This window comes from Bidens hawaiensis, unplaced genomic scaffold, assembly GCF_021521415.1.
Source record: "Bidens hawaiensis isolate Kalapana, Puna unplaced genomic scaffold, B.hawaiensis_p1.1 tig00011311_1, whole genome shotgun sequence".
NCBI lineage: Eukaryota > Viridiplantae > Streptophyta > Magnoliopsida > Asterales > Asteraceae > Bidens > Bidens hawaiensis.
Window position 1 is genome coordinate 1 of NW_027491882.1, and position 144,179 is coordinate 144,179.

A 144,179-nucleotide genomic window follows, 5' to 3' on the forward strand; every position below is an offset into this window, starting at 1 on the left:
ACTTGTATTTTTATTAATATATATATATATATATAGGGGAGGGATCTTTTGAGAACCATGTTACGTTTTAAGAACTTAAGAACTCCATTCTAGGCCACACATTTAATTAAATGGATTGGAATATGTGGTTGAGATTAAATATGGTAAAAAAGTCAAAGTAGGAGAGAGAATAAAGATGTAAGTGGTTACACTAACTTTTATGTCCGTTACACATATGTAAAAAAGTCGACTCGGTGCGTAAAAAATTCTGTAATATTTTTTACGTGTATGTAACCTACATATATTACGCATGTGTAAAAATAATTCTAAAAAAAAATTGTTACACTGAGTTCTTTCGAGTTCTTAAAACTCAAAGTGGTTCTCATTTGAAATCTCCCCTATATATATATATATATATATATATATAGGCTAAGTATAAAATGAAAACCCACTTGAGTTGTGAAAACTCTAGAAACCCATTCTCAACCATATGTTTTTAATTAATGTTTAAATCTTGTGGTCCACAATTAAAGTGAATAAAAAATGTAAATATAAATATAACTTTTTCTCTCTCCTGAAAACATATATAAAAAATTAGTAAAAAAATGTTAAAAAATAGCAAAACATTTTTTTTTTTGATGTTTCGATGTTTTGTATTAAATGTTACAACATACATTACATGTAACAAAAAAAAAAACGATGTTACATAGGGTTTTCACGGGTTTTCACAACTCAAATGGGTTTTCATTTTATATATATATATATATATATATATATATATATATATATATAAGCAATACTTTTTTATGTAAGTAATAGATATTATTTTGCTACTTTTATCATTGTTTTGTAATTTGTATATTATAATAAATAATATATAAATTATATTAAATACAAAATATATAAATAGTGGGCTCGTTTAGGCTCGCGAGCTACCTCATGTTTGATAAGTGAAGCTTGGGCTGGTTTATTAAACAAGCTTATTTTTAGGTTCGAATCCAACTTTTACCGATTCCCTGTCTTAACCCCTTGAATTTTCCACCGCACTGTACGTGGTTCCGCCGGCTAGCAGGGTATTGGTGGGGGCCTGTGAGTTTTCGCTAACGGGATCTCATGGTCACAAAAGAAAGTTATAATTTGATTTTGAATAGGAAGTTTTCGTGGGATACTCATTTTTATTATTTTTTTCAGATTAAGAGTGCAGTTAGGTGTGAACATGCCAGCTCAGGCAAACCGCAAGGTTTCACAGGATGTTTCAGATTCAGCAGAAGTGGAACTATTTGAAGTATATGATGTTGTTCTATATCTGGGCATAATAGATATACTACAAGACTATAGCATGCGAAAGAAAATAGAGCATGCGTGTAAATCGGTTCGGTATGATCCGATGTCAATATCCGTCGCTGATCCAAAATTCTATTCCAACCGGTTCATCAATTTTCTTGAGAAGGTTTTTCCTGTTGATCCTTGAACTCCTGCTGCAAGTATGATTCTTTGTTTTTTATTATAGTCAGTATATATAATCCTTTTTGCTTGAAGCTGTAGTATATGTATCATATTATAATACTTGGGGTATATATAACATTTATGGGTTTATTATGTTATAAACTAATTATTCAATTTCATCCTAAGTTGGGTCACTGTCTCGTTCATTTTGATATCTGATCTGCATCTGATTCTTATCATTGAAAGTGTAAGCCCATCTCGTTCCAGGATTATCTATTCGGTTTAAGGCCCATTGCATTCTATATTTGAAGCCAGTTAAGCTGTAACTGCACTGGAACTAGTCTGGAACCATACATATTGATTTTCACTTGGAAACTGGTTTGGAACGGGAATTGGTTTAGGAAATCACTGGTTTTGACTTTTGTTGACCCAAACCGGAATAGGTAAAGGAAAATCCAGTTCGTACACCTCTAATGGGTGGTGGAAAATGGTGCTGTTGCGTTGCGGGTGAGGTGAAAAAAAACACTGTTTAGTAACAGAACCGGTTTGTAACCTGAAACCGGTATCAGTTTTGAAACTTGTTTGGAACTGACCCAACCCATACGGTTGAAATCGGGTTGTACATTGAAACCTGTTTGAACCGGTCAAACCTGACTCGAACGAGTTAAAACTTTTCAAACTGTCTGAACCTATCTTGTCTCCCTCAGAACGCGTTTCCACTTTCCAGCCTGACCTGGTTTGGCTAAAACAGTTCCAAGTTTTGTTGACCCCAACCCAAACTGATTTGGCCTAGAACCCGATGGTTTCTCTTCACTATGAACGTTTCTCTAAACAGATAAAGATCACATTTACAACTTTGGGCAACAAGGTAACGGTCACCAATCGTCTCACTAACCTTTGGTAGTGTGATACCACTCAATCTAGGGGTGTTTACCCCTTCGGTTTTATTTTTTGTCAAATCGAAACCAAATCAAACCAGTCAAAAACCGAAAATCCAAAACAAGATTAATCATTTACAATATCACAAACCATTCTCAGTGTCAAAACAGGTACCGGTCAAGATCATTTAGTAATGGACTAAAGTGTCATTAGTATCCCAGGTAAAAGCCTTTTCCGGGTTAGGCAATTCCTTGGATGGAATTGGTACCCCAGGTAAAAGCCTATACTGGGTTAAGCAATTCCTTGTGATCCATCCGTAATCAACAAGGGATTGCTCAAGGATGATTATATTTTACACTTTTCTATGGTACTCGCTGTTGATTCGTTGGAAATATCGACCGACATATGTCCATCAGTGATGTTACTTTGTTAATGCTTGACTTTTATGAATGTATGAAAATGGTCGTAAGTTGAATACCATTTTATACACTTACCCCTTAATTAATATTAAAAAAAAACAATAGAATACAAAACAAACATAAAAGTTTGCATTAGTTAAATTTTGTACTTCCAAAAAGAAAATCAAAAAATTAATTTTAGCCTACTTTCTAAAGGCATTTGTAACTGATATATACCGTAGTTGCATTTATTAATCATCATTATTTTCTTCATGATTCAAATATGATATGTCAAATAAATATTAATAATAGTAAACTAATAATCAATGTGCATAAATATACATTAACTCATTAAGTGCCATAAAACTTGAAACTTGAATAGTTTTCTTCCAGCATTGAATTTTTTAGATGAAATCTTTGACAACTGGTTTTGGCTTTATATTAGTGAAGAAGAAAGATAGAAAAGCATGCAGATGGGTTACAGTCAACATCCGTACACATCACAACTATAATATTTGTAGGAGTACCTAAAACACAAATCTTCACATTTTATTCCAAACTTTTTTTAGAAGTCTTTTTTTTTCACAACATTAACACTTCACGAACCGTTACATCACCACCTAATTATGCAATTAATCTTATTATTTAATCATTAAAAACAGTTTTAATTTATATTTTGTATATATTAAAATATTAGAATGTGTATTTAAAATAAATAGATATCTAAAATTAAAGAAAAAAAAGTACATTAAACATAAAAATAAATCATACATTAACTAATAAAAAATTTAAAATAATGTTACATAAATAAGAAAATAAAATGTTGCATAACTTAGACCCTTGTTATTGCTTCCACAACAAGTACATATTATGGACGTCACCGGAAACCAACTCCTAGTAAAAAGCTCGTGGCGACATTAGTTATATGAGATTCAATCGTAGAAGGAATAACAAGTAGAGACCGAGATTGCGGGTTTTCTTATTGACTAGCTCACTTTTTAAGTTCATAGGGGTGATTTTAGAGAAAAATATTGTGGGTATAAATTTGAAGTAGGTTGGAGTGTGTATTTATGGGGTTTGTAATTTCCCTTAATTTTTTGTTTTATAATAATGAGCTAGCCGTTGGAGACTGGGCCCACCTCAAAGTCCGCTTGCTTGTCAGACTGCACAAACTCAACCAACCGGACTTTGCTCCACATCGGTGGAGTTTGCCTCCTTGCTCATTCGCATGCATCCTTCGGGACCTTGAGGACTGGTGTCCGTTGTGTATGTTCTAATAATATTATATAATAATATTATGTACGTTCTTTTCCTGATTCATGCTGACTTGTTAAAAAAAAAAAGCAAATCGAATTCTATTATCCAAATTGACATTATTACCAAAATTTTATAAGTTTTTTTTACTTAAAAAAAGAAAGGCTCATGCACCTAATTTAAAGTGTGAAAATATGGTTTTGTAAGTTTTGTCATTTCCACACTTTGATTTGTAATTTGTTGTCACTTCGGTAAAAGCACCAACTTATATTTATTTTTTTAACTGTCAACAAACAGAGAATTGTGTAGGTATTTTGTACGGGGTGATCTAATGACAACAGGCCATCGCAAGCTGGCTCAACCTAGCCGTGCGGAGCCCTTAAGTGCCTCCAAGTTATCTCCAGTTCTAAGAAAAACCCAGCTGCTCGGAGGCCTACTGGTGGTAAAATCCGGACGCCATCAGGATCGAACTAAATATCACAAAGATTTCAGTCTTCTTTCATTGAGACACCCATACCCTCTACAAAATGTTGTTTATGATGATTAAACTTGAGTCTCCATTGATTAAATTTTTGTCTCCATTGAGAAACCAATATTTCCTACAACTACATGCACTACGTTAGAAATGATTTTTTTTTTTACATTTTTAAGTTAATTTTCTATTTAAATGACTAAAACTTTCATGCTGATACAAAATAAATTATAAACTATAAAAAAATATAAAAACCCTCTAAATATTTTTTATTTTTTTTCAGTGGTAAAAAAATAAATTGCAAATTCAATCTTTTTAATTTTCATCTCAAACTAGAAAATAATAATTTGTAGCTTTGAAAAAACCGAAAGTGTTGTTTACTTGTTCGCTCTCAGTTGGAAAAATAAACAAACCTACTTTAGTGACCTATTGACCTATTCTGAAGCCATCCAAACTGATCAAGAAGGTGAAGTAATAGGGTCGGTATTCAATATTAATATAGACATAGTCCGAGGAAGAATATTATTCTACATTAATCGAAATGACCCCTTCCTTATTAATTTTAATAACAAAAATGTTGAAATATAAAGCTAACAGTTATTCAAAACAATAACCTTAATTAATTTAAAATATAAACCACATTTTATAAAAATGTGACTAAACTTTATTTAATATGTCTGTCACTACACATGTTACTTTTAGTTTCTTAAGTTAACAAGAATCATCTAGGAAAGGCTGTATGAATTGATATTTAAAGGAAAAAGAGAGAGAGAGAAGAAGAAAGAAATTAAATTTAATGCTTCAATCAATATTAATGACTTTTAGTTACGTGTTATTTATTTGTTTTCAAAATAGAATTGCACGTAAGTACATGCGTGTAGAGTTTTATTCGTATCGGGTTGACAGGTTGAAATATGTAATCTGAACCGACCTGTATTATTATTTGTGTTAAAGATTTCAACCGTAATCCGCACACACACAATTTCGGGTTAACCCGAACATAACCTGTTTAACTCATTTATTAAAAAAACATTAAAAACAAAATTAATATAACTTAGAGTCGGTAGAGTAAATGAGCAATATGAATATTTTTTTATTAAAATGAATTGAAGGTTATAAGTGTAACTTTAGAAAAATGGAAAACAGAAAAATCTATATCTATACTATTTAATAAAAAGTTACAAGTTTTGCCACTTGTCACTCTCACATTAAACATATTTACTAGTTATATCATCTACAATCGCCTGAATCTCGAAACGTTCTTTAAACCAATCATAAACTTTATTGAGATAGGTGTGATCCCCCCCCCCCCCTCGAGAACTGTATATAAGACTTTCATCTCGTACAGCTCAAGCAAAAACACCCAAATACTGGTTGGAAATGATATTTAATAGAAAGTTTGAAACTTCTTACTTTCCGATTAAATCTTCTATGAAGATAAGAATCTCACAATTTTTCGTAAATTTATAATAGTAAAAATAATATTTACCATTCTTAAAATTTACGCTTAAAATTTGTTCATTTAATATTTACTTCCTATTTTTTCAAGTATTTGATATTTATAATAATCTTTTACTAAAGTTGTTTTAAAGACTATTGTACAACGACTGTGTATTAATAGTGTTTAATAGCTTTATTGTTTCTTGTATATCGATTATTTATTAAATATTGTATTTTCAAGAAATACCCGTATAATAGACGAGTCTCAAACTAGTTACAAATAAAATTATAGATATAAAAGATTCTTTTAAATACTTAAATGGGTTAATGGGTCAACCCGTTTTTTATACGGGCTAACGGATCAACAAGAACCCAACCCCTTTTTAAACGACCATGCTAGTCGACCCCAACACGCCCGTTTTTTAGAAACGGGTCATGTTGGTCGATCAAAAACCTGTATTTTTTTAGTGTCAGGTTTGGGTCATGTCAATAATTGCTGCCCCTACTTGCATATATATATATATATAGGGGAGATTTCAATTAAGAACCCCTTTGAGTTTTAAGAACTCGAAAGAACTCAGCGTAACGATTTTTTTTTTTCGAATTTTTTTTTACACATGCGTAATATATGTAAGTTACATACACGTAAAAAAATTACAGAATTTTTTACGCACCGAGTCGACTTTTTACACATGTGTAACGGATGTAAAAGTTAGTGTAACCACTTACATATTTATTCTCTCTCCTACTTTGACTTTTTTGCCAGATTTAATCTCAACCACATATTCTCATTCATTTAATTAAATGTGTGGCATAGAATTGAGTTCTTAAAACTCAACATGGTTCTCAAAATATTCCTCCCCTATATATATATATATATAATATATATACACACAGAAAGACAACCTTTTAGGTTTGCTGGCTGTTATTGTTTTTTGATCGTTTTTTTTTTTTCAGTTTTGGTGTTTGATTTTTTTGTTTGTCCTATTCTATTTTTATAGAGCTGGTTTTTGTTTATCAAGCTGTATTTATTATTATTTACATATGATTAATATATTCCCGTTTTTCATAAAAGTTTCAAACTTTAAGAGAAGAAAAGTCAACAAAAAACTTTAATGCATTTACAAAGTCAAAATTTTTACAAAGTTTTAGACAAGACACCAAAAAGGTGGTTTGACTGAGGGTGATTGTGTCTCCATGTGACAGTTATGAAAGCTGTGTGCATTCTTGTTCAGATTATCCAAATATCATCTTCAAAGCTAATATCTTGATGTTCAAAAAAACTTGAAATCCCTACAATGGAATTAAATTTGATGATTAGAAAATGACCATTTTTGGAACTAAAACCTGTCCAAATCAAGAAATCTTGTATGATTCTTGGATCCGAACTAATCATCAAAAGTCAAAATCATCAAAAGTCTCTCTCTCTCTCTCTCTGTGTGTGTAAAAACCCTAAAAAAACAAAATATACAGAGATTGATGTTATTATCTTATGAAAGATTGATGGATAAAGGACAAAATAAGTATTTTAAAGGTCATATGAAAGGAGAGGTTTGAGAGGAATGAAGCCTGGTCCGATGTTGTTATCTTATGCCATGTACATGTTTGAGAAGATGAATACATCGAGCCAGCCACCATTCTCCACAAACCGCTACCTATCTTCTTCTCATGAACATGATGTGTGTGTATACACATATAGAGAGGATAGAGAGGAGAGAAGAAAGTATATGAAAACCCTAAGGCTTTATATGAGTATATATAGAGGGGTTGGGTTGGGTTGGGGGTGGAGGGTTAGGTGTGGAGATTCTTTGACTTGTAAACCAATTTTTTGAACCTACATCCTCAAGGCTCGTACGAAATACCATCTCCTTTGAACTTTTATTCAACATAGAGAACTTTTTAGTTATTATTGTATATTCACTAATAAAAGAATGATATTTGGTGAAATATGTAAAAGATTATGTGAATGAACGAAAATAACTAACTTATGCATGATGATTAAGCTTTAATTTATTTCATTTTTAACATTAATTATTATTGATTTTAACGACAATAACCATTCAAGAAAAGTTATTTTAGAGGTTACAGTATATGTACCGCATTAATGTGAGTTTATACTCATCGTTAAGATTATAAATGGAGAGAACTGTAGTTTTTGTCCTTGTTGTTGGACTAAATCTGCAGTTTTAGTTTGATAATTTTAAATTTGTAGTTTTCGTCTAATAGCTTTGTTTTCACTTGCAGTAATTAAACCCGACCTAACTAACCATATTAACTTTGTTCGCTAAAGCCATCAACGCGCCTCTCATGTGAGGGGCAAATTTGTTCTTAATTGGTTGTGTACACTACTAGAAAACAGGATAATTTGCGACAAAAATTTTTGTAGCAAACTTGTGGCAAATAGCCCATACCCACAATCTTCTGACAAAGTACGTTTGAGGAAAAAAAAAACCGTGGCAAATCAAGTTTTAGCAAACTTTGAGGAAAAAAAAGCCGTAGCAAATTTGCGACAGTAGTTTTTGTAGCAAAGTGTGGTTTCATTATTATTAGTGTTTTCTTTCAATAATTAATACACAATTGCGAGAAACTTGTAGCAAACTTTGCAAGTAAGATCTATATATTTATAATATATATAAATTAAACCCTTAAAATCCTACGTGTTGCGATTTAGTCGCTCCCACATTTTATGGAAACCACCAGATTGCTTGATTTTTAAATAGAGGCCTCTCATTGATTTAACCCAAATTCATGGATATGGGTCTTAGCAAAATCAGATAGCTCTTAAACGGGTTATAACATCTCAATAAATTAAAAATTAATCTTACCAATTATTTGATATGAAAATCCTATAAAATAGGAATATACTAAAATTTAATATCCAATTTAAAAAGAAAAATATATTATTTATAACTAATAAACAATTTTATAGTAAAAAACATAAACGGGTCATGAGTTACCAAATCCAACTAGCTTTTAAACGGGTTATAAATATCATTTATTTATAAAACCCTTTCATCATCAAACCCTAAGTATATTATTAACTTTCTTACAATAAAGAAAATTAAAATCCAAAAAATAAATATTAAAAAACGAAAAATGTAAAACAACCATTCTCTCAAGCCATCAGATTGTTTTATTTGTAAATGAAGACTTCTCACGCATTTGACCCGAATTCACGGGTAAAGATCTCATCAAACTCAGATAGCTCTTAAACAGGTTATAATATCTCATTATATTAAAAATTAATGTCATCAAATATTTGATATGAAAATCCTATAAAATAGTGATAGACTAAAAATTAATATCCTATTTTAATTAAAAAAATATATTATTTATAATTAATAAACAATTTTATAATAAAGAAAATAAACGGGTAATGAGTATCACCAAACCCAGATTGCTTTTAAACCGGATTATAACATATCATTTATTTGTGAAACTATTTTATCATCAAATCTCAAGTATATTAATTATTAACTTTCTTACAATAAATAAAATTAAAATCCAAATATATATATATTAAAAACAAATAATGTAAAACAACCCCCGTAATACAGGGGATAAAATCTAGTAATATATATAAACGAAACCTATAAAAGCTCTTTGTTTGCTCTCTAAATTCTCTCAAGTTATCAGATTGCTTTATTTGTAAATGAAGGCTTCTCATGCATTTGACCCGAATTTATGGGTATGAGTCTCACCAAACCCAGATAACTCTTAAACAGGTTATAACATCTCATTAAATAAAAAATTAATCTAACTAAATATTTGTTGTGAAAATCCTATAAAATAGGGATATACTAAAAATTAATATTTGATTTTTTTTAAAAAAAAGATATTATTTATAATTAAGAATAATTTTATACTAAAAAATAAGCGGGTCTCGGGTCTCACCAAACCCAGATAACTTTTAAACCGGGTTATAACATCTCATTTATTCGTGAAACTCTTTTATTATCAAACCCTAAATATATTATTAAATTAATTAAAATCCAAAAAATAAATATTAAAAAATGAAAATGAATCGATTCCAAACATGAAAAATTATTGATTATTAAAATTTTTTATGTAACTATTTTCTAATAAATTATTAAATAATCAAATAGATTTCAATGATTAGGTGACAATCTGGATTATTGGAAACTAAATTGTCTCTTTCATTTATTTTTATTTGAGGTGATTGAAGCAACATCTTTGTCTATTTTCTTATTTACAGTTTCTTTTGCTTGTTGTGTGTTCACCTTTCATTCTCAGGGGGTCAGATGTAATTTCAGAAACTCAGCTAATGATGTTTTTAAATTTTCACATGTAATTTAACTATTTATGGAATGTTCAAACTACACCCTTCATTGTGCTTGTCTTCTCATCATAATTCATAAACTCAAACCACCGTTACCTTCTTCAACTCAAACTAATAATTGGGTTTTAACATTAAGAATACATATTTTCTTCAAAATAATATGTGTATATATTAAATAATAATAAAATTTCGGGCCCAGTGGGGTGATTAGACCGGGAGTGGTCGCCCTCCTCACACCTCCTCAAAGCCACTAGTGTATATAATGTTTTTTTCTTTGACTTAAAAGTAGTTATCTCAAAGCGGTTTTCTGGTTCTAAATCGAAATTTTAATCCACTATTTGTTAGTGGCACAACCAATTTATTAGGGCTGAGCACGGTTCGGTTCGGTTATTAGGCGAAACCCAAACCGAAACCAAAGTAATCGGTTATTTGAAAATGCAAACCGTTCGGTTTTCGGTTTTTCGGTTTTCGGTTTTCCGGTTAATTTCGGTTTTGGTTCGGTTAGTTTCGGATTTTTTTTCAATTATGTGTTGACATTGCCGAAAAAAATTAAAAAATGAAAATGCATATTTTAAGCCTGTATAAGAACGTGTTAGAGTACCACAGATCATATATATATTGATTTCAAAAAACAAAAATAAGCACGCGTCAAGTGGAACTATACGAATACAAGTTGCTAAATAGAGTTTAAAAATTAAAAAACATTAAAAATTTAGTCTCGATTTTCATTTATCATCTTATTTATTTATCTTAAAAGTTTAGTTCATTCCTCATCATCTTGATAATTTCTATCATCATCAATCGGTTCGTTTCGGTTTTTTTCGGTTTTCTAAAAATGAATAACCGAATCGAAACCGAAATTTTGGTTTTTCAAACGAACAAAAAATTAACCGTTGGTTAATGTTTCGGTTTGGTTTTTTCGGTTAATTCGGTTTCGATTCGGTTAATTCGATTTTCTGCTCACCCCTACAATTTATGGTCCTAAATCGAAGTCTAACTAGGGGAAGTTTTTCATATTTTCTTTTCATGTAACAATAATTTTATTTGTGTGATTTCCGTCCCTAAGGTTTGACAAGTTACACAATTTTAATACACAAACTTAATTTTTCTTACAGATGGACCCTTAAGATTTCTAAATCTTTCTTATCACATTAATACTTAGCATGGCCTTGTACAAGAATTAGAATATGCGGTGCTTTTTATATAATTAACATATTTAGTTAGTAAGTTTATTTTAAAAGAACAATTTCTATCCCGTTCTTTTTTTATTTTTATTTTTAAACGCCAAATTACGGATGAAATCCGTAAACCATCGTCCTCTGTCGGGTTCGAACTCGGGATTAAAGCCTTGATACGTCCCTTCATCCAGATGTTCTTCGAATTGTCTCAAATAAGAATCGAGCATACGTCTCTACGAAAGAAGAACATACCTCTTACCACTAGGTCAAGCTCTCAAGACATCACAGTCTTTTAATTGACTACCAAACATTTAATTCCTTAGATTTCATATTATAATTCTGACTGATCAAACGAAAAAGAAAGAGCTAACTACAAGAACAGTCTATGTTATTTGTCAAAACTAAAAGTCACTTTGAGAAGTAGCAATATGTGGTTTTATTTAACACCTATGAGTTTTAACATAAAAGTTTGTTTATTTTAATAGTAAAATACTTCACGTGCCTTGCACATAAAAGTATTTTTGTTATTCTTTAATATTATTTTTATTTATATATTTTAATATCCTTTAAAAATTATTACAAGATAAATCATAAGACGCTTTTTATATTATTTATTATTTCAAAGTTTTATCTCAAAACTCTCTTAGAGCCTATTCCCTTTTTATGAGAGAATTTTGTAAATTGTATGGTATAATTATGAGTGGTTGTAAGTAGAGTGAAGACAAAATATTATATGAGAAAGTTAAATTTGGGGTTTTTCTGTTCACATTGTATACTTTTTTTAATATTTTCTGAAAGTGGTTGTGAGTGAATGAGAGAGAAAAGATAATGATAAAGATATAAAAAATATTATTTAATTAAACATGAGAAAGAAATTATACTGATTTTTAGTGTAATTAGTCAATTCATCTCCTATAAAAGTTAAAATAAGCATGATAACTGAAAAGACGTGTGTTATATATACTTGTTATTTCACAAACTAAATAAAAGTTAATAGACAATGCCATTCTTTTTTTTTTTCTTTTAAAAGAGTGTTGGTAAAAAAAAAAATTCATCAAGATAAGTAATTTGAAAAAAATATTTATCAAAATAGTTGTTTTTATTTCTTAGTTTTTATATAAAATATTAATTGTTATCATATGCTATTTTATTAATTTAATTGCACTTACACAAACACCGTATTCATCTTCATCTTTATTAATTATATATTAATTCTCTCCATAATATTTATGCATCCGCTCCTATACAATGCATTAGAGCATTCTCAATCAATCCCCTAAAATTATGTAAGGGGAATTTGCAAATTATAGGATGGGTTATGAGTGTAAATTATAGGGTGGAGAGAAAAATATAATGATTTTTTAAATTTAAGAAAACTTTGTTTGCCTCTATTTATTTTCTATTATTTGTTGAATTAATTGTGAGTAAACGAGAGAGAAAACTGTAATGATACAAATATTAAAAAATATTATTTAATTAAACAGATGAGAGAAATGTAGTGTTTTTTTAGTGTAATTATAGCGATAAAGATGAGGAACGGGTTAGGAATGCTCTTAGTCACGAAAAAGAAATAGGCAACTTTTATTATTTTTAGAGGCCAAATTAACTAAAAGAAAAGGAACACTTGCAAGGTGCAAGAAGATCAAAAGAGTACAAATACAAAGAAACAGTTGTTTGACGGAAATTACAACAAAAGTTATCTTTACGCAACTATATAAAAACTAATTTCAATGTGAAGTGTACTTAAGAAATAAAACAACATAAAAGTTTTTTTCCTAACTCCTTACGAACGAACATAATCTAAAACTGAAATGCATGTTAGAAAGTAAAATGAAAACAAAAAATTTGTATTGGCTAATGGAATCAACAACACATCAATTTACTACCAAGAATTTAATTCCTGAAGAAGATACACACATTGTCGTGCATTCTTTCAAAAGAGTGTTTATTTATATGTTTCATAAAGAGATTGAAACAGTATAATAGTATATAAATGTTTTTTTACATCTTGTGTTTTTTAACATTTTTTGAAGGAGATGATGATTAATTAAAAGAGTTGTGAGATAAAATTTTAAATAAATATAGCATAATAAATGTCTTTTAATTTATTTTGTATTCTTTTTTGAATTACTTTAAAAGAACTAAATAATAGCAATGCTAAGAATACCTAAAATACCCTCTTGTTTCATGTTAAAAATAACATACGTTAGTGTTAGATCTTTTAATTAACTGTTACTAATTAACTGAATGTTATGGATCAACCTTTTACTTTTGACAAATTATAGGATCATTTACATAATTAAAATGTGTTATACATGATAGGGGTGTAAGGCTAAAAGAAAGGACTCATTTGTGAAACATTGACTAGAAATACTGTAAATCATTGGGCATTAGAAGTTGCTTTTTTTAATGTTAAGAGTCATAAATTATTGAGAGCCATTATTATTTGAGTAATTATTGAAATCACAAATATAAATTTATATTTATCAAATTTAATCCCTCCCTCAACCTAAAATCATTGATCCAACATGATTTATACCTAATCACACCAACGCCCAATTTAGGTGCACCTTTACTTTCTTTCTCCTTTTTCAAATGTCGAATATACCAATATTGACATGCTTTTTTATATTTTGTTTTAGAAATTGTTTTTTTGTTTTGTTTTTTTTTTGTGTGTAAGAACATATTTAAAGTGTAGGTGGGAATACATACCAAAGAAGCGACATTCTAGTGGTATCCCGGTGACTTTCTCTAGGGAATGCCGTCGATTCGAGTCTTGTAATGACAATGGCTTGTGTGAGCAAAAGGTTTTATCATAATGGTCCTTCAATCGGTGAGTTTTCCCTAAAATTAATTACGGGCCAGGTGAACAGCGCTTTTAGCAATTACAAACGTGAATAGCCTTTTACTAAGAAATATACCCAGGTAACCGGGCTTTATTAGTTATTAAAAAAAGATGGGAAATCTATATATTTCTTTTGAAAAACATAACCATAACAATAATATTTTTATTCTATTTGAAAGCATCTAATCTAAATATAGTTTAAAGAAGAAAGGAAAAGATGGTGTTGTGTTTGTTATGGTGGGGGCTGGTGAGCACGTGATAGAAGTAAATGCAGGTATAGAAAAGACAATATTCAGCGGCATTTATGATGTCGTGTACGTGTAAAGATGTCAGTGGTTGATATGACAGAGGGCCCCACGATATAGAAAGGGCAATGATGCGTTAATGATAGATATCAGACTAAAGCAATTGTCAGCATACCCATTTAATTCCTTTACCAATCCAACCCAACTCACTACTTTTTAAAAAAAAAATTCTAGAGCAACATTTCAAAACATTATATAACTTTAGTATTAATATTGTCTCATAAATTAAAAAGTCTATGTCTAGTAACAAATTCCTTTTTTCTAGAACCATTTGTGTTAAAAATTTAGCTCTTTGGAAGATGCACATAAAAATTAATGAATGTGAAAATTAAAAAATTTCCGGGCCGTGTAACCTTTACACTCAAAACGTTGGCCTCACTAACCTGTGGTTAGGGCTATCACTTTTACCCGAAACCCAACCCAAGAAAACCTGTAACCGAACCCGAACTAACCCGACCCGAAAAACCCAAACCCAAGAAAAGACTAACCCGAAGCCAAACCATAGTAATTCGGATTGGTTCTCGGGTTTGATTTATAAGTTTCGGGTCAACCCGAAAAACCCGAATAAACTTTTAGTTTTGAAATTTAATATATTTTTAGGTATAATATGCTAAGTTCTAGCCACTAACGTTATCATAATCTGGCCCTAATAGACTGTTGTCATTCCAACTCTTATGGATCAATTGTTTATTGTTAATTATGTTTTCCGTTTACTACTAATAGCAACCATAATCGAATAACCAAATCACGCTTTACTGAAGACGATTATGGTTCGAGTAAGTTTTACTCTTCTTTTAAAGTGTTTTATCAAGTTATTTTAGTTTCTTATTTGATTATTAGCGTTACGAGCAAAGAAGCATATGTTTTACATTTAGCACTGTCGTTTTTAAATTTTTCTTGTTTTGTTTTCGAGAATACTCGAAACCCGAGTAACCCGAAAAAACCCGAACCCGAATTACCTGAAACCGAAAAACCCATGAGAGATTTGGGTTGGGTTTCGGGTCAAGATTTAAAAGTTTGAAACCCGAAGATCCCGACCCAAAAAACGAACCCGAAGAACGCCCCTACTTGTGGCTAATTGTTGTTACTTAATTTATGATTATAAAAGTTGAAGCTAATTTGGATAATCAGACTAAAAATATAGCCTACTATTGTTTTGAATCCAATATAAGAATGTTAAAAGCAATGTACTAGCTAAGGTGTTAACAGTGTGTATATGCATTTTCGATAACATCTTTAATGTTGTAGGGTTACACCTTAATTATTTCTGTGTATCTATTGTGAAAAGAGAAAAAACATACACATTTATGACGTGCTGGCTAGTCAATGTATGTAATACTCATTTAAATAAGTGTGGTGGTGGTTTTTTTCTTTTCTTTGTTTTTTTTTTCTTTTTGGGAGGGGGGGGGGGTTGGTTATTTTTTTTAAGAAGAAATGTGAATAAGAAATTTTTCTTTGCTCATGTGAAGAAATTCGTAGCCAAATTCCTATGTTTTCAATAACTCTAAAGATGTTGGGAATGAACTGGTCATTCTCAACGAGAGATAACTTTGCTATGAGTAAATGCAACTATACAATTGGTAGATCGGTTATCTATTTTTTTCACTAAAGAAACTACATTTTATTAAAGATAGACTTCACTCATGGTGTTGGTTTGTTTGTATGCTAATTGGTTGTGAAACCTTTTCATTGTGCACATTATTTATTGACCTTCAAACTAGAGATGGTCCACCATGACATGTTTGTTGTGTTTGTTACATCATACTATTGTTATAAATTATAATGGTAAATTGAAAGTTATGATAAGTGCATACATTCTTTGAAAGAAATATTTTTTTTTTTTATATATAGAAATGGAACTAGACCGTAATTGGTGTTTATAAGAATATTGGTTTTTGCGTTTTGTTCTCTTGACAAAAATTGTTTACACAGCCGTAAATTATGGATCAATAATCAATTTAAACTATAAAATTACAATTTGAAACTATAAAACGCCATGTTGAAACTATAAAATAACATACCGAAACGTTTTCTGTAATTATTTTTTTATTGTTTCTTACTAGTGTATTTCCTTTTTTGGTTTTTTCGGTTTTGTATATATTTCCTTTTTTAGGGTTTTAATATATGACTATATTTATGCGTTTATATTGATATGCTTTTGTATACGTAAAGAGCATATATTTTGTACTTATTTTATTAGAATTTTATGTATAACTATACTTATTATGTATATAAATATTTGTGATATAAATTAAAATTATTAGGTTCATTTAGACTCGCATCATGCATGATCAATTACTCACTCATTATATGAAACTTGGGCTTGGTCTCATTTATTAAAGGAGCTATAATTTAAGCTAAGGTTCAATCTCATCTAAGCTTGACTCAGCTCAATGTAAGTTTTCAGTAAGTTAACCGCCAATGGTTCGTGAACGATCCGGCTCATTTAAACCCTACGTTTGTTATTTATACTTTTTATGAACTCAAGAATCAATTCTAAGAAGTTATTCATCTTGTCTATGTTGCAAAAATCACGAGCTTCATTTATTTATAGTATGTTTGATGATGACTTGTAGCACACAATCACATCTTTGTAAGTCATTTTTGAGTCAAATTCTCACACGACGTTTTATACGAAGTTATCAGGTCTATTTAATTCTACAGCTACCACAAGGCCGGATAACATTTGGCCTGGTAGTAAGTACTAAGATGTTGGACAACTTTTGTCAATTTGAAAGTGGTAAGGATTTAAGTGTTTTGGTGAAAACTGATATAGATATGAGTGTAGCATTAGAGAGCGTGTGAATTAAAGTTTCTAAAAAATACATAAAATCCCCTTAAATTTTATTCTTTTGTTTAACTAGATTTAATGAATTTAATTTGAAATTACATTACGAAAATCTCAGCAATAAAGAAACAAAAATTGTATGACCTGTAAACCCCAAATCGTAAACTACATATTTTATTATACACGGTTTTCTATTGTAATTAATTCCTCGAAAAAAATTGAGCCCATGGCTGATGGCTCTAGTGGTTTTACAAGTTTATTTAGAAAAATCAGAATATGTATGGCGCACCTATAAAAACAAATTATAAAAATGTTCAAAGATGGCCCATGCAGGTCTCGAACCTGCGACCTTCGCGTTATTAGCACGACGCTCTAACCAACTGAGCTAATAGGCCTTCATGCGTTCTTTGTTTTTTATATCATGTAATCCTATGACTGAAAAAAGGCGCAAAATGTGAATAGGGAGATTTGCCTATATTTAATAAGCACTTTAACATACTCCTTATTAAATTAATAATCTTAATATTTTGAGCATTTAGATAATTTTATACAGCTATGGGGCTTGGGCCTATTTTATGTTTAGATTTGGTCTTTTTGTCCTATTGGGTATATCCAACAATTTTTAAAACTTCATGTTAGCATCATAAAGAAAAAAAAAGCACATTTGCTTTTTAAGTAAATTTTCTTCAGTTCTATAAATTTAGTGCTGATAAAAACTGGTTGGGAAATAACACCTCAACCTCTTAAATCTTAGAGCATCCACATCGGGCTTCTTCGTCCAAGATTTGAAAGTGCGTGGCACTGGGCAGACAAGTTGGAAGCAAACTTCACCGATGAGCCAATTTTTGTGTGATGAGTCCTCTACCTGCAACTTGTAGCAGACAAGAATTATGGACCCAATCTCACATTCATGTCTTTTTTTATAGAGAGTATCCCACCTTTTTCAAACACTTTTATAAAAAAAAAATAATAGTAAATTCTTTTCTGAATTAAAATTACAACAGTTAGGTGCATTTTTTTTTGTTTTAAAAAAATTAAATAATATAATAAGTTCTATAAATCAACACACACACAAGAGTGAGATGCATAGTGTAAAACTAACCGACTGTCGACAATGTCACCGAGCAAATGCAGTAACTTTTTTTATGAAAATGGGCACATCTTTAGATGAATTTCACGAGCAAATAGATGAAACCGTGTTTAATCAAAACAGGAATATTCTAATGATGGACCGATCGTATTCTATCTACTATTTAATTTTAAGTTGATGTATGCTTTATTTCTATGTTTTGTTTTTTTTTCTTAATGCTTATTTATAATTTTCTATTCTATTTATTTTAAATGCATATTCTAATATATAACGAAATATAAAAATTAAATTTGCTATAAATGTTATTTGATTAAATATAAAATTAATTGTAGGAATAGGTGATGATGTGACGGTTTGTAAAGGTTTGTTGTTGTGAAAGAAAGTAGAGGTTTTTGATAAAAGTTTGGAATCTTATGTGCGCTGATGTGACGGTTTGTAGAAGTTTGTTGTTGTGGATGATCTTAGTTATTTAATGGAATAGCCTTCGCATAAATGTTAAATTCATAAATATATAAATCTTAATGAAAAATACAAAATTTCTTTCGCAAAAACAAGATGAAGCTAATTTACTTAAAGATGTTAACTTACCAAATTAACTTAACATCTGGAACAATAACTTCCAAGTACACACGTAGTTGACCAAAAGTCAATTATGTAACTTCACTAAACACATCAAAATGCAGTAAAAAAACCAGCATATCACTCTCACTTCTTTTAACACACAAACACACTAGTCTGCAAGTGTACATTCAACCCGGCTCACAGAATCGCATCCTTCTCGAGCAACTTCAGGACATCACTCTGGTTATTCAGTTTCGCAACATCGACAGGCGTTTTTCCATCCATGTTTTGCAAAGTACTAAACCAATAAAACTTAAATTAAAATCACAAAAGCAAAAATCTAATATAATTTAGTAGCCGATGTATATTTACACGGCTGCACCATTATCGAGCAGGAGTGCAACACATTCTTTTCTTCCATAACCCGCTGCATAATGAAGAGCGGTGTTCTTGTTCTTGTCTAATGCATCCACCTTCGCCCCAGCCTCAAGGAGAACTTGGGCGCATTTCACCGACAATTAATAAAAAAATTGCATTATTGCTAAAATATTAAAATGTAACCAGATGAATAGCGTTAATACCATTCAAATTTTGACCCCTCATGCTTATTTGTTTTAATTTCATTCATCCTTTGAGTTTTTTCTAATAACTTGAGCTCATTAATTTTAAAAACTAAATGTGAAGGTTTTTCTCTAATAACATGAGCAACTTAATTGAAACGAAGTTCTATTCAAAACAAAGTATCTTTTGGTATTGTAAACTATACCGGGTACAATACTTTTTGGTATACTGATACTTGTACGGAACCGATACCAACCGAACAACATCGGTCCCAATATCATTATTCATTTTTATGGTTATCGATCCGTGTAAACTGTAAAACGTGTTTCGGTATCTTATTATTTTCGGTTACATCACTTACATGTGACAAATTTTTTGTAATTTAACCATTGTACATTTGTATGTAACGTTTTTTTTATTTGTAGTTTTAGTTAAAAATAAAATGTATTCAGTGTAATATTTCAATGCATTCAACCTTCTAAGCGGATTTAGCAAATAAATTATATAACTATTGTAATGTAGTTTTTGTAATATACTAATATGACAAGATATTGAGAAAACTTTAATCGCATGATACAATCATATCTTACTTCACCATATCCGCAAGCAAAATGTAATGCGGTCCTTCCTTCTGAATCTTCTTCATCTTTATCAGCACCAGACACTAATGCCTTCTTCAAACCCTAAATATTTATAAATTTTATAAAACCAACACTAAATAATTAGCATGAGCATCATTATTGTAACATAAAGATAACATGTATTCTTAAATGAAATAGATATTAACAAGGACTTTAATGTACCTCTAGGTTACCAACACTAGCAGTCTGATGAACGATAGATTCTTGCTCATTTGCATCTTCTTCAGCTTCATCTGCAACTGGATTCCCAGTGGAAGCAGTAGCATCTTCAGTAGCCGCAAGACCCATGGCTTCACCAAGTTTCTTTAAAACCTCTTGATCATTCCAATACTTCATCATAGCCGTCGGACCACCAGATTCTATCTCTTCTAAAATAGGTTTCAAAGATGGATCTTCTTTGATGCGTGCCATTTGTTCTTCAAGCTGATCCTTTCGAGCAGGATCAGATAAACTCTCAAGCGTCTGAGACATTGATGGATCCTGCACAAAATATAAAATTATGCTAATTTAAGTTTAAAGATGATTTAATAAAACTAAGAGTAAATTACACGAATGGTGCTTGTGGTTTGGCCCAAATTATGGATTTCGTCTCTATGGTACAAAAAGTTACGGATATCGTCCCCAACCACCTACATTACTTTCATAAATGATCCCTGGATCGGGTAAAATTACTATTTTGCGATTTTTTATTAATCACACTTAGGGCTGTAAACGAACCGAACCGAATCAAACGAGACCTTGTTCGTGTTTGTTCATTAAGAATCTACCAGGCACATTACCGAACGTTCACAAACACAATTGAACAAACGGGACTTCTGTTCGTGTTCGTTCATTTAACTAATTGAATGGAATTCTTTCTTCATGTTCATTTATTTATGAAACGAATAACGCAAACAAATTTTCTGCCAAACGATTCGCTAAGCGTTTGGTTCGCTTACAATACGAATTACACTTTTAACCCTTTAGTATAGTAATTAGTCAATTACACTTTAACCCTTTGGTATTTTACTCTTTTAAAAATTACAATTTAACCCCTGTTGTTTATTATTATTATTATTATTATTATTATTGTAGTTTTTAAGAGTAAAAAAGTTTAAGGGGTTAAAGTGTAATTAATAAAAGGTCAAAATAGTAATTTCATCTGACCAAGAAACCATTTTTGAAAGCAAACTAGGTGGTCGGGGACTATATTTGTAACTTTTTGAAGCATAGAAAGAAAAACTAGAATTTGGACCAAACCGCAGGGATCATCCAAGTAAATTACTCTAATCACAACAACAACAACAATAATAATACCTGCATCATGGCATTACCGAGACTCTCGGCCATGGTCATGAATTGAGGGTTTTGCATAACCTGCTGCATGGTGGAAAAATATTGCTGTGTATCAAACTGAGGGGAACCGCCATCACCACCATGAAAAGTCTGTTGGAGTTGCTCTGCCATCTTGTTGAATGACGGATCTTTTGATATTTGCTCTGCTAATTCCTTAATGCTTGGATCCTGTAAATCACCATTGATTTGAAGACTGTACACTAGATTCTTTTAATATGATTACAAGCTAATTTTATGATATAATAATTAATCAAATTAAATTCTTTTAACTCATAGTATACATTGAGTAGACCAGCCATAGATGAGAAGTCAAAAGGATTTCCGGGCATGAAGGGCATAGCGGGTGCAGGTTGTGCATCTGAAGAGCTTGATCCCGGGGAAGTTTTCTTCACGGATGGATTGGTTTTCTCTTCTGCATGGGAAAAAACACATTTAAAACAGACGTTTTTGAGAGCACATATGTGTTGCTGCTTTTCAGTAAGGCAGAAGAAAGCAGATAAAAGAACCCACATAAATAAGCTTACGTCATGATATACAGCTACTTAACAGTGTTAAATGTATTGTAATCAAATTCAAAGCATCCTAACTATGAGATCAGTGAACATTTATACTGATGATTCTTGTTGAACTGGAATAGGCCAGCGATATTTGAAAAACGTTGTTTGGATTTTGATAAATCATTACCACCAAAGCTAATTATAATAAAAAACCTAAAAATTTGAATGATTTACTTTGTTCCAAGTACCTACATAAAGTCATAAACAACAACAGAAACATATGAGCCCGGGGCGTCTTTCTTTAAAAGATATGTGTGAACAGCCACGGGTGAATATAAAAAACCCAAACTATTTGATACAAAAGACTTAAACTAAGATATATGACTATGACTACAGCTTAAAGTTAAGGTATAAACCAGTGAATCTTGACCATAGATTCATTGTACAAAACTCATGATTGATTTAAAGTTTTAAACTTTGGCTCAAATCCATTAGTTAGGGGGAAGTTTTCCGAGTAGTGGTAAACAACATAATATTTTCTTGAGAAGAAAAAGGGTGATCTATACCTATTAGGCTATTACATGCATGCTTAGCATGATTAAGCAGTGCTCTAGCAGTACCCCGGTGACTCTCTATGGGAGGTCACTGGTTCGAGTCTCGTTTGTGATAAATGTTGTGTGCGAGAATTGGTGGCGGGCTGGGAGCGCTTTCTACAAAAATTGCACCTCACTTATGATGGTTGGCATCATGGAGAAAATATTTTCAAGAAAACGTAAGCGTAAGTGATTCATAACTCACTCACAAATGTTTTAGTTAAAGTTGAAATCTTTAGAATGAAGTGAAAGCAACTAAAATTTATACTTGTAGGTTCTCATGTCGGAAGTCAGTAGTACCTCAACAAAACAAACTAGAAGATCATAAAAGCCCTAATTAAACAGAATTTGTGAGGTCAATCTAGTATGTATTAATGATTAAAGAAACAAGCAATTTCATTAGAAGACTAGGCTAATAATTTAATTCAACAAATTAACAATTTTCTTTGTTTGTATAATTAAAAAATATGGACTATCTATCTTCATCACTATGTAACTATTAAACACATGTAATCACATTAACATAATAATTAGCATAATTAAGAAGCAAAGACATACCGGTCTCAGGTTTGGCAGCTGCATCTTTCTCATTCACCTAACAAAAACCCAATAATCCAATATCATCAGTGAGTGAAATTAAACCCAATGGATCAAGATTCAAGAATCAAACAATCAATTTAGCAAATCATTGATAAATAAGATTCCAAAAGCATACGGAGAGGTTATACCTTAGACATGTCGTCGAATGAAGTGAAAGCAAAAGCAGATCGACAAATGTTGAGTTGGTGAAGATGAAAACGTGGGCCACATGTATCCAAGGTTTTTTCTCATGGGCTCAATAGGCCCAATCACAATTTTGTTTCTAGAGTTATTGCCTTGTACGAGATCGATTTTATTTTAGATATATGTTAAGCATTTAATGGCTTAGCATTAGCCCTTTAAGCTATTTAATAATTTTACAAGTAAAATGATTAAAAAAAGTTATTTTTTTAATTAATTAATTATTATTTTTAGGTGAAGATGAATCTTGTGAAACTAAGGTAAAACTCTCACGCTCTCAAATGTTTGTTAACATCAAAGGCCAGGAAGAGAGTGAGAGTAACTGTGGTGGGAACACGTTGGAGGCTTGAGGGACTACTTATTCGGAGGTGGGAAGGAGGCATGTAGTACTGTATAATATATCAAAGAAACAAACTATTACATAGTAGTTATTGTTCATAGTTGTGATTCGTGAACACCCCACCCCACCCACCCCAACAGACCCTCCTTTTTATTTAGTCATCATGTCTACACTTTACACCATCATTAACACCGCACCACCATCCCAACCCACCATTCACCACGTCAACTCAGAACCAAAACTCCATTGTAATCTATAATGCACAACCATGCATACACAAACTGAAAACATACTCAATTCGTTACATTTTTGCCTTTTTTTTTAAAAAATAGTGATTTTTAAAAATCTATCTAATTCATTTTCTTTCACTATTTAGTAAGTGTCATCTAGATCATTTCACGTACCATTCAAGTTTAAAAGGATCATGGTCGGGCAAACAAACATCAATGGTGCATTATGTGACATCCCTTGATTTCGGGTCAAATGGTATTTATTTTGTATTTGTTTTTATGTTGTAAACCGACCCGATTTATATCCCGAACATTTCAAATATATAAAATATTGGATTTTATGTTACTAAAACATTCCCGCTTGTCTAATTTGAAAAACCCCTTTTACGGATTCGAAAACGGACTTAAAACGCTCAAGATACATCAAAAACAAACTTCCGGACGCGAACCGACGTGCTGACCAGCAGCAGTCAGCAGCAGCCCCATTTTTGTTTTTTGTTTTTTGTTTTTTTTGTTGTTTTATGACTTGTCTTGACCCCTCTTGCATGCAAACCTTGATATCACACCCAATGCTTGACTCTTTCAACCCACCCTATATATACACCCCTATCCCTTCATTAATCCTTGCTCATTCATCTCTTTCTCTTCCAATTCTCAAGCATTCAAAGGTGTTCTTCATATTTTTTTGGCAGTTTGACTTTCCAAAGTCAAATTGACCATAGTCTTACATTATAATCAACTTGTTAACACTTATTTATACTTGAAGATTGTTATACAACATATATATAATAGCACCCTTTGTACCTTCTGTGGGCATTTCTCCGGTCTCGGTCGGTTAAGTGTCCGGCCCATAAGACAAAGCTACATGGAGGACTCGTAGTAGTCCTTGATTATATATATTTTCCGCATCTAACTATCAAACTTGTTATACTTGTTTAACTTCTGCTCATCTTAGTTCTATTTTACATTTTGAGTTCCATGGTTATGGGTTTGTAGAGACTAGCCTCGGTTATTCCGTAAATAGCTCCAACCCGGAAGCCGAACTCTTGTTTACTAGTTTGTTTAAATAGTTGTATAAACATGTTTTATGTAAGATTTGAGTTTCTAAAATCATTTTAATTAGTTCCATGGTTATGGGTTTGTAGAATCTAACATCGGTCTTATCCCGAAACAAGATCCGAACCCGAAACCGAACTTTCGTTTAAAGACTTTGTTGTTGACTTTTTGTATGTAAAACTTTGGTATTATTATTTATAAATTATTTTACAAGTTCTATGATGTTTGGACATGTGGTAACCATTCTTGGCCTTATTCCAATATAAAAACCGAACCAAACCGAACTAAACCAAGTTTACTCGCTTAAGACACACAAGTGTGTTTTTAACCATTAAAGTTTATATATTTCTTTAAAAATACTTTATAAACTGATTTTAATTATTTTCACAAAGTACTCGGAATGTTGAATCCAACTTGATCTTATAACAAAGTTTGGACCGATTAAACTGAACACTCGCTTAACAGACGTTGTTAGTTCTAAAACAATAGAACTACATACTTGGTTAAGTCTCTTTAAGATTTATTGAGTTATCTCGTACATTTATTATTTTGGGAAAGTTGACTTTGGGTTTGGTCAAGTCACCAAGACCCGAACCGACCATCCGAACACTCGTTAAAACCCGTTTTGGTATCTATATTATAAAGGGACTTGCTTTCTTGCATTTTTACCCATCTTATTACTTAACATAAGTTGAGTAAAATTAAGGGCTAGATACTTTAACCCGGTTTCGAGCAAACTTACATTTTTAAAGGACTATTATTATAATTTCTTAAATATTTACATTTTAAACCCTAAACTTTAAATTGTTTACATTTCTTATCATTTATTTTCGTTTAAAGACTTCCAAGACAACTTTTCTAATACAAGACTTCTTCTCCTTTAGGCTTCGTTCGTTAAACTCATCGTTCCGGTTAATCTCCAAATCATCAAATCCTTCAAGTTTATTATTTGAATGTGAGTACTTTCATCCTCCGTTTTCACTCTTTTATATTTTGGGGGTGACATTGCAAACTTATTCAAATCCAAATGATTTATACTTGAGTCTTAAACCACAAACTTTATTGTATACTTTACTTAAATAAATGCTCGATTTGGTGATTATATGCTTATATGCTTGAGTGCTAATGTGTTTACCACTTTTGGATGGTTGATTCATAAATCCGAGTATATCTGGCATCCCCTTATAGAAAGGTGTCGTTAATGTATTCTTATTAACGATTTCTTACAAAATCCGAGTATATTTGGCATCCCCTTATAGAAAGGTGTCGTTAATGTATTCTTATTAACGATTTCATTTATCTAAATTGTTGCTATTATTTATTGTTTTGTATACAAGTTGTGGAATTTCATATTATATATCTATTGTTCAAAAACTATGAAATGGCTCACCAACCTTTGTGTTGACAAAATCTATTTATGCAATGTTACAGGTTTGACTTTAGGTTGACTCGAGGACTTGAAGAAAAAACGTTATCGAGGCTATTAGGATATTAGCAAAACGAACATTATATTATTTACTATGATTTGAATTCGGTTATTGTATGAACAAGTTATGTGACTCTTTGTGTTTTTATGAATTTAAATGAGTTGATTAAATATTGTCACTTAATAGTGTCGTGTGCGATGAACAATCGGTTGCGCCCCGACGATTCCGTCATGGTCGGGGTGTGACACATTAACAAAAATTGTTACTCTATTAACCATGTACAATGTTAAAATCTATCAGATTTTCTTCTCTTTGTTATCTTGCAAATGGGCCTTACTTCTTTTGGACTTGCAATGTGTTATCTTTGTTTGAAGTGTCATTCCCCTTGGCATTTTATTCGTTCATTCATCGTGTCTCTGCTAAAGCTCCAAGACGGAAGAAACATCGATCATTTATCAACAATATAGTTTCTAATCTTCTTTGTTGTTTTTGGGTTCATCCCTGAATTTTTTATCTTCTTGTTTCTTAATATTCTTGCACATACCATTCAGTTCTAATTTTACCATTCAACCATGAGCATCATACAACAAGCGTGGCAAGCGTCCAGAAAACAGACATGTGATAAACTTAAAACAATATCTTACCTCAACCCTCCATAAACAATTTTCAATATATATTGGCTTGGATTGTTAAGAACTTGCACATTTGCTAATAAACATACATTGTTAATACAAGCTTCAAGTTTCGACCTAGACTTATCATACATATAACTTTGTGTCCAACAATTTCATAATGTTGTCATAACAAATTCTTATTGCATTGCAATCCACTGATTAATAATTGTTGTTAGTCTAATAATTTGATAACCAATTGTTCTTAACTCATCTATACCAGATAAATAAGTAACAAATCATCGACACGAGTCACAATCTTGTGAGCTCAATACCTTATTGACTCTTCGAACCCTGCCGCCTAGATTTAGCTAATTAGTTAGCATCAAGGACTCATGTAATAAAGTTGTACAATTTGCATTAGCATCATCAACAATTTCTTAAAATAACATACAAACAATTCAACAAGAAGATCACAAACCACAAATACTCGATTCAGTAACTCGCTTACAACGATCATCAGATACATTCAAGAGGGATGAACTTTCTTCCCCTTATTCGACACCTTCTTCATGGCTGATCTCATCGACGCAGTAGCCGAATTCAAAGCCGCTTCAACGTACTTATTCGACGCAATGTTCGCCGCCTTCTCCATGGTCTTCCCTAGCCTCCTCGCGCTTTCGCTTATGGACAACAATCCTTGCAACTCTTTCTCACACTCACGCTCCATCTCCTCCTCAAACCTTCTGAATTCCTCCATGGCTTCTTCCATGGCGGAGTTGAGTTCATCTTCGGCTTCGTTCATCAAATCCTCGGCTTCTTTGACTTGGTTATCGAAGTCTAGCTCCATTGCAGCCCATGCTTTGTATGATTCAAGGTCGAAGAGTCTCATGAGGTCTTGGATGGTTGATGGGTCGAAGTTTTTGTCGTTGAGAGATTGGTCGGAGAGGTAAGTGAACTGGTTGATCAAAGCTTCCATGGTGGATCTGAGGATGATATCGAACAGTGTTTCTTTCAGTTTGGTGAGTGGAGTTAAAAGAAAGAAAATGTGTGGGCTACCTATCTTGAAATGAATTATTGATGTTATGTTTTATATTTCTTTAAAGTAGTGTATAATCAATACTTTCTTTGAAAATAGAAAAGATAAACGTACTTTTAGACTTTATTTTGTTACAACGGTAAAGACTCGCATATTCATAATCATAGTATGAAGCATATTTAATTTAAATAAATAGATGTATATACGATAAAGAGACTATTATTATTATTATTATTATTAATTAGTTAGAGTTTTTTATATTAACGAACCTATTTTATAAATTCTCCGTGTTGTTCATAGTTCTCTATTTAAGATAGAGGCTTTCATTTGCCATCTCCTCTAGATGACATGGACGTCATATGTCATTCACATCTTGGATAATATGGACCGCCACTTGGAAAGATTGTTGAGGTATCATTTTAATTCGCTATCAAAGACAACTTGTCTAAAATCACTTAAAACAAAGTCAACTAGCTAAAACCATTTTTTATTTTGTAACCACGACTATTCCAGAAAAAAAACAGACAAAACCAAAGTACCCTCACATATAAGAACTGAAGTATAGCCGTAATTTATTCTGTATGATGCTTGATAAATAAAGATATATATATATTATGAAAACTATGTTAGAACCCGTGTGATACACGGGATTGGTAAAAATAAATAAATAAAAATAAAACAACTATAATAATTTAAATAATTACATCATTTTTTATTCATGTCATAAAATTACATATCATATGTGGTTAACCAATGATGTTACAAAAATCTTAAATTTTCTATCATTAAGTTTTCATTCATATCAAAATTCATATTCAGTCATAAAGCTTCTACTTGCCTTGATAATACAATTACTCATCAGCAGCTTTTGTTGCAATTACTTCAAATTCTGATGAAGGATAACGATGCAACCCAAAGCAAGAAAATACATGCATCCAAGAGACTAATTTGGCCTTGTACCTACATGAAACCCATTATAAAAAAATGAAAATAATACTATATGATAATCTATCATAAATAACAGGTTAGATATACTGATTTCAGTACAACAAAACCAAACAAACTATAGAAGTACAAATATTATACAAAAATCATGTAACTGTTTAACTACGCTGAACACGGTCCCAAAGTAAGGTAACAGCAACCTTAGCAAAATTTCTATTGCAAATGCAGGTCAAAAGGTAGGCTGATATGAGTATTCCATAAGAACAGAATAATATAATAAACACATTAATACATATTTTCAACACCTTGGCATAGTTGATTACATGGTATATTGGTATATCAAAACATATAAAGTACAATTATTATTATTATTGGAGATCAAAACTTACCTCACATGTTGCAATTTCTGACTAAGTCTTTTAATTTCTTACTCAGTTACTCCGCATAAGAAACTGAAACACAAGATAAACAGATGACATATGCAATAAAAGATATGATGAACGATGATCATTGGCAATTATAAATTACCTACACCAAGAACTGGTCCTATTAACAATCCCATAACTGCTATAAGAGCTAAGAATTGGCAATCTTAAATTACCTGCACCAATTAGTATCATATCTTGAATATAGACGACACCTGTAATAAACCATTAAATTCCAATCGAGTCAGTAAGGAGGTATGCGATGTTGGGAAATCGGGTTGTCACTTTGTGCAGGAAAATACAAGAGGAGAATGGCTAGAAAGCGGACACGCGTTCACAATTATTTTTTGTAAATTATCTTCAGACTACAAAGGATTGTTAAAAAGAATTTTGTAACAAATGAACGAATTAGCGTATATACCATCGTAACTCGTTTCAATTTCCGAAATAGCCCATAACTCAAAACCGTTGACCCGCACAAATTTCAACCCGAATGTGAGCTGGATACAATATGTTACAATTTATTAATGTGCTAAAATTGGTGCAAAATTATCCTTCAGATCAACATCAAATATTCAATCCTCAAAATACCTTTGAACTTAGAAACTTCAATCAGTCCGTACAAAAGTGTTTCGAAACTGACTTTCGTTAACCTGTTGGTTTTCTGTCAATAAAGGCATTAAGTTCTACATTTCTAATTCTCTATCAATGAATAAGAATGAAATATATTAAAATTCAAGTTTTAAATTGCAAACAGCTTAAGTTAACATTCCTAATATATGATCAATTTCATAACCTGGAGATCAATATTTCGCCACCCCTGGTCATACGAAACAGAACCCAAAGGCTGGAAAAATTCCGTTAACACGAACCACATAGTTTCATGTATACTAATAGAGCTTGTTAGAAAGTAAATAATATACAAAAAGCTAAGAATTGAAACAACATAATCATGATTCATAAAGCTAAAAAACTAACCATGACATATGAAGAAAGCCATCACCATAACCATCATAGATTCATCTTCGATTCAATAGTGGAATAGATGAAGATCGATGCTGATGATTGGAACAGCGATGAAGGAAGATAAGGGAATAGGGTTAGCATTATAGTTATAATACCTTAAAACCAGAAAACGATGATCGATATTAAGGATTGTGACCAACGGCACCTGTAAATCAAAATCAGGGTTAGCATTATAGTTATAAAATTAAAGACGGTGATTAACACCTAATTTGTTGATGAAGACTTACAACTTTACAACTGATGATGAATTTGCACCAAATCTAATTGTAGGGAAGGTAATTGAGTTCATTGTTAGGGTTTGTAGAGAGGACTGCGAATTTGATTTTGAATATGAATAAAAATGAAAAAATGAAAAATTTAAAAATGTCAGTTGGACAAATTACTAGCTGAAATGCCATACGTTAATTTAAAGCTTTCTGGTGAAAAACTAAATGGAGGCTTTCACTCTTTTATTAGATAGGAATATCCGTGTCATTTTGATTATACATACAAAACTTGTTTAATTCTTTTGGTTTTTCCCATAAAAAATAACACGTAGTATTTTGATAAGGCAGAAAAGTCGCACCAAAACTTCCGAAAGATCCAAACCTCGGACACTTGTTCGATCTCAGCTTCTGAAACGAATTAACACGTACGTACAATGTCGAAGAAAACTAGGGTGGTGTTGCTGCAGGTGATCCTGTTGTTGATGCTAATAATCTTGGTCCAAAATGGTGATTGCATATGGCTGAATTTACCCAAATCCGGAAGGAAATGCGTCACCGAAGAAATCCATAACAACGTTGTCGTTTTGGCTGATTACGTTGTCATATCCGATGTCCATATTCACCCCACTCCCTCCATCACCACCAAGGTAATTAATTAATTCATTTGTTATATCGATCATGTGTACGTTTCTCGGTGCATGCATATTCATTAAGATTTTATAAATAACAAATTATAAAAATAATTTCCTAATCTGAATTATCCGTCATCATGATTTTGTTGTAGTTTTACATTGACTAAATTGTCGGCTAGGGGCCACCGGTTTTGTCTTGTCACGGACTTAATTGAGAGGAGTGGCCCCAACTCCCAACCAGTGGGATACGTGAAGCGTAAGCACTTATTGTATACACATTTAATTGTTAAAACACTCCAAAAGAATATGCAGGAGTAACCAAAAACACAAACGTTTAAGCATGACTTATGTCAGTATGGTCTTTAGAGATTTGGCCTCTCGCTTATGGATGCTTTTTTTTTCTACAAATCTAGTGTTCAAACTATGGTTTATGCCGCTTCTTTTTGAAAGAGCTAACTCACACGCTCACCAATCGTACTCCCAAATCTACATTTATGTCCACCATGGAACTTGAATTATCAACTACTTGAGAGGAACACTACTCTATACACATCTTGATACCACTAGGCTAAAAATCCTTCGGTTTTCCCTTTAGTTAATCACATTAAATTGTTAAATTACCTATAATTCAAAGCCATTGACAATGTTCAGATTGTGTAATAATTATACATCCAATATTGATGACTTATTAGAAATTTATTAATTAAAAATCGGAACAATTGCATAGTTTCCCAAACTACAAGTTTTTAACACATAATGTGCAATGCTCTCAAGCATGGCATAGGGAAATCTGCAATTGTTTAAAGTTTAGAGGGATGACTTGTCTGACTTTATGATTTTGCACTCCAACTACTCTACCCGGTAAATGTTATACTTTTGCAATAAATAAATGATTAAACTTAATATAGCAACGGACGTGAAACTTTAAATTCAAAGAATACAGTATCAGTCTTATGAATCATGTTAGTATGTCATACAATTTGGTTGGGCTATATGATAATAACCTGATAATACAAGGGTAGTTCAGACAAGACTTGACCTTTGATTTACTTTTGAGCTTTTCCTACATTTTTTTTCAACCAAACAGGCGAAATATGTCTATATTAGATCCATAACAATATTTCAAGTTTGCTTTAGTTGTGTAAATGGTGATTTTTGTTACACTTTTAGGTGACGTCACCTTACGGAAGCATCCTTCACCAAAAGGAAAACGCAACTCACGGTCAATTTGCATTCACTACGAGTGAGGGCGGGCAGTATCTGGTGTGTTTCTGGGCAGATGACCCTAATCAAGGTGGGGCGCTAAGTGTTAACATTGACTGGAGGACTGGAATTGCAGCAAAAGATTGGGAGTCAGTTGCAAGAAAAGAAAAAATTGAGGTCAGAAATATATTAACACATGCATTTGTAGTCTGTGTAAATATTATTTGGCACATTTGTAATTGTATAAGGTTCGAGTTGCTTGATAGGGAGTTGAGCTTGAGTTGAGAAAGCTTGAAGCAGCTGTGGAGGCCATTCATGATAATCTTCTCTACCTCAAGAGCAGGTGCCTTTTTGTGTTTAAATATTTAATTAGTTGTTTTTTTGTAATAATGAACTGTGGTTTGATTATGCAGAGAGGCAGAAATAAGGGAAGTGAGTGACACTACAAATTATAGAGTGGCATTGTACAGTATATTGTCATTAGGCATTTGCATTGCTGCTTCTGTTGCGCAACTTTGGTACTTGACTCGCTTCTTCCAAAAGAAGAAACTAATCTAGAAATCAGGATTAACTTGTTTTTCTTTTGTCGATTATATGATAAATCAAAGATTTCTTATACAATCAGAATCCCTCTTTTACTGCTTTCAAGATATGTAAAATAGTAACAATTCTTGATTTTATCATGTTCTGGTTGTCCGCCTACATAGTAAAACATACATTGTAGATTCATGAGCTTTGTTTCCTCTTAAAATGTATATTGCAGATTCATAATTTTTGTTTGTTAGCCATAGGGTGTTAATAAGCCATTGAAACCACCTAAACCAAAGCAAGTCGGCTATTGTTCACTTCATAATAACTGTTAGCCAGTTTAACGATTCAGACAGTTGGAACTTGAAACTAGTTGTGGAAACCGATTTGAATCTTTATTACTGATTTTTGGAAGATGTAGTTATGTATGTGTATTATACACATCCATGAACCATTTTTATCGTTTTAAAACTTTTAATGCAAACCAATGATGTTGAAAAAAAATACAAAAATCGACTGCACCTAATAAACGAAAGCGTATTGACAGGTTTTTACTTCATTTCTTTATAAACAAAAATAATTAAGCCGCAGGGGAAACACAGGCTGAATCGACATAACAGTTGGATCTTTTGTCTAGTATGAAATGGATCTTTTGTCTAGTATGAATGCAACATCCTTACATTGAACGAACTATACAAAACATCAAGTCACTCCCAACACGATCCGTAAAGATGACTATACCATTGTTCAGGTGGATAAATACATACTTTGTACCTGCAAATTAATGTGGTAAAATGAACGGCCGTGATTAATTACTGAGATGCTCGTTTCATCCCCGGAAGAGAGAATATAGGTGCCTTATCAACAAGTACTTTTCTTCCGAGACGGGTTGTTGACTTCAACTCCCATGCGGGCCCAATAAGCCACGACGTAGCAACCCCGCCTATTAATCCACCAAGCTGTGAATCCAATCAATGATTATATTTGTTAATAAGAGAAAACCAAATAGTTATGTTATTGTGTAATAAAGCGATAAAAGACTCACATGTCCCCAGTTGTCAATACCCTGTGATAGCAGTCCGATAGCCTGCGTGAGGATGAATATAGATTAAGAAATTTAATATATAAGATCACATTATATCAAATAATATAATCTTCAAACACAAAAAGTAAAGATTTGTACCATGTTTAAGGCGATCACACGAGCAACATGATTCAAGTCTCCAACGCCACCTTTAACCATCTTGTTGTGTCTCAACACAAAAATGGCAAAAGATCCAACCTGATACATAAATAATCTTGTAATACAACTAAGAGGGGGAAAAAAGCAAAATAAAGATATCGGCTGCAAATATTTCATGGAAGATAATATAGACATTACAACACATGTTGATTCAACAGTCAAAGCCTTACCAACCCGAAAATGGCCCCAGAAGCGCCAACTGCTGGTGCTTTACTGAACCAATAACTCATCGTAGAACCTACAGTTGTAAAATACCAAATATATACATATAACGTTAAAATATATAATTATATATACATATAATATTAATATATGCATAACAGATTAAGGTTATTACTTGTGACTGCAGAGGACAAATATATCGCAAGGAATCTTCTGGGCCCACTTAAATGCTCCATGGTCGGGCCAATGGAGTTTAAAGAATAACAATTAATCTAAAAAAGGTTAAATTTATTTAGTTTGTTTAAAATTATATATCATTGAAAATAAAATACATGATGCAGAAATACTCAAACCTGACCATAAGGTGTCCAACATTTGCATGTAGAAAGGCAGACGTGACCAGCCTCCACAGCTGCCCTTTGTCAATCAAACTATTAATCTAACAACAAATATTTATCTATAAGTTAAAAAAGTTTCATAACATAGAAGTATATAAACCATCTATAATCAAGAATTATTTGAAAGATCTAACCTTTGCTCCCCACATTAACACCTGCCCTTGTGATGCAATTTGTGCAACATATACCCTGAAAAAAAAAACCTACCAATTTGAATGCTTTTCTACAACATTTCAGATGTAATAAAGGTATGTACTTACAATACATTAATGGCAAGTAACGTATTTGTCAATCTCCTGTTATTAACTGGGCCTCTTGCAGAAGCCTTTAAGTATGCATTTTCTTGGTCTCCAAAGTTGGTTTTGTTTCCTTCTCCGCTAAATAACAATAAGCATCTAGAGAAAGTGGTGGCCCACACATCATGAGGCAGTTGACCAAGATCAAACCATTTAAATTGGTGTGATCCTTCATGTGGCACTCCATTTAAATGAAGAACATGTAGATGAGGAATCTATTTCACAAGAAACATCATATTGGTGTATTTTCTTGAAACTCACAAGGGAACAAATCATGGTGCTAATAATTTTGGGTTTGCTTATTAGCTCAAAATGGGTCCTGGTTAAATCAAGGTGTTATATGTAAATGTAAGAGCAATGATGTTATAATAGCACTCTAAATCTCTGAATAAAACCATTTGGAGGTTGTGTGCTTTAAAAATGAACTTTGGCTTACTTTCAACCCGTTTGACCCGTTCACATTTTGGCTAATTTGTTTTTAATTTGACCTGTTTGGGATAGAATTCAACCCAAATTAGTCCATAGTACTAGAGGTGTAAACAAACCAAGCCCGAGCCCGAGCTCAGCTAAGTTCAACTTGAGAGGGCTTGCGTTTATTAAATGAGCCTTAGTAAAAGCTCGATCTCGGACTCGACCTCATTTAAGCTCAGCTCAATTTGAGTTTCCGTATCGAAATGGAGACCTCTAACTTGAAGTTAATATCGGAAGAAAATCCAAGCTGAGAAATGAGAATAATTCTTATAGTCTTATTAATTCAGACATTCAGTTGAGTATAAAATCCGCAATTCCTCATGAGAATAATCACATTACCAATAAACAAAAACCAGCTACATTATTCAGAATGAATATTCTGCATCACTGCTTAATAACTCAAATTTGTTACAGATTATTCAATTTGCATAACACTGATTTAAATAACTGAAACAATTGCCAGAACATAGTGTCAGGTAAAATTCAGTTTCTATGATTTGGAACCCTAGAAAGCACAAATTCATCTAATATTCACGAAACTAAGTAGATTGATTCTCTAATTAATCATATACGAAGAGAGTAAAAGGTTAATTTGCCTGTAATGGTGAGTGCATAATCGACTGCAATTGGTGTCGATTGGTGACGAAACTGTGGCGGAGGAGATGACCAAGACGGAGGGCGGCGGCGTTGGTGATTAGATGGAAAGGTTTGTGGCCGGAAACCGAGAACTCCGGCGGTTGAGGTGAAAATGATCCGACCATCGCTGTGGAACAGGTTTGGTTGTCTGATTACAGGTTTGAATTTAATACTCCGGTGTAATTCGACTACCGACGACGGTGAAAACTCCGAGAGTGCTTAACCAGTACTCAACCTCATTTTTATGGTTCTAAATTTCTTTTTCCTTTTTCTTTTTTTTTACGGGCATTTTTTATGGTTTAACATTAATTAATTTAAGCGAAAAGAAAAAACAAAAACAAAATTTTTCTCTTTCACACTACCAATAAAATTCCTAAACTAGAAGCTTTTTTTGCTTTTTTTTTATGCAAGTAAACCAAATGTGACTCAAAATTTTTGTAACTTTTATAAAGACCCCGTATAAAACCGTCAGAGCCTGACACATTTTGGTTCTATTGGTTAGCGAAATCCATCTGCATGAACCCAAATGTGTCAGCTTCGACAGTTTTGTATGGGACTTTTATAAAAGTTTCAAAAATTTTGGGTCAAATTTGATCTCTCTCTACAAAATGACTGTTTTAAGAATTTTCTCATATTTTTTTTCCTTTTGAACAAATGTAGGGCATTGACTACATGCTTGTGTGTGATAAAGCGTTGGAGGGAACCCATGATTCGAGTGCCCGACCCCAAAGAGGTTATTAGCACTTTATGTTCAGCTGCCATCCCAGGAGGTAAACTCACCCGAATATCATCACTAACTGTGAATCAAACCTGGAACTAACATCCCCTGGTCTCATAACTAACTCGTTGGAGTCTTACCAATTGAGTTCAAGGAACGTATTTATAAGTTTTAATAATGTATATTATCATGTTTATAATATTATGTTAATACAATGTTGTATAGTCAATATAAAAAACTGTTATAGGTTACAAACTTTCATATGGCTTGCGCATGATATTTTGTTAAGGTCACATTTAATGTGTATTTTTTCCAAACTATTTTACAATAAAATACTGTCATCATTATATAATGTATATTTGTTTTTCCTTAATATATAACCCTCATCAAAATAAAGATGGCGTTTCATTTAAGAATGTTTTTACAATGACTAATATTCAGTTTGAACAATTAACTCCATAACTTTCAGTCATTACAATGTAAAACATACATTTAAAACGTTTAACTCCATATATCAATTTTTCTTTCACCTTAGTTTGACGCATTTCAACTTACAATAAGTTCTCAAAAAGAAGAATACAACCACGTTAAATGGATGCATACTAAGTTGGTAAAGATGTGATTTTTTGGTAATTGATTCGACTGGTTAGTCGTCCTGGCCAATTTTTAAAATACACAAGAAATTTGGTCTATGTAATTCTTAAGATAAACTAATGGATTTTTACAAAAGTAATATGCACTTATTAGAAACGATAATCATCAAATAACCATGATTTGATAGAGGTATATGATACATTAGGAATCAAGTGAACAAGTGTTTCGTCAATAATCTAAATTAGTAATTGAAAGAAAGGATACCCGTGATTATATTAAGAAAATAAAAACAAACTTTTATAATCAAGATAATAATTTATTAGTACGCATGGTGAGTAGGTAGGTATATAACTCGACGCGGACATCACCTTATCTTCTTCCTTTCACTCAACCACCACCGCCCAATCCTTCAGTACCCAGGGCGGCGCGTGATGGACACCTTCCACTCCAAACTCCACTACTACCTAGTCACCCACCCAACAATCACCAACTTCGAGTGGAAGCCCAACCACACATGGGGTGCCTCACCTCTCTTCCTCACCACCACCCTCTCAACCTACCTCCTCCTCACCTTCACCCTCCGCCACGTCACCATCCCCACCATCACTCCCACCGTCCTCCGCCTCATCTCAGCCCTCCACAACCTTATCCTCCTCACCCTCTCTTTAATCATGGCCGTCGGATGCTCCCTTTCCACCATCTCCCAAATGCCCACCCACCGTTGGATCTTCTGCTTCCCTAATCCCACCCCTCCACGTGGCCCTGTCTTCTTCTGGGCCCACATCTTCTACTTCTCAAAACTTGTCGAATTCATTGATACCCTTTTAATCATTCTCAGTGGGAGTAATCGACGGCTGTCGTTCCTCCACGTGTACCATCATTCTGTAGTGGTTGTCATGTGCTATGTCTGGTTGTCTACCTCGCAGTCTTTGTTACCCGTGGCGCTTGTTACCAATGCCTCTGTTCATGTGCTAATGTACGCTTATTATTTGTTGTGTGCGCTTGGGTGGAGGCCCTGGTGGAAGGTGTTGGTGACTAACTGTCAGATTGTTCAGTTTGTGTTTAGCTTCTTGGTGTCGGGTTTGATGTTGTATTACCATCTTACCGGGTCGGGTTGCTCCGGGTTTGAGGGCTGGTGTTTTAATGCGGTTTTTAATGCTTCTCTTTTGGCCCTTTTTGTTAACTTTCATTTTAAGAATTACGCTAAAAAGAATAAGGCAAAAGAATTGTAAAACAATGCACACCTGCTAATGTGGATGACCAATTTATCAATAAACTTACAATTTATGGTTTTGATCGTTTGTTCAAAGTTTTGTTGTGGTTAAGGTTATGTTTGATACTTTGATGGTACCGAAGTCTTTGTGATTTGGTTACTTCACTTTAATCATAGTATAGTTACATTGTGTTCAGTTGTATGTGATGGCTCAAATGAACCAAATGTATGGCCTCCTTGTAACTGATCGGGGCAATCCCTTATGTTTAAAGTCAAAATTAAAACAAATCAAGAAACTTAAAAGGGGTTAGTTGGCCAAAATGGAAAAATGTTACAAGCGTTTGGTGAACTTTGGTTAAGACGAGACATGGTGCTAAAACTTGGGGCACTACTTGTGTCAATTTCCAAACATTGTGTTACCGGCTTGCTAACGGCTAAATTGGGAATTAGGGTTAGATTCAATCGTTTTGGTTACTTGTTCATTCTTATAAACAGTTCCAGTTCGTTGTCGATGATGATAATAATAATAATAATAAATTCGTTTAATGTGTTCAATTGTGTCAATTATTGGTGTTAATTCGTAACATCCCTCCCATCATGGGCCTAACAATAAAACAAGGTGTTTGTCAATGTCATACATTTAAACTTAAAAAATGGAGTTACCTAATACATATCTTATTCCATTGTCATATATATTTTTTTAACAACCAATTTGGATCACCGACGTGCAATTGATCCACCCGATCATTTTCATTCCAACCTCACGAGGAAACTCACTTATATGTGGGAAAACTCCCTAGCCCAACTTGAGCCTCCTATTTATTATTTTATTTTATTTGTCTAAAGTAAGACTTGAACCAAAAACCTCTTATTTTAAATTGAAGTCTTTGGGTGCCTCACTTTAACTAATTGAAGCCTTGGTCCGGGTATGACACTCGTCATCACCAATTATCCTGCTCTTGAATCTAACATCCTGATTTCATCCTCTATGCTTTAATAGACTAATTTCGAACGTTTTGAAAAGAGAAGAGATGACGAACAATATACAGGAGAAAGACAGGATTAACCAAGGTTGTTCGAAGATGGACCTTTTGGTGAAAAGAAGGTATATGAATAAGAGGAAGATATGTTTTTTTTTTAAGTGAGAACCAAGAAGGCAAAGTTAAGAGTCAAGACTACATGGCCACGCTTAATCAAAGCTTTTGGGTATAGCATTACGGGGTCGGGTCAACCCGGTGAAGTGTGGCGCGTGGGAAATGAGACATCCTTCTGAAATCAGTAATCACCGTCGGCTACTACTCAATACTCATTGCTGTTATACCTTCACTTTCACTCCAACACCCACCATACACAAACACAACAACACACGACCAAACCAAATCCCTCGATCCCCTCTTCCTCTCTCCACACCATGAATCCCGCACGCATTTCAAATCTCTGGTTCACACCCTCTCTACTCTCACTATTCCTATTCTTATCCATTCACTCCACCGACGCCTCCATCCACGTGTACGATCGAGATCCGTTCCGAGAAGTCGGAAACGCTTACCTCGTCTCCGGCGGCAGCGAAGGCCTCGCCGCATCTCGCGTCACCACTCCGCTCCCTCACCATTCTCCCTCCGCCACCGCCAATGACGGCCGTTCCTTTATCGGGTGATTATTATCCATCCAGATCTGATGTCGCATTGGCTCAATTTTCATTATAATTTTATTATGTTTTGATTGTTTGATTACATGTAGGTTTGGCATGGTTTTAGTACACATCACACTGACTTTGAATTTGAATTAATTAGCTTAATATTAACTAGGTTTAATACAGAGTTATGTGTTGATAGTGTAGATGGAGAGTGGAATATCATTATATTAATAATAAAATGAGATAATGTATTGGCTTTTGTAGTCTATGGTTGCACCTTTCTTAGATCTCTCAAATACTACTATCTGTTTTATAGATCATATGATCATTGATCTCTTATAATTTGGGATGATTTAATCTTCGTATTCAGAATGATGTGATCGTTTGAGGATGTGAAATCTAAACTTCACAGTTCTCTGAACATTGCTAATACTAACTTATGTGGTGGTACCGGTAGTGTAGATGAAGAGTGTAATAGTATTAAAAGGGAGCTGATATATTGTCTTTTGTAGTCCATAGTTGCAGCTTTCTTGGATCCTTCAAATATTACTATCTGTTTTATAGATCAGTGCAAAGAAAATGGTGTGCTCAGGTTTTGAAAATTAGGCGTTTGAAGTGTGATCATTGATCTCTTATGATTTGGGATTGTTAGTGGATGGTTAGGGTAAGAAGCTTAAACTATCTGAAGAGAGTTTCAACTTTTAAAACATTCATATAGAAAGATATATTGTCTAAAAGACAAAATTAAGTTACTAATAGATTAAATATTAAGCTTGAGTTTAACTTTGTAAAGGCACAATATTTTGCTCACATGACATTTTTATGTGTTGCAACCCTTTAAAAATCTGTTTTTGCGGAAATGCAAACATGTGTAGGTTTCAGAACATCACATTTAGGAGGACTGAAGCAGCTGCATCCAAGTATTCAAAAACAGAGCGCCGCACTGGATTAGTACAAGTTATCATTTTCGAGGCTGCTGACCGTGATAACATTGGTGGGTCCCCTTATGGTGGGCAAAGATCTATTTGTTGCACCCCTGATTTAGCTAAAGTGGAAGGTTGTAAACAAGGTGAAGTTATTAGAATACCTTCTGCAAGGGACCCTAAGCGGCCCACCACAGCTAATGTCTATTTTCGTGGAAAATCTTTAACTGCACAGTTAAAATCCACAGAGGCTTACATCACGAAAACAGGGATGTACAATTTGTTCTTCATATCATGTGATCCAAACCTCAAAGGGATGACTTTAAGTGGTCAAACTGTATGGAAGAACCCTGATGGTTACTTACCTGGAAGAATGGCCCCTTTAAAGAAGTTTTATGTAATCATGTCGATTGCATATGCCCTGCTTTGTATTGCTTGGTTTTCACAATATGTGAAGTTTTGGGATGATGTTTTGCAGCTTCAACATTGCATAAGTTTTGTAGTTGCTATCGGGTTGTTTGAAATGATACTTTGGTATTTTGACTATGCGTATTTTAACAACACGGGAGTAAGGCCCGCTGCAGTTACAACATGGGTTGTGACAGTGGGAGCTATAAGGAGAACTGTTTCACGGTTACTTATATTGTGTGTATCTATGGGTTATGGTGTCGTGCGTCCTACACTTGGTGGACTTACTACAAAAGTTATGCTTATTGGAGTAACTTATTTTTTATCAACCGAGTTGTTGAACATTACTGAAAATGTAGGGACCATAAGTGACATAGCTGGAAGAGCAAGGGTTATTCTTGTACTTCCTAATGCTTTGTTGGATGCGTTTTTGATCATGTGGATTTTCACTTCACTTTCAAAGACACTCACACAGCTGCAGGTTATGCTTTGATGAGTTGATTTATTACATCATTACAAGTGTCTTAATACTACTGTATAAAATATTAGTATTAATATTTGATTTGTGCAGGCAAAAAGGAGTTCTGTTAAGTTGGATACATACAGGAAGTTTTCAAATGCATTATTAATCACAGTTGTTCTTTCGGTTGTTTGGATTGGATATGAGGTATGCATTTCACATATACTTTAATTTATATACATTTAAAATACCCTGATAAGATGAAAACTATTGCATCATGATCTTGATAAGTGATTTGTTCCTGCAGGTGTATTTTAAAGCAACGGATCCTTTCAACGAGAGGTGGCAAAGTGGGTGGATTATCACTTCATTTTGGGACATTCTCGCATTTGCATTGCTTTGTGTCATCTGCTATTTGTGGACCCCATCACAGAGTTCTCAAAGGTAAATCAGAATTATTATTAGTTGGAAAATGATACACATAGCCCTGTTATATGAAACAGGTCAATTCAGGTTGAATTGTCAAACAGTATAAATGAAATTGGTAAAATGAGTTGAATTTGTTGAAGGGTCAAAAGTCATTAACATGTGTAAAAATGCTTTCACTGTCATAAATCTTTTATTTGAAAGAAAATATATGATTACTATAAAAGTACCTACAATAATATTTATTATAATAATTTCTAAAAACTAAAAAAGAAAATAAAAAACGGACAAGCCTGAGTTGACCAATTTTGACTTGCACACTATGTTTTCATATCCGGACCAGTTATCTAACTGTCCTCTTACTGGTTCACAGGTCGGATGATGTCATAAATAATTTAAAAGTTTTAAAATTCATGCATATAATTTAAAAGAAAATATAAAATTGCTTATCTTTTGGATATTAATCACAGTTGTTCTTTCGGTTGTTTGGATTGGATATGAGGTATGCATTTCACATATACTTTAATTTATATACATTTAAAATACCCTGATAAGATGAAAACTATTGCATCATGATCTTGATAAGTGATTTGTTCCTGCAGGTGTATTTTAAAGCAACGGATCCTTTCAACGAGAGGTGGCAAAGTGGGTGGATTATCACTTCATTTTGGGACATTCTCGCATTTGCATTGCTTTGTGTCATCTGCTATTTGTGGACCCCATCACAGAGTTCTCAAAGGTAAATCAGAATTATTATTAGTTGGAAAATGATACACATAGCCCTGTTATATGAAACAGGTCAATTCAGGTTGAATTGTCAAACAGTATAAATGAAATTGGTAAAATGAGTTGAATTTGTTGAAGGGTCAAAAGTCATTAACATGTGTAAAAATGCTTTCACTGTCATAAATCTTTTATTTGAAAGAAAATATATGATTACTATAAAAGTACCTACAATAATATTTATTATAATAATTTCTAAAAACTAAAAAAGAAAATAAAAAACGGACAAGCCTGAGTTGACCAATTTTGACTTGCACACTATGTTTTCATATCCGGACCAGTTATCTAACTGTCCTCTTACTGGTTCACAGGTCGGATGATGTCATAAATAATTTAAAAGTTTTAAAATTCATGCATATAATTTAAAAGAAAATATAAAATTGCTTATCTTTTGGTGTGGATTTGCAAATGTTAATAAAATATAAAGCCTTAAATAAACAAAATACGGAGCTTGAACTAGTAAATCAGTAAATGAGACTTTGTAAGGAAAAAAGTGAAGATATTTGAAATCCAGCCGGTTTATTTAAGGCTCAAATAGGATCAACTGGACCGGTTATATATTCGGTTCGTGGTCCAATCGGTCTGGTCCGGTTCTAAAAATGTTGCTTGCGCATAAAAGTATCCTTCTTTGACCGGGTATGTACTGACACTATGAAACAGATATGCATATTCAGAAGAGAGAGATGAAGATTCTGATGAAGAAACCGAAGCACTTAACAGCGGATCCCCCAAAGGCGACATCAGTTTAGTTAAGCAGGAAAGACGAGAGAAAAACGGTCATAACACGGACGACTTTGACTTAGATGATGATGAAGATGACGCAGAAGGCAAGAGAGAGTAGTCTTCTAAATTGCATTCATTTGTTGTAAACAATAGCAGCCATTGCAAGCTTCTGTACAGATTTTATCTCAAAAACAAGGAAGCATCCTACTTTGGACACAGAGAGAAAAGAATGCAACATAGTTTTGATGTTGAAGTTGAATTTATTGTAACAAAGAGTGACTGTATGTTTTTGAACATTATGTGTTTTGTCAGTTAGTTGTTTGCTAATATGATTTGATTTTCTAGTGAACTATCAACCAATCGTCTTGTCTCATATTCTTTGTGGTCATGATTATAACACGAGTGTCGTTACCGACAAGACATTCACGAGGCATGTAGTAACGGTTTTTAATAGGTTATATAAGCTTAATAAGTTTAAACAAAATCATCTGATTGTGATATGGTCTATTGTGAATAATCTACCCATTTGTAAACTGTGACTCTATCTAGGACTCTATTTAGTCATGTTATGCACACAACTTGTTCCCAGAGGACCCAAACCTAGTAGAAACATAATACTCATCTAATCTTAGTCGCCGCCACAGATGTTTTGCCACATGCCACCTCTCATCTTACTGTACTAGACGTTTGAAACCTTAGCCACCACCGTAGTATGCTTCTAACAAATATATGCCATCCTAGTCGGTCACAACAGTCACTAGAAAGGCTAGCCACCACCATATACCCGCTTCTCGTCATCACTGGTTCACAAACAGCAGACACACAATCGGGTTCATCTTCAACCTGTGAAATTGCGAGAAACTCACACAAAAACCACCGTCCCACTCAACTCGCTGAAAAGTCAACTTGTCATACTTCATTATAAACCGCTAAAAAAACTAGTCAATACTTCACTATAAATCATTAAAAAGATTTATCATACTTCACTATGAATCGTTACAACTTACAATGTTATAGTAAACTTGAATTTCATTGAACAATAAGAATACAATGTATACAAGTACAACATCCAACACACAAACCTAAATCAAATGATAGTCAAAGACACTATATTAGTACTTTCACATTTTCATATGTATATATATATAAATATAAATATAAATATAAATAATACAGGGACTAGTTGTGTAAACCCCCAAATAACTTTCCACTCCGTCGCCGACGAAACACAAACTCAAAACCCCTCTTCATTTCCCGCTCACGTGACACGCAACCACCGTCAATGGCGGATTCCAGCACAGAAACCTCACTCCTCACCAAGCTCGAATCCTCCTCAGATCTATCAAATATCCACCGACTATTCACCTCTTACCTCCACCCATTCTCCCCAATTCTCAAACCACCAAAACCTAACAGTAACAAACCCGACCCCACCACTCTCCGTTCACTCGCCAAAAAGTTCATCTCCTTTATCAACAAATCCCTAACTCTCCTCCCCAGACGCCTCAACCAAACCCTCAAAATCGATGCCCCTTACGCTTCCGAACTCTTCGATACGTACCGCCTTTGCCTTGATTGCTTGGACGCTGTTTCGTCGCAGCTCTCGTGTAAGCCGCATAGTCTGAAGTATCAGCGGGTTAGGTTGATCATTTGTTATGTGAATTGGGGGAGGTATGATGATGCACAACTCGAAGGGGCTTCGGTGTTAGAGTTTATTGCGAGTTTGAGTTCGCCTGGTAAAAGAAGTGGAATTGGAAGTGGAAGGATTGTTCCGGAAGTAAGGCGGGAGATTGAAGATAAGGAGATTGCGTTGGTTGTGTTGGAGGTGGTAGTGTCGCTTGTTAAGTGTGTTGCGAATGTGCAGAGCAAAAAGGAGGATGATTATTATAGAGTTATTTCTATGGTTGATGACATCCAGCCGTGGTTGAGGTATCTTGTTATTAATAACCTGCAGCGTATTTTTGGCCTACTGGGATTATGTCGTAAGTAGTGTAGTAAATGATGCTTTGCTTAGAAGCTATGGTAGGACCGTAGGATCCCTAGGAGATACGGGCAATACTTTTGTATTTTATTAACAGTGCGTTGACATTGGTAATTTTTTTTTATTAAAAGTGGTTTACATGACAGGGTTATTGGTGCGGAAGGATATGATAAGTTGCATAGAATGCTTTTGTCGTATATGAGCAAATGCGCAGTTTTTTTGGTTGGGGAGCTTGCGACTTTCGATGTGAAGTTGATCTGTGAGTTTTGTGTAGAAACATTTACCGAGTATAAAAGATCGTCTCTGAGTGATCAAATAGAAAAGGTGAGTTGTTGAGGAATTCATCTTACGGTTGCTTTAACAAAGTATAATAAGATTGACATGAAGTTTTTTATGCAGGTTGCTCACTGGATATGCAGTTCGGTATTTACACAGCTGGACAATGACATTTTTTGCAGTGAAAAAGTACTAGCTTTGGTGTTAGATATAATGGCTAAGGATTGCGGGGTAATCATCTAAGCTCATTTCTCAATTTTAATGCTTAAGTAAAGCCATGCATTCTTAATTTCTCTCTTGTACTTTAACGTGGAAACAGTATATTCTTAAATAAGATATAATCTAATCTACAAGAGAAACAAAGTATCTACTTGGGTTTTCATTGAAAATTAAGTAACTTTAATACAATGACAAAATATTTCTACTTCACTCTTAATGACCAAAATGTTGCACACAATACATGATGTTTAAGTTGATAGAAAGTCAGGTTGAGTTAATAGATGATTATTGGATGATAAAGACACATCATGTTGATATATAAGAACAGATTAAAGAAGTCAAAACAGGTTGACCTAAACTTTCTGATGAAGTTTGGATAGAAAAATGAAAGTAAGAATAGGATGAATCACATACAAATGAATACTTAACTTATTATGAAACACAAAACTATTTCTTGGCAAACATTCACTCTATGTGTTTGTTCAAATTTATTTGAATAGTAAAGCTACAATTTTAACCAAATACAATATTTTAGCATTGCATAAATTTCTTTTGTCAACTATGATTACAGAAAGTTAATTTTTATATGTTTGTCAGGTTGGCAAGAAAAAGGCTAATGTAGAATTTCTGGAACTTATCGTTTATTTTGCCACAAAATGTCGAAATGCAACCGCAGATTTTTGTGTTGCAATTGCATCTCGCTTTAAGAAACTGGCAAATTACTTTTCTCAGGTATGCATGTTCTCTCCTGAGTGTTTTTCTTTTTTCATTTAATGTATTTCTGGTATTTGTCAAAGAGTCTAGATATAGCAACATGCATTTTGCAGGTCAATTTACCGATGATTGATTTGATCATGAGGCTTTATGCCATCGCATTTTCTACGGGTGATTTGAGTTATTATTCAAGAGGTGGTAACTCTAATATGTTAAAAGCTGAGAATGACATTTCTGTCTCCAAACTTTTGCTGGATGTGGATAAACAACTTCAAAGTTTGAACACCTCTATCACTGCACATACCGGGACTTATATATCCTTTTATTTTAATGCGTTAAAGTATTTGTGTGAGCCTCTCTCTGAGTTGATACAGTCTGAGCGTAAAGGCATACTTTGTGGATTTGATGGCATGTCAGATCCTATCAAGCTATTTAATATTGAAGATGTTTTTCAACGGTTTAGACTTGTTTTTGATGATTATTGGTAAGTCTAGATTTTGTTTCAATATCTTTTAAGTTAAATGTTTTTTTGACATTATCTTTTCTTCGATTTATGGATGCAGTAAATTTGAAAAAGAGAAATATGTTTATGAGGACAATAGCCGAGCTGTACTTGCTGTAGCTACTGCTGCTTTCATACTCTCGTTTAGTACAAATCAAAATTTTAAGGTTTTATGACAAGTTAAATTACATGTTTTGTTGTTAGTGTTTTTGATGATTAAATATCTGCTGTCTAAACTTTTTACCGTGCTTATATTTTTTTCTCTTATTGAAGGAATGTACTAGTTTTCTTAAGGAGTTGGTTTCAGCCAGATGGGTTCAAGCTAACCGGTTGAAATCCCTCTATGCATCTTTGCACAATGTAGGGATAGTTTTGTACAAAGCTAATAGATTGAAAGAGGTAAGTTACATATACCGTTGCATACTTGATACTACAACCTAAATCTTTAACTATATCTATATCTGATCTTTGCCTGCACACTATACTTTATTCTGAGTTATGATGCATTGTGTTTGTAGGCAACAGAATCATTTATCTTGTGTTGCCAAGCAGCATGGAAATGTGTAATACATTTTTGTAAGATGTTTGTTTCAAGTAAAGATGAGTCTTCAAGTGACCTCTCAGAGGACGCCATAACTGCTTTTGTCACAGAAACATGTGCGAAAAGTGCTTTTTTGCTGGGTTTACTTTACCAATGTGGTACCGGTAGTAAGGAGATAAGTATGATTTTAACTGATTATTTTGATAGTTGGTCTACTGCTCAAAACTGGTTTGACAAGATTCCAATTCCAGTTGCTCTGGTTAAACAATGGGTGAAGGTAACAAAACAATGCCTTTATATGATATACACACATACATTAGAGGTGGCAAAATGGGTTTGGTTGAGTCGACTCAAATTACTTGTTTAAAAGTTTTTTTTTCTTCAGATTTTTAGATAATTCGTGTCAGATGTTATTACTAAAATTATTTTTTCAGTGATAATTTAACTTATCTGTATACAAATATTTCAGAGGTTTTACACATTAAATATACACTCTAGGCAAGTTTCAGCTCATTTGACCTGTTTTATTTTAGCTGGTTGACACGTTAGAGTTTGGACATAACACATACATATGTATTGGCCCATCCTTTAGTAAATGGGTTGCAACAACACCTTTGATTTTCAGAAAGAAAGGAAATTAGGTATCACAAATCATTGATCTTGCATTATCTTTGCTATTTGATATTTGATTTTCTTTGCTTGCAGATATTATGTAAAGAAACTAAAGATCCTGAAGATGGGCATAGGGTTCGAACCATATATTCACTGATGCCATTTTCTTTGAAAATGTCAAAGGAAACTCTAGGTTTTCTATTAGAGCAGGTCTCTCCCCCTGTATGTGTATGCACACACACTCACGCTTGCATCTCCTATATAGTATTAATACATTCCCATTATATGTTTCTTTTGTTCAGGAGCTTGAAGCTTATAGGGAAATACAGCCTCTTAATCCAGAATTATCTAAAATAATGCAAAAGACCATCTCCAACATTCTTTTAGAAGATATCTACAGTACAAAGGATAGCTTTTTACATAAATCCAAAATACTCATTGCAAAAGGAAGGGATTCAAGAGCCTGTGGAGTTGAAAGTCTGAAGGAGTGCATTGACTTTTTGTCTGAAGCAATATCTACTATGGTGAGTTATCTTTGTTTTCGATTCCATTTTCTTATCTTTTCACACCACACACACACACACATATATATTTTAGTTTACCAATATGAAACGACTTAGCTATTAATCCAGAGTGACATGTACAATAAAAACAAGGAAGCCTGTGGTCCAGTTTGTAATCTGTTAGCTGAGGCTTATTGCTTACGTGCATTGTGCACCCAAGAGGCAGAACCAAACTCGAAGGTACTAGAGTAAATCTTTATGTTTTGTTGTAGTTCATTCATATACCCATATATTATATTAATGAGGTGGCAGTTTTTTGTGGTGCAAACAGTTTTTTGTTGAAGATATTGGCAAAGCTACAAAGCTATGGTTGAGCCAAGAACATTCCAAATCTGTTGAACAGATTGATACGGTTTGTAATAATACTCTTATCTTGCTGTACCATGTTGGTGATTTGTTATCACTTAAGGTTCGTTTTCTTGCTGTCTTTTTTATTCATTCATATCTTTGTATAATGGGCCTCGCTGTTTATAATGCTTGTTGTTGTAGGGCTACATGGACCTTCATTCTGACTTATACGAGCTGATGATTAGATTTTTTACCCCCAAGAATATTTCTTTAAAGGAGTGTTTGGCCATGCTCTGGCAAACTAAAAGCCTTAGTCATGCCCTTTGCACTTCACATGTGAGTGAAGCATTCATTTCGACATTTTCTAAGCACTGTCAGTTGTCAAAGTCAGTGGACTTTTGGAAAAGTTGTATGGAGAAATCAAAATCGCTAGAAGTTGGTTTCCAACAATGTTTTTCAGTAATCCCTACACTTTCTTCTTCAAGCTCTTATAATCATGATAACGCCTCCGAATATGCTAGCTTAAAAGTTGACGATATCAAGAAGACTGCTTTTGATCTCAGTAACAAGGTATGATTCTCATAATATGGTTTTTATAAACACTTTCTTTTTTACTTTTTTGAATTTTGTAGCTAATTAATCTACTAAATATGATTACGAAAACTATGGTATTATAACAGTAATCTACTTCTTAAATACCAAAATGATTGATGGGGGTTTGTGCATTGATATACACTTTGAACTTTGACCAACTTTTTTTTTGGCTAAATCTTTTGGGCTTACCGCATTTGACTCGTTTGGTTAAAACATAAACCAGAATTGATCTATTTATAAGTAAGTTGGTCAAACTTGTCATCTACAGCTTCTGTGATTACATTTTAGAATTGTTATACTTATGCTGATCTTTTATCCGCATTCACTTGATATTGTAGGTTCCCGTGTCAAGCAAATCATTGTTTCTTGCCTCAACCTTGTATTATGATTTGAGTGAAAGAATGATTTTAAAGGGATTAATGATTGAGGTTCCCAAATTGTTTTGTACTTGAAATCTGTTTCATATTTTAACTTTATAGTCTTAGTCGATGTTTTGTATGCATCTTGTACTTGATATGAATTATCCTGTTTGTAGGCTCTTTTTTGTGCCAAAGAAGCCCATCGACTGCGCACCAAACTTTTTCAAAAGAATTTCATATACACAATTGAGCAACACAATGATATCATTGGTGATAATGGGGAAATAATTCAAAAATGTGGATATGAACTTAAGAGTTTTCACATGCATTCTTCAGTAGCTATAGGAGCTTGGTCAAATGATAAGAGTTCCAGCGACTTTGACTTTATTTTGACCCCATGGAATGTACTTCGTTGTTACCTTGAAAGCATCCTTCAGGTAAAGTTTTCAAATTTAGCTTCAAATGGTTTTTCAATTTTCTTTTACTTTAAATTATCAAACTTTTGTTAATTTTGTATTGTAAATTAGGTAGGAACCATTCAAGAGATCATTGGAAATGGATCTGAGGCTGAAGCTCTGTTTCTGTGGGGAAAGAACATTTCTTTATTTCAAGACTTGCCAATCTTTTTAGTTAATTTTTCTACTGCTCTAGGTACGTAATTTTGTTTTTTTTTTGTTTTAATGTCTGTTTAAGCTGCATATGTTATTTATTCAATGACATCACATGCTCACTTAAGAAGCACAAATATCTTCAAGTGCCTTGTATATATTCTATAAACATGATAATGCTGTTACTTCTCCGACCATAAATAGTAAAGGGGCACAATGGTAATTTTTTGTACGACATAACACAAGTCAGGATTAACTGAATTTTGATTTGTATTGTTCCAGGAAAACTGCACTGTAAACAAAAATGTTGGCATTTAGCTGATAAAGAGCTAGAAAGTGCCAATCATATATTGGTTGATAGCCTTAGTCTTATTTCTTGCATAAACTGCAAGTTAATCATGGAAGTTACAGTCGGCAAACAACAAGGCGATCTATACAGAAGTCGTTTCAGTAGCACAGATGATAATAAACTTGATGGGTTGTCAAAAGCTGAAATCTTTTACAGATCTGCTATGGAAAAGCTCAAGCTTTCACATTGGAAAAACTGTGTTAGTAATCCGAAGGAAACAATTTCAAGCAACACTATGTTTTGTGATAAAGTTTTAATTGGTGGGAATGACGTCAACATTTCATCTGATTGTGGGAATCATGAAGAACAAGAAGTAGTTCAACCCAAAGTAACTAGAAGGGGTAAGAAAACTGCTATAACTATACCACAAGAGCAGAGGTTGACTTCTAGAGTCACTAGATCTTCTAAGAAAAATAGTGAAAATGCTCAAAGAGAGTTGAAGGTGGCACAAAAGTCAAAGGGTTCCCACATTGTTTCTTGTGGATGTGAAGTTACATGTGTTTCTGATGAAGTTTACTGTTGGCATTGTGTTCCTTTTGGAGTTATGAAGTCATCATCATTGACAAGTGTTGCACAAATGAAATGGGAGTGTACACGCAGACGACTCCTGGTCAAACTTCTCATTGGGATAGGTATTGTAAAACTAACTTGAAGTAAGACAATGACTTTTTATGTTTATAATGTTTGATCATTTACATTTACAGGAAAATGTTTTTGGGCCCATGGTGAAACTCAAAGAGCACATGAAGTATTCTTGGAGAGTTTATCTGTGTTGGTCAGCAGAAGATTGTTTCACCAATCAAAGTTCAAGTTTTCATTCATTTTTCTGGGCGAGCTAGTTAAAAGCAATGTAACTGGAGACGTGTTTGCAATTGAGTATGCAACATTATTCTACAACATGTGTTGGTTTTCATTAAGAAGCTCTTATGATGATTGTACAAGGTATTACTAATTTGTTCTCATGCTATTTTGTTTCTTATTCATAGAGGTCTATATATTTGATATTTTGTTGGTGTGTATGCAGTATACCATAAGAGTCTACATGTTTTAAATGTTATTCTGGCTATGTGGCATTGCTTACACACTTAAAAGAAATTGTGATATGCTCATAAGTTGCATCACTCTACAAAACATATTATGTAACTTAAGTTTAGAAGTATGCACCTGTTATAACTCATGATTTTTGAGAAATGCTCTGATATTCTTGGTATTCTACTTTTCTTATTCAACATGTCCTGGAAAATAGTTTCATCACAATTTGACTAGTCAACAGCCTTTTCTAGTTACACCAATCACTTTATTATAACTAAAGAATTGAACCTGTTTTTTTGATATTACTGATGTTCCTTCTTTTTTAATTTGTTTTCTATAGGAACGATTCTTGTGACATGTCGTTCATGCCCATATCGACAATAGTTTCTGGATTAAAGCTATCTTTCATAGCATGTCGTGAGGTTCCTGAACTTTTTCAAAAGGTAATTATAATTATTGTTTCAAAAGGTAATTACAATTATAGTTTCACCCAACCATCAAATTTATCTCTTTGGTATTTTATGCATGAGTTTATAAGAGTTTAATTAGATAATAGACCGTGTTTGTGCTTGACTTTGGTCATTGATGATGATGTCACAGGTTTCACGGTTGCTAGCGGTTTTGTATACGCTCTCTTCTTCAAACAAAACTTTTTCTATGTTGACTTCTAAGAATTCGTTATCCGAGAGTCGATGGGCGGCTTATTTTCATCAAGCGTCACTAGGAACACATGTTAATTATCAGTTGTTTTCTCGTCTCGTGAAGCAAAAAGATCAGAATAGAATGGATGTTGACGTAAGTATTTGGAAAAAAATTGAATAATCTCCTTGTTTTTCTGATAACGTTACATGCTAATGCATTTTTTTGTTTATTTTGTTTTGCCCTTTCCCTAGTAATTCCTTTAGCTTAACTTCAGATGCAACATTAAATGTTTTCATCTTTTATGTATATGTATGCAAATTGTTACAGAAATTTGAAGTGAAATCACAATTTGTGTTTATTCATGTATTTTATTCACAAACTGTTAACCACCTTTAACCTTTTGCTGATTTGTATTTGAACTTTGCATCTAATTGTGTCAATAAAACTTATTTTCAGGGTTCTTTTCTATCGAGTTCAACTTCGCTCAGTTTACATAGGTATGTGCCTCGTCTCTTCACCAAGGATGCCAATGTTAGCGGGTTGGGTAGATTTTTATTTTTGATACCGGTCTGGTTGGCCATTTGACCCAAAACACTTTCTTGCCAGTTCTTTTTAAAAAACGTTAATGCAATATATGATTGCAGATATTAACGATATCGGTATTAATTTATTTTCTAAATAAAATGATTTTTGAGGTTTTATGCTTTACAATATTTTTCAGCCTCTTTGACTCAATTGACTTGTTTTTTTTTTAAATTTTGTTTTACATTTTTGTTATTTGAGTTTATGCATACAAGCAACTTGATTTTTTAACCCGTATTTTTGCAGGCTGGCACCTGAATCTGTTCCGGATCTTGAAGAATTCATATTAAATTTCTTTCAAGGTCTTCCTCAAGCAACCATAATCTGTATCAGCATACTTGGTGATGATTACGCCAGCTGGCTGAGTAATTTATCACCTGATAAACCTACACATTCATGGATAATGTTATCACATCTGAATTCAGATTGTGCACCTATAGCCATTATCCTGCCCATTGTTTCAGTCTTAGCAGGTAACTAACTAAATAGTTGCACATGTTCACATTTGTACATCAATTTACATTCAAACTAATTTGACATCTTAAAACCTTTAGCAATTCCAGATGATGAAGATTCAAGTTCTGATACCTTATTAGAAAAAAAGAGTTCTGATAAACCGTGGCATTGTCCGTGGGGCCACACTGCTGTTGATGAAATTGCACCATTGTTCAGAACAATTTTGGAGGAAAGTCACACATCATCATCTGGATACACCACTTTGGAGGATACCAAACAAAATAGGTTAAAATGGTGGAATCAAAGAAGAAAACTTGATCAATGGCTCAGTGATCTTTTGAGGTGAGGGTCCTGTTATTTTTTGTATAAAAATGTTGATTTGACCCACTTATTATTCATTGTCTAGAATTGGCTTATGGTTTATTCTTGATGGGTTAAATGGATCTAATAAAAAGTTTAGCTTAAAAAGGAAAAAACAGGTTAAGCTAAATACTTTTTGCTCGAATATATAATAATCACTTAGTTGATAATTAACAAAAAGATTTGGACCCAAATTCATTATTTTTGGTCAATTTTTTTTGGCCCAAAATTTCAAGGCCAAATAGCAAAATCGAAATAACCAGACCCAAACAAAAACTGATGGTTTGGTTTAATGTTTTCGTGAAAGCTGAGCTTTTGGTTCGGTTTCATTTTTGCAAGTATTTAAAACTGAACAAAATCGTCTTTATGGATTTTTATTTTGAATTTGAAGAAATTTTTTAAGAATCTAATAAATAGTGTAAGCCAAATATATTTGCTTGAATGTATAATAATCATGTTGTTGATAATTAACAAAAACATTTGGATCCAAATTCATTATTTTGGACCAATGCTTTTTTTCGGCCCAAAAATTTTAAGCCCAAATAGCAAAATTGAAATAACCGTACCCAAATGAAAACTGACAGCTTGGATTTATGTTTTTGTGGAAACTGAACTTTTGGTTCGGTTTTGGTTTTGCACGCATTTATAACTGAACCAAATCAAATTTATGGATTTTTATTTTGAATGGCTAAATTTTTATGAGTTTAATAAATTGTGTAACCCAAATATTTTTGCTTGAATGCATAATAATCAGTTAGTTGATAATTAACAAAAAGATTTGGACCCAAATTTATTATATCGGGCCAATTTTTTTTCAGCTCAAAAAGTCCAAATAACGAAATCGAAAACATCAAAACCTTGCAGTGTGATTTTTTTTTCATGCTAGCAGTTTTATGAGCTGTTTTTGTTCGAAAGAATGGATAAGTATTACAATAACTTAGTTTTTATAGTTTTAGTTCACACATTAATTAGTTATAAAAAATGAACAAATGCTAATCTTAATGTACTATTAAGCTAGCTTTTTATTTGTAACAGATAGTAATGAACATTTTTTTGTGATACTTTTGTCCCAGAGATATAGAAGATTTATGGTTGGGCCCTTGGAAACACTTGCTGTTGGGAGGACTGTCGGACCACAAACACATTGATTTTCTTCAAAAGAAACTAAGGAAAGATCTTAAATCCAAGTGTAAAATTGACGCTGATGAAAACATTATAAAAGCTATAATTAAAGGTGGTTTGCGACAAGAAGAATGTTTATCAGAGTTGATAATGAAAAAAGGATGCTACATCGGTGGAAGCGACCGCATTAATGATGAAAGAATATCTGATTTAGTAATAAACACAATACATGAAATTGGAGAAGATTATGTAGATAGGGAACCTGTCATACTGGTGCCAGACTTTGACATTCAGGTAGGTAATCTTGTTATGTTTCTTGCATTTTATTGTCTTGAATATGATCATGATTTTTGTTGTTTGGCCTGTAGATGTTGCCATGGGAGAGCCTACCCACACTAAGAAGCCAAGAGGTGTATCGGATGCCTTCAGTTGCTAGTATTTTGTGCACTTATAACAGATGCTGTCAATTTGAGGAACAAGTTGGGAAAGATTCTTCACCTTTTCCTATGATCGATCCATTGGACGCATACTATTTATTGAATCCAGGTGGCGATCTTAGCAATACAGAAGCTGAATTTGGTAATTGGTTTAAAGATCAAAATTTGGAGGTACGAGGTTGAATATTATTTTGTCATTAAAGGAAAATATGATGTGTGTTATTCATTTATTAACTTTTATGACAGGGGACAGCTGGGACCTCACCCAGTGTGGATGAGTTGAGTACCGCGTTAAAAAATCACGACCTTTTTATTTATCTTGGACACGGAAGTGGTATGTATGCTTCACATTATTTTCATCCATCTTTATATATTTCTTTGGTTTTAATGTTTTAATTCTTTCTTTTGTTATATAAATGTAATTTTAGGGGTACAATATATACCTGGTGGTGAGATTCAAAAACTAGAGCGGTGTGCAGCGACCCTTCTAATGGGATGCAGTAGCGGCTCTTTATCATTAAACGGGTCCTACACCCCCAAAGGGGCCCCACTGTACTATCTGTTTGCGGGCTCACCTGTAATTATAGCAAATTTATGGGATGTGACGGACAAGGATATTGATCGGTTTTGTAAAGCAGTGTTGGATGGGTGGATGAAAGCAAGGTCAAATACCTCAGTAGATTGTGCACAATGCACTCAGCTTTCAGACAAGTTTAAAGACATGAGTATAACTGATGGGGGAACCAAAAGGGGGAAAAAGAAACCGGCAAGAAGTAAATCTGTAGAAGACTGCAAAGTAACAGTTGGCTGTAAACACCGACCAAAGATTGGTTCGTTTATGGGTCAGGCCCGTGGAGCATGTACACTACCGTATCTAATTGGAGCTGCACCTGTTTGCTATGGTGTGCCAACCGGCATTCGAAAGAAAGATTTGTGATTATTAGTTTGTTTCTATAGGTGTTAAGTTTGAGATGATATTAATTAAATATGTATTATTGAGTCTGCATGAGTAATAGAATGTAGACTGAAATCTGTATGTATACACGGTAATTAAATTGTTTAAAGTATATCAGTCTGCTTGTTTAGTAATTTACTTGTTAAGTTTTTTTATTTTTATTTTGTTTTTTTTGTTAGGTCCATTGTTTGAGCACTCATTACTCATTAGAATTTTTAGAATTGGGCCTACAATACTGAATAAGTAATCGATAATCTGAACAAAATCTGAAACCCGGACTGATTATTCTCAACAACCAGACCGAATTGCATTCCCTAGGTTAGTCTTTGTTTTACCAGAATTCGTTCTCAGTTTCGGGTAAAGACAGAAAATCCGACTTACGATAGCCGCCCGAAATTTTGACCAATTAATATATCAAGAAGTTAACTTACTGGTTGAAAACTGCAGGCTTCAAAAATCAATCGAAAGAAATTAAATAGAAGGTACCGACCGGCGTGACGGCATCAAACAAAATTACAATTATTAATGTTTACAGAAGCAAACTCCGATCATCATTAAATACAGTGGTAGTCTTTTTTGGGATGGAGTGTTATGCTTGTCCATTCAATGTGATAAATACAAAACAAATGAGGATGGGAAAGAGACTATACCGATCCCAAAGCAATATGTTTTCCCAGTATGGACGTAATCTGATACCTCTACCCCCATTTTGTCGGTCCATGAAATGCGATTGAATAAGACATTATCCATCTCTTCTTGGCTATCCTCCTCCTCGTCATCACGTACACTAGGTTTACGCAACACTCTTCTACTACATCATTCGGGAAGAACATACTGACGCTTACAGCAATTTCGTCCCCATCATCTAGTAGATTGCCAGTTCGCCAAAGACTTAACCAAACATAAGTAAATCCACCCCCTTTTTTACATGTTACTCGACAAATCATAGGAGTGTATTTCCATACCAAGACCTTGCTCTTATTATTGATTTCTACATACTTTATAGCTGATCTTCCAGAAGTTGAAGTAGACATGAAACACACATTCAGACCACTTATCATTCTTGAACCGTTAGGATGCGAAGGGACTCTAAATGATATCTATGATCCGGTTCCTTTATACCTAAAACATGGAAGCGTTTTCCCTAAAACGTAGGCACTAAATATACCAAACTCATATAGTATCTGTATGAAGCACACGCCATTTGTTAATTTAGTTTTCATAACATTTGGTAAAAGTAAAACACAGACAATAAAGAGTAAGAGAGTAAGAAAGAGGACCTTGATGGACTCATCTTCTGTATATGCACTGTCTGAAATCGGTTCCAAGCCAAGATATCTTATAACTTTCCTGTCAACCTTTTTTATTGACTCATGCTTAAAACAACCCTCCACCTCAGACAGTTTTTCGCAACCATCAAATAACATGAGGGTTAAGGGATTTGGCGTTGGATGCACTATTTCCAAGGACATATTCCGGTCGACACTTAGGTCTGTTATGGATTTTGGGAGATCTAGAAGTGACTGAAGATGTGAACACCCCCGCGCATTGAGTTTTTCAAGGCTTGGTAGACTTTTGACACAACCTGGTAATGAAGTTATATGATTTCTGCTTATATCTAACTTCTTTAATGAGAAGAGGTTACTCCAATCCTTTGGGAAGGAACTATCAAACAAATTGCATCCTGAGACATTAATATTCACTAAAAGAGAAGGTAGTGAACATGAATCCAAACATTGAACTTGTCTAGGACCTCCAACGAATATCTTTGGGCAATCATTCATTTTAAGTGATTCAAGAGATCCTGGTAAGCATGGAATACCTTTCAAACTTCTGCAACCACTTACATCTAACAACACCAGTCTTTGAAGGTTCCCTATGGATTCACACACCTGAGTCAAACTTAAGCATCCTTCAAGGAGCAGACTCTCCAAGCTAGGAAGCCCACCAAAATCAGGTGTTTTTATAAGCTCCACAGAATAACTTAGATTAAGGATTTTTAGGGTTCTAGCCACCTGTGACATGCCACATGAAAAACAAGATATATAAATAAGAGGCTGTTTGGTAGCCTCTTAATGGCCATTAAAAGGCTACCTCTTAATGGTTCAAGCCTCTTAATAGTTAAGAGGTAGCTTCTTAACCATTCAGACTTAAGGTTACCTATTAACCATTAATATGTTATGAACCATTAAGAGGTAGCCTCTTAATGGCCATATATTAAGAGGCTAACAAAACTTTTATATAGATCCATGTGACAAAATAACATTCATAATTAGTAATCAACCGAGAAATTAGAAGATGAAACTAAAATTTTATACCTTGAACACATCCCAAACTTGTTTTAATTTACTATAACGCAAGTCAAGAACTACCAACTTCTCCAAAGGTACATCACTTGGTATGGATTTTAAAAGAAACCCATGCCAACGGAGCAATCGTAAGTTTTTGGGCAACTTCTTGTAACTTCCAGAAAAAGTTGCATAATCGAGTTGAAGTAGCATTAGGTTCTTCATCTTTTCTATTGCTCCAATCTTGAAGTTTTCTTTGTTTAGACCACTAAAATCTTCATAACTACGTTTTCTTCCACTGTCCATCTTTATTATTGAAGTTGAATTAATTCCGTTGATCGTTTGCATATCAAGAGCAAGTCCCTCTACTTTCTTTGTACCCTAAGTAAGAAATTTAAAAAAAAAGATGAGCATGTACAACAAATTAAATAAATTCTAATATAAGGAATTGGATATTCATTTCTTACTCCATTTTCTTTCAATACGTTAAAGGAATCTTGATAGTGCTACAATCTACTTCGTTTCCCGGGAACCTTTGGTGATTCTTGGCGAACAACTTCTCGACCCATCTCCTTGATTAATTGATGCATCATCACTCTCCCCTTTTCAATGTAGAGTAGACATCTATCCATTAGGATTTGGATCCCAACAATAGGGTACAGATCACATTCGGCTAGCAATTTCACAATGAATTCGATATCCTCACCCACAAAAAAGCAAGCAATATGCAGGAATAAATCTTTATCGTAGGTATCTTCAAGAGTGTCATAGCTTAGTTGTAGAAGTTTTTGGATCTCGGGATTGGGAACCGCTTCTAGTTTGCGTATTGCATCTTTCCACACATCGATGGCCTTTCCATTTAGAGAAGAACCCAATACTTTAAGAGCCAAAGGATGCCCTCTACAACGATCAACTACAAGTTCTGATTGAGCAATGTAGGGTTCAATAGGATGATCTTTATGAAATGCGTGCATACTAAAGAGCTTATTTGAGTCACTGGAACCTAACGCTTTCATAGTATGGACCTTTGGATGCACTTTAAATTCAGTTAGCAACCATTTGTGCCTTGTTGTAATGATCACTTTACTTCCAGGATAAAACTGTTGTGACCCAAGTAGTGCTGCTAATTGTTGCCTTGTTGAGATATCATCTAAGATGAGAAGTACTTTCTTATTGCATAAGGCGTTTGAAACCTTAAAGGTTCCCTCATCAACATTCCATAAAACTTCTTTGTCACTTCCTAATACTTTGGAGAGAAGCTGAATTTGCAAATGCAGCAATCCATTGTGTTGAATGTCTGCGAGAAAGCAACTGGCATCATAGTCATGGTAGTTTGAGTTATAGATGCATTTGGCAATGGTTGTTTTTCCAATGCCTCCCATCCCGTGAATAAAAAGGATAGTTGCATCTAGTGATGGATCTTGTAACCATAATTCGATCCTAGCAATATTGTTCTCGATTCCCACTAGTTTGTTTTCAATGTACAAGAGCTTGTAGTTGAGTTTCTTTCTTATAACACTGACAATATTACCAATAAATTTGGCCTCATATCTGCAACGATAAATAAGTCAATTGGTAGTGACTAATTATTGTTACTCAATCCAAAGAAAGACCACCTTGAAGGTATATGCTTTATGGTAAGTTTAATCTTTTAAATGGATGTATGAAATGAATTAGTAAGTCTAATAATCTAAGAAAGACCATCTAGCAAGCATACCCGTTAGCAGTTAATACCAGTCCTGTCAGGCTTCCAGCTTTTCTAAGGGCATCCCTCCATGCCTTCACCTTTTCCTTCCATTCAATCTTCTTCTGAGGATCTGTTTCTGCATCAATTATCTTATCATACCCTCCAAATGCTTCTTTAAAGCTTCCGGTCTGATTCCGAACATCAGATGGATCAACGTTGTAGAACACAGGAACGACTTCATGTTTAGAGGGCATCCTCTCCTGTTCGTTCTTCTATGATGGTTAATACCTCATCAAGGCACCACCTGGAAGATGCATAGTTTCTTGAGAAGACGATGATCGAAATTGCGGACTCCCGGATAGCCTTTTTGAGCTCTGGCCCAAGCAGTCTTCCTCTGTCCATTGCATCGTCATCCCTGAAACTGCGGACTCCCGCTTGCTTTAGGGCCGTATAGAGGTCATCGGTAAAGGTGGTACGGGTATCTTCACCTCGAAAACTTAAAAATGCATCGTAACTGAATCCACTAGCCGTGGAGGAAGAGGCTACCGTCTCTTGAGATATAAGTGCCATATGCTTTTGAAGCCAAAACGAGAATTAAATGTGGGGGATTTCAATACATCAAAGTGAATTATCGTGTGATAACTTTCAGATTAAAAGTTATTTTAGTGGTTCTTTAAAACACTTTAATCGGATAAAACTCTAAATTGTGACAAGAATTTCGTATGGAATTTTTGTGAGGAAGATGAACCACAGCAATCAATCCAATAACGTATATATCACCAGGCAGTCAAGCAGTTATCTATTCCAAATTTAAAATTTATTAATAAATAACTTCAAATAATACTTATGATTATGAATCATAAAATTCATTTTTCTAATGAATTTTTAATGAAACGTTATTAACGAAAAAAAAAAAATTTTCAAGCTGACCTGACAGCTTAACCCCAGCTAGGGGCGCTGGCCCTTGGACCCTGCTAGGTCCAATTACACTAAAATACTAACATTAAAAGCTGGTCCGGTCCTATAGAAAAACTCTGCTCACATGAATATATATTTTACTTGTTATATATTTAAATTTCCTACCCCTCTCGTTTCAAAGGCTTTTCCTACGACTAGTTCAACAAAAGGTTTTAACATTTTGTACATTTAGATTTTTATGCATTTGGATGTTCTCCAACCCTTATCGTTTCCTACAACTATTTCAACAAAAGTCAGTTTCAATCGGTGCAAGAAGATGAGGCCTCACCATATGAAAGTGTGACCAAGAAAATAAATATCAGGGAATCTTTTTTAATTATTTTTGGAGTTAATTATAAAAATGGTCCATGCGACACCAGCCAGCCCATCACGTGAGAGGTAAATCAGCCTCACTCAGAATCGGTTTAGAACCCACGACCTCTAGGTTATGGTCTAAGTTTCCAAAGTTTTTGAGTTTGGATTAAGTTGTTCTCATTTTGTAACAAGTTTAGGCTGGGCCGAACACAAACTTTCGTCAGGCATTATGTTAAGTTTGTAAAAATGACCAAAATACCTTGTAGTGGAAAAACTATAAAAAGGAATATGATGAGTAACCAAATCCAATTTCGATTTCTATTGGAATGAATCTGTTTGTCTTCACTCAAATTAAGTTTCCACGTGGTTCGCCTTTTGAAATTCATTTGTGGTTCACGGTAAAAAATATACATACTTGATCTTTCTTTCAATTTCATAATCCAAGGTAAATTTAATTATTCTCTTTACATTTAAATTTCTTTTGTCTTTACATATTATAAACTAGGTTATAAACCCGTGTATTACACGGGTTTGAAAAAATAAATCTAATTCATTTATATATGATTTTGGTTCTTCAAGTTGCAATAATCATATACAAAAAAACACATCAAAACTCTTGAAAAATCACAAGAGCTGAAAAATGTAATCAAACTGCTTCTAAATATATTGTTGTGTTAGTTTTAACATATCTTGCTACTCAACTAACAACTGCAAGAGTTTCTATCGGTAAAAAAAATTACCAAAGGATTCAAATTGAGGGTTTAATGATATTAAATTATTAATCATCCATAACCAACATAAAATAAACTTGTGTGGCTTATTTCATGTCTTTTTTTTTCTAATTCATGTCTTAGGTTATAAAATTAGAAGAAAACGCAACTGCATATTTGGTAATATCGGCAAGGAAAGTGTAATACTAATAAAGTTATAGGCATTTTATAACATTTTTTTTGTTTCAAGCATGTCATCTTACTAAACTTTTAATTTTAGATGATGATCTTGACACATTTTGCTCAACTCTAACATATAAGAAAATAAACATTTATATTTGTGTGTAAAAATAAAAACAGAAAAGTGTAAAGAAAACATGTTCCGAACCAAAAGTAATATTTTTCTTAAAATGGCCAGTTTTAACACTAACTTGTACCGACCAAACCGATTCTTATGCGTTGCGCCGATTGACATGACCCGCATATTTTACCAGTTATAAGAGAACATAGGTTGCAAATTTGACCTGTTTAAGGGTCGAATACAAGTTGACCTTGCCCGAAATGTTCCAAGTCATACTAAAGGTGGGCATGTTTCAAGTGAAACTTGCTGTGACGCATTATGTAAATCAGAGTAAAAAAACTGTTGGAAAGATTTTATTTACGGTAAATAAGTATATCAGTAAAAAACAAACCATCATTCCTCCCATATATCAAACAATTTTGAGATTCTCATATAGAAGATAGAACACAAACAAATCTTAATAATAAACAACCAACTTAAAGGAAACAAATTAGTACACCATGCTCATGATCTTACTTCTTACAATAATTTTGTATAAACTCGGTTTGCAACACCCATAGTTACAACCATTTTCCTACCATTTATAATAGTCATGTATACTTTATGGCCTTAATTTGCAATATTTGAAATAAAAAAAGAGTGTTAGCGTATATAAATGACAACACAATGTCTTATGAAAACAAATGGACATAAACATATCATCAAGGAAACAAAACTCACCATGACACCACTCTATTTTAGGGATAAAAAAACTCATTTCATCAGCTTGACCCGAAACTCTAGTTGCTGCAAGTTTGTGACAATGAATAACATAATAAATTTCACTATCAGTTAGCATGTGACAAAAAAATGTACATATTTATTAGATCTGAAAAAAAGAGCACTGATATGCACCATCATCAATCTACTATTATCCGTAAGTGCTAAATTATGTCACTTTAGCAAAAGTTATCAATACATATAAAAAAGTTTATTAGATAGAATTAATAGTAAAAAAATGATCAAATGAGATAAACCAGATTCGTATTGCTCAGAGTAAAGACGAATCTTGGCACTTTCTGAACTGACCACTAATAAACTAAAAACATACAACATAAATTTACACACACTAAAACAACTTTCAAAAGTTCTACATACCTTTTATTTCTATTTTTTTGTTACTTTAGTTACTCCTAAAAAAATCATAGATTTATCATTATTGTGGAATGTTTAAATTATTTATTAATTGTTTTAATTAGATAATTATGGCTTTCAAAATTGAATAATAATGATGCCACTTGGCAAAAAATGAAGCAATTAGATGTCATGTGGCACAACAATAATTTTTGTTTATTATAATAATAGACTTTAAAGGATCTCTTGTGTTTAGGCCTATTGGTCTGAACTCTGAACTTAAGTGTGCGCACGTTTCATTAGTTGAATTAGCTCTCTTACTTGCATTTCACATTTTCTATGTGATTTCTAAAACGTTTTATTTTAATTTGATAAGAACCACATATTATTAAATATTTTACCTAAGATTTATCAAAGAATTTTCATACAATATAGATGATTATATATGAAACTCTATTCCATCTGTTGATGCAAATTTGCAGCATCAATAATGTAGCTTACCCGGGCCGCAACAACTGTTGCACCAGCTTTTTACCGTTTTAATTTCAAACTTGAATTCTTGTCGAATTCTCATGAAAGACGCTTTATTTGTCGAATTCTTATGAAAGATGCTTTATTACTTTATATTTAACACGTCCTTTATTAGTTAAGATCTAGCTGCAAAATGAATGAGGTTAATAGCTCTGAAAATGGTGAGGTTGCATGCCAACAAATGCTCTTTTTTCCATCTTGTTGTGTTGGGAAGTATTTCACGGGGCAGGGTTAAGGTTTTGTATTCGCACCACCATCCCCATACCCTACATGATTCATGAACGGGCCGGTTTGACTTAAATGGGGAACTCTAACTAATGCCAACTCGTGAGCAACTCAAATGCCAAAGTCGAATGGTGAGGGGTGTAAATGAGCCAAACGACATGTAAGCCACTTGAGATCGACTCGCTAAAAGCTCGCATTAAGCCATGCTTAAACGAGTACGAGCATGAGCTCGAGCCTAAAAATAAACTTGTTTAATAGTCAATAGACAAGCACAAGCTTTCATTGAGCTCAGACTGGCTCACAATGCTAAATGAGCCTATTAATAAACGAGCCGACTCAAGCTTGAAAAACTACTCACCCGCTAAGCTCGAGTTTGCTCTGTTTAACTTAAACAAGCACAGCTCGAGCCTAGTCGATCGAGCTTGTGCTCGGCTTTTTTACACAATTAGTGATGATGTATATTAATAACCAGGATCCAATCAATCATTGACTAGACCAGGTTTCAGTACGCAAAACACAAATTGGAAAACTAACAAAAATATGCAGCTTTGTCATATTTCAATATTAATCTTGTTAGGAAACATATATTCTTGAAATACAATAAAAAAGAAAAAAAAAGATTACTAGAACTGAAGACCATGTTCTCGAGCCGAGTCAGCAAGCGCCTGAATCCGCCCATGATAGGGATAACCACCTCGATCAAAGGCCACGGCTGTGATCCCTTTCTCTATGCACGACTTTGCAATCGCTTCCCCAATTTTCTTAGCTACATCCTGGCACCAAAAACTCATTATTATACTTTATGCACACACCTATCACTAATATTGCTACTTTATATTCTCTGCCAACTTATGAAGTATTTAAAAAGCAACTTACAATTGTGGGACCAGAGGTGAAATCAAACTCCTCACAGAGAGGTTTCTGCATTGTTGAAGCTGATGCAAGAGTATGCATTTTAGTATCATCAATCACCTGGACATACAGATGCTTGTTGGACCGAAAGACACACAATCTTGGCCTTTCTGGTGTCCCCTCCACCTAAAATATATGAATCATCAAAACTTTATATACCAGTAATTTACAGAAGCTACTGCAGGATGAGTAATTAGGCTAAGACTTCAAAGTAAATTAGGATTGTTCAAAAAGTTTGCAACTCGCTTGAAAAAAAAAAACTCGAAAAGAGTTCAGCTAGAAAAAAGCTCGTATCTAAACGAGCCTAGCCCGAGCCCAAGCCAGGGTTGGCCCGGCTCAGTGGGACTTAACCCCAATTTTAATAAATATACATATACATCTATAATCTATAATACATATAAACGAAAGCTTTAAAGGCTCTCTGGTTGCTCCCTAAATTCTCTAAAGTCACCATATTGCCATAAATGGAGGCTTCTCATGCATTTGACCCGAATTAACGGGTATGAGTCTCACCAAACCCAGATAGCTCTTAAACGGGTTATAACATCTCATTAAATTAAAAATTAATCTTACCAAATATTTGATATGAAAATCCTATAAAATAGGGATATACTAAAAATTAATATTTGATTAAAAAAAATATATTATTTATAATTAACAAACAATTTTATAGTAAAAAAAAATAAGCGGGTCATGGGTCACCAAATCCAGATATCTTTTAAACGGGTTATAACATATCATTTATTTGTGAAACCTTTGTATCATCAAACCCAACCCAAGTATATTATTAACTTTCTTATAATAAAGAAAATTAAAATCCAAAAAATAAATATTAAAAAACGAAAAATGTAAAACAACCCCCGTAATACGGGGGATAAAACCTAGTATAATTATATTATACACACACGCACACATATCGTAAATTAGTATTTATAAAATAACATATAAAATCATAAACAAAATAACATTAGTTCTTATAAATTATTAAATGTTTAGATTACATCGAAACAGAAGGCAAGCGGGCAATAAGCTGCGCCGCTACCCCTTTTTGAATTGCAAAACAAATAAAATATAAAACATAATATGTCTCTTGATATTTATAAATAATAAATAAAAAAACAAAAATAATACATGCTTTTCTAACGGAGATAATACATATAATGTTATAAGTTCTTTTGTTTATTAATTTTGCATTAGATATATGTTAAAAACTATTATTATTATTATTATTATTATTTTGCCTTTTATATATCAATATTTGTCAAAACAAAAAAAAAATTAAATAACTACAAAAATATAAAGTTAACGAGCTGGCTGGACAAGCCACTAGCTGGAGCTCAATTTTTCAGCTCGAGCCAGTTCAGTAAATTAATGATGTATATATAAACTCCATTAAATTACCCCATCCCATAATTTAGTGCACAAAATTGATAACTGCATTTGAACAATACCAGAAATAGTTCAATTTGGGGAAAATAACTAAAATACTTCAATTGCTAGATACCGGATAATTAGTATAAATTAAACCGCATAAATTTGGGGAAAGTGTAATAAGAATGACCTTCTTACGAATACGAGCGTGGCGAGCTTTCCTGTTATCTTGACGAGTTCTGGCGGACGCTTGTACCACCAGAGAGGTTGTTCTCAACGGCGGTTGAATCAAGAGCTTCTGGTGGTGATGAAGGTTTGAGTACGAGCAAGTGCTCTGTAGAAATGACAGCGAAATTGATGACATTGCTGTGTGTTTTGTTCTTCGTTTGGCTTAATATCTCAAGATAACGTTTTATTGAGCAGATAGAAAGATGAAGTTGTCTTTTTCATTTTTACATAAAAGGTCTCTCTACTTTATTGTTTCGTAATAGATCGGTTAAATGGTTTTTGTATAAACGAATAAGGGGTGCAGACGAGTCTGACTTCGATTAGGCTCGAGCTCAAGCTCGGCTTGTGTCAACCTCTTTTTTTAAAGATCAAGCTTCGCTACGTTTGGCTGGTTTACTATCTATGTATTAATTTATATACGCTTGTAGTTATTTTTTACAATTTCTAATCATAATTTTTATATACAATATAATATATAAATATATAACTATTTTTATGATAAGTTTACATATAATATATATTATTATATAAATATATATATTTGATACAAGGATGAGATCAATACTGTACTCGTACCTATACCCGAAATACCCGTATCGAAAATCAGTAATTTAGGTACCCGTACCGAATTTTATGGTACGGGCATGGTACTCACTTTGGTACCACTTTGTTCTTTTTTTTAAAAAAAATATCCATTAAACATGGTATCGGTATCGGTAACGGTACAGTACCGACAATCAATAATCTATAATACCAAAAATGTAATGCCACAGCTAAAACATAATACCAAAACTAAAAATATGAAACAAATCAACATATTCCACACGAATAGAGTTATGAGTTTTCGAAATCCCAATACAATACATATTCCAAACGCGGACGGAGTACCTAAATACCCGAACCTGTACCCGAAAGTACCCGTACAAAAAATCAGTAAATCTGGGTACCCGTACCGAATAGACGGGTACAGATACAGATACGGTAATAAAAGGGTACGAGTACGGGTATACAAAAAAAAATCTCATCCCTAATTTGATATATTAAATAATAGTATTTGTATAAATAATAGGCTTGTTTATATTCCTGAGCTTAAACAAGCTTATTTTAAGGTTCGAGCCAGGCTCAAGCTCGTTGAAGCTCAGCTCGGTTCAAACTTTTAATGAATCGATCTCGAGTAGCTCAAACCGGCTCGCCCCCTAGGTTGTGTTGAAATTGTATGCTTATTCGTGTCTAATTTTATAAATAATAGGCTTGAATGGTTCGCAAGCCTAAACAAGCTTATTTTAAAGCTTGAGTTCATGCTGAAACTCGTTTAAGCTTGGTTCGACTATAGCTTTTAATGAGCGGATCTCAGATAGCTCATGAATCGGCTCAGCTTGTTTGCAACCCCCCTAGGTTGGAGGGTTGAATTGTATATTTATTCGTGTCTAGGTATCAATTCTAATGCATGCACACTTATAATCGTGTAACCTGAACATACACACAACACATGAAACTTCTTTATTTAAATGAGTGGTTATAAATATTTGAAAAGGTTGAAGTTAAAAATTTCATTGGGTGTGTGAGGTCATGATGAATTCTGTTGTGTAGATTGTGTTTTCTCTTCCCATCCCATGCATTCTCTTGCCATCAAATCTTTATCTGGTTCTGATAAAATTATTATCTCTTTGTCCTAATTGAATTGTGTTGCTAATCTGCTGTTTATCAATCTCTTGACCATTACATTGGTGCTTGCATTGTTCATCCGCTACGATACGATGGCTGATGGAACTCGCTCCAAAATCATTGATGAAAGCCTGAAATCCCTGCATGAGTCTCAACAACAGATGCAGGCTAATCAAGCGAGCCTTCGCTCAGACTTGGATTCTATATCAACTTCCCTGGAAGAACAAAAGAAGATGTTGAATATGTTGTTGGCTAACACGGGTCCTCGCACACCGTCATACAACGCTGAATCTTCTTCTGGTGGTAGCCGCCATAAACCTGCCCCAATTTATCTTGCTCGTTTTGCAGGCGAGCATCCGGAACGTTGGGTTGCACAAGCGAATCGTTACTTTGATTTTTACTCCATTCCTGAATCCGATCGACTCACAATAGCGTCGTTCTATTTTGACGGTGGTGCATGCGATTGGTATGATTGGATGCAGAGGAATTACAAACTTGCAGGGTGGACAAATTTTACGGAATCCCTAATCCAACGATTTATGGCTCGTGAATTGGAAGAACCGGAAGGCATCCTCGCTAAACTCCAACAAACATCGACGGTGGCAGAATACAGAGGTCGGTTCGAACAAGTGTCCAATCGCGCAATGATTTTGCCACCGGCTTTCCTTGTCCGATGCTTCATATCTGGACTTAGGGATGACATAAAGCAATCGGTACTTGTTCATCAGCCGACGGCCTTGGAGGATGCTATGCGATTGGCTCAGCTACATGAAAACAGAATCAACCTGGAAAAAGGCTATTTCATTAAGATCATCAAACAATACATCAGCTGTAAACTCAAATCTTGATATTTGAACAATACACGAATCCTGATATCAACTTTGAATTCAAGTTACACTAGATAGCATGTTTTAGAACTTGTGCTGATGCATGAAACTTCACTCTACAAACACCAATTTCAACACACATTTTCCAGCACCTGCAAACCAGATGCGTGAATGAAAGACACGGCGGTTAACTCTTAACTCAAGTAGCAGTACAAGTCTTCACAATTTTCACACCTGCAAACCAGCAAACCGCTACTGGCGCTACAATTTGAATACAATCAATCTTCAACTCCAGCCCGTTTGTCCATTTGATACAAACAAAATGCTATCAACAATTTGTGCGTTTATCGTTTGATTTATAAACTTTGGTCCTTGACAAACGGGTGCATCAATAGTTGAGCAGCGGTCGGTCTATCGTTTTGGTTAACTTGTAAACACTTGCGAATAAAATCCTGTGCCTCTAACGATAATGCTTCAGGAATAGGCGGGAGTTCACCCCTACCAATTCTGAACAAAGCTTGCATCTGTCAAACCAAAACATCATTCATGTTTTCATTACAACAACAATATGACCTAATGACTTATAAGTTACAGAGTTTTAAATATGAATAAAGAACACACCCCTTCCAAGTGAGAATATGGAATTTTGCTTGTTAACATCTCCAAAACCGTGCATCCGAGGCTCCATATATCAGCTGCAAGTCCATACCCGTTATTCTTTCCATTAACAACCTGACGACCCAATAATAAATTGTCAAGCGATAATGTCATCCAACATAATCCCTTCTGATAAATTATTAAACTGAGACATTAAAGAAACCTCTGGTGCCATCCAATACGGAGTTCCTTTGCAAGATTTAATATCATTCAATTTTGTCGCCTGCGATCATAAACAAAAATAATTAACCAGTTGAACAAATGAGGAAAAAAATGTGCCTCTGTTACCTTTGCCAGCCCAAAATCTGCAAGCTTCACCGATCCGCTTGCATCAACCAATATATTTGCACATTTAATATCTCTAGAGGATGAATATGAAATGCTCAAATGAGAATAAAGATCAAAACTGTAATATAATACATTTATGGTCATGTTTAAAGTACAACTGTTACCTATGAACCACGTTACGCTCATGAAGGTAATTTAAGCCGCCTAGAATCTGCCTAGTGTATGCAGTCACTTGGGAATCTCCAAGGTGATACTTATGATAAAGACTTGCTAGTGAACCTTTAGTTACAAGCTCAAGGAAAATGTATAGTTTGCCATCACCCTAAAACAACATTTCATAAACACGAAAAGTCAACACATATCATAGGTAAAGAAAATAAGCAAGAGGAAACTTGTTTTGCTCAAAAGATAAAGAAAAAGGTTGGACAAAGTCAAAATACATACTGTATCAGTGCCAAGATACCGAACTATGTTCTCGTGTTGGAATTGGCTTAATAAAGAAATCTCCTAAAACAATAAAGAAAAAACAAGAATCCGTTAGTATGCAGCGACAACTCGAACGAGAAAAACAGCCCATAAAACACCTGCTCAAGTTGAACAATGCTCTGCTTTCCTTGGAGTCCTTCCTCGTGCAGAGAAACCTCCTTAACAGCAAAGAACAACCCGTGTCTGTAAACAAACATCTATGTCATATGAAATAAACAATTCTCATATCAACAATTCTTGATCTCCTTGGCATGTTGTAGAACAGTGCAACATGAAAACAGGATTGATTCTTAGTTCACATATAATATAGCACCGCATTCACCTAACTATTTCAAGTTGAATCGAAAGAGATGGTCGACAAGTCACATCCTAAAAACAATCATATTGATATTGCTTCCTTACAATAGTATTAATGTGAATGACTTTCTTTTCTCTCTTAAAGTTAGAAGTTTGCTAGTCAAAAGATTCTTCAGGTAAGACACAAAAGGCCAACACTATAATATTATTTTCTATCTATACACCAAGAACAAATTCATATGCAGCTTCAAGGAAGTTTAATAGCAATTACACAAAACCTACAATCTCAACGAAAATTCAAATAACTTACTCGGTGTAGCCTTCATAAACCGTTCCATACGACCCCCTTCCAAGAAAATCCCCCTTCTGCCAGTTCGTAATACTACACTTCAACGGTCCATTAGGTGAAAGCGAAAAAAATTCAGTTGGCGCGTTTGAGGACAACTCATCCTCATCATCCTCGACATCCTCAACCGCGTCTTCATTTAAAGCCGCATCCGGTCCAGATAAAATCGTAACTTCTTCCACCATACTAGCAAATCCCCAATTCGAACCGATGCTATCATCCGCCACCACGGGTAAGATAACCGGTGGAGTCGCAAGCACCGGAGGCCGAACACCCTTAATCCCACTTTGACATGTCACATAACTCTTCCAACAACCTTCACTAACTCCACATAAGCTAACCTCATCATCAGTTTTCTCAACCTTAACCTCTTCTGATCTGACTGACCTCAAAACATTGTTTTTATTCGTAGGAGAGTAAGTTTTACGAGCTTTCCAATCGGCCGCTGGAATCGAAAAAGCTTCGGGTCCTGAAAGTCCTAAAGACCGGCAAATCAAGTCAAATTCTCCATCAATATTACCTTCAATTCTGAAACTGGTTTGATCAGAGATCAGAGAACTATCAAGTGAACGAGTTCGGTGTGATGATGATATAGAGGCGTCATATTCGATATTCTTGGCTGCGTTTTTCCGGTCAAGCTTCGCCACTGATCGCCTATGCCTGGAACTTGAAGACATGTTATAGTTAGTGTGGTTGCATGTATGTATGAAGATGAAGGTGAAGGTTTATGTGTGCAATGGAGGATGATTGTGTGTGGTCAGAAGAGACTGCTGGAAATGAGATGAGACGTCCATTTTGGGGTTGACTTGCGATGTCGTGTGAAAAATCTAAGTCAAGTTCAAGATTATAAAAGTTACCAAGTGGTGGCTAACTGCTTACCTTAAATATAAATCATCTAGACTAGATATGGTCAAATACGTGGCCACGTCACCATCCCTTCAATCTATATGTTTAAACACGATATCTATATCAATATACTTTATTTATGTTTCTAATAATAATAATAATAAAATTTATAAAACACATCAGTATTCAGTTATATTCTCGTTTGATGTTTAATCTGGACCTCATTTTTGTAAAAGTTTTTGTGGGGTATGTAATTCATGGTTAGCTAATTGCTATGTTCATGATTTGAGAACCGAGATGGATTTCGTGTTTGAATTATCCGAATAAGCTAAAACTTTGGATTTGTTATCCAACCGAGCTATGAACAATATTTTATCATAAGCAAAATAGGTTAGACTATGCTTTACTTGGTTTGACCATTGATTCGGTCCATCATTCACTTTCGGTGGTTCAAGAGTTCAGATGTTGGCTTGACATTTGGAATCGGCCATTTGAATATGGATTTATGCATACGTGTTATATTAATCTTCAATCTGTATTACTTTTGAAAAGTAATACAAACGATTATAAAAAACATAAAGACAATTCAAACGTCAAAACCAAACCATTTGGGCTGGTCTATCTGGCCCAACCAACTCATAAAGTTTGGTTTGTTGTTTTCAAAACCATATTTAATGTTTTATCTTAAAATTTTTATTAAAAAAACACCAAGCAAATCATAAACATTCTTTATTTGAAATCTAAGAAGATGAATTCAAAATCTACTTAAAGGTGATACGGTAATCGGTGGCATGGCAAGTGTTGAGAAGAGTTAATAACTAATGAGACGGGCATTTTGCTTATGTCGAATAAGCTAACGGTTTCCTAACTTTTTATCCATTCATGTGTAAAGTGCATGTTAGCATAGCCAAATCATAATCATCAATTACACGTTACCAAGTTACATGTTACCTACTTTCATTAGAAAAGAATATTAATAAAAGGTTACAAAGCATGTTACTATGCAAACTTGTTTATTTTGTTTTAAACAACTCATATGATAATAACAATTAGGCTTAGAAAAACAACAAAAACACACAAATTTCTGTGAAATTTGACAAAAACAAGCCCTCACGCCAAACACATCAATTACAAAACTAACACCGAACAAGAAAATAACTTCTCCCTCTCTCTCTCTCTCTCTCTCTCTCTCTCTCTCACACACACATACACACACAATACACACAGTAAGATACCACCGGCGGCAATTACAGCGACTTCCCGGTGTTGTTTACACGGCGGCAATCACACAGTGCACTCATACAATCTAATTCACACACTCTTGCCCAATTTCCATCATACAATTCAAACCAAGAAGATAATACAGACGACGAATTAGGGTTTTTTTTCAGGTGTAATTTTGATCCATCGGTTGAGGGTTGGAGTCAATTTTGGATATTTTTCGTAAATTTTACGAATTTACGACACCCTTTTCGTAATTATCCAGGGCCGTGTATCGGACGAACATAATTAGGGTTTCGATTTGTTTTGCCTAATTGGACGGTTTCAAGATTAGGGTTTGATGATTGTATGCAATGGGATATAGACGTTTTTAAGTTTAGGGTTTGATGCTAGTGCTTATTGAACTTATTTATAAGATGAGGTTCTGGTGAGTTTTTTATTGGAATTGAAATTTTGGTGGATATAATGATCTGTTATGGATTGTTTTAGCTGATGGTACTGGTGTTGTTGAAAAAAGTTTGAAACTTGATCGGAAAAAAGGCGCGTTTGTTGTTTGTTAATTTGTTTATATGATGTTCAATATTAGCTATGGAAAGAAGTGAGCCAACGTTTGTACCCGAATGGTTAAAGAGCACTCAATCATCCACATTGCACTCTGGTAATTCTGTTACTTGTATCCTAATTATTAGTATTATCTTAATTATTATTAATTTTGACAATGTTGTTTATGTAGATGAACAAGGTGTGTCAAGGACATCAAGAAATAAGTCGCTTGTTAACATAAGTGATAACGACTTAGGACGCCCCTCGGTTTCGGAAAAGACAACTTCTTCGTATTTTAGGCGAGCATCTAGTAGTAACGGGTCGCCTTACTTGAGGTCTTACGGTAGTTTTGATCGGTATTCGGATAAAGAAAAATCAGAAAGTAGGCATCGTTATTCAGATCCTTTTTTACCAAGTAGGCTTGAGAAAGACGGGTTAAGACGTTCGCACTCAAGCGTTTCCACTAAGCGTGGCGACTCATGGCCCAGAAAATCAGTACCTGAATCGATCACTGGTGGCAGTTTACGATCCGGTGGCGGCATTGGCGGCGTAAAGACCGCGTTCGAGCGGGATTTCCCGTCACTTGGAGCTGAAGAGAAACAAACGGATGGTGAGATAGGTAGAGTCCCGTCTCCTGGTTTGAGTGCTATTCAGAGCTTGCCGATCGGTAACACAGCGGTGATTGGTGGTGATGGGTGGACCTCTGCACTGGCGGAGGTGCCGGTTATAGTTGGGAGTAACGGAAACAATGCATCCGTTGTCCAACCGACAGCTACAAGCATGACAACTGGTAGGAACATGGCTGAAACTTTGGCCCAAGGTCCGCCTAGATCTCAGACTGCTCCTCAGGTAGCTGAAGAATATCTTCCATATGCATCATGTGGTGTTATGTACTGTGTACTTATGTTTATTGATGTTCATGCAGTTGTCTGTTGGAACTCAAAGGCTTGAAGAGCTTGCTGTTAAGCAATCGAGGCAGTTGATTCCCGTGACTCCTTCCATGCCCAAGGCTTTGGTAAGGTTTTTTTCTAAACCTCTTGTTGTTTCTTACTTAAGTCATAACATAGAACTGGTTTATATATCTGGGCTACTAGTAATTTAGCACCTAATTTAGTAATTCAGGTATGGGTGACATAAATTGTTACTCAGATGGTTTTACTTTTGACTTTGAATGTTTCTTTTAGCACAGCCTGTTACATCATTTGAAGTGCTAAACTTAATAATAATTCTTGTTCAGAGGTTGCATTTGAGATGAAAATTTACCGTCTGAATGTCTGATAAATGCATATGCCGGTGAACTGTCTTTTATAAACTTCTCTTTCCATTTTGTAAGCTGCAATATTTTTACTTGAAAGAAATTCTTTTAAGATGAATATATACCTTTTGTAAATTACATACGCTGGTGAACGGGCATTTATAACTTGCAATATTTTTATTTGAATGCTTATATGTGTTTACTTGTTGTGGACTTGTGTTACCTGTGCTTCTACCCATGCAAACATGTATGTATAATGTATCTATTCATTTAAATGTGTAACTAAAAAGTCATATTAATGCCAATTAAAGGAATTCTAGTATTGGTTAAACTAATATTTATAAATATTTACGTTCGTCACCAAATTCATAATCATATTTCTGCAGAACAAATGCTTATTCATATTTTCTCACTTTTTTTTCATATTTTCTCACCTTTTTTAGGCATTAAACTCTTCTGATAAAGCAAAGCCAAAGGTGGCTCAAGTACAGCTGGTCAACTCCCCTCGATCTGTCTCTACTAAGTTTGACTCTCCAAAGACACCTACTGTGGGAAAACTTCACGTGCTTAAACCTTCACGCGAAAGGAATGGCGTCACTCCAGTTGCAAAGGACACCTTGAGCCCCACAGCCGGTGCCAAATTACCAAATAGTCCTCTTGCTGTACCCTCTGCTGTGGGACCAGTTCTGCTAAGAAACAACAATTCACCCATTGAGCGCAAGCCTGGTGCAGTGACACTGGAGAAGAGACCCTCGTCTCATGCTCAAAGCCGAAATGACTTTTTTAACTCTATGAGGAAGAAATCTATGACACCTATTACTACCGCTGATGGTACTGGTTCATCTATTGCTGCTTGTGAAACTGTAACCAAGGGTGGGGTCCAGCAATCTGATAGTGAGAATAAAGATGATATGGTTTGCACCGGTGATGGTGATGTGGCGATTGGGACTTCTAATCATAACGGGAAGAATGATGCGATTGTTTTATCTGAGGAAGAAGAAGCTAGACTTCTGCGGGAAATGGGTTGGGAAGAAACTGCTGAAGAGGAAGAAGGCCTTACAGAAGAGGAGATAAATTCTTTTTACAGAGATGCAAGTAAGGTAAATTAATTATTTTTAAAACTTACTTTTGGAGTAAATTAAGGTTTTCGCTATTTAGTTAGTTATATAACAAGTTTCAAAAGTCGTCCTTAACCTAAGGAAGTTACAGAAATCATTATTTATGTTTACATGTATTAGCTTACGCCGTTTTCTCCAATGGACACTAATTTTGCCTGTTAAGCGCATGGAAAAAAATATTTAAATAGTTAAATATAACTCACTCTCCTTTCCTGGAGTATGTGACTTCCAGGTAAGTCTGGCTGGCAAAACGGGCGACTCGGTTTGGCTAACGCTTTTGGGTCAAAACAAGTAGCTTTAGAAAGCATCAATTAGGTTCAGGTCAAAACGGGCTGTTTTAGGAAAAGAAGAAGTTTTCACCGACTATACTTGATCTTGAATTCTGAAACAGGTTTGTTATTTTTGTGTGTGCAGTATCTAAATTTGCAGGCGGCCTCCAAGATCTTCAAAGGAACACAACCAAAGCTACTGATACCGTCGTCTGACTCTAAGCTGGAATCTTGAATTTGCTGGAAAAAAGGGTGTTTTGGGGTTATCTTTTTTATTGTTTGATCAAATATTATGAGGGTGGAACGTGGAAGTAGTAGTGAGACAGAGGAAGTGATTTGGAAGTTTCGAAATCCTTGCAGTCAGTGAGAGGGGGTTATGATGAGTGAATAGGAATAATAAGTACATATTGGTCTCTAATAGCTTGCTGTAAACCGTGTTTACCGCTCTCACTTGACGTTTTAAGATTTTTCTGACTCTTTAAGGTTGAAGTTTAAGAAAAGAAAAGTGAATGGGAAATTTGCTTTGTCTTTTGTTTTTCTTTAGGTCTCAGTTAAAACAAAATAGTTTATGGTTTTTTATAAAGTTTAAGAAAGGAAAAAAATGAAGTGTACTTTTATTTCAATTCTTATATTTACATTATTGTTCATTTAGCCTACCTTGTGGTCTTTTATCATCTTTTATTGCAATTGATAATGTTCAATTTGGGTTAATGAACATTTCGGGTTGAAACTATTGTTGCGATTTAGAAAACAATAAACCAAACTCGGTCAGGTAGACTTGCAAAAACGAATTGCTTTTTGCGGTTTGAGCTGTTTATTATTTTCTCTAAATGTTATTCAAATACACAATTACAACCTTAAAATATGGAGTATTATATATGTTAAATGGCTCGTTTGGTTTGTAAGGCTAGTTTCAAGTTTCAAACCGTAAATCTAGTAAACCGAACCGTATACTTTGCTTTGGGATGTTTGATCAATTCTAAGAGCTTATTACAAAAAAAATTAATAATAATAATAATAATAATAATAATAATAATAATAATAATAATAATAATAATAATAATAATAATAATAATAAGTCGAAAGGAAGCTATGCCTACAACTGTTTTGACGATTTTTAGGTTCTTTAAAGTGAAAAGTTATTATGGGCCTAAACCATAACGAGATTTACGTTGTTTATAGGTCATAGTTTAGACTTCTAATGATCTAATTTCTCATTCCCTGGAATTGGCCCATTCTTAATTTGTTATGGGCCTATGGCTACTTAAGAGTTAAGAGACTGGTTGGGTTAGCCACTTAGCCCGCCATAATACTTTAGAGCTAAACCTTTTCTCCTCTCTTGTGCATAGTTAGGGTGTTTACGGTTTAACTAAACCGGTTTGATAAAAGTCCTTGCCAAATTGCTAACTACGGTTAGAAAAGGGCAAGCCAAACAGGCCGAGATGGTTAAGCCGCTCAAACAAGAAAATAACATGGATGTTGTGCCAAGGTCGTCTCAATTTTTTTTGTGGCTAAAGCACATAATAAAACGGTGACCCTTTTTATAAGAAAAATTGTTTTGATAATGTGACTCCTACATCAACTATGCATATCTGTAATTATAGATCACAAACCCTATCATCAGACAATCTCAAAATCAAAATTACCTACGTATAATTTGCTACCTTTTAGAATTTTGAGACCCTAAATGATTGGAGCTAAAGCGAATACTTTATTTCATTCACGTTTGGGCCACCCCTGTTGTGCATGGAATTCTCCACAAGGTGGAAGTTCTTAATTGCTTACCATTTTAACTCTATAACTATGAACCTTAATTGTTTTTTCAGTAATAATTTGTACTCAAAAACCTTTTATAAGAATTTAATTATATTGTTTTGTTTATAACATTTGGTATAAACTTTATTGAAAATGAGTTGGTTTCAAAATATGAAATTTTTTTATGTTTTTGTCTTTTAAATATCTTGGATTCGTAGTTTTTTTTTAATTATGTTTTTAGTAGTTATTTAATATGCATGTTTTATTAATCATTATTGAGTAATGTTTTTAATTATTAATGCAAAAAGTAAGAATGACATGGTAGCTTTCATACGGTGTCATTAATGGATCTACACGTCAATCTTAGCGGTAGCATTCAAATTTTCTTTTACTGTATTTCAAACAGTATAAACGGCCAAAAAAAAAATAGAAACACGATAAAAAATAAATTTAAACATATGGGGTAGTGCATATTTTTCCAATTCAGTTTTTGAAAGCTTAAAATCGAGCCGTCACATCCTCTTCTTTTACTTTATCCAACGTTTATCTGTCGACCGCACAAATTAAAGCATTGTTTAAATACACATCACTCATTCGATTGCAAATCCGTCTTGATAAGCTTCATTTTAGAAACAACATATTTCAATGGTTGCGGTTGCAACCGGTATAACCAACGCTAGCTTCTATATTTGATAAATCAAAGAAAAAGTGGTGTGCTTTTTGGTTTTCACATTACACGAGCAAGGTCACACATTCCACCCAATTTTGCAAAGTTATCATCTTCCTTTAAAGAGTGATAAAAGGTCATAAGATCACCTAAAATAGACCCTCTTTTTTCATTACTAAAATCATCCAGGTACCTCTCATAAAATGACACTATTTTAGACATGCCAAACTTAGAAAATGAATCGCAAGGATTTAAACTAGACATATTTTCTAACAAACTTTTGAGATATCACTGAATCTATTTCCAAGTTCTTGAATTTGCATATAGAAAACCATATTAAAAACTTCAACCTCAAAATGATGTCGAGTGGTGGTGTCTAGTGCAACGTTGTTTGATGTCTAGCTGGTTTCCAATTTCCAAACAATGAGTATGACTTTTGAAAAGGGTTAATGGGTTCTAATTGGTTTGGGCTTTAAATTTTGGTTGAGCTTTATTTGGGTTGAGCTTTTTGTCACGAATATAAAAAGAAATCTTCATGATACTCAAATGATTCACAAAATACAATAGGTTTGATTACAATACTAAACCAAACAGAAAACAAATTCCAGAGATGAAAGAACTTGAGAGAAAAATTGGGATTGAAAGATTGACCGTCTCCAGATTCATATATGGATATTATATATGCAATTACAAAATAATGGGCCATATATGGGCCTGCTCCTTATGCACTCTGTTAAGCCCAAAACTCCAGCCTACTACTTCAAGAATGTCCACACGGTGTTTATAAGCAGGTCCAGCACTCACAAAAAATATGCAAATAAACATAAAACCATGGTTATGTTCAAATAAGAAATTTGATTTTCCTAAGAAGGCTAGGAAGGAGAATATTTTAATTTAATACTTTAATATCAAAACCCACTTAAATTAATTTAAAAAACCCACTTACATAAAACCCAATTACATCTTCACTCATCTCTTACAACCACCACCACTCCATCGCCCACCGCCACCACAACCGTCACCCACCGCCACTACCTTGCCGGAAAAGTCCGAAAAAACACAATGATAAAAAACACAATTGTATGACACAATGTAAATAACACAATAGAAAAAACACAATGAAAAATACTATTGTATAACACAATTTTGTAAAACACAATTTGTAAAAAACCCACTAATTTTTTTTATTTTTATATTACAATATGGTACTCATATAAAAGATAAAAAGACACTCATTATTATGGTGAATTTGTTTTTCAATAAAAACTTCGTAAAAAAAGTTATGGACGTTTTAAAATGATGGGAGAATTTGGCATGTACCTTGCATGTGGAGAGAGAAAGTCAACAAATGTGTTATTTTTTTATGCCCTTTATCTTGTGTTCACACTTGATTTCCCCTAAACTAATCTCAACCCTTCATATTTAAAATTAATGGACAAGATTACTTCTTATCATTCCTACAAAAAGTATACTTCCTGTTATAACCTAAACTCATGAAACCATATTAGAAAAAATAACTGAAACTTTAATATCAAAGAGTATGAATTGTATGTTACCTTTTAACACTTTTAAATTGGTATGTCATATTTTTTCAGATGTATGGAAATCGTGGAAATGAGGTTACACGTAACTTGCACAAGCCCCACACTCTTCCAAGATTTATTAAGTGATTCATCATTCATGTCCCCATGTTACTTGTTGGCGACTAAGAATACTTTGCTAGTTGTCTATAAGTTAAGGTTCAAATTCCTAACTGCTGTGTGTAAGGATTTTGATCTCATTGGAGATTTAAATTCGTAATTATGTGGCTCACAACTTGAATGTGATTGTTATTGTTATTGTTATTGTTAAATCTGAAACTAATTTCTAGACTGAACTCTGAATGTAGCCTAGATCATGAAATCTGGTGTGAACTCTGAAGGTATATTCTGAATGTGAACTCTGAATGTGTAACTTTGAAATTTTTATTGTTTAGATATGAATATATTGAATATATTACTGAAATTGTTATATTGAATACAATACTATTTAAATATTGCTAGTTTTGTGTATATATCTGAATTATAGTTGTTGCTGCTCACTGAGCATTAGCTTAGACGTATGCATATTTATGTTTACGTATAATTAGGTTGCACGGCTCTTGGGAAGACAAGGAAGTTGGCATTTAAATGAGCCGAGCGTTCGGTGAACTGTTCGTGAACCGTTCTGCGGGATGTTCGTTTAAATAAGCGATCGTTTAAATGAGCACATGTCTCGTTCGTTCATTTATGTTCATGAACAATCGTTTATGTTCGCTTGTTTATGTCCATTTATGTCCGTTTATTTATGTTCGTTTAAATATTAACAGAAAATAATTAAATATTATCTTAAAGAGTCATCTACTTAACGATTTTATATTTGTTCATTTGTGTTCATTTAAGCACCTTAATTTATATTTGTTTGTGTTCATTTACATTTGTTAATATATGCTCATCTATGCTTGATTAATTTTATTCAGTTATGTTCATTTATGTTCGTGAATTGTTCGTTTAGAATTTAAAAAACAAACACAGACATGTTCATTTTTTTAAATAAACGAACATATACACAAAATATGTGTTCGATTAAGTGTCGTGTTTTTTTAAAGTTAAACGAACGAACACGAAGACCACGAGTTCGTTCGGTTCGTTTACAGGCCTACATGGAAGAGTGTTCAAGAGCTTAAGAAGATATCGTATTTCTAACATTGTAGTTTAATTTCTTCTATATATTGTAATTAATAATAAAGAACTTTGGATTAATTTTTATTTTTGATCTTCGTACAAGTAGTGTAACGCCCGTTAATTTCCGACAAAAGGTTTAATCTTATAGTGTTATGTACACCTTTCGGGCTTGACCCGGCATTCTCCCGGGAGCTCCTTGCAAACCTCGTAAACGTTCTCACTTAACTTTCCACCCAAGTTGCTACATACTTCAATTTGGAGGGACTTGGATGTAACTATTTTATATCATAAAACAAAAGAAAACTCAAACCCTAAACCTATTTGCAGCCGTCGGACCTGGACCCCCCCTGCTCGTTTTTCTTCTGCCCAACCAAGTTTCAGCCGTGGAAACTTCAATTCAAGGTCGGTTTTATGATTCCCCATGTCTTTTACACCTTAATTGATCACATTAACGCGCTTATTGGTCGTTAAGATTGAGTTTTGATGATAACAGCTTGCTGACAGATTCGTATACATTTATTGTCGGGTCTGTAACGCGATGTTAATCCACTGTTTTTGATCGATTCTTGATTCCATGATTTCTACTTTGAGTCTAGTTTCCAGAAAGGTATAATACGTAATTTTTGGACGAGATTTGAATACTTTTTATGATTTTATAAAATCGAGTGTCAAACCTGATGTGGGACGACGGATTCTGGTCCGTCTTCCCGACATCATAACCTTTTTTCGACAAGTCTAAATTGGTTGGTTCCACTTCTGGAAGTTAATATTTTGAGTTAGAAACCAAACCCAATTGGAATCGTTTAATTTAGCTGGGTAATGAATTTTATAAAAATAAAACCATTTTGTTGCGCAGCTGAAATAGCTGCACATACCTTTCTGTGTTAGAAGAATTTTTATGATTTTTGTGTCCACTAGAAAAATATAATAAAAATATTTTTATAAACTTAAGATATTTATGCAACACTGGTAAAAATTTAATAATTTAATTCCATGGTTTTCCTATGTAATAAAATACATCTTTGCATGCTAAAATCTGCATGTTATATTCGTATTGATCGATAAGTTCGTTTTAGGCTTAACCGGTGGCTGCCCTTTCTCGCATCTTTCGGGGCTGTTATAATTGAAGTTCGTACTCCGTCATATTCTTAGGTATGTCACTTACAATATACTAAAATTTCATGGCCAATGGAGGTGTTTAGGTCGGTCAATCGATTTTAGTTCGAAAACTAGGGTTTATCGGGTGTAGGATTGGCAATTGTTGAGTTTGATGCGTTAAACGATCGGATGACCAACCGAATCAGTTTTTACAGCCCTAGGGGGGTTTAAGGGCTGTGGGAAAATTATATTTTTGATGCACGAGGCTGTTGGGGTTAGTGCTTCGTCAATCGAGTCGGCGGTGCGTGAATTTTCGTTTAAACGTTAAAGTAAGAGTTGTAAAAAGGAACCGTCAACCCTATCAACTCGGGTGACATAATCTTGATGAATGAAAAGATTTAAAATGGAATTTGGTCCATTCGGGGCTGATTCGTTTAACAAATGGTTTTAAGGTTTATTTCGCGCGCATTCGACCCGATTTGATTATCGTTGGGCCTTAGGCCAAGTTGTTGGGCCTTGGGCCAAAGTGTTGGGCCTTGGGCCAAGTGGTTGGGCTTTGGGCCAAGTTGTTGGGCCTGAACGGCCCATTAGGCTAGAGTGTTCTTACAGTCTAGTTTAGTAACGCGTTGTGTATAATTTACAGGCCCTTGCCTGTGATTGTGCACTTAGGGATTTCCTAACTCATTGCAGGTGTTCGGTTGATTCAGGTGAGTTCATGATGCCCTTTTTACTCTTTTACGTTTTGGGCTAGCATACACACCGAAATACAATTTTAAACGATTTTACTCGTTACAGTGAATTGAATAGTTTTACATGGTCTTACTCGTGATGGTGCATTTTGAAAGCTATATTTGAATTATTTTATATGCCTTAGGATATTTTAGACTCATTCATGGTCTTGTGTCCTTAAGGTTACATACATTATTGATGGTCTAGACTCGAGGATGTTAGTGGACTTGGCAGTAATTGAATATGAGTAGACCTATTTGTGCTTGCATGCACTGATGTTACGTGTTGGGTTGTACGTGTGCTCGACCTTGATGTTATTACTTGGATGAGATGTTACGTGTTGGGTTGTACGTGTGCTCGACCCTGATGTTATTACTTGGATGAGATGTTACGTGTTGGGTTGTACGTGTGCTCGACCCTGATGTTATTACTTGGATGAGATGTTACGTGTTGGGTTGTACTTGTGCTCGACCCTGATGTTATTACTTGGATGAGATGTCACGTGTTTGGGTTGTACGTGTGCTCGACCCTGATGTTATTATTTGGACGGTATTTATAGGGATATAAATATATGGATGTATATAGATGTCTAAGTACGAATACTTAGTGTTGATGATGGCCTAACTGTTCGTGTCCCGTATTATATTTTAAACTCTTGAAATGTTTTATAATCCAGTTTTTATATTTAAACGCTGAGAATGTTTTATAATCTCGTTTTTATATTTTAAACTCTTGGAATGTTTTATCCAGTTTTTATATTTAAACTCTTGGAATGTTTTATAATCTCGTTTTTATATTTTAAACTCTTGGAATGTTTTATAATCCAGTTTTTATATTTAAACTCTTGGAATGTTTTATAATCTCGTTTTTATATTTAAACTCTTGGAATGTTTTATAATCCCGTTTTTATATTTAAACTCTTTGAATGTTTTTAAACGAATTTATATAGGCTTGCTAGGAATGGTAGGCCTTGGGATGTTAAATATATATATATATATATATATATATGTATGTATATACATTATTGCTTGGCCTATATTTGGCGATGTTGTAGTCGTTTCGACTACTGATGTTGTGTATGCCTACTTTGTGTTTGCATGCACTGATGTTACGTGTTTGGGTTGTACGTTTGCTCGACCCTGATGTTGAGCCGTGATCGGGTCAAATATATTACTTGAGGAAGACCCGGGGTGAGGAGGCCCGTATCACGTGCTTGGATGTATGAGCCAGGATCGGGTCAAATATATTACTTGGGGAAGACCCGGGGTGAGAAGGCCCGTATCTCGTGCTTGGATGTATAAGCTGTGACCGAGTCAAATATATTACTCGGGTTTGACTCGTGGTGGGGAGGCTCGTGTCACATGCTTAGGTCTTACCGCGTCCGGGTCAAATATATTACTCGAGTCTTGACTCGGGGTGGGGAGGCCCGTGTACGTGTGTTCGACGATGATTGTATTACTTGATGAATTATATATAATTTATTTTATTTATACCTTCTCTATTGTGTATAACTATAGCTTTGAAATAAAGTATGAATTATTGTTTATGAAAACTTGAACTCACTCAGCTCAAGCTGACTTTGTGTGTATGTTAGATTGACTTTCAGGTTGAGGATTAGAGATTTCCGCTTGGACATGCTAGAGACTACTCGGACGGTTGAAGACACATCTAGTTGAAGAATTAATAACGCAAACTGTTTCTTTTAAATTATTACCATAAGTATTTAAATTTTGGATTTTGGTCACTTTCCCGGGTTTTGGGAATTTTGATGTTATCTATTCCGCTGTCTACTACTCTGAAACGATTTTAATGAGATGAAGATTTCAAATAAAACGAATATTTTATTTACAATTGATTTTGGACACCTGTACCCGTGTTTTGAGATTTTTAATACTTAAACTTTTCCGCTGTTATTTACTCTGAACTTGTTTTAAATACCAAGAATCGTTTGGTTTTAAATTTTTGTGAATTTGTGGATGTGATTACCAACTATAGGATTCCCGGGATTCGAGGTCTTACAAGTAGCGTGCCAATCCTAGTACTAGCTAGTTGGGTTGTTACATTAAATTTCGAACACGATTTTTATTATTTTTGTTTCAGTTAACATGTTGTCAATATCCATTGAGGGTTGATATTTGCAAAGATAAAACGAAAACGTTGAAAACAATAAAAAATTTGGCATTGACATTCTAACGCAACTCTTACCTAGTCTTTTGTGTGTTCAAATTGAATAGAAGGCTAATATATTTTATTTTAAACCAACTACAATTAAAGTCATGTTACAAGTTAATCGATTCAATCCCGTATTATTTGGTGTGGTGACAAAGGTGGTAAACTTTTAAAATAAAGGTTGGGAGTTAGATCCTCACTTGAGATGGTTTTAAATAATAATAATTTAGTCGTTAAAAAAATAAATTTTAATTGATTTAATTATGTTTAGGTTCATTCATTAGCGGACCCTCTGTAGAGGGGACTACAACCAAAAAAAAAATCAGTGTTGCATTAAAAGATATATGCTATCAACATTTTCGATCCTAACTCGTAAACCTTAAAGATTTAAACCTAACTTAAAATAGGTTAGAAACATTTCCTCAAATATGTGACTTTATTGATGAAAATTTTTAAATGGCGCAATTTTCTAATTAAGGTAAAAAGAAGAGAGTTTTATGATAAGGTAAATATTACGATACAAAAAGAGACAAAAATAAGAAATATGAGAATGATTTATGGTTTAAAAAAACATCAAAAAAATAATAATAAAAAATCATAACTTAAAATATAAACAAAAAATGAAAAAAATAAAAACTAAATAAAAAAAAGGCACAACGCCGAGGAAAAAAAAACACAATGATAAAAATAAATAAAAAAACACAATGATAGCTAAAAAGACACAATATATCACAAAACATAATACAATGTCAAGCAAGATATAACACAATGTTGAGTAATATAACAATATTAAGGAAAAACACAATGTCAAGAAAAAAATGCGTAATGAACGACGAAAATAAACAAAAAACACAATAATAAATAAAAAGACAATGATATTTTCCCTTAACATTATGTCTTTTTTTTTTGAACGAGGACAATGTAAGAAACATTTTAGTTTTTTTTTTTATTTTTTCTGTTTTTGATTTATATTTTGAGTTATGATTATTTTTATTTTTTAAGGGTTTTTTTTAACAAATTATTTTTATCTGTCTCTTTTTTGTTTTTGTTTGTAAAATAACTTGACCTTATGATATATGTGGTAGAAAAACGGTCTAGAAAAACGGTAAATGGTCATTCTCTTTCCGTCAAAATATCTAACTAATTTGTTTCTAAAAAGATTATAGGTATTTCATCACAAATCAAATGAAATAGTGAGGATATATTCTTTCATTGAGTGTTCATGTTGGGTTTGATTTTAATTAAATACCTTTTACAACAACATGCAACTGTATATCTGTGGGTCCCTATATAGGCACTATATACGTATATGTTTTTTTTTCTTTTTCGTTAAGAAATCACTATCGTAAAGATAGAATGAATGATTTTTAGAGTTGACATGCACGTTTTTTACACGACAGAGAGATATTTGGATGATAGTGAGAGATGCGTAGCTAGGTCAAGATAGCATTTTGATAAATATCAACGTTTCAACTCTAAAATAATTTTAATATGGTGGATACTTTTGTCCGCATCTACAAGAGCTCGATTGATTGGACCTCGATGATCACAAATAATATCATGTTATGCGTGTCTACATTAAATATACTAATATCCTAAACTCATAAAATATAAACTTATTGCTAGGTGTAGCCCATAATATGGATGATCTAATGTGTCAACAAATATAGTCATTGCAATATATTATTGAAGAGGTAGGTCCCAGCAAAGCCCAGTTGGACCCGCAAGACTCATCTTGAAGAGAGACGTCTGCGCAAGGACCAACTGGTTCCGCAGGACCCACCATGCTCAGAGATGAAGACCTTACGCGCAGTACGTCAGCTGTTACCGCAGGGAAAGCCTCCCAATGGTGAAGTACCCCGCCTGTCCCCGCAGCTGCGGATACAAGCCATCAGGGAAGGCTACCCGCACTAATAGCAAGGCTACACGCACAAGGCACTAAATAATTCAGTGTCACCTGAAGGAATGAGCAAGGCGGGAATACTCCCGCCCAAATGAGCCAGTCCGTATGCTTCTGGAAGATCTTTTGTACTATACCTGCCAATGTATGGACAAATAGACAAGATTTGACCAAAGCAGCCCATGAACCAATCACAGGGTGACAGCTCACCGACAAACAGTACGAGGAGCATGCTCTAGTACTGTTTGTCACTATTAGCCGCTGCCTACTCACCAACCCTTGTCGTTGCACGCACATAGCCTGCAGTTGGTGGGAAAGGAATAGTACACAGCCGGCCTGGTCACTATCAGCCGCTGCCTACCCACCAACCAGCATGGCACGTGCGTAGCCCGTAGTTGGTAGAACAAGAATATTATACAGCTGGCTGTACCTGCTTGGAAACCTACATTCGGCTATAAATACTCCAACACCTTGGAACGGTAGGATCATCTGGTATTTTACCTTCACTAGCTATTTCTCTCAATATACACTTATATTCAGAGTAATCTGGTCTGATTCTCACGCCGGAGGGTGGTCACAAGGAGGAACCCCCCCTTCTCAGTGACGAGCTCACGGTCTGTTTTGCAGGTCATCTGAAGAACATCCTTCTTTGCCGGACCTAACCCTCGTGGGAAACATTACTTAACCCCCAAATTATCCGTAATCTGCTCGGGGTCGATTAGTGTTTCTTCATTGGCGCCATCCGTGGGACAAGCTAGAACTAATTCTCAGTTTTTTCAAAATTTATGAAGAAATGGTTAACGTTACTCCGGTCCCAAGGCCAGTAAGTGACCAGGAAACCCCGGTAACCACAACCCCAGCTACTGGGGGGAACACCGGCGGTTATACAAATTTTACGAACACTACCCCGGTTACCCAAGCCGGGGCAAGTGCAGTAAACAATATTTCACTGGGGTTCACTGATGCCCAGTTGGAGAAACAGGCGAGGCTCCCTCGCCAAACACTCGATCAAGTTAAGGCGTGGGCCGAAGCACGTCAGAAAGAGTTCCAAGCTGAGTTGGATGAACGCTTGCGTTCACTCCAACAGGCTGACGAATTCGGAGATACTCGACAACAGCTCAACATGAACAGTGAGTGCGAGTACTCGGACGATTATCTGGAGGAATCCGACATCGACGCAAACCCTCGCCACAGGGCGAAAGGGAAGCGTAAGGAAACGGACTTCCAACTAAGAAGGAATTTTGGAGAAACCTTCAAACCAAGGAACGCGGGAGGAAACCCACGTGACTTCTCCAAAACCTTTAGACCAACTGCCGCAAATGCGGGAAAGTCCAAGTTTGCAAGGGACATTGCGGAAGCAATCGCCCCGAGAAGTGCCAAACAGATGTCCAACATCGGCACTTATGATGGTCTATCCGACCCAGACGATCACTTGAACAGATTCATAGCGGGGGCAACCGTCAGTAACTGGACGGAACCCACGTGGTGTTATATGTTCAAAATGACGCTGGTTGGAGCGGCCAGGGCGTGGTTTGATCGTTTACCAGTCCACCACATCTATGATTGGGCGGACTTTCAACAAAAGTTCAGCCAACACTTCAGTCAACAGAGGAAATATACTGAAGAGCAGTGGACGATCCTTAACTGCGTGAGAGAGGAAGATGAATCTTTACTAGACTTCGTCACTCGCTTCAACTCCAAAAAACTGAGTCTGGGCGACATAAGTGAAGATATTGTTCGCGCTGCTTTCATCCAGGGCGCCGAATACCCAGAGCTTATCCGCACGTTGACGGGTAAGGACGGCATGCCATCCACATGGGATGCCATCATGACGGCGGCCAAGCGCTTTGCCGAGACGGAGAAGCAACTGGGTAGGGACCTTCCCCAGAGTACACATCTCTACACGCAGAGGACCAGAGAAAACAATGTTCGGATCGCCCGGCAGAACAAAAAGAGGAAGCTAGGTATTTGGCAGTCAAGGGTAAACTTTGACACCTCATCCAGCTCTCGCCCTCTTGTTGGCGGAAGGGATAACACGCACCCTTCAAACCGAAAACACCGGTGGACGCCACTCACCAAAAGCGTCACGGAGATATTTGCCACCGAAAAACTCCCATGGCCAAAAGCTCCAATGATCCGGCAACGACCTAATGCGGATCAGAGCAAATTCTGTGACTTCCACGGGACAAAGGGTCACAGTACAGAGGAGTGTACATCCTTGAAGGATATTGTTGAAACATTCGTCAAGGATGGAAGACTTGCACACCTTGTGGCATCAATCAAGAATGGAGGAAGGAATGATAACCGGTATAAAGGCAATGGACGAAAGCCCGTTGACATCAGCATCCACATGGTTCATGGCAACATCAGAGGAAGAAAAAGACGAACGACAGAACCATGCGAATGGAAGGAAGCTGAGGTGCGCTTCCCGCGAGTGCCAGGAGGACCCAGCAAGGAAGGCCCTATCGTCATCAAAAGCCAGCTGGGGCATTACATAACTTCCCGCACTCTTGCTGACAACGGCGCCTCGTCAACGGTTATGTACAGGCAGTTCTTCGACAAGCTAGACGACGAAGACAAAGAATGCCTGGAAACGGTTTACGCCTCAATGGAAGGGTTCGACGGCAGCACAAACACCCCCCTGGGTATCCTATTTTTCCCCGTCATTATCACGGACGGGAAATACTCTCGCACAGAAGACGTGGACTTCGTCGTAATGAGGAAGCCACATCACACATACGACATTCTCTTCGGGAGAGACGGGATGGCAAGATTCAACGCCGTGGTATCTTCAGTCCACGGCGTGATGGGATGGCCAACTGCTGAAGGTGTAGCGATGATCACCGGTATCCCCCAGGTATGCATCGCATCCGTCTCATCTAAACCCAAACCAAAGATGGCTAAACCAACCATCACCGAACCAGAAAAATGGGCCCTCAATGGCAAATACCCTGACCAGGCTGTTACAATTGGCCCAACAATCGCTGATCCTACGCGCACTTTACTCAAACGCTTACTACAGAGAAACGCTGACATCTTCGCGTGGACACCAGCTGACATGACTGGTGTACCTCGAAGTAAAGCAGAGCATAAGCTCAAGTGTGACCCGGCTTTTACGCCAGTCATACAAAAGCGCAGAGTAATGGGGGCGGAACAGGCTAACGCGTGTAGAACCCAAGTCAAGGAACTCCTTGACGCGGGCATCGTACGCGTTAGTAGATATCAAACATGGGTTGCAAATCCTGTTATGGTACCGAAGGCTAACAAAAAATGGAGCATGTGTATAGATTTCAAAGATTTAAACAAAGCATGCCCCAAAGATTGTTACCCGTTACCCGAAATTGACCTCAAAGTGGATTCATTAGCACCGTTTCGCCTTAAATGCTTCATTGACGCATATAAGGGGTACCATCAAATCCACATGGCTGTAGATGATCAGGACAAAACCGCATTTCGGACGCCCGAAGGCACATTTTGTTATCAAATGATGCCATTCGGACTTAAGAATGCAGGGTCCACATACTAACGCCTGATGGACAAAGAGTTTCATGCCCAAATTGGGAGAAACTTGGAAGTCTACATGGATGATTTGGTCATCAAAAGCCCTGAGCCAGAAGCGATGTTGAAAGACATCGAAGAAACTTTCAACACGCTCAGAAAGATAAACATGAAGCTCAACCCAAGCAAGTGGGATGGAAGAAGGGAAGTTCTTGGGAGTCATTGTTACTAAAGATGGCTTCAGAGCGAACCCTGAAAAGGTCGAAGCCATTATCAAAATGGAATCACCTACTACCATCAAGCAAGCTCAGACACTGAATGGACGCCTAGTCGCACTTAACCGCTTTTTGTCAAACCATGCGGATAGGTCGTTCCCATTCGTGTCAACATTGAGAAACTGTTTAAAGAAAACGCACTTCCGCTGGACACCAGAAGCGGAAGCAGCTTTTCAGGAAATTCGGTCATGCTTGATCGAACTCCCAACGCTCACAGCACCAGAAGCGGGGGAGGAATTGATCATATACCTTTCTGCCACAGATAGAGCAACCGGGACAGTCCTGCTAGTAGAGCGGAAAGGTATCCAGATGCCTATTTACTATGTTAGCCGTGTCATAACAGACGTAGAAACCCGGTACTCCACCTTGGAAAAATTAGTCTTAGCACTTGTACAAGCTTCACGCAGATTGAGACGATATTTCCAGGGTCACCCAATCACCATTCTCACCAACTTCAAACTCGCAAACGTTCTAGGCAAACCCGAATTATCGGGACGTCTAGCCAAATGGGCAATTGAGTTGGGGGAATATGCGATAAAGTACAAGCCAAGACCAGCTATGAAAGGCCAGGTCCTGGCCGACTTTATTGTAGAAGTCCCCGCTTCGCGGGAGAAAGAGTGCCAGGAGGAGGCTCAACCCTCCCCAGCACAGGACATCAATGATGTCTGGCGACTCTACACTGATGGAGCAGCCAGCAACGAGGGTTCAGGCGCAGGGTTGAAATTAACCAACCCTGCAGGCCAAGAATACACTTACGCTATTCGACTGGACTTTCCAAGTACGAATAACGAAGCCGAGTACGAAGCATTCTTGGCAGGGCTGAGAATTGCGCGTAAAATGGGAGTGAAAAACTTGGAAGCCCATGTAGATTCCATGTTAGTAGCCAATCAGATAAACGGAACGTACACAGCCGTGAACCACACAATGGCCCTGTACCTCGCACAAGCAAAAACCCTTATGCGCGATTTTAATGATTGTAAAGTCATACACGTCAAGCGTAGCGAAAACAAAACTGCGGATGCGTTAAGCAAGCTTGCATCATTAGCCTTCACCCATTTGGGAAAGGACATCCGCATTGAACTCCTTGAAGCACCATCAGTCCCGCACAAGGAAATTTGTGTCATCCAAACCAGTACAGAAACGTGGATGACACCAATAATAAATTACCTTGCAGCGGGTATACTACCAGAGTAAAAAACACAGGCAAGAAAAATACGTTGTAAAGCATTAAACTATCAACTTATTGATGACATCCTTTACAGACGTAACTTTCTTGGCCCACTCTTAAGATGCGTGGACAACCAAGAAGCTGACTACCTCCTAAGGGAAGTACACGAAGGCATCTGTGGAGTACAAGCAGGTCCACGCGCTGTTGTAGCTAAGCTAAACAACGCGGGATACTTTTGGCCAGGGATGCATATGGATGCGCTGGCATACATCAGAAAGTGTAGGTCTTGCCAGCTCTACGCACCCAACACACATCGTCCGAAGAATGAACTTGTTCCAGTCACCTCTTCATGGCCATTTCAGAAGTGGGCCATCGATGTGACAGGCCCATTTCCTACATCAGCAGGAAACGTTCAGTTCCTAGTGGTAGCCATCGACTACTTCACCAAGTGGATAGAAGCAAAACCCTTAGCCCAAACAACCGCAAAACATATTAAAAATTTTATTTGGGAATTTATTATTTGTCGTTTTGGACTTCCACAGATTTTGGTGAGTGATAACGGCACCAACTTTGCTGACAAGAAGCTACAAAAGTGGTTAGAAGAACTTCAAATCACCCACACCTTTACCTCAGTGGCACACCCGCAAGGTAACGGTGAGGTGGAAAGAGCAAATAAAAGCATCGTCGAAGGCATAAAGAAAAGACTCCTAGAACACAGATCCGGCTGGGTAGACGAAGTTCCACAGCAGAGCCCAGTTGGACCCGCAAGACTCACCTTGAAGAGGGACGTCTGCGCAAGGACCAACTGGTTCCGCAGGACCCACCATGCTCAGAGATGAAGACCTTACGCGCAGTACGCCAGCTGTTACCGCAGGGAAAGCCTCCCAATGGTGAAGTACCCCGCCTGTCCCCGCAGCTGCGGATACAAGCCATCAGGGAAGGCTACCCGCACTAATAGCAAGGCTACACGCACAAGGCACTAAATAATTCAGTGTCACCTGAAGGAATGAGCAAGGCGGGAATACTCCGGCCCAAATGAGCCAGTCCGTATGCTTCTGGAAGATCTTTTGTACTATACCTGCCAAGGTATGGACAAAATAGACAAGAACTGACCAAAGCAGCCCATGAACCAATCACAAGGTGACAGCTCACCGAAAAACAGTACGAGGAGCATGCTCTAGTACTGTTTGTCACTATTAGCCGTTGCCTACTCACCAACCCTTGTCGTGGCATGCACATAGCCTGCAGTTGGTGGGAAAGGAATAGTACACAGCCGGCCTGGTCACTATCAGCCGCTGCCTACCCACCAACCAGCATGGCACGTGCGTAGCCCGTAGTTGGTAGAACAAGAATATTATACAGCTGGCTGTACCTGCTTGGAAACCTACCTTCGGCTATAAATACTCCAACACCTTGGAACGGTAGGATCATCTGGTATTTTACCTTCACTAGTTATTTCTCTCAATATACACTTATATTCAGAGTAATCTGGTCTGATTCTCACGCCCGAGGGTGGTCACAAGGAGGAACCCCCCCTTCTCAGTGACGAGCTCACGGTCTGTTTTGCAGGTCATCTGAAGAACATCCTTCTTTGCCGGACCTAACCCTCGTGGGAAACATTACTTAACCCCCAGATTATCCGTAATCTGCTCGGGGTCGATTAGTGTTTCTTCATTGGCGCCATCCGTGCATAAAAGCTAGAACTAATTCTCAGTTTTTTCAAAATTTCTGAAGAAATGGTTAACGTTACTCCGGTCCTAAGGCCAGTAAGTGACCAGGAAACCCCGGTAACCACAACCCCAGCTACTGGGGGGAACACCGGCGGTTATACAAATTTTACGAACACTACCCCGGTTACCCAAGCGAGGGCAAGTGCAGTAAACAATATTTCACTGGGGTTCACTAATGCCCAGTTGGAGAAACAGGCGAGGCTCCCTCGCCAATAAGGCAGTAACCAATAAATAAGCCAATTTAAAATGAAAATCCAACATAAGATATAAATATTACGAATATCATAATTTATTTGTTTCAATGCTTAACATTACTGAACTCTCCATGTAGGAAAATATTTTGGGAAAATTCCATAAATGAACCATTTGAAAAGAGAGAAAATAAAAAATGGTCCACTAATCTTTAATATTTTCAAAATGGAACAAGAAATTTGGACTGTGCTGACGGGATCCAAAAAGATTTGAATCTCGTCTGTTCCGTCCAAATTTAAAGTGAATCCTGTCTTTCCCGTCCAAATTTTAAGTGAATTTCGTCTTTACAGTCTAAATTTTGAGAAGCTTAGCATGGATACACATGCCACGTATACATTGAAACCATTATGCATGTAAGTGGAAAAAGTCGGTAGTGACGTGGGGAAGTTTTTTCCATTTCGTCGTGGCTCCACACCCTTAAAGAAAGCTTTTTAAAAGTACATATATTATGAGATTCAAGAACATTAAATTGGTGTGGTGTGTATTGCAAGGTCAATACCAATGAGAAGATCGACTTTGAAGTACTAGATTTAGGGGGTGTGTGGGTAAATTTTTAAAACTAGCTTATTTGTTTATTTGGGTTTTAAAAAACAAAAGCAATTTTGAAATTTCAAAAGGCAAAGAAAAGCAAATTTTAGAAACTCATTCAAACACTCCCAAAGAAAACGTTAGTTACGTCACCAATTAGGTTATATTTGAAGATATAACCAATTTTACTTTTCTCAAAACTATAGTCGCAATACTTTAATTAATAACGTCGCTCACATGTGGTGCCGAAAATACCAGTCGGAACATTAATAAAGATCATTAGAACCATAACATTTTTTCTAATATTTACACCAGAAGGCAAAATTTTAAAACAATATATATCTTTGAAAGCTTACTTTTTATTATTTATTTCAAGTTTCCTACTACCCAATGTTAATAAGTATCCGGTCAGGAACTGATTGACTACCTGAAACCGAGACCGGCCCAAGGCGAAGGTGTATCAATCTAGCTAAGATGTAATTAACACATATTTTTTTTATTCATTAATAAAGAGAAAAAAAAAATGTTGCATCGGGATCAAACAAACGAAGAAAACAAAGAGTATGAAACCTTGGTCAATGCTGCATCACATAAACATCTACCCAAATCACATCGAACTAATCAAACATATATAATCACACTTTATTTATAATTTACTTGTTTACAGTTAATATATATGGCGTCAGAGCTTGCTGCGGCGACGCTTGCTCAATTCCTGACTCCTTCCACTACCCTTCCCTTGCACACCACACATATTTATATAATGTATGTGAGAATTAATGACATATTTATATAAATACATGTAGGTAAATGTGTGAGAGAGATCATGATGTACAAAAGTCGTTTCCAAATATAAAAATAAATAAAATGGGAAGGTGTCACTCGCACAAAACTTTTTTCCCACTCTTTTGGTCAACGCTTATAACAATGCTTATTTGGAGGGCTGAATTTACTTTCCAGGATTCGAATTAATAACTTTTTAATGTTTAAAAGTATTTGTCTCTGTTATTGAAACACTAAGAACATATCAAACATATGTTATAATTAAGGTACACGTTATAAGATACATATTAACGAACTTTTTATTAAAGAAATTAAATTTTAATATTTCAAACTTGAAGTCACTGGACAATGACAATCTATACCCTTAATATAACCATTAACATTAACAATTTTCATTTGAACTGTCAATGACACCTCTTCAGTTTGTGACTTACATATCATATGACATTTGAACCGTCATAGACCAAAATTTAATTAAAAACGAAAAAGGTAAAAACACAAAAATATTTTTCATCGTCTTCCTCGTTCTCAGAGAAAAGGAAAGAAAAATATATAAATTTGGAGGAAAAAGATCATTGTGTCTTTCGATTTATAATTATGTTTTTTGTTTATTTTCATCACTATACGCAGTGGTGGATCTTGAGCATTTGGTATGGATGGACCGAAAGCCATGACAATCAAATATTTTTTTTCCCTACTTCTAAGTATCAGGTCGGCAATTCGGTACGGGTCGGGTCAAACAATAATTCCAAACCCTAACATACCAAATTGAAAGAAATACAAAATGGTGAAATGCAGATTACCGAACCTGGTCTCTACTTGCTTCTGTTGACTGTTTCGATTAATTGATTTCACCTCCACACAAGTCAGTTATGAACCTCAGGCCTCAACAGACAACAAAAGTACCCAATCAATCAATGGATTTGACATCCAAACGATTTCATCAATTCACTTGCTTGCTTCTCAGCTTCTGTTTTGACTTCCGTGCCTAACCTCATAAGTCAGTAATTCACACAACGACCATCGCACAATGAAACCTCCATTTGTTGTTGTGTTCAAACATCAACCATATGCTAGGGTTGAATTTTGAGCTTAATGTTTATTTTTTTTTAAAGTTTATTTGGGTTTGGGGTTAGTCTTATGGAGTTTTATTTTTTATCCTTCTTTTCTTTATCTTTACGTTTATTTCGTAAACGATTTCTGATCTTCGGCTTTAAACAAACTTTACATTTATAAAAATTCAAGCATGGCCCGGACTCAAATAATATGGATGGGCCGGACTTAAATAACTTGGATGGGCCGGACTCAATACACATATATTTTTTCTTGATTTTTCCCGGAAAAAAGACACTACCGAGCGAAAAACGTAATGGGGCCGCGGCCCAGTTCGGCCTGAATAAAAATCCGCATGTGACTATACGTATCTTTCTTTTTTGTCATTGTGTTTTTTTCCTTAATATTGTGTTATATTGCTCAACGTACATTTTGCTATATTTTGTTTAGCATTATGTTATACTTTACGATATATTGTGTCTTCTTTTAGTTATTATTATGTTTTTTGTTTATTTTCATCACTATACGTATCTTTTTTCTAAGCATTGTGTATTTTCGTCATTTTTTTTTGGAACGAGAATGATGGAGGAAATACTTTAGTTTTTAAAATTTTTTCATTTTTTATTTATATTTTAAGTTATGATTTTTTTAAATTTTTTTAAAAGATTTTTATGTAGTCATAAATTTTTCTCATATTTTTTATTTTTTTCTCTTTTTATATTTTAACTTTCCAATACAAGTATATATGAAACAAAATAAATATCTTATCTTTCTCATACTTAATTTTTTTAATCGGGATAAAAATCGTGGGCAGTATAATTGCACGTGAGAACTTTAAAACGAAGTTGGTGGCCGAGTACTGAGTTATAGGAGTTAAAGTTATTCTATTACAGCTCTTTAATTCTTTTTGGCTTCTCTACAACAAAGTGAGGCCACCGAATTGGAGTTCGTCACACCTTCCCTTTTTTTTCTTTTTTTAAATCTAATATAAATTAATCAAGAAAATGTGAAAATGGCCTTTTCAATCTTGAATTTCTTTGAAAGACATTAGTGACTCATATATATATATAGAAGTTAATTAGATTACTCATAATAAAAGTTTTATAAGAACTCATGTTAAAAAATCTTTATCTATTACAAATTGACTATATATTCCCATTATAGTTGCTAATTGAAAAAAAAAAGAATCTCCTAAAGTTTTTTTTTTGAGAGAGTACAATTTTTTTAGCGTTATAACTTCAAAGATTTAGTATTTAAATTCATATTTTAATCTTATCCAATTCAGTTGTTAGCACATTTTCACATGTCGACATTGTTTAACCTATTTTCTTTACAATGAAGTATTTGGCAAGACTTTTAGTGTCTATCCTTAGCACCAAGATTTGAATTCATGGTGCGTACGTGTATATTATAGTTAAGAGTTTAAATCAAATTCAAACACTACAGAGTTTTATATTTTTCTCCTTTCGAAAACCTTTGTAACAACTTTTATTGTCTATGTAAATTAGTAACAGGAACCAAATATAAGGTAGAAAATATGAAGAGAGGTTTACACGGTAAAATCTAAGATAAAAACTAAACTAGTCACGGAGTCCTCAGTCACCCACACACCTTCTCTTAACTAGTTAAAGTGTATTTAGTTTTGCACAACTGTACATCCGTACAAACTTATTGATGTCACGAAATTATAAAAGAAAAAAGTCAAAAACAAATAAAAAACAACTTTCATCAGAAAATTGTTGCCAAACTATTGAAAAAGAAATAAAAAAATATTTAGTAGGATTAGGTTTGCCATTCAAAATGGGGTGACGGCGCGGCTTGCTGTTCGCTTAGGAACTTACGACAAATAATTTTGTTGCAAATTTGTTATAACACATACGGACAATTAGTTTGTAATAAGTTATTTAACCAAATTGTTAATTAATCTAGACTCCAGAGGACTAAAATTTTCAAATTAGCAAAGTTAAAAGAAGAGGTTGAGAGAGGGGGGGGGGGGGGGGGGGGTTTCATACCAAACCGGGGCGCATTTGACTCAATCGTTAACCACATCACACATAATAATTATCCATATGTGTAAAAACCGATGGTGATAATGACACAAACTCCCATAACCCAAATAGCAATATTAACATGTAATTTTGATATCTTAAAAGCAGACGAGTCAATGCTAAGAGGTACAACCTTGAGTGGGATTTGCATGTACTTATACCCTTTAATCTTTCAATGTAACACGTTGTTTTATATTCTTCAGGCTGACATTCGGCAAATCACAGAAGTGCACGTGTTTCATTAGTCACTGAAAGCCCTCGTTTTGTAGCGTTGCTCTACAAGCAAGGGTGTTGATCGGCGTCATTCATCTTGATCTTTGATTTTGGTTGAGTGCACCGTATGTACGCAAGTAAAACTGTAACTTGGTTAGTAAATTATTCTTGTAATTTAAAAGATTTGCTTGACATTTTAGCTGGTTGGAACGTCTGACATTTTCCCTAGTGAACATACAAACGTACTGCTTGAAATGATATGGGTTCTTTAGATGCTTATAATTTATAATAACTTTAAATAAGAATATCTGACTAGCTATAGGTGAAAATTTTAATTAGCATGAACAACATAAAATCAATCTCTTTAGCATTCATGTTGTTTACTAGTATATTAATGTTACACTAGACACAGAAACGTAACTTTACATAACAATGTTATACGTAAGAAAAGTGAGGGAACGTCTATGATTAAAGACGTGTGAGAGAAACAACAACATCAACAACAACAATAATAATAATATATTAAGCGTGATGTAAAATGGTTATTCCCACTTTGATAGGACGGTAAGGTGGCTAAGGTGTGAAATAGGAAATCAGATATTTAAACCCTATATATACAAGGGTTGGACTTTTGGATATCCGAACTTCAAATATCTGGACCTTTTAAATAGTGGTTTTCACTATTCGAACCCGAATCCGAATCCGAATCCGAAATTTTGGATATCCGAAGTTCATGTATCCAAAATTTCAAATATTCGATTGAATAGTGAACCGGATATCCGAAAATCTGGAAAAAAAATAATTATTATAAAAAATTTAAAGTACTTTTAAAAATATATCGGATATTCGAAACATCCAAAAATATATTCGAAGTATCCGAAAATTATCCGAGATATCCGAAAATTATCTGAAATATCCAAAAGATTATCCGAAATATAAAAAAATTATAAATAACGTTTATTATTTAATAGTTAAAAAAAAAATTCGGATACATATTCGGATTTGAACACCCCTATCTAAAGAGTGCAAAAATTTAGTCGTTAAACAAAAAAATAAACATGATATGTAAAATATAATCCCCTGTTTTTATTTTATTTTATTTTAAGAAGCCGTATGAAAAGAATTGCGTAACTGAGGTCATAGTTGAAATATATGATTACTATCTTTTGAACCCGTGTATTACACGAGATTTATCAAACGATAAAAATAAAAAAGGTCATTTATTTTAATTGTGATTCTCAAAATATTTATGAATTAATTTAATGTAGAATTAAAGAAAAAACAAACTTGTCAACGAAAATTACTAAAATAGCATGGTTTTGGAAATTTCGGATGTGGACTTGCAAGAAATTTAAAAAATGTGCTAAAGTTGCATAGTACATTGGTCAAACTTCATGTATGAAAATGACACTATGTTATAACCTACTTGACAAAATAATTTTGACTCATGACCCATGACCCATGGATAGCTAGAATGAATGAGATGAGAGATTAGAAATTAGGAGAAATATAAACTGGACACTTAAACTTTAACATTTTCTTTTATTAGTATTGTAAGATAAGATAAGATGCAAGATAAAAGAAACTAATAGCTAATTAAATGACGTTCAATTTTAAATGATGAAATTAAAACCAGCTAACCAATATCAAGTGACGCATATCTATATAGGAAAACTATTAATGCTATATATTTATTTGCTTAACATAATTATAGTATATTAAAGTTTACTTAAACAAACGAAGCATAATTAAGAGACGAGTGTATATTTGATTAAGGTGTTTTAAGGCAATTAAGAGCAATGTTTTCAGACCTTGCTTGGACATTGATCCGGACACCTTGCTGGGTCAAAGGTTGGACCGTCCCGGAAAGACGAATTGGTGTTTGACCTAGATGAAGTCATAAATAGTTGAAATATATATTTACATATAGGTATAATTCCTATGCATATAAAAACTAATAATAACCAAAAATAATAATAATAACAAACGTTAATGCTTATTTATTTTTATATATTGCTTTTTAAATATATATGATTTATGTTTGATCAATAAAGACATCAATGAAGCTTGGTTGGTTGGCTCATGAAGTAATTATTAAATCTTCTATTTTGGAAATGACCCAAATTTGAATTCCAGCATGCACATTTTATTTTGTTTTTAATGAAAAATGAGTTTTACCGGTTCACCTGTCGGGTCACCGGGTTCGGGCCAACTACCACCCGCAAAACCCAACCGGATTTTTAAAAAGCAGCCCAAATACCCTGACCTGGGTCGATATAGGAACCGGGCCCCGGTCCGACCGACAGAGCCGGGTTTCAAAACACTGGTTAAGAGTGTAATTGACATAAAAATTAATGCAATATTGGTAGAACTTAGGGTACATGACAGCAACCCTTCTACCTCTCGTAAAAGCTTAATCGAATAATAGGTAAATTTGTAATTAGTAGGAAAAAATAACTTTATTAGAAAATGAGTGAATTAGACGTTTGGTAAAAGTTGTGTAATGTAGTTGAAAGATATAGCTATAAATACATAAAGACGAAGTAAATATATATATTTGCTTATAAAAATTAAACTTATTATCGAGCTTATTTTTGTGGCTTATGTATTAAAAAGTTTTTTCTGAAAATAATCTTAAATGTTTTTATCATAAAAAAGTTTCAAAAATAAATTAAAAGTTTAAACTCACAATTTTTATAACCATTGCGTGCCAAAGTAACCATATAGTATTATTAATTAACTGAACCCACAACTTATAATAAGTTAAATAATATACTAACCTTGAATGTCAATCAAGCTAAGCCTATTTTTCTATGAGGTGTAGGCATTTTAAATATAAAATAATTAGAAGAGAATTAACTAGCAAGTAAAATATAGTTTGGGAAAATATGGACCTAATGAAAGTCGAAACTTAGATGCGTCCTTGTGTGTCTAAGAATACCCTCCCTTTAGACGGGGAATTGACTTTGGTGTCTCAAAGGTAGCAATCTAGAGAGAGAAACATAGTTCCCATTGATGTAATTAAGTATGGCAAGAGAAGAAAGAGAGAATCATAATACAGAAATGGAAATAGATTTGACTTTGAAGCTTGATGCTCAAGATCAAGAGCCTGCTAAAGATTCATCAATATCAGATCATGTTGAAGATGATGATACTCATGATGATGAAGTTGATGATACAAAAGTAAAATCACCTGAACATCAAGTACAAGAGTTATTAGAAGATGATGCACAAACTACCACCAATCCAACTGAAAAACCAGAAAGACAAGATCTTAATCATGATCAACAAGAAAAGGTACAACCTTTCAAACCCTTATTTTTTTCTTTCTCCTATTCTTTATACTTCAATAAAGAAAATTATTAAGAAACTCGGTTAGTAAGAAGCTAGAGAGGACGAGACAAAGATACAAGCCAACCCCAGATGCTAAAAAAACTAATACTTTGTGTATTTTTATGCAAGCTATCGATACTACAGATGGAGATGAATCGGATGAAAGAGGAGAACAAGGTGTTAAGACAAGAAGTAGAGCAAACCATGAAAGATTATTATGATCTACAAATGAAATTTTCGGTTATCCAACAATCTTCAAGCCAAATTAAGGTATGTTAGTATTAATACTCCAAGATAAACACTGCCTAAAACAATGTTCTTATATAGTGTTAAAACCTTATATTCAGGATCCAAAAGTGTTTCTATCTCTTAATGGGCACGATGGAAATCAAGAAAGCAAGAAAAGTAGCCCACGAGCTCCGCCATTACAAGAAAGTGAAAACGAGGATTTAGGTTTATCGTTGAGGATTCAAAGCAATACCACAGCATCCCAGCATGCAAAAGATCATCATGATGGGAATAAAAAGGATTTACTTGAGAGCGCGACAAGGTTTTCCCCGATGCAACAAAGCAATTTGATCAATCCGGGTAATTTTGGTTGTGACAGTATTAAAGCTGCTAATATTGTTAATGACCAGATCGCCTCATTGCCAAACAGAAAGGCAAGGGTTTCAGTGCGTGCAAGATGTGAAGCTGCCACAGTAAGTTTGATTCACTTCTTTAATCTAAATAGGTCTAGTTTTCTTTATTCATTAGAAAGAAACTACTGTTCTTGTTAAAGTACGAAGCAAATAATATATTTTTAAAAGATAGAACGATTATAAGCAACTTTTTTTTTATTATGATGGTAATTTTCTTTTGTATTAACGTATTATAAGTGATTTCTCCAAATTGCTTATTATGGAAACTGTGACAACAATTTATAAGAAACTAGTTAATTTAGTAGTAAAAGTTAAGTATAGTAGTTAATAATAATCAGTTAATAGATTGAGAATTTCACAATCTAAGTGCTATATTTTTTATAGATGAATGATGGATGTCAATGGAGAAAATACGGACAAAAGATCGCTAAGGGAAATCCTTGCCCACGAGCTTACTATCGTTGTACCGTTGCTCCTGGTTGTCCGGTTAGAAAACAGGTTTGTCCCTCCTACCCGTGTGTGTGTTTTTTTATCATTGCACCGTTGTTTTGTTTTCACAACTGAAATTTAAAATGGAAATTTATTTATTTTTTGTTTTGCGATATAAATTAGTTTCATTTGTCACTTGTGAGAAATAATGAACACTTACATGCAATATTTCAAGACTAGCTAGCTAATATCTCATGATTTGCTTGTAGGTGCAAAGATGTTTAGAGGACATGTCGATACTAATCACGACGTATGAGGGGAATCACAACCATCCACTACCCGTAGGAGCCACCGCAATGGCTTCAACTACATCAGCAGCAGCCGGATCTTTCATGTTACTAGATTCAAATAATCCTCTTTCATCCGAACTTGGAGCCATGAACCAGTCACCTTTCATTAATTATTACACGTCTTCCGGCACCATGAACCCTAATTCTTCTCCATATTCATCAACACTTGCTAGAACAATGAATCCTAATGACCCTTCAAAAGGCATTGTCTTTGATCTCACCAACAATATGATAAACCCTCACCGTTTTCAAAATGCAAGCATCTCACCTCAATTAGGATTTCCTTGGATGTCTAGCAAGTTCCCTAATGAAAGCCATCTTTCAAGATCAAATCAGGTAAATGGGATTAATGGGATCCTAGAAGGTGGTGAGGATCACAACAATATTAACAATAACAGTAACAATAAGTCAGTTCTAGCTGAGAATATGAGTGCTATTGCTTCACATCCTACTTTTAGAGTTGCTGTGGCGGCTGCAATCTCTTCCATTATTAATAAAGGGAGTCAAATAACTAATAACATCCATGCCGGTGGTCCAGATGATAGAGAGAGTGGTGGTAGTAGCTCCGGTGGCAAAACATGGGTTCTCGAATCTCTCTCTAGAAGCGGTTAGCATCATTTTGTAATATGATCGATTGCAAGACTGATGCAGCCCGACTAGAGAAATCTTGTCAAGATCCGGATCATCAAAAGTTTTAATTTGTTTAATACTAATTGTTGTATTTGAATTTGTAATTTATATGGGAAAATTAAGGTGATAAATGATAAGTGAATGAATTTCGATAAGAAATATATATTATACTATATACATGTTATTAAACATATTTTCTTATGTTAATATCTTTCTTTTATATGAAATATAAACTACAACTAGAAATTGTTTAGCAAAACTCGCCAGTTCAAGTATCATTCGTGATAAAACGTAGCGCGTGAGTCATGAGTTTAATCACAAGGGACTTCGGGCAGTGGGTTTCTTCTGAAATTGGTGGCAAATGGGTCACCAGCGCTATCTACGATCGGGGTATGAGTGATCCTTTTGCCAAGCGGTATATCCGGGTGGTCGGGATTTGTTAATGGTTAAAAGAAATAACAGGAAAAATTTGTGAAGCTTTATTTATATATTCCTTTAAATAGTGTTTAATTTGTCTTTGTTTATTAAGGTTTGGGTGGTTCCATGCATGTGAGCTCTTCAATGCTAAGCTGATCAAGAACCTAATAATAGATTACTTTAAGTTCACTAGCCATTAATGAAGTACATGTACTGCATTAATATCGTAACCAGTACTGGGCACATACCGAAATTGATTTTTTTTTTGTTAGTAAGCTTATTATATGTTTATATAATCAAACAAGTTAATGCTAATTAATAAAAAAGAAGTTATATATCATGAATCATGAGATCCGAATAAACAATATCTTTTAACAATCCCGTTGTGATTTAACTGAATATTACAAAACAAAGAAAAAATGTGATTAACTGAAATGGAATGGTCCCCACTTATTTTATGTTTAATTCTTGTCAATGTGTCAACTAACAACCCATAGCGTCGGGCCCTTAACATCATGGCACGGTGTAGCTGGCGTTAAGGGCCGACCACCTCATCATAACGCTTTGCATTTGGCATAACAAGGAGCAACTAAGAGATAAAAAGCATGCACCAGCCTAGCTAGCTAGCTAGCTAGCTGCTACTTCTAGTTTACAATTTCATAGTTCTCGTGTAAATAAAGGTTTACTCGATTGATGTAAAGATGATATTAACTAGACTCAGTATAACGTTCACGATTTGTTTTTTTGGAGGGGACCGACCTGTACAATGTTCTAATAACCTAAAAGAAACCTAAGATGAAGAAGTTGTACATTGCATAGGTAACAACGGATCAATGTTATTGGCTCTCAAGAGAAACATATATAGTAGCAAATTCGTTATTTCCTAGGTTTTTATTGAAAGTATAACATTTGATCTTGAATATCTAACTTTCTGTATCATGAATCATTCATAAAACCGATGAATCAAATTTTAAATTTTTTAATCTAGCTTTATGTTTGTGAAAGGGTTAAGACTTTCTTAAAATAATAATATCATATTAATAGGTTAAACTAGAAAACTAAATAAGTGTTAATAAGTTGGTAATTTAATTATGTAAATTGTAGGACTGTCAAAACAAGTCTTATCGTGTTAAACATGTTTGAGACGAAACATTTTTCAAAAATAAATACGACTCGTTTAACTACTTAATTTATATCTCTATAGCTATAACACAATTAGATAGCCCTAGTAAATTGATTCATCCTAGTTAAGGAGTACTACATTCATTTTAGAAAAATCTCAAAAGATCGAGAACTAAAAAAATAGAGAGCATTAATGTTGCATGACAAATATTATTTCGTTACAATATTAAATAATCGATTCTTAAAAATAATTAGAATAAAATGACGTTAAACTTAAATCACAAAATACAGATGATATAATGCAATTGGCCCTTTTTGAAAAACCATGGCTGACTTCTCCATTTCCAAGGAATTCCGAAAGTATATAATTAATAAAAATATTCTTACAATTTTTTTTGAATCTTTAATCATCAAATTGAATTTGTTTTATAAAAAATTCTCAAAATGTCTTATTAATAGAGAGAGTTTTAAATTTGTTTCCTTATAAATTAAAGTTTTCAAAAATGTCTCTTACAAACACGTCTTTGACGACGTGTTAGGCCTCAACATGTCTTTCACGACATGCTTGGCCACCAAATACGTCGTTCATGACCTGTTAGCCTCCAACGGGTGTGTTTCACAATCTGCTAGCCTCTAACGCATCTTTAATGACCTGTTAGCATCTAACGTGTCTTTCACAACATGTCTGGCCTATTAATTGAATTGTTTTTTTTAATATTACATTATTATAATTAATTTTAACCATATTTGTTTTTTTTTATAAGTTGTAATATATAAATTTATATATAATTTCGAATATGTCGCTGAGACGTGTTTATTTTTTTTACATTTTGTCATAAATTTTACTCAAAACCGAGTGTCAAATTGATATCAAAATATTCAATAAATGTTTAATAAAATTTGACCAGACTCATTTTAAGTAAAGTTTATGCCAACACGTACATAAAAATAAGCGCGTCTCAACGGTATATTTGAAACTTTATAAAACTTTATGCATTACAGGTTACCCGCCGAGGTCTAACACATCGTCAAATGCTTGTAGGGAGCATTTCTAGAAACTATTATTTATTGGGGCAAAAATGAAATCTCCCTCCATTAATTGGATATTTTAAGACCTTTTAAAATACTATTAATCTTACGTTTACAAAGATTTAAATCCACCACCTTTATTAATAGTGAAACACAATACTACTAAACCACAATGCCATAAGTATATACATAGAAAAAAAGTATACCAAAAAAATCACAACAATACACCAGACAATAGTGTGGTCAAATTCATTAATGGTCGTTATTGTGAAAAAAAAAAAGATAAATAAAGCACATAAACTATAAAGTAATACTATTATTTTTGTTTTATTGGTTATACAAATAATCCTAAATTATTTTATATTTTAATATATTTTTTACTATAAAAGTATTTTAAAATATAAAAATATTTATACTGGTCGATAATTGTTATTTTTATTTTGTTAGTTATAAAAAATCCTAAATATTTTCATATGTTAAAATATTTTTGTATAAAAGTATTTTAAAATATATAAATATTTATACTGGTCAATATTTGTTACTTTTACTTTATTAGTTATACAAATAATTTAAAATATAAACGTATTTAGGATTTTTTTTGTATAACTAGTAAAATAAAAATAATAATTATCGACCTCTATATTTATATGTTTTGTTTATCTTAACTTTTTATCACCATAACGGCCAATACACATTGTTGTCTAATTTATTCTTGGGATTTTTAAGTTACTTTATTAATGGTCCATTTAAAACAAGTGGTTTTTGAAAGAAAGATGGATTCAAAATATGTACATTTTTGAATCTAACATCGAATATCATGATATCATATCCAGGTCTACTCTGACAAAAGGAGATAGCCTATAAATCATGATAAGATTCTCCGACATAGCACCATAATGGAGACTTTGGATGCCAATTTAAATGGCCATGCTCTTATAGAGCATCTTTACTTTTCCATAACTTTTGTAATTTTAATTTATTTGTTTTGTACTTTTCCCGTGTGTTTTCCCTATAAAAGGGGAGTTAGATTTTAGATAGAGACACGCTAAGTTTTAGCACATCTCTTCTTTCCTTTCAGTACTCTTGTATAATATCCAGCAAATTAATAAAAACTTCAAGCTTTGAAGTCTTACTATTGGAGTGTTACTAGTCTGTCATTCTAATTCAAGTAAGAAGTTCTGATTCTATTATATTTGCATTACAAATTTATAAACTATATGATGGGCTAAGCCCTTAAAGTATTGAATCATGACATAATAACACCCCTTTAAGAAATGGTTCTAAAATCATCTAAGTAATAATTAAGTAAAGTTTAAAGCAATTTACTGGCTAAGTTAAAATTATAGACTGTCAGTTAGTATGTAAGGAAACTTTGTCCGTATGTTTAATTTGTTTTTAGGACGCCTTTTCATTCCTTACAAACTATCTTGACGGTTTATTATTTTGTAAAATAATGGTAAACTTATTGACGGTTTATGGCTTTGTAAAACTTACTTATCCAGGTCTACTCTGTTACTAATGGTATATAAATATTCAATCGATTAATTCTTCATCTAACTCCTTTTTTTTTTTGCTAAAATTAGCGTTCTTGAACTTAAGTCAAACAAAATAGTCTGGTCAGAACGGGGCAACGGAACTCTCCAATTCAAGGAGTGTGATGGCCTGAAATATAAAAAAGCCGTCGTTCTTAAAAAAAAAAGAAAAAAAAGTCTAACTCTACTGCATTGTTTATTGATTAATTGATAAGGTTTGTTGCATTGGATGTTGACATATTCTCGTTGCATACTTGCATACGTTTCATTTTTCTTTCATTCTTTGGGCTTTCTAGCTAGTTGAAGACTTTGAAGTGTTGGGCTTTTATGGGCTTATGTTTATCAATTGATAAGCTTTTTAGCTAGTTGAAGTGTTGGCTTTACCAAATACCATTGGTTGATAGCAGAGGTGTACAAAATCAGTTTTTTTACAAACCGAACCAGTTTTAAAACCGAATTATTTTGGTTTTTACATATTCAAACCAGTTTGGGTCAAACCAGTTCGGTTTAAGCATAGAAGCAGCCAAACTGATCCGGATCGGTTCGGGTCGGTTTTAAACCGGTTTGATTGTAAAATGCCCAAAACGCTATACGAACCGGTGGTTCGGTTCGGTTTGGGGAAAACCGGTTCGGTTTGACTTCCGGTTAACCAGTTCCGAACCGGTTTTTTACACCTCTAGTTGTTAGTCTGTTACTTATCTCGTTTCTGATAACCGCTTTTTCAAGTGAATCGTGATTCATACTTTCCTAGGTATGCAAGTTTCATTCACACGCATTGCTGGTTTATTGTTAGCTTTCTTGGTTTTATGTATCTGATCAGTTTAGCAATATCTAATTACATAAATCGTTGAATACATTAATCGTGGATCTTGATGACACTTTATTAATAGTGAACTGATGTATGAGCCTCGTGCTTTGCGCAGGGTTACTTTGCATAAAGAGAAGCGTATAAAGTTGTGACGACTCCATTTTAAATATCAAAACTTACACGTGTCAACGGTTTTAAAAACTCGAATAACCAAAAGACATAAACCAAATTTAGCTGTTCAAATTATTAATTTTAAATCTACTAAACTCTTTCAGTATTGTTTGAAAGTCTCTTCCTTTTTTTTTCCAGTTGTTCCATGTTTGCTACATCTCATGTTAATGAAAATATTCACTCATAGTTTCCTTTGTGTCTTTACTGCTATTAAACTCTTTTCAAGTTGCATTCCAAATATATTGTCGTATTATCAGTTGATAGTCGTCTTGATGGATTCGAAAGTCTAGTGTCATGATAACCCTTAATTGTGTGGCTAGTTTCGTACATCTAATCTTTAAGAACATCTTATTGAAATTCATTCTGACAAATTTTGGAACAGATGTACGTTACTGCTACTTCTTGTGGTGATTTACATATGCCAAAAGTTCATTCGAACATTTTGATATTGTTCCATGAATCCTTCTTTAAGCACTTGTTCTTAATTACTTATATAGCAGGCTTTACTATGAATTTACTGGTATCTGCTCGTCACACGAAACTTACTGCCTCTGTATATAACCTTTCATATAAAGTTTCAAATTTCTTAGCTGAAGTTAATGAAATCCCTTCCATTTTGCTTCCTTATATCCATTACATATTTTGTATTTAGTTAATACAGTTGGTATATCTTACCTCTCATTTATACCTATATCATCTAGCTTTTTTTTTCTTATATAATCAATCCTATGAATTTGGTCCGGTGGTTAGTTGGCATGCCTTCCTAGTGGAGACACGTGTTCGGTTCCCACTTGGGCCACTTTCATGGACATCTGGGTGAAGAGACGAATCAATATTTTAATCCTGAGTTCGAACCCGACAGGGGGCGAGGTTTACGAATTTAATCCGGTTCCCGCACATTAAGGGGTATGGCCTCACGATGGTTGAGAAGTTGGCGTTGGACATAGCCACGATAAGGTAGGTTTACATGTGAGATCATCAGTCGTTAAAAAAAAAGCTATTTTGTTATCACAATTTATAAATAATAATTCTTAAGCAAGTATATATTTAACATATCACATATAACTTATATACAAGCCGCTCTTGTTTAAGCTCGCGTGTTTACTTAAACTCTGTCTATGAAGTTTATGACTGAACTCGTTTATTTGCAAGCTCGAGTTTGTTTAAACTTGACACAACTAGTGCTTTACCCGTCCGGTGAACGGTAATATCATCGTTGGAATATGACGACTACATTAATTCAGTATAATGAATTAGCGTAAGGCAGGTTTGGATAAGATTTGGATAAGATATTGAGGCCGTAGGGAGAAAAAGTGTATGCATGGTTGCTAGTTTGCTTCATCCTCATAAAACTCGTACAAAATATATATTTATCCATACACGGATAGAAAGATGCAGTTTAATAGAATATATTGTGGTTTATGGTTCGGCTTTGGTTATGGATTTACGGTGTGTGGCTTAACAAAACCAAACTTGGTTATATATAAAATATAAGAAAACCACAATTCTCTATAATCAAGTCTATTTTCAATCCATCAATGCTCATTATCGCACATGACTATGACTAAGAAAATTGTTGCCTGCCATTTAAAACTTGTACCAGCAGTACTAAACTTGTATCAGCCACCAAAAAAATGACAACTCTCCTCTTTTGCTGTATGACGTGGGAGTTTGAATATTATGATTGCGTTCATGAATAATGCAATAGTCATAATTGTTGCTATGAGCATAATGCTTCTCCCAACCCAAAGTCTCTTTTGTTCTCTTGATTCACAATAGCAGCAAGTGAAGTACTTTAGGACCTCTAGCAAAAAACCTGTTGTATTTCCATGCCCGTGGGTTTCGCGTTTGAGTTATTGAAATGAGCTAATTTGCCAAAAAGAAGCAGCTAGTTCGATATGCGTTTCATTGGCGTTAGCCTACCTGCAATTTATTTGGATTTGAGATATAGGTGAGTTGTTATTGTCTATGTAGTAAGAAAATATAAAGTATGGGTATAAATGATAATAGTACATGTATCCACTTAAGAAAATGATATTCCCTTGCGTATTAAACATCAAGCATGCAAAGAAAATTTTAATTTGATAATGTGTAATTACATATAACCATTTCATCATCAAGTATTAGTGATAAAGCACAAGCATCATCAACCATGACGCCCAAGAGAGGAGGAGAAAATTAAATCGCCAAATAATCCACAAAGAAACTGAAAAAAAAAATACAAATAACAGGTTGCAGGCCCAAGCAGGTTCAGGTTGAAACTGGATATGTTCGATCAAAGAAAGTCAAACCCGCTTTTCCCCCAACCGGTTAGGATTGAAACCAGATTTTGAAGGGGTTAAAACATGTTCAGTTCGGGCTTGACCAGGTTAAAACCAGTTCAATTCGGTTTTGACCAAGTTGAAACTGGTTCGGTTCGGGTTTGACCGGTGCTAAAGTATAGAGTTACGAACCGACTAAGTCAATCAAAAACTTCAAATTAGGCTTCCAAAAAAAAAAAAAAAACTAAAAAAAAATATGAACCTGCTGTGTTTCAGTGTTCAGGTTGAAGACCAAGCTAACGAGTCTCCTCAACCTTTATAAAGAAATGTTGCCTAAGTTAGACATATCATGAAACTTTAAAAATAAATTATTCATAGGTATAAAGTATGTTAAATGAAATAATGTTATACAAACAAATGACAAACACACAAACCTGAAGGGTATCACGCTATATTGTAACAGCTTCCCTCTTGCGAAACACTCTAAGCCCTACCCACCTATAAGTTCACACAAAAATGCTTTTAAAACTTTGAATATTGCTTGTTCAAAACATTATGGAAGACAATTTAAATCTGCCGAGCTGAATATATATAAAATATATATATTATGCTTACTCGTTTGAAGGTAGGAAAAATGCTGAAGCACTTGAGGACTTGCTTCCAGCATTCAAAGCAACTGCTCGTCCTTGTCAGTCGATGACTGGAGCTGCCTGTTGTCAAAACACAAAAATAAAAATAAGAAAAGGAACTATACATGAATCACTTATAGAGAAAAATGAAAAAAAGGCAATAACTGTACACAAGTATGAAGAAGCTTGCATGCATGCAAAACGTATTGAAATTGTTGTAGCTATCCCTGCAGCAAAATAAGACTCTTGGTTAATAGTTCATTAAATAATAAAGAAAATTCCATATATGCATAAACACAGTATGAATAAAATTCAGATATTATCAGTTTTCTCTGATCAATAAGCGTGTAGGATAAATAAAAGAAAGATTAAAAAAGAAAATCTAGTCACATAATACTAAACATGTAATCCATACTACAAGAAAATCTAGTCACATACTACTAAACATGTAATCCATACTAACAAAGTAAAATCTGTTTCTTTCTAAACACTAGCTTCCATCTACTCATACTAAGATGTTATCTCTAACAATATGGCCTCTGTAACCACTTTGCACATATATAATACTAAGAACTCACAAACTAATTAAATGAGTGTTTTCAATTTTTAAATGAGTGTTTTCAAGTTGACTTCACATAACCCTTCTTTACCCTTTACCCAGTCCACCCACCCACTTTGCAGCCATTAGATTTGGGAACAAACACTTATTATGATTATTAATAATCTATTGGTGCTCTCTTTATCTTGTGATCGTATCACTACAGTCCGACATCAGAACACAACATTACCTTGGGCAAGAAAATCACTCTGTACATCTCCCCCATCGTCTTGCATGCCCATACATATCCACCATCACTCATTAGTGCATAAGCCACCATGTCATCAGTCAACCGACACTCATACCTTGAATTAAGCAATAGTCACAAATTAATAATACAACTATCATCCAACAATCATCACCGGGGAAAAAAACAAAAAACATAAAACAAAACCAATAAAGAAAATTACCATCTTGAATGTTGTTCATATTTCTCCTTCCAATTCTCCTCATATACCTCCTGAAAGATAGACTTAAACCTAGTGTGATCAGCATTAGGTATAGAGTAATGCCTCAAATAAGGTAAAATATTAAGTGAATTGCTAATCAGAAAGAATGATTTGCTACAGGATTACCTGCCATCATATTTCTGCAGAATAGTATTTTTGGTGCTCAAATATTAAGGTCATTTATTTGAAAGTTCCATTGCCATTGATGATTCAGCAAAGGCACGGATGGACGACCAAAAAGCATAAATTACTCATGGTAAAATTTTACCTAATTATAGAAATATGAGACCAAGCAAACGGAACAAAACCAAAACCTCATCAACGTTATACATTGCAAGTGCAATGCAAGGGCCTTTGAAGTCAAAAACATGAAGCTCCATGAGAGTTTCACTCACCATCCTCAAAAACTGAGCAAATCATTGTATAGAAATCTAGCTTATGTTTTGAAGTATAAATTAATTCAGAATGGGATCATTTCTAAAATACCAAAAAACCATCTTGAGTATTCATGGTCCTTTGATAATTGCATTTGTAGCAAGATACTGGTCACCAAAGGCGTAACATGAATTTGAACAAATCAAGACCAAATTACATTAGATCCAAACATCAAATAATTGGTGGGGATACAGACACAAGAAACCTATAACAATGCAAACAGTTGGCAGAGTAAATTAAATAAAAATACCAGTAAAAAACAAAAGGCACAAAGATTTTATATTAAACCCTAGAAGCAAAAACCCAATTTGACAGTTAAGCCAGAAATTTAGCAAAGCAAACACAGAATTTTCATTAAAACCATAAACAATATTCTAATGTGAAAGGGATTTAAAGTAGACTTTGAAATTGGGGATGTAAACTAACAGAATAGCAATGAATAAATTGAACTCCTTTTGAATCGAATAGTGTCCATTAGTAAACCATGAAATCTCATCCCCTTTTTAACTGTCAACAAATCAAACAGTTTTAAAGTTAGGGAAAACAAACTCATTATCTCAACAACAATGAATTGAACGCACTTGAGAGGACGAACCAGACGCTAACTCGAAATCCAGCAACCAAATCGAAATTGATTTAGATACTTACAACGTTGTACATGGATTGAAAAAATGCCGAGTCGAAACCATTTGAATCTTCGATTTGCTCTGGAATATGATCATGCGTAATTAATATGGATGACGAACCCCTGAAATCAGATCCAACTCATTGAAGATCGGTTATTGAATAGGATGAAAGAGGGCGACGTGGGAGGATGGTAAACTCCCAGACCAACTTCACAAAAGGAAGCAACCGCTTTTTTACGAGGAAGAAGCTAGCACGTGAGAAAAATGTAACTGCTTTAAGCTTATCGCATGGTTGAAATTCAATCATGGATTCTTATCGAACGGTCAATTTTAAATCTCACTCTATGGTAACCTATTAGTATAATCTAAGCTTTTACAAATCAATCTTGAGTAATTCACGATTTCCTGACTATATTAGACATTAATTACGATCGCAAAGTTTCATGCATTGAGTGAATGCACGGCATATTCTCTCTTTGTATAAAATTTCCTTTTCGTTAGAGTTTTTAGCTATTCGAATTCAATGGACTTATGTTCCAGCTGAGTAATTGAGCCTTGTGGGTGGCTTTTACTTTTAAGTCATGTCCTTTTATACAAATGTATGCTTCCCAGTTTTATTGTTCTTCAAAGTTCAAATATAAACATTGTGTTCCGAACCGGACTATATAATAAAACTTTTAACATAGGTTTGAAAAACAAATTTGTTCAAAACTGCGTTCCGAACCGGACTATATAATGAACCGGTTATTTTACTAATCCACTGATTGAATACTTGGATTGATCGGAATTGGATCGGACCAATCTAAAGTCCCATAAATATTAAAAAAAAAAATGCAATTCTATATTACTTCGTCCAAGTTAGCTATTCTTTTATGAGCCCATTAGCTTAGACGTTACATCATTCATGACTCCATTAGTATGGCCCAGCCCACCTTAAAGATTTAACCTAATGTTTTCTAAACCTAGAACACGCTGTACGTGTTTTTCCTCGGATACAACATTACAATTTACAACTCTTATCTCCTACGTTCTGCTTGTGACATAGATGATGTTCTCGATGAGTTGACGACCGAATCGTGAGTTCGGCCACGAGTTTAAACCCACCAACAGCAAGGTAACAAAGTTAATCCCATTTTTTTTTTACCAGGATGCGTTACAAATTTGATAATATTACCTCAAAATAACAAGATCTGGTAGATGAGGAAGCTACCATTGCTTTGGGTATGAAAGGGGAAACCTCTATGGTCCATGTATCCAGTATTGTCGGACGGCAAGTGGAGAAAGAGGCGTTGGTTGACGAGTTATTGGGTTATGAATCGTGTTATAAAAAACTTTAGCATTGTTCATATTGTTGGTATGGATGGGGTACGTAAAAGTGCTCTAGCAGATTTAAATATGCTTCGAGTATCTATTGGAGATCATCCGGGGGTGAAAAATTGTTATCGATAGTATTGGTAGTCAAAGCAGTAAGGATTGGGAAACTCCTAGTTGGGGCTTCTTATGCATGTGCTCCTGGAAGTAAAATCAAGTTGCAAAATGGATTCAGCGTTATCTAACCGTTGATGTCGGAATGGTTTTTGTGCCATTCAGCTTCAAGTCATTCCATATTAGAATGCTTTGGCCGTTAATACTTCACTTTTTCGAGTTGTTATCAAGGTCATTTTTTCAGCATGAACTAAATTGGAAATGATATCTATGTTAGGGCTTAATGATGTGGTGTGGAGAGGTGTTATGGATTATCTTTAAACAGTTGAAGATTTACTTATATGAAGGTTTAATGAAATAAGTTAATTGTAGGAATCAGAAGTGGTTGTAACTTGTAAATTGAAAGTTATATGAAAGGTTATTATGAATGTAGTGAACTTGAAAGTTGAAGGTGGTGGTAATTTGGTGAGTTTAGGAAAGAAATTGTATAAGAGTATGATGTTGTACTTCAATTACAACTTACCGAGACTTCGCATTATTAATTGTGATAAATATCATTTTAGCTTTGGCTGGGTGGTAAAAGCTCTTGTTTTGGGAGTGAATACCAGAGTTCAAAACCTGGCATGTGAGTAGATTTTCTTGAAATAGTTTAGGAATATTGATGTGTAGTCGTTCACAAAAAAAAAAGAAAAAAAGATTTTGATAAACTAATGGAAAAGGAGTTTGGGTGACAAAAGATTAATAACACAAGCAACATGTCGGTTCTTGTATATGTATTTATTAACAACAATGTGAGGTTTCTTTTCGGTATTCTAATTATAATGGTGTGATGATGTTTTGGTGTATTATGTTATGTATAAATCCCCGAGTGATGGAATGAAAACTGATTGATGGTAGGCTGCACGGTTCTCTTGTCTTGGGTCAAAGCATCACAATGTTACTATGTTCTTCAAAAGGATGATTATTAAAGTCTTAGGTTGTCACCAGCCTTAGCATTCTTTGATACACCACTACCCTGTAGATGTAACTCCATTTGTTCTATTAATATTGTATTATATATATCATAATTATTTTCACCTGAATTTGTTTTAGGCATCTCATCAAACAACTTGTTAGCAACTCTAAATCTTTCCATCTTAGGGAAAAATTCAAGTTCTTTGGTTAGGTCCGTTTCAAACATCAGTGTCAAATCGGCAAGCTTGCATAGTGCAATGAACAAATGGACCCACAGCTTGGCAAATATTATGTTGCTGCAGCTAAGTGTCCCTATAAAAAGGGTTATAGTGTGAAAGTATGACTTTGGGGTGTAATGTTATATTCATATGGTACAACGAAATACTCAGTTGACTTTTGGTGTCAAAATGGCAACCTGTAAGACAATTATTAAGAGCACTATTACTTAGGGTCACCTAGTCACCTTTGTGTGGGTTGGAATGTGTTTAAATGCTGTCATTTACTTTAAAAGTTTAGATAAAAACTGGACAGGCTAAGTTGATATATGTTTATATATACGCATCAGGGCCGTCCAAATCGCTCGACGCTCGAACTCGTTCGTCGCCCGCTCTGAATATGCTCGGAAAATGCTCGCTCGTTTTTTCGCTCGATTGTAAACGAGCCGCTCTGCTCTGTTCGGTTTGTAACCGAGCCAAGCAACGAGCAAAGGTCTGCTCGGTTCGGTTCGGTTCGGTTCGGCTCGTATATTTTTAATTTTTTTTATATATAATTATATATAAACAAATATATAAATATATAGTCAACACACATAAAATATAAGTATATAATTTTTTAAATCCTTAAAATTTTTCCTATTCCATCAATTTAATAGTTTTATTAGTTCGAATCAACCTTTGAGAATACTAAAAGTTTATCTACATATTCATTATATTTCACTTCAAACGTCTTTCTCATAAAAATTTACAACATATTATACGTTTGTCTAAAAGCTACTAATTTGTTTACAAAATATATTATTTACAGTTTTCAAACTTGTTTCTTACTAAAATTTATGAAGTGAAAAAAAAATTAAAAAAATGCTCGAAATCGTTCGATGTTCGATCGAAAATGCTCGGTTCGATTTTGGCTCGTTTCGTTTTTCGCTTGGTTCAAATTTCAGCTGTTCGATTCGGTTCAGTTGTAAACGAGCCAAGCAACGAACAAGCCTTCGCTTGGTTCAGCTCGGCTCATGAACAGCCCTAATACACATGGTGTATATAAGTAGACACTCTTCAACCAGCAAAACAACGAGACCTTGGTAATACAAACTACCGATACTCTTGAACTACCAAAACAACAGGATGCAGAAGTACCTTTAACATACGAACAGTAGAACATTGTGAGAGCATCTCCTTGTGCAAAAAGTGAAATACTACCATTTAGAGACGCCAACCCCCAAATAATCGGTAAAACACTAGGGTAACATATACACTCTAAAGCCAAACCAAAATCGATAATCAAAACAGAAGATTCAAAGGCAGTCGAGAAAAAAGACTTAGAGGATCTAACGGCGGAACAAAAAAAAGGTTAAGAAAAATTGCACTTTATAATAACAGAATGTCATTATGTGTCAACAAAGATAGGCTAATATATGTAGTTCAGATATATTAGGGTAATGCCTCGGGTTCACAGGGTAAAATGGGAAAAGTGCCGCAATCAATTCCGCAAACCCATTCGTTTAAGAAAAATGGGTATGCGAACCCGTAATGGAAGCCGAAGAACAATGGCACTCGGCTATGTCTTATAGTTCAGATAACACCCTTGAAACATCGGTTTGGCCAATCGATTTATGAACTTTTGTGAATTCGGTCTGACTCATCTCCAAACGCCATGCTTAACCTAAGTAACTTAGGCATAAAAATTGACAAATTTTCGAAAGTAGCTAGAAATATGTGTTTAACAGCCTTTGCTAAATAATTTAAGAGCATCCACGACAAGGATGCTTCAAAACACTAAAAAACATGATTACTTAGCTGTCACATCATATAAACATCACTCTTTAAAAATACCTAAAACTCACCCAATAAAAAATTTTAAAAAAACACCTAAAAACATTGTCACGTCATCGCCACCTTTTACACCAAAAAAATACCCGTCGGCCCCACCACCTGCAAAAAGGTAATGCTTTTTGTTGTTCTTGTGAAAAAAAACACCTTTGAAAAACACATGCCAAAACTATCCCCATGATAGATAAGAATTGGTGATGTAGACAAATACCCAAAAACACCTCATACAAACCTATTATTGCGGATGGTCTAATTTTATTTGGGCTTAAAAGTAATACTTTTTATAATTGACGGGCCAACCCACCTGATCATCTCTATTATACCCTTTCCTTATATTGAAGTCTTTCGGTATTAACCTAACCACTTGGACTAAAGATTATTGGCCCATTTTATTGTTATTTAATATTTAGAATTATTAAGGTGGAATAATTAATTTAACTTTAAAAAAAAATATTGTAACCACAGTAATTCCGTATTTGGCTACTAACCTCTTTTTTGAAAACTTGAACTCGCACGCTCTCTAACTCTGCTTCTAAATTAAATCCTTTTTTCTTTATAATCAGGAAACTTAAATCCTCACTATTTGAAACGATAAACCTTAATTAACCGTGGAACTTGAACCCTCACTTAGATTTGCATAGTCACACATGGATGGAGGATAAACATTATATAAATTTGGCTGGGATGTCAAGATGATGAGAAAAATGAGATAAAATATGAAAAGTAGGAAGTGCTTTTCGTGTACCTTTTCTTTTTTATTATTCTTGCCTCTTTAGCTCTCAAGATGAGTCTGCTCTAGGTACTCAAAGCTCCCTTAGTCGTTAAGATAACATAAACAAGTTATAAAACTACTTAGTATATTGGCATTTTATCAAATGAACAAAGAAGATGACGAGGTGCTTTGATGTCATGAAACTTTATGATTAAAGAAAGTTTGATTCGTACTTTTCCAAAGAAATGTTGCTCATTTTCCGTTTCAAATGCCCAAAGAGGTGTTGCATGTCAAATCAGTGGTCTTTCGAGGATTTTTTTTATCTGCTTATTAGTTATTATTGGATTTCTTGTATGCTATAAAAAAAGAATTTTAAAAAGAAGATTTAAGTTTACCTAATAGGTGAAGATGTAACTCACGATCTAGTAGACTAGTAATTGTCTAGTGATATGGCCATTATGGTGTTTGTTACAGTAAAATGGTGGTGTGGGTTCATATCCTCACAAGCACAAGTTAAGCGGGTTTTAAGTGTAATAAATGTGTTAAAAACAAGTTGGAGATTATCAGATGACATAAATGGCCATATTATTGTTTAATGTTCTCTTTGGGGAGTTACGAAGCAAAGAACTATGACCTTATAACTGAGCATGTCTAGATCTATACATTAGAGCATTCTCATCCAACCCCTCATTTTATATGAGGGGTGTTTTTATAATTTAGAGAGTGATTTTGGATGTTGTGAGTGAAGAGTTTTTATATTTTAGAAAAACCAGTGATTTTTCGGTATATTTGAAAAGTTACTGTTCACCCCCTATAATTTTTTAATATTTTTAAAAAATGGTTGTGAGTGACAGAAAGAAAAAAGTTAATAATAAAGGTATAAAAAGTATTATTTAATTAAAATGAAGAGAGAAAATATAGTAAGTTTTAGTGTAATTTTTTGTTTAGGGACAGGGGGTTGGATAAGAATGCTCTTAGTCTAAATTCTTGCAATTAAAACTAGTTTACATCAACAACTTGCTCGGTATATGTTATTTGAACCGTATGTTTATTATATACGTGTTGTTCTCTAAGCTATTATTGATTGTGTCCGGAAAATCTAATGTTTGTAGCAATCAATATTGTATGTTTTATCTTACATACCTTTGTGATCAAGATTTCGCTTCTTTGTTTCTACACTTTAACAAATACTTAATGAGAAAACCAAGAACATGTCACCCTTCTAACAATATCTCAACCTTTCATATGACCCCAAATTTTTCATGTAGACTAGATTCTATATATTGTAAATTGAACTAATTAAGCATAATTTGGGTTGAATGTGTAAATTAACAACTTACTTAAACAAATCTCCTATACAATTCAAGAAATTAATAATTGCTCCACTTAATGTTATAGTAACCTCCTTTAGGATCTATCAACCCTATATAAGATATTGAAATAACCTCCTTTTCTTTGAGTTTCTTGAAGACATGTTTGGCCTCAACCGTGAAGATATCACTATGGTAGTTACGTCATACCAAAAATTGCCAAATGACTGTAATTACGAATTGTCATAAACCTTTTGAACTATTGTAACTATGCTAAATATCGCCTGAACGACTATGACTGAGAAATCATAAAAAATTGCTTGAATCGACCAATTTGGTTATGCTAAACTTGATTGATTAGAGAACTAATACTTGTGTCGAGGGTCTGACGATTGTGATTCTAATTATAGTAGATGTAGAATCAGTTGATTCGTCTTACGATGCTTGGCACCACGTCGAGTCAACAATGAACTTCTTTATCTAAGGTGTCATATTTGTTGCTTTAGATGTTTCAATACACTCAAACTCCATAGTGGACTAGACACTCTTCATGTATTGTTGTGTTAGGGAAACCAATCTCAGTGAATCAATTAATAAATCCATATATTAAACTTTTCTCATACGACAATTGTCCCTTAAGTGTCATTCACTTGCGTTTTTGACAAAACCTAAAATTTATAGTTTAACGCTCCTTTAAATATTTGATTCTAATTTTCATATTAAATAAATTTAATTCAACAAAACTTTTCTTTAAAATTATACCATAATCCCTGCTCATAGCTTATGATAGTATATATGAGAAAAGGGAGTAAAAGGCAATTCAATATTATGGAAGAAAAACATAGAAACACAAAAGCTTAAAGAGGTAGGGTCACATTTGATATATGGGGTGAAAAGAGAAATAGAAACACAAAAGCTTAAAAGGGTAGGGTCACTTTTGATATATGGGGTGAAAAGAGTAGAAAAACAAAAGCTTAAACATGTAGGGTCATATTTGATATATATATTTTTTTAACATAGAACCATATTCGAGATTACAAAATTATTTGGTGAAAATGCAATAATCAAGAGTATAATGACAATTTAATTGAGTAAATTTAACTAGCTCACAAAACTCGTCATGTTGCTGTGGTGTAGCAATACGAACTCCATCAATATCGGTTAGGTTCATAATGGTAATGATAATATATCCAAAAAATTAAGCGCGCATAATAGTATTAACACTCTTATATCTTAGACGACAAGACAAATATAAACGTGCACAGTCAATTGGAAAAACATGTGCACTGCAACTGAGAATTGGCGTGAATTCGGTCACTATCTACATCTCATGTTATGGCACCAAAACTTAACTAAAAACTAAATTCTTCAATGTTTGAAAAAATTAACGACGAACCAAAAAAATTGACGGGTCGCACGACGAATCGACACGAATGAAAATATAATGTTTTATAGAACATAAATACTCAAGAGGTATTCAGCAAGGTGGTTCAATTTCCCAATTTCTTTTCACTCAGCCATGGAGGCGTTGTCGGTGATAGTTACGAATACATGTTCCATCGGGCCTTTCAAAGGTTTCAAATCACCCAATTATGGTCCTCTTTTATCTCACTTGTTATTCGCAGATGATGCCCTCATAGTTGGGAGTGGTCGACAGAGAATGTTCGGGTTTTGATTCGTCTGCTGCGAATTTTCAAGTTATTATCAGGCTTAAATATAAATTTGAGCAAATCGATTTTGTTTGGAGTGGAAGTCCCTAATCAGGAGGTTAAACAAACGACGGAGATTTTGCATTGCAATTATGAGGAGATTCCTTTTATGTATCTTGAAATAAAGGTGGGAGCTAATATGAACAAAATAAATAGTTGGCAACCGGTAATTGACATTTTTTATAAAAGGCTAGCGGATTGGAAAGGTCGTGAGCTATCAATGGGAGGGCGTTTAACGTTGCTTAAGTCGGTTCTTGAATGCCTTCCAAGTTATTATTTTTCTCTTTATACAGCTCCGATTAAGATTTTGGAGACTCCGTAGGCGAAAGAAGAACATTTTTATGGGGTGAGAATGAAGATAAAAGAAAGATTTGTTGGGTGGCTTGGAACCACGTGACAACAGCTAAAGAAGATGGGGGTTTGGCTTAGGCTCACTTAAAAACTCTAATTATGCTCTAGTATCTAGGTGGTGGTGGAAGTTTAAAGTGTAAGAAGGAAGTTTATGGCGAAATATTGTGTTAGCAATTCATAATTCACTTAGAAAGTGGCCGGCACTCCCCTTCAATAAAAAACTTAATGGTACGTACTTGGGGAACCATTGCGAAAATTGATAACTTCCTTGCAATTTCTCAGTTTTCTTTATCAAAACTGATTAAAGAAGGGGTGGGGAACTGGTTGAAAAATCGTTTTTGGTTGGATGTGTGGCTAGACGATGGTCCACTAAAAAACACATTTCCTAATCTTTTTTCTTAAGAGAGGGGAAAGGGTTGCTTGGTGGCGAATCGATGTGATGAAAGAGATGGGGTTATAATGCTTAAGTGGAATTGGAGTAGACAGCCGTGGTATGTATCAGAAGTTAATGAGGTTATGGAGTAGTTGGGGAAATTATATAGTTTTAGATTCAAAGGTGGTAGTGACAAATGGGGTTAGGGCGGAGATAGCTCGCTCGGGCTCATTTTTGGCGGCTTCAGTGAAAAAGCTAACGCATCAAGCTGAACCGTTGCATCATAATAATATTTTATAATGGAATTCTTGGGTGCCTTTAAAAGTGAATGTGGTAGCGTGACGAGCCCTCCTCAACCGTCTTCCGACGAATGATAATTTGATAAAAGAAAAGTTATTACGAGGCTGGACAATTGTAGTTGTTGCTTTGCCTCAGGTGAAGCTGTGGACCACGTGTTTACTTCTTGTTATATTGCTTCTACTAGGATAGTGCCCGTGTTACACACGGGTATAACATATTTAAAACGTAATATATATGTGTATATTATAAATCTAGTTAAATTCAAATGTCATATTTAATAAAAAAGGATACCTTTACATAAATTATGAGGCATTAAATTGTTACTTTAATTCCAATACAAAACCATACAAATACTGACAAAGATAAATAAAAAGTTAAAACATCTTCATAACTTATAACATGAGAACAAAAAACATAAATCGATTAATAGGAATAGATTAAATATCAAATCTATTAACCATTAGTATAAAAAAATCATGCAGTTAAACCTTAAATCCAATAACAGTGAATCAATTTGATGTTGTTCTTCACAAAAATCGATTAAATACTAAATATAAATCATACCTGATAATTGCAAACGATGAACATATTTGATGTTGTTTGGATTATGAAACCGACAAATCATGAAGAACCGGTTATAGATGAGGCGAAGAACCTGGTTACAAATGATGGGGAGCGTTATGATTTTTGAACGAAGCATGTGCCTTTTAAAGAAGAAACAAGATGAACAAATTAAACCTAGTAAATTTAATAAGTTTTTTTTAATTCTAGCAATAATTAGAATAATTAATATCATAATTTTATATTAATAAGTTACAAAAATATAAAAGTCAATATCATTGATTAAAATTTTATTGTGAATATGTGGAAATTAGATTTATGGAAGATTGATGACATGGAAGCCTATGTGAACAACCTAGGTGAAAGACATGTGGACAAAATTATGTTGCTTTAATATATTAGTTAGATTAGATGGTTTGACATGACATTAGTTTGTGGTGTGATATACCCCTGATATATGTGTTTTTAATCAAAGATGTGTTTGATCTTCATAATCATATTCCTGACATTGAGCATAAAAAGAAGTTAGTGCAATCAATCGCCATAGTGGCGTGTTGGTGTATATAGAAAGCCATAAACAACTGTAATTTTCTAATATTTCGGTTAGAATTCAGCAGATTTTGGATGAAATTTAGGTGTTAAGCTACTTATGAATTAAAAGTAGTGCTAGAAGGTTGGATTTAGATTGAACTGGATGAAAATTTTTGGCTCTGTAATCGGTTTTGTTATGTTGTAGTTGGCTTATACATGAAGCTTGTTAGTGAGGGCTTTTGTCTTATTGAAATGAAATTTACTGTTAAAAAAACAAAAAAACTATTGGCCTCTAGTTATACAGCCTCTACTCTCTACCCGCCCAAAATAGTACACAATTTTCCCAATTTAATATTAACAAAAAAAAAAAGTGTTTTTTGAGTTCCAAAATTTGATTACTTTCAAATATTCTTTCCACATTTCTCCATCTTATTAATCAACCTTACTTTATACTAATCACTTTCACTCCATTCCACCCCACTCCAGGGAGAGGAGTTTCTCACGGCGGCGAACAATGACCTCCGACCATCACCACCACCGCCAGCACCACCCAATCCGCCCACCACCATCATCAACCTACCACCCCCACAACCACCATTACTACCCTCACTCCTCCTCCTCCTCAGCCTCCATCAAAGGCTGCTGCTGCTGCCTCTTCCTCCTATTCTCCTTCCTCGCCCTCGTCTTCATCGCCGTCATCCTCGTCATCTTATTCGCCGTCAAGCCCAAAAAACCCGAGTTCAACCTCCAACAAGTCGGCGTCCAGTACATCAACCTGGCACCCACAAACCCTCCTTCAGCCGCCTCTTTGTCCTTAGCCATCCGCATGCTCTTCACTGCCAAAAACGACAACAAAGTTGGCATCAAGTACGAAGTTTCCACGTTCCATATCATGTACCGTGGGATACCTTTAGGCCGAGGCACCGTACCCGGGTTTTACCAACCTGCCCATAGTGTGAGACAGGTGCAAACCACGGTGACAGTGGACCGGGTTAATTTGTTACAAGCGGACGCTGCTGATTTGATCAAGGATGTTTCGCTTTATGATCGGGTTGAGCTTCGGATCATGGGTGATGTCCGGGCTAAGATTCGGATTGTTGGGTTAACTTCACCCGCTGTGCAGGTTAGCGTTACGAATACTAACCCTTTTGTTGCTTTGTGGTGAAGTTAATCTAACTTACGCTTTTTGCTAATGTACGGGATGATATTTTGCAATGTTTTCAGACCGGACCCGGACTCCTTACCTGGTCAAAGGTTGGACCGACCCGGGAGGGCGGACCGGCGTTTGACCCGGATGACTTCATAAATATTTTAAATATATATTTACATATATATATAATTCATATACATATAAAAAATAATAATAACCAAAAATAATAATAATAACAAACTTTAATGTTTATTTATGTTTTATACATTGTTTTTTAAATATATGTGATTTATGTTTGATCAATAGAGACATCAATAAAGCTTGGTTGGTTGGCTTATGGGGTAATTATTAAAGCTTCTATCTCTGAAATGACCCAAGTTCGAATCCTGGTATGCACATTTCATTTTGGAGTTTATAAAAAATGGGTTTTACCAGTCTACCCGCCGGGTCAACCGGTCCGACCGCCACCCGTGAAACCTGGCCAGGTTTTTAGAAACGTCCAAAATACGTTGACCCGGCCCGGTATAGAGACCGGGTCCCGGTCCGACCGGCCGGGCCAGGCCGGGTTTCAAAACACTGATATTTTGGTTACATAATTTATAGTTTGACAAATAGCGAATGAACTACAGTGACTTAATAATTTTATTGCACCCCTCAAGCTCATTGTTTTAATGATTAATTCAAAAGAAGTTTAGTAATAATAAGTACTTAATGGATAAGATTAGCATAAGATCCGACAGTTAATTAACTACATATAAATATAATACAATTTGTGTAATTTAGGTATATATTTTCTTTTTTTTCTGGATGAAGGTAAGGTTTAATCCGTTTTACCCTTCTCAGCCTTAGCTATGGTATAGCACATTAATGGTTATGTGTAAATATATATACAATACAATTTGTTGTTTTGTATACCTTAGTGGTATTGTGTTTCGTATATAAATATACCGAAATATGTCTCTTTACAACCTTTTACATGTTAAATTATACCAAAAAGTTATAAAGCTAGATATGTGATATATTGTTTCAAAAGAAAAAAGGAAAGTTCTTAAATGAGTATCTTGAGTTTTTAACTACTTTATTTCTAAATTTGTAAGTTACAAAAAGAAGGATAGTGAATGTAGTTTTTATTTCGCTTAAATAATGACAAGTCTTCTTATAGCATATAACTCTAAAAAATCGGTTGATAAAATATACAAATAATAAAGCCTAACCGGTGTGGTTCAACATTAAAACCGGACAAAGCTGTCAAAAACTGTCATACCTATATGCATCTTTTGGATTTCAATCTGGTTGATTTGTTTCAGTTTAAATGGACTGAGTTTCAATAGATTTTAAACATCTCTACATTTGATGGACTAGATATGTTTTTATCCGTTAAATATAGGAAATCCAGTGTAAACCTATTCTTGAAGATCTACTTGGACAAACACAAATTTTTTTCATTTTAATTTCTAATTTAAAACTGGAATATTTACTTACTTCACGAGGAATGTTTCCTGAAATACGGGTTACTGTGGTGGTAGGGCCACTTTCACATGACGGTAAAATGTCACCGCAATCATTGGGAGTGGGTAGCGCGTATTCTTTGACTTTATTCATGCCATCTTTTACCTTTTTATCTAAATCAAATCCACGCATACATTTTTTTCTCAATAAATTTGAGGTAACTTACTATTATGCATATATTTTTTCCTTCCAGGTAACACATTATTAGTTTGAAGAAGATATTTTTTCGGATTTCTTTTAGTCAACATAAAAATAACCGGATAAGTACTATTACCTCATCTAGAAAAGATAGTCTTCTGATGCTACGGATGTCATTGTTTTAAATTTATATTCAGTGTAAAAGTCGTAAACAAGTTATTTAAAACAACTTTATGCTTTTTATTGAAAAGCAATACTTAAAGGAAAAGGGTGTTTGTGTATGAAGAGAACCGAGTTTGTAAAAAAAGTTATATAGCTCAAAAACTTTAATGTTTACACAAATTTTGAGTGTATTTTAAGCAGAATACAACTTTGTAAATTGTAAGATGTCCCTGAGTTTTCACGTGATTGGTAACCGGCTGATCAAGGTTAATCACTTAATCGGTTACCTATTTATCTTTACCGAAAAATTTGTAGGTTACGTTTGACGGATTTAACAATAATTATTGACATAAAAATATGCATAATGATATGATAATAGCGCTTTTTTTAAGTGAGTTGTTTATTTATTCATGATGATAAATGGTGTATTTTTTTATTGAGTTTGAAATATTGGTTGGTCCTATTAAAGATGGTGACTTCAAGACATGGATTGTTAAAAAGTAGAACATGGCAACATCAGTATATTTCAATTTGTTTGGAAATATACTTTATTTTTCTTTTTTTCAAATTTTAATTTAACACGTAATTCAGGTTTTCTATTGTAGCATGAAATATCTAACATTAAAAAGAAAATTAAGTATACAACTTAAGTGAATGTAACGCATATATATGTGATATTTACAGGTATCGATTGATTGTACGATAGCGATAAGCCCAAGGAAGCAATCCCTCAGTTACAAACAATGTGGATTTGATGGTCTGCAACTTTGACAGTCTCGAATCCAAATGTTTGAAACAAAGTGCAATCGCAAAAGGGATTGGAACACAAATTAGTGTAAGTCATCACCAATTTGAAGAAAAAAGAGGTTTAAATTAATATTCTAATTCTTGATTTATGGAATATATTTCTTTTACATTTTAAAAATTGTATTATGGATCTTCTAATTTAACCCGCTATACTATCGTTATCAATTTTCAAGTTAAAATCAGTTATTCGTTTCTAGCCATAATGTATAAGATTGTATGAATTTTTTTTTCGCAAAGGCCAATATCTAATAAACAAAAAAAAAGTAACTTACAAGAAGTAAGAAGTCCAGATGTACAAATAAACATACAACCAACCGACTAGAAGCACAAGATTGTATGATTACTTAGTAGTTAACTATTTTTATTGATATGAAGCTTAAGCTTTCAAGTACTTTTAAAGTGTAATCAGAGCCCATTTATAATTATTCTTTAGCCCATGAGAAAAATTTAAGCCCACGTAGTCTAGGTTAAACAACTAACTCCTGGCTTATAACTTGATAGTAGTTAGCTTGGTAAAAGTTCATTCATAATTCAGCTTGAGATAGTTTGGCTCAACCTATTGATTTTCCTTCTATATATTGATAGTTTGCTATGTTATTTGGATTCTCTATAGTTTAATATACAGAAAACAAGTAAAATCATCAACATAAGAAAAGAAAAACGAATCAATTTACCGAGCCACGTGTTGGGTTGAAAACGCAAGAGAGAGTTGAGAGAGGGGGGAGATCGAATGATTAAATAAGCCATTAGTTTTGTTTTGTTTTGTTTTAAAGGACAAGCTTATATAAAATAAAAACCACAATAAAAAGAACGTCAAGCAAGTAGCAAGTGGCCCAAAGTACATCAAACCAAACCAAAGAAATCTAGGAAACTAAACAACAAAACACATATAAAGGGAAATTTACAAAACAAAATTTGCACTAGACTCCCAGCCCTTTAATTTTGTATCTGTTTGTGATCGAAAAGAAAGAGTAGGCCACTAGGATTTAACATTTCCACCAACTTGTCTATTGAGCATTCCTTAAGCTTATAGGGATACACGTTTTTTTTTTTTTTTAAATCCTATAGGACATGTATGTCCAAATAAGTTTGTCAATTTAGCTCAGCCAAATTCTAAACTGGTTTGTATTTCACGTTTTATGTGACGGAAATTGGTAAGATTAGAATTGATTTTGGTTTGTTGGGATTAAATTTAAGCTATTTAATGAAGGCAACGATCGGAATTTAGAAATGGAAGAATGTGTTGTTTTGGATTGGCATTTGGCTTGGGGACACTACTTAAGAAGAAAGATTTCTTAGATTGTTTGGTCTTTAAAAGGAAGAACTTTGCTGCGTTGCGGACCATTTAACCATGTACAATTGGGAATTTGTGGCGTATGGGAGTGGACTAGACAACCGAGGGAGATAGATGAGATAAACAGGCTTCGGCAGATCAATAATGTGCTAGACAATGGGGTCGAGGATGGACTGGGTTTTGTGTAAGTTGGATGCTTTACCTTCTCGGATAAAAGTTTGAAAGCAAAGATGAATGAATTATCCTACCCGATCCCGACTTAGTTTGTCTATTGAAATAATTGGGTGCCTAAGAAGGTTGGCATCCTAGCAAGGAGAGCAGAGCTAGAGCGTCTTCCACCTTGGTGCGATTGGCTAGTCAGAATATTAACGCTGCTCGCTAATGTGCCCGGGGTGTGGTGAGAGCAAAGAATTGATTGAACATCCATTTGTTTCGTGTGGGCTTGCCCAAGAGATTTGGCAAGTGATTTCGTTATGGTTTAAGGTGCCATCAATTTATGCATTTAGTGTTCGGTACGTGTTGCAATTTATATAAATTCACTCGATTCACAAAGCAAAAGGCAAAAGCATTCCATGCATTTGCCTCGTCACATTATGGTGTTTATAGAAAGCGAGGAACGATTTTGTGTTTAATAGAAAACCAGTTCATCTTAGAGCTGTGGTGGAAGATATCAAGACTCAGCTTCCTTTGGGTGAAGAGCAAGTCAAAGTTAAGAAATATGGGTTAATTGGGTTTTGTTTGATTTTCAGGACTGTTCAATTAACCGATTCTTTTACCCACCTGTACTTCGTGATGCCCTAATCATCTAAATATATCGATGTCTACATACATAATTTTGGAATATTAAAATGTAATTTTGGAATCCAAAATCTTGACATCATTAGCGGTATTTTATCATATGTATATCTCCAAACTTTCTGGTAAGTTAACTATAAATGGAGCTCATTGCAAAAGAGAAGACTCAAAACACCACATACCATAAACGGAAAGAAAGGATCATAAAGAAAGCAACACGAATTTACCATTCATTGTGGTGTTCATACTGTTATGATCATCTACCCTCCAAATTCAGACGTCCCGGCGATTTGGCCCGGAAACCCTAATAATATCAAGAAAATCATAACCCCCTACAAGACCAAAAAGGATGAAACCAGAAAAAGAACTTATGATAATATTCTTCATGATTTTTATGAAGATAGGAAGAAAAAAATTGAAGACGAGCTAGTGAAGGCCCAGAAAAAGAATTTGGAAGCTAAATACGCAACGTGGTTCGATGATCTTGGTGGGTTAACCGAAGGGCAATTGAGACAGTTTGCTATGCAGTTGGAAAACAAGGAGAATATATTATATAGTGCGGCCGGCTCATCTTGAATTAAAGAAAAGAAGCATGAGCGCTCAACTGTCGTTTATGTTTGATCTTGAAAACAAGAGGGTTCGGTACCCGGGCACTATTGATCGTGGAGTATCCGGTTCGTCCATGCTCCACCTCAGACAAACCGTTGTGGGTGCTCTAACAATTGCTCGATCGAACTGAATATATATAGAGGGGGATCATATCGGAAACCCAATCCAAATTCAAAATTTTTAATGGATCACGTATGGCTTCATAAAAACTTATCAAAAAATTATAATAAAAAAAGAATTTGACGTGGTCCGTTGGTAGATTAAAAAAAGAGTACTACCACTGTATTATTAACCATCTTATTTATCTATGCTTTGATTATTTGTAAATTGATAAAGAATATGGATAGAATATATTGTTTTAATCGTTAATTAATTAATACTTATACTGTATATTTATTTAATGCTTTATAGAATACTTATTGATAAACATGTGTGTATTTATCAAGATATGCACGATAAAATCATTAAAACCTTAAGGTTGAGTCATCTGCATTATACTTTCATAATCAGGTTGATACATACATTTTTCTTAATATTTAATTAAGCAATTACTTTTCAACTTCAAATACCATGTTCTTAACTCTTAAGCAATCTTAGACCAATATCACCTTCTTCCACACGCTATCATATTCAAACACTTCACCCTAAAGCTTACACATATGTATCTCAGTTAAACTTTTGATAATTTACAAAACCTAATATAACTTAAAGTACTTAATGCAACCGCGGACTTATCTCGTAGACTTCGACAATGGATCGAAACTTCTTCCTCCTCTTATGTCTCTTGCTTCCGACCACATCGTTATAAAATCTTGAAACAACAGTTCTCTTTGGGGCTGATGTGATATCAGAGGTACAACTCCCTTGGCAGGATGAGTTACTGGATCTGTCACTGCGAACATAGATGTCGGATTCACCGCTGAGTTGAATAAGCTGCAAGGCCGCCTCCATCTCCGGCTTTGTGAATCTAGATGTTTTTCCCATCAGGAGAGTGTGAGAGTGAAATGATATTTTGTTTTGGTTGGTTGAATAGAATATTGTAGGATGGAATGGTGGAGATTAAAGTATTTAAGTAACGGTATAACCGACCTTAGGTTAATGGCGGTGGGCCCGAGTGGGTTACGTGTTTGGATTTGTATGCGTGCAGCATATATTTAAATCTTAAGAGTTAAGGCGGCTGCTTTAGTTTTTTATATTGGATTTTGCATTAGCCCAATGGGCATCACAATTTATCGCATGTCACGGCCCAATAGACTGGTTGGGTCATTGTGAATTTGTGATTTGTGGGATTGTTATTAAATTCTATCTTTATGGACACTGAAGGTAGTTTTAGACACGTATTGTAAAGAACATTTGGTAATTGGTATGATATTTTATATGTTCTTTGAGCATTTTGACAAATAACTGTTCACTAGCTTATTTGAAAAGTGTCATCTTGTGACGCTAGTACCGGGTTCGAGTCTTTGTGTTCCCATCTTAAGCTTTTTTTGTTTTTTTGGGGCTTGATAATGGCTAGCCCGGCCCTGTGTAGAGGTAAGTTAAGCATATATATTTGTATATGTTGTTTGTAGTTCTCTCCAAACTCTCATGTTAAGATGATCACGGTGCAATTACGTTGTTTGTTGTGGGATAATTAAAAGATTCATAATGCCTGTCACATAGAAAATGAGCTTTAACTAACCAACATTTTAACTATTCCGGTGTGGGCTAGCTAGACTTAAATAAATAAATAAATTAATTAATAAAGAAATTAGTGAAAAAATGAAAGAGAAAAATGATGATTGGTTGAGAAGAAGTTGGGCCCTCAAAGATACCACATTGTAGTGCTCGTTATCACCGGTTTCATAACGCCTCGGTTTTGAACCCCGACGTAGTGTAGCCAGTGTTTTGGAGCCTATACGGCACCTCAAAATGTGTATGGCGTTACACGACCAAGTATAGCCTTAAGAGAAGAATAGAAGATGGTAGCATATGTAAGTAATGACTTCATTGTTAATATTTTAGAAAAAAAAAATTGTTAACAAAACTTAAGTTGTAAAAGTTAACATTAATATAAATATCAAAAACCATGGTTTGCATGAACACCCTTGTAAATGCATTTATTACAAGCACTAACTATAACTTGGGCAAATAGTTATTATTTAAAGAATTGCTAACAACTAAATCTTCATGTTCACATGAATATTATTGCAAGATGATGTAAATTTCCACATTTCTATGCCTTCTTAATTATATACGATGTTACTTATGGTATATCGTGATTAGGTTAATTACAAAGGAAGCTCTATTCAAGTTATATTCCGGGTCACGATTTGGAACATATAGAGAGCAAGAAATGACAATGTTTTCAACAGAGTAAGCACGAATTCAAGCAAACCGGAGGTGATAAAGGTTTTAACTTTTTTGTTTTCGGTTTTGAATCACTCAACTTGAGAAATCGAGTCACTCAACATTTTGCTTCTATTTTCTTTTGTGATTGGTCGGAAATATATGAAAACCACAGCTAGCTGCAATCCGAATAGATCCACTTTGACAAAGTTTTCTCTTTATGCATTACTAATGGCCGTAGGCGCGTACTCGGGTACCCTTCAGTGTAGACTTTGCCGAGCCCCCAGCCCTTGCAGGTAGGCACAAGGGGTACTCCCTTCCTAGTTATAGTTGTTGACAAAAGAAGAGGAGAAAGAGAAAGATGTGTTTGTGTGTGCAAAGAAGAGATCGAGAGGGAGATGGGCTAGGCGAGTTACTTCGGGTACCGGCACCGGAAAAAGGATGCCGGCTGGTTCCTTTGGTTTGCCATGAGTTGTTGACGATTGGTTGGATATTCGCCCAGGTACCGCCGTTGAGCGGCCTTGGTGGCCTATTCATGCATGGGATGTAAACCCTACATTTTGGGAATTAATAATATTAACAACACTTGGGTATAATTGTCTGCATAATATATATATATATATATATATATATATATATATATAAGTTATTTAGAGATCGACTAGAAACAATCACAATCACAAGCGGAAATTCGAACAGAATCGTCCTTATAACAATTTGGATATATATCATATTGATCATAAAAGTAGAAAACACAAAAAGCAGAAAGATGCAATGAAATTAATTATATATCTGCATATATATATTGTTAGATCAAAGTGCCCTCGTTACACTATAAATATCAACAATGGATCTTGTTCTAAACCGCTGACGTCGATGTTGTCTTCTACCCATTAGTTCATCTTCCTCCATTGATATCTCAGATTTTATTGATTCAGAAGATAAAGTCAATGAATTTTATTATTCACAATACCTTGGAGTACTCCATGATCAAGCTTCTTATCCAACCTGAAACCGCCATAATCAGAATCATAATCTTTGATGCAATTATAAGATTGGTGAATAGGGTTGCTGAGTAGAATCAAATGGAAAGCTGCTGCTTCCAGTATCTCTTGTTCTTTTGATGATTCCATAATTACCATTCAGTAAATAATAATAATTCTTGGGCTTCATTTAATCTTCGTCTCAATTATGTAGACAGAAACACAAGAAGAGACAGAGAAGATGATGAATGAATGTTGGTGGTGGGATGTTGAGTGGAAAGTAAGAGGAAGCTGCGTGTACCTGAGAGCGAAAGAAGACAGACAGACTTCCTATCAACTAAACTTGCAAGACGCGGATACTCAATGTCTACGTGCAATATATATTCAACTTTATAAATTCTCATGTTAATTTTATACCAAATACACTATAATATATGAAGAAACACTAACCGGACCCCTGACAGATTACTGGTAACCTGGGGGTTGGATAGCTGTTTCCCACGAGGGGTTAGACCCTTGGAAGATGGTTCTTCTGATAACCTGCAAAACAGACACCGTGAGCTCGTCACTGAGAAGGGGGGGGGGGGTTCCTCCTTGTGACCACCCTCCGGCGTGAGAATCAGACTAGATTGCTCTTTAAATATAAAAATATATTAAGAGATTGCTAGAGCAGATATCAGGTATATTATGATGATAATGTGATAATGTAATGTGTCGAGATGATCATACCATTTGGGGTATTTATAGCCGAAGGTAGGTTTCCAAGGAGGTATGGCCGGCTGCTACAGTGTTCATGTTCATCAACAGTAGCCTACGTACGTGCCCTGCTGGTAGTTGGTGGGTAGGCAGCGGCTGATAGTGACCAGGCCTGCTGTGTACCATTCCCTTTCCACCAACTGCCGGCTACGCACGTGGTATGACAGTAGTTGGTGAGTAGGCAGCGGCTAATAGTGATACAGTACAGGAGCATGCTGCTCGCCATACTGTATCAGTGAGCTGTCGTATCTCTGATCAGATCTTTCGCCCATACCTCGTCAGGTACAGTAAAAGATCCTTCAGTATACGGACTGGCTTGGGCGGGAGTATTCCCCCTCCCGCCTCTGTGCGGGATTGCTCCCGGCTTGGCTCATTCCTTCAGGTGACACTGAATGATCGAGAGCTAAGTGCCTTGTGCGTGTAGCCATGCTGCGCGGGTGGCCTTCCCTAATGGCTTGTATCCGAGGCTGCGGGGACAGGCGGAGTCCTTCACCATTGGGAGGCATTTCCTGCGGGACCAGCTTGCGTACTGCGCGTAAGGACGTCACGTCTCTGAGCATGGTTGGTTCTGCGGATCCAGTTGGTCTCTGCGCAGACTTCCCTGTTTAAGGTGAGTCTTGCGGGTCCAACTGGGCTCTGCTGGGACCTACCTCTTCAAGTCCCCCCAGTCCAATGTTCTTCTCATGAGTGTTTAATAAAGTGAGGTGAACTTTTGGACTTGAGCAAAGGGTTTTGAAAAGGGTTTTGTAAGGTTTTCCATGGGGATTCTTTCCGCGAAAGTCCTTGTCACTTGCAGAAATGCCCGAGTTTCCTGCTTGGTCTTTGGGTATGATGCGGGTAGGTCTGTAACCTCCTCGCAAGTCAGGAGCATTGAGTCCCAGTTGTATGGATTTTCCATGAGGTTTTGGTAGTTTTGAACATAGTGATCAATTATGTTAAGACCACCAATTCCATCCTGGAGCTTCAAACAACGTAGTTCTCGACGTTCCCGCTATGCGGGGATGTTATTTCCGTTTCCGCAAGCATTGCCCAGAAGATCCTTCTTGGTTTCAATTCCCAGCGGAGCGCTAGGTATGTGAAGGGTTTTGCCTTAACACTGTACCTGCGCTCGTCTTACGGTTACTTTACTTCCAAGGTATTCCTGGCGTCAATTCCCTGCGGGTGCTAGGTATGTGAAGGGTTTTGCCTGAACACTGTACCCGCAGCCGTCTTATAGTTACTTGGTTGCCGAGGTACTTGGCTTCAATTCTCTGCGGGTGCTCGGTATGTGAAGGGTTTTGCCTTTACACTGTACCCGCATCCGTCTTACGGTTACTTGTTTGCCAAGGTTTATTTGGCTTCAATTCCCTGCGGGTGCTAAAGTATGTGAAGGGTTTTGCCTTTACACTGTACCCGCATCCGTCTTACGGTTACTTGTTTGCCAAGGTTTATTTGGCTTCAATTCCCTGCGGGTGCTAGGTATGTGAAGGGTTTTGCCTTTACACTGTACCCGCATCCGTCTTACGGTTACTTGTTTGCCAAGGTTTATTTGGCTTCAATTCCCTGCGGGTGCTAGGTATGTGAAAGGTTTTGCCTTTACACTGTACCCGCATCCGTCTTACGGTTACTTGTTTGCCAAGGTTTATTTGGCTTCAATTCCCTGCGGGTGCTAGGTATGTGAAGGGTTTTGCCTTTACACTGTACCCGCATCCGTCTTACGGTTACTTGTTTGCCAAGGTTTATTTGGCTTCAATTCCCTGCGGGTGCTAGGTATGTGAAGGGTTTTGCCTTTACACTGTACCCGCATCCGTCTTACGGTTACTTGTTTGCCAAGGTTTATTTGGCTTTAATTCCCTGCGGGTGCTAGGTATGTGAAGGGTTTTGCCTTTACACTGTACCCGCATCCGTCTTACGGTTACTTGTTTGCCAAGGTTTATTTGGCTTTAATTCCCTGCGGGTGCTAGGTATGTGAAGGGTTTTGCCTTTACACTGTACCCGCATCCGTCTTACGGTTACTTGTTTGCCAAGGGGTAAAGGGGTATTTTCCCGCTTACTTTTTAATATTTTCGAATTTTGAATTTTGAAATTCGAAGAGTTGGTGAAAAGATCAGAACAGTCCAAACCTCTGAAACGTCGTGCGACGGTTTCTTCTGACTGTGTCAGGACGTGCAGGAAGTTATGGTGACGTGACAGAACATGGTCATTCCAGTCGCTTTTTCAGGCGCGTGGGCGCGATTTTTCGGGCGCGTGGCCGCGAAATTACTGGCACACGTTCTTTCAACAGCTGTTGCCAGCTTGCTTTTTGCCACGTGTCATAGTTTCATTGCACATTCGATTTCTCTCTCCTCCGCATTAAATTCACCGCATTAATTGCGATTACTATATAAAGGGGTAGAGGGTTATTTGCAATTCACACTTTTTACTTTTCTCTTCATCTTTAAGGCGATTTCCGGCGAATACTCCTTTATTCAATCGAGCATTCTCTCGAAATCGTTCTCTTCTGTCTCTGCAAGATGTCTTCTCGTGATGCTGAAGCTATAGCTGACGACAGGGGTACTGCTGGCGAGTGCCAGTGTGCTCTGCCCGGCGATCAGTACCGGTATGTTGTCAGGAAGTTCATGCTCGATCATCTCGAGCCTGAGTTTCCTGAATCCCACCAGACCGTGTATGATGCCCCCAGAGGCAAGATCGGGGTTTATGCTGCATTTTTTGTCTATGAGAATCTTAGATTCCCGTTGACAAAATTTGTTTACCGTGTCCTTGAGAGGCACGGTGTTCATTTGACCGAGCTGCACCCCATGGCGATCGCCAAGATTCGCCATTTTGAGTGTGTGTGCCGGATTTTGGGCATCGAGCCCCATGTGGACCGCCTGATGACCTTCTATACCTGGAGGTGCATCCAGGGGTGGTACACCTTGACGACCCGTATTAAGGGTCTGAAGATTTGCGACACCGAGCGCAGTCTTCGCGCGTGGAAGCAGGAATTCTTCTACATTTCTGCCTGCGCCATCCCCCTTGCCATGAAGTTTAAAAATGGCCAAGCGATACCGAGCCTTCACGCCCCCAACTACCAGGAGGCGGAATGGTTTTCGAAGATATCCCGGATCCAATCTCCGGTTTACCGGTTTGCGGAATCCGGGATGGTTATGTTAGGGATGAGCCGGGTGTGGAAAGATGCGTCTCAGGTTCCCATCCTTCTCGAATACGGTTTGAACTCTATTCCCTATGGTATGTCTTGTCTTTCTTTTTGATACAAGTTTGTCTTCTAACTGTTTCTTTTCTTTCAGAGGGAAATAATTTGGAGTCGCTTCTGTTCCCGCGGGAAACCGACGGTCCCGCGCGGATGGGTACTCGTGCTCTGGACGAGGGCGAGTTGCCCATCCTGGAGCAAACGGCGGATCGTTTTGTGGAGGTCTATCCGCTGGGCCACGAGATCCTGAGCCACCGGCGGCCAGGTAAGGCGATATTCTTTCCTCAACCCCTTAATGCTGTACCCGCTGTTGGAATTCTTGACTTGTCTATTTCTGAGGAATCCTCAGATGCTCCTCCATTGGTGCGGAAGAAGAAAGCTGCTGCCGGCGGGAAAGGGAAGGAGAAGGCCTCCACGGCTGGTCCGGTGGTTCTATCTGACTCGGAGTCAGATAGTGAAGAGGTGGCGGGGAAGCCCGGTGGTGAGAAGACCACTGTTCCGGAGGCTACGACCGTTACCTCCGGAGAACCAACGAAGACGACGGTGACCGGTACCAAGAGGCCGGCTCCATCGGGTTCCTCCCCGCCCGTCCGTACGTTCAGGGTCAAGAAAACCCGTAAGTACAATCATAATGTCTTTGCAGATTTATTACTTCTTAAATTTATCTAACACTTTCTTCTTTGTGCAGGCGTGGATGTTGACGCATTCCGGGGTGAAGCGCAGGGGAGTACCTCCCCGCCAATGACGGTAGGCTCGGTCAGCCTTCCTGAGGCGTCGACCCAGGCGCCTGCGCCTGCATCCGCTGGTCCAGTTGCTCGTTCCTTTGAGCCAACTGTTCCGGCCGAGATGACGTCACCGCCGGCAGTGAGTGCGATTTTTACAGCATCCTTCACGGAGCCGGCGGTTACTGCTGCTGCTGAGGAGGCGGCGACCGCGGCGGCGACCACAACGGCGACCACGGCGGCTGCCACCATGCCCGCGCCACCGGCACCTACGGCCGGACCATCAGGTACGCGCAGGGCTTCCCGCCGATCTTTGCCCCCTTCCCGTCTGCCTGACCTGTTGGATGGATTTCCTTTAGGTTCAGGTGATGGGTTTGGCGGCTATCGGCCTGTCATTGACCCTACAGGTGCGTAGGGTTCCTTTCTTTTTCCCTTATGTTTTTTATCATCTTTTCCTTACTGCCTTTGTTTCTTTTGCAGTGTCGGATTCCAATGAAGTGTATGTTCCGCGATGGAACATACGCCGAGGAACAACCCTTCGTACCCCTGTGGAGTGCGTGGACTGGGCTCGCCACGCTGCTCCTCATGGTGCGTTGGGGGAAGCCATGGCTAGCTACCAGGAGGGTAGGCTAACCAATGAGCTTCGGGTTCTCCAAGCCCGGATGCAGCCGCGCGTCGAGCTGCTTTGTCGTGAAAACGACAAGTTGAAAGCAGCTCGCGCCAAGGACGTATCTGAGGCGCGTGCTCTCCGGGAGGAGAACCAACAGCTGGCGGCAGCTGCCGCCGACAAGGAGAAGGCCTTCAAGGCCCTCGAGGTTGAAGTTCAGGCGCGACTCGAGGCCCGCTCCAAGGCTGCCCAAGCTGTGAATGAACAGCTTCGGCTGGCCAGGGAGACTGCGCGAAACGCAACCGAGAGGGCTGCCAAGGCTGAAGCCGTTGCTGAGCCTTTGCGTGTGGAGAATGAGGAGCTCAAGGCCAAATTAGAGGCTCTCCAACGCGCTCATGATGCCTTGGCAATGGAAGATGCCAAGAAACTCCAGGAAATCTTGGACCAAAGAGGGGTGCTTGACCACACCGAGCGGAAGCTTAAGGGCGTCGAAGAGGCTGCCGCAAAGGAAGTTTTACTTGCCAACCTTAACAAGAGCGAAGCCGAACGCGCCCATAACGAAGCTCAAGCTGCCCTCCAATGGCTTCTTCGAGAAGCGTTGCCTCAGGTATGTTTAGCTTTATCTTCTCGCTTTTCTTTTGTAAGAAAAGGTTCTAATACTTGTATTTTTTCTTTGTAGGTTGTGTGTCGGGTCTTTTCAGAGACCTCTTACGATGATGCTATGACCGCAGCCCTCAACGCTTCTCATGAGGATGGAGAAAAGGCCGGCTTCTTGCTTGGTCTAGGGTTTGTTGAGAAAGGCGTCCCGCCTTCCAACTTCCCTTTGTTCAATGTGGATACCGAAGCCATTTATGACCAAGCATTGAACCAATACGCCGCCTTCCCGCATCCAGTGGTGGAAAAGGTGGACGAAGTAGCTGCTGCTGATGATGGGTTAGCTGTCCTCAAAGCGTTCCTCGAACCACCCCGTTCTTCTGACGGAGCGGGTCCAAGTGGAAGCGGCCCTGAAGCTTGATCCTGAAGATCCCTTCCCATTGCTAAGACTTGTATAGTTTTATTCTTTTAGGCGGGTAGTTACCCGGCCATTCTTGTAATATATTCTTGAAATATTAATCTTTTTGCGTATAAGATTGTTATTTCCTTCTTTGGGTTCCTTGCTTTATAAACTTATGACTTGCATACTTAGTTTAAATTAGCAATTTTCCAAGTGTTTAGAATAAGAACCTTTGAACGTGGTTGATAATGGGTTAAAGTTTCGCTTCCTCCTTCGTGATTGTGCGGGTAGAACCGTCACTTGCACTTGGTAGGATGGCTAAACTTTAACCTTCATCTGACCTGCGTGTAGGTTTTCCTTTTCGAAATTTCTAAGGCATTAAGATAAGTTAACCTTTGAACGTGGTTGATAATGGGTTAAAGTTTCGCTTCCTCCTTCGTGATTGTGCGGGTAGAACCGTCACTTGCACTTGGTAGGATGGCTAAACTTTAACCTTCATCTGACCTGCGTGTAGGTTTTCCTTTTCGAAATTTCTAAGGCATTAAGATAAGTTAACCTTTGAACGTGGTTGATAACAGGAAGTCTTGCTTCCTCTTTCGTGATTGTGCGGGTAGAACCGTCACTTGCACTTAGTAGGATGGCAAAACTTTACCCTTATCTGACCTGCGTGTAGGTTTTTCTCACCTTTTGAGGATAAGTTAACCTTTGAACGTGGTTGATAACAGGAAGTCTTGCTTCCTCTTTCGTGATTGTGCGGGTAGAACCGTCACTTGCACTTAGTAGGATGGCAAAACTTTACCCTTATCTGACCTGCGTGTAGGTTTTCCTTATCCTTTTTAAGAATTTTGTTTTGAACCGTTCGACGCGCGGTTGTCGATAGGTTAGTGTTCGGTTTCCTTTCATGATTCATGCGGATAGACCGGCACTTTCATTTAATGGGATAATTGAACTCTTCCCCTTCAACTGACCTGCGTGAAGGTTTGCCACGTTATTGGGTTCGTGCGGGTAGGACCGCCTTCCCACGCAACGACTTCACGTAATGTGTGCCGTCACCAGTGTTGCATAGTTTAACCGTTCGACGCGCGGTTGTTGATAGGTTATTGTTCAGTTTCCTTTAATGATTCATGCGGATAGACCGGCACTTTCATTTAATGGGATAATTGAACTCTTCCCCTTCAACTGACCTGCGTGAAGGTTTGCCACGTTATTGGGTTCGTGCGGGTAGGACCGCCTTCCCACGCAACGACTTCACGTAATTATGCGGTGAAAACCGGCATATTAGTTTTCAGAAAAGTATAAATGTAAAATCATCAGCTTCGATGTTCTTAAAGAGAATCATTTCCATTAGAAGTGGCTCTTGGCCTTTCCTTTACAAATTGGAATTGATTTACATGCAAATTGTGTAAATGAGCTCCCTTCCATGATGTTGGGATGGGAGTGCCATCGAGCCGATACGCACCTGGTTCGGGATCTCGTTCTTTACGCAGCATGTAGTCTCGATATTGAAGCTGGAATTTTGATTCGTGTTTTCCCCAGCTTGGGTTCTACACGCACCCGCCTGCTCAGCCTTTATTGTGCCACGAGGTGCGCGAGCGTCCCATCTCTGACAAATGCTTCGACCATGTCCTTTACGTCTATGCATTCTTCAGTGTTGTGGCCTTTTGTCTTGTGGAAGTTACAGTATTTGCTCCGATCAGCATCGTGACGATGTCGGATTATTGGAGGCTTTGGCCATGGGAGCTCTTCAGTGGCGAATATCTCAGTGACGCTTTTGGTGAGTGGCGTCCATCTGGAGTTCCGGTGCGACTGTACATTATCCCTTCCGCCCACTCGATGTTGCAAGCCGGATGAGGTGTCAAAGTTTACCCTTGACTGCCAAATGCCTAGCTTTCGCTTTTTATTTAGTCTGGCGGTGAGGACGTTGTCTTCTATCGTCTTCTGAGTGTAGAGGTTTGTGCTCTGTGGGAGATCTCTACCCAGTTGCTTCTCTGTTTCCGCATAGCGTTTTGCTGCTGTCATGATGCCATCCCATGTGGATGGCATGCCATCTTTACCCGTTAGGGTGCGGATGAGCTCTGGGTCATGTGCGCCCTGGATGAAGGCAGCGCG

General features: G+C 35.3%; 12 protein-coding genes, 1 non-coding gene and 1 pseudogene across 16 annotated transcripts; 7 read left to right on the top strand and 7 right to left on the bottom strand.

The window, feature by feature from the left end:
- Positions 1-17,605: 17,605 nt before the first annotated feature.
- Positions 17,606-17,679, bottom strand: TRNAI-AAU (transfer RNA isoleucine (anticodon AAU)). Its single transcript has one exon. It is a non-coding gene; the product is annotated as a tRNA-Ile (tRNA).
- Positions 17,680-19,133: 1,454 nt separating this feature from the next.
- Positions 19,134-23,303, bottom strand: LOC143537712 (ankyrin repeat domain-containing protein 2B-like). The gene is made up of 8 exons (XM_077031418.1): positions 23,291-23,303; positions 23,121-23,157; positions 21,754-21,884; positions 21,434-21,640; positions 20,300-20,617; positions 20,088-20,179; positions 19,308-19,448; positions 19,134-19,233 (listed from the first exon to the last, which is right to left on the bottom strand). The coding sequence occupies exons 1-8, from the start codon at positions 23,297-23,299 to the stop codon at positions 19,134-19,136; spliced, it is 1,035 nt and encodes a 344-aa protein (XP_076887533.1). The 5' UTR covers positions 23,300-23,303.
- A 4,232-nt stretch (positions 23,304-27,535) lies between these two features.
- Positions 27,536-27,985, bottom strand: LOC143537728 (uncharacterized). Its single transcript, XM_077031433.1, has one exon. The coding sequence runs from the start codon at positions 27,983-27,985 to the stop codon at positions 27,536-27,538; it is 450 nt and encodes a 149-aa protein (XP_076887548.1).
- A 2,984-nt stretch (positions 27,986-30,969) lies between these two features.
- LOC143537713 (transmembrane emp24 domain-containing protein p24delta3-like) lies at positions 30,970-33,174 on the top strand. The gene is made up of 4 exons (XM_077031419.1): positions 30,970-31,294; positions 32,450-32,659; positions 32,749-32,825; positions 32,896-33,174. The coding sequence occupies exons 1-4, from the start codon at positions 31,082-31,084 to the stop codon at positions 33,038-33,040; spliced, it is 645 nt and encodes a 214-aa protein (XP_076887534.1). The 5' UTR covers positions 30,970-31,081; the 3' UTR covers positions 33,041-33,174.
- A 648-nt stretch (positions 33,175-33,822) lies between these two features.
- LOC143537729 (RHOMBOID-like protein 10, chloroplastic) lies at positions 33,823-36,341 on the bottom strand. The gene is made up of 9 exons (XM_077031434.1): positions 36,177-36,341; positions 35,074-35,324; positions 34,948-35,002; positions 34,774-34,854; positions 34,591-34,687; positions 34,424-34,491; positions 34,194-34,292; positions 34,056-34,097; positions 33,823-33,969 (listed from the first exon to the last, which is right to left on the bottom strand). The coding sequence occupies exons 1-9, from the start codon at positions 36,339-36,341 to the stop codon at positions 33,823-33,825; spliced, it is 1,005 nt and encodes a 334-aa protein (XP_076887549.1).
- Positions 36,342-37,873: 1,532 nt separating this feature from the next.
- On the top strand, positions 37,874-38,760 carry LOC143537714 (fatty acid elongase 3-like). Its single transcript, XM_077031421.1, has one exon. The coding sequence runs from the start codon at positions 37,960-37,962 to the stop codon at positions 38,758-38,760; it is 801 nt and encodes a 266-aa protein (XP_076887536.1). The 5' UTR covers positions 37,874-37,959.
- A 1,364-nt stretch (positions 38,761-40,124) lies between these two features.
- LOC143537715 (uncharacterized) lies at positions 40,125-44,521 on the top strand. The gene is made up of 5 exons (XM_077031422.1): positions 40,125-40,394; positions 41,253-42,189; positions 42,280-42,375; positions 42,476-42,612; positions 44,038-44,521. Exons 1-5 carry the CDS (start codon positions 40,153-40,155, stop codon positions 44,216-44,218), a joined length of 1,593 nt encoding a protein of 530 aa, XP_076887537.1. The 5' UTR covers positions 40,125-40,152; the 3' UTR covers positions 44,219-44,521.
- Positions 44,522-45,382: 861 nt separating this feature from the next.
- On the top strand, positions 45,383-57,318 carry LOC143537726 (separase-like). Its single transcript, XM_077031431.1, has 27 exons — positions 45,383-46,029; positions 46,228-46,405; positions 46,481-46,588; positions 47,174-47,308; positions 47,404-47,774; positions 47,854-47,959; positions 48,066-48,191; positions 48,311-48,610; positions 49,039-49,155; positions 49,248-49,469; positions 49,578-49,688; positions 49,780-49,917; positions 49,998-50,366; positions 50,729-50,818; positions 50,926-51,186; positions 51,277-51,400; positions 51,640-52,338; positions 52,411-52,648; positions 53,079-53,181; positions 53,339-53,533; positions 53,837-53,877; positions 54,209-54,435; positions 54,517-54,760; positions 55,852-56,194; positions 56,269-56,508; positions 56,584-56,671; positions 56,766-57,318. Exons 1-27 carry the CDS (start codon positions 45,383-45,385, stop codon positions 57,272-57,274), a joined length of 6,330 nt encoding a protein of 2,109 aa, XP_076887546.1. The 3' UTR covers positions 57,275-57,318.
- A 577-nt stretch (positions 57,319-57,895) lies between these two features.
- LOC143537730 (disease resistance protein RPV1-like) lies at positions 57,896-61,837 on the bottom strand (annotated as a pseudogene). Its single transcript, XR_013136115.1, has 5 exons — positions 61,298-61,837; positions 60,048-61,131; positions 59,611-59,961; positions 58,573-59,307; positions 57,896-58,476 (listed from the first exon to the last, which is right to left on the bottom strand). The product of XR_013136115.1 is annotated as a disease resistance protein RPV1-like (transcript).
- A 4,190-nt stretch (positions 61,838-66,027) lies between these two features.
- LOC143537716 (large ribosomal subunit protein uL18c-like) lies at positions 66,028-68,090 on the bottom strand. Its single transcript, XM_077031423.1, has 3 exons — positions 67,893-68,090; positions 66,296-66,457; positions 66,028-66,192 (listed from the first exon to the last, which is right to left on the bottom strand). Exons 1-3 carry the CDS (start codon positions 68,064-68,066, stop codon positions 66,043-66,045), a joined length of 486 nt encoding a protein of 161 aa, XP_076887538.1. The 5' UTR covers positions 68,067-68,090; the 3' UTR covers positions 66,028-66,042.
- A 1,702-nt stretch (positions 68,091-69,792) lies between these two features.
- LOC143537727 (mitogen-activated protein kinase kinase kinase 1-like) lies at positions 69,793-73,238 on the bottom strand. Of its 2 annotated transcripts, XR_013136114.1 has the most exons (9): positions 72,461-73,238; positions 71,952-72,036; positions 71,812-71,874; positions 71,532-71,689; positions 71,368-71,440; positions 71,243-71,302; positions 71,044-71,154; positions 70,458-70,946; positions 69,793-70,380 (listed from the first exon to the last, which is right to left on the bottom strand). XR_013136114.1 is itself a non-coding variant. In XM_077031432.1 (8 exons), exons 1-8 carry the CDS (start codon positions 73,171-73,173, stop codon positions 70,779-70,781), a joined length of 1,431 nt encoding a protein of 476 aa, XP_076887547.1. In that variant the 5' UTR covers positions 73,174-73,238; the 3' UTR covers positions 69,793-70,778. The 2 variants fall into 2 exon arrangements, 1 of the variants encoding a protein (XP_076887547.1); XM_077031432.1 differs by having other exon boundaries at positions 69,793-70,946.
- Positions 73,239-74,931: 1,693 nt separating this feature from the next.
- On the top strand, positions 74,932-78,005 carry LOC143537717 (uncharacterized). 2 transcript variants are annotated; one of them, XM_077031424.1, is made up of 5 exons: positions 74,932-75,221; positions 75,297-75,955; positions 76,032-76,121; positions 76,805-77,461; positions 77,894-78,005. In XM_077031424.1, exons 1-5 carry the CDS (start codon positions 75,152-75,154, stop codon positions 77,981-77,983), a joined length of 1,566 nt encoding a protein of 521 aa, XP_076887539.1. In that variant the 5' UTR covers positions 74,932-75,151; the 3' UTR covers positions 77,984-78,005. The 2 variants fall into 2 exon arrangements, with proteins under 2 accessions (XP_076887539.1, XP_076887540.1); XM_077031425.1 differs by having other exon boundaries at positions 75,306-75,955.
- A 25,338-nt stretch (positions 78,006-103,343) lies between these two features.
- LOC143537718 (putative WRKY transcription factor 9) lies at positions 103,344-105,685 on the top strand. Its single transcript, XM_077031426.1, has 5 exons — positions 103,344-103,613; positions 103,779-103,919; positions 103,997-104,350; positions 104,675-104,788; positions 104,989-105,685. The coding sequence occupies exons 1-5, from the start codon at positions 103,344-103,346 to the stop codon at positions 105,679-105,681; spliced, it is 1,572 nt and encodes a 523-aa protein (XP_076887541.1). The 3' UTR covers positions 105,682-105,685.
- Positions 105,686-126,539: 20,854 nt separating this feature from the next.
- On the top strand, positions 126,540-129,868 carry LOC143537719 (uncharacterized). The gene is made up of 2 exons (XM_077031427.1): positions 126,540-127,170; positions 129,691-129,868. The coding sequence occupies exons 1-2, from the start codon at positions 126,562-126,564 to the stop codon at positions 129,775-129,777; spliced, it is 696 nt and encodes a 231-aa protein (XP_076887542.1). The 5' UTR covers positions 126,540-126,561; the 3' UTR covers positions 129,778-129,868.
- Positions 129,869-144,179: the final 14,311 nt, after the last annotated feature.

Coding starts and splice junctions, on each gene's coding strand:
- LOC143537712 (XM_077031418.1), bottom strand. Junction 21,885..23,120: donor AGCTGCCAAACCTGAGACCG/GTATGTCTTTGC, acceptor TTTCCCATGCAG/AAGAGAAAACCAATCCATCC. Junction 21,641..21,753: donor CTATGGCTGGTCTACTCAAT/GTATACTATGAG, acceptor GGTGATTTACAG/GATCCAAGCATTAAGGAATT.
- LOC143537728 (XM_077031433.1), bottom strand. CDS start 27,985: ATGGAAGCTTTGATCAACCAGTTCACTTACCTCTCCGACCAATCTCTC.
- LOC143537713 (XM_077031419.1), top strand. CDS start 31,082: ATGTCGAAGAAAACTAGGGTGGTGTTGCTGCAGGTGATCCTGTTGTTG. Junction 32,660..32,748: donor CAAGAAAAGAAAAAATTGAG/GTCAGAAATATA, acceptor GTTGCTTGATAG/GGAGTTGAGCTTGAGTTGAG. Junction 32,826..32,895: donor CTTCTCTACCTCAAGAGCAG/GTGCCTTTTTGT, acceptor TTGATTATGCAG/AGAGGCAGAAATAAGGGAAG.
- LOC143537729 (XM_077031434.1), bottom strand. CDS start 36,341: ATGGTCGGATCATTTTCACCTCAACCGCCGGAGTTCTCGGTTTCCGGC. Junction 34,855..34,947: donor TGTTAATGTGGGGAGCAAAG/GTTAGATCTTTC, acceptor ATTTGTTGTTAG/ATTAATAGTTTGATTGACAA. Junction 33,970..34,055: donor GTATTGACAACTGGGGACAT/GTGAGTCTTTTA, acceptor TTGGATTCACAG/CTTGGTGGATTAATAGGCGG.
- LOC143537714 (XM_077031421.1), top strand. CDS start 37,960: ATGGACACCTTCCACTCCAAACTCCACTACTACCTAGTCACCCACCCA.
- LOC143537715 (XM_077031422.1), top strand. CDS start 40,153: ATGAATCCCGCACGCATTTCAAATCTCTGGTTCACACCCTCTCTACTC. Junction 42,190..42,279: donor AGACACTCACACAGCTGCAG/GTTATGCTTTGA, acceptor TGATTTGTGCAG/GCAAAAAGGAGTTCTGTTAA. Junction 42,613..44,037: donor CCATCACAGAGTTCTCAAAG/GTAAATCAGAAT, acceptor ACTATGAAACAG/ATATGCATATTCAGAAGAGA.
- LOC143537726 (XM_077031431.1), top strand. CDS start 45,383: ATGGCGGATTCCAGCACAGAAACCTCACTCCTCACCAAGCTCGAATCC. Junction 48,192..48,310: donor AAGCTAATAGATTGAAAGAG/GTAAGTTACATA, acceptor TTGTGTTTGTAG/GCAACAGAATCATTTATCTT. Junction 49,470..49,577: donor CTGAAGCAATATCTACTATG/GTGAGTTATCTT, acceptor CTATTAATCCAG/AGTGACATGTACAATAAAAA.
- LOC143537716 (XM_077031423.1), bottom strand. CDS start 68,066: ATGTCATCAATTTCGCTGTCATTTCTACAGAGCACTTGCTCGTACTCA. Junction 66,458..67,892: donor ACGCTCGTATTCGTAAGAAG/GTCATTCTTATT, acceptor CATATATTTTAG/GTGGAGGGGACACCAGAAAG. Junction 66,193..66,295: donor TCACCTCTGGTCCCACAATT/GTAAGTTGCTTT, acceptor TTTTGGTGCCAG/GATGTAGCTAAGAAAATTGG.
- LOC143537727 (XM_077031432.1), bottom strand. CDS start 73,173: ATGTCTTCAAGTTCCAGGCATAGGCGATCAGTGGCGAAGCTTGACCGG. Junction 72,037..72,460: donor GTTTATGAAGGCTACACCGA/GTAAGTTATTTG, acceptor GTTTGTTTACAG/ACACGGGTTGTTCTTTGCTG. Junction 70,947..71,043: donor CATATTCTCACTTGGAAGGG/GTGTGTTCTTTA, acceptor TTGGTTTGACAG/ATGCAAGCTTTGTTCAGAAT.
- LOC143537717 (XM_077031424.1), top strand. CDS start 75,152: ATGGAAAGAAGTGAGCCAACGTTTGTACCCGAATGGTTAAAGAGCACT. Junction 75,222..75,296: donor ATCATCCACATTGCACTCTG/GTAATTCTGTTA, acceptor TTGTTTATGTAG/ATGAACAAGGTGTGTCAAGG. Junction 77,462..77,893: donor TTTACAGAGATGCAAGTAAG/GTAAATTAATTA, acceptor TTGTGTGTGCAG/TATCTAAATTTGCAGGCGGC.
- LOC143537718 (XM_077031426.1), top strand. CDS start 103,344: ATGGCAAGAGAAGAAAGAGAGAATCATAATACAGAAATGGAAATAGAT. Junction 103,614..103,778: donor ATCATGATCAACAAGAAAAG/GTACAACCTTTC, acceptor TTTTTATGCAAG/CTATCGATACTACAGATGGA. Junction 104,351..104,674: donor CAAGATGTGAAGCTGCCACA/GTAAGTTTGATT, acceptor TATTTTTTATAG/ATGAATGATGGATGTCAATG.
- LOC143537719 (XM_077031427.1), top strand. CDS start 126,562: ATGACCTCCGACCATCACCACCACCGCCAGCACCACCCAATCCGCCCA. Junction 127,171..129,690: donor TAACTTCACCCGCTGTGCAG/GTTAGCGTTACG, acceptor TGATATTTACAG/GTATCGATTGATTGTACGAT.